This window comes from Moschus berezovskii, chromosome 22 (assembly GCF_049115385.1).
Source record: "Moschus berezovskii isolate FMDL1 chromosome 22, NW_MosBer_1.0, whole genome shotgun sequence".
In the NCBI taxonomy this organism is placed as follows: Eukaryota; Metazoa; Chordata; class Mammalia; order Artiodactyla; family Moschidae; genus Moschus; species Moschus berezovskii.
In genome coordinates this window covers 47,263,627-47,407,805 of record NC_142481.1, presented here as the reverse complement: position 1 = coordinate 47,407,805, position 144,179 = coordinate 47,263,627, and the positions used below count along the sequence as shown (strand labels likewise).

Here is a 144,179-nt window from a genome sequence, read left to right as displayed (position 1 = left end):
TGCTTTACCTGCCCAGCATCACTGGTCCCTTCTGTCTGGAATTCCTTTAGCCCTTTACGCATGGGGTCTGTCTTAATCTTACTTGCCCCTCCTATAGCCATATTTGATTGGTCAGAGGTGGGAACCTGACCTAAGATGGGCCAATGATAGTATCTCTACCATCCTGGCCATGACTGATTCGTTTAGGAATGAACCTTTGATCCATCTGATGCAATAAGCCTCTTCCCTATGAATTTAGGGCTTCCCTGGTGGCTCAGCTGGTAAAGAATCCACCTGCAATGTGGGAGACCTGTGTTTGATCCCTGGGTTGGGAAGATCCCCTGGAGAAGGGAAAGGCTACCCACTCCGGTATTCTGGCCTGGAGAATTCCATGGACTGTATAATCCATGGGGTTGCAAAGGGTCAGACATGACTGAGCGACTTTTACTCCTTAGGAATTTATATTAGAAACATAGATCTTCTCCATTCAATGTCTCTCTGGTGGATGAAGTAAATTTGGAGCTTCAGGGAGCCATGTTCTCTGTGGTGTAGAGAAAGCCTCTCTATGGAGAGTGAGAGGTGAAGCCAAGGAATAGAAGGCAGCAGGGATGCAGGCATCTGGTGGCATTTGAAGCCTGGCCTCCATCTGCCCCTGAGGCCCATTCTTGCCTTTCTGTGGCTGACTGCCCAACCTTTCCTTGGGTTCCCTTGGGCCTATGAACTTCCTTTATTACTTTGGCCATTACCAGTGGCTTCAGCTACTTATAGCTGAAAAAGCCTTAACAACTCAGGCACTTAAATGGTCCTAAGAAGACAGAGAGTAGAAAGGTGTTGCCAAGAGCTTGGAGGAAGAGTGATGGGGAATTAACAAGCAAAGAGTTTCAGTTTTCTAAGATGAAGAGAGTTCCGGAGATTGGCTGCACAGCAATGTGAATGTGCTTACTACTACTGAACACTATGCTGAAAAGTGCTTAGAAAGGTAAATTTTGTTACTGTATTTTACCACAATTTTTTAATGCCTCTGAAAAGAACACAACAAAAACACACCTCCCCCAAATCTCAAAGTCAAGGGTCAACCTTGTGGCGGATTCAGACCACTGATTATTTTCTTGGTGTCAGTTTTGTGACTGAGCTTGAAGCTCTTTTCACCCCAGTCTGACTAGATCCCATCCCTGGTCACCTTTGCTTTGTGTGACCTCATTTTAATAACATGGAGACTATGAGGCCCAGGTCTAACAAGTAATTTAGGAAATACATTGGTTCCCTCAGAACCAAGTTCATTTGGTTTCTTCCAAAGCCTACTCCAGTATTCTTGCCTGGAGAATCCCATGGACAGAGGAGCTTGGCGGGCTACAGCCCATAAGATCGCAAAGAGTCGGACACGACCAAGTAACACAACCACAAACCTTGTAGAAATGATGTGGGTCTTTAGCCTTGCAGCCACCCTCCATCAGCCCAGATGACGGACAGTGGCCGAGCAGATGCACATGTGAGTGAGGAGGCCCTCAGTCTGGATGGGGTTCTCACAGAGGGCAAGAGAAGGACGCTCTGATCACAGCTCAATCTTAAAATCCTATTCTGGGCTGAAATTGTGGGGAGGGACTTCTGATGGACACAGTGTGGTCCCCAGCGCCTTCAGCACAAGTCGACTGAATGACGGTGATAAGGGAGACAGGGCAGTGAGTCTTCCCACTTTGGGAAGCTTTCCTCCAAGGGCTCAGCCAGAGGCAAAGCAATCAACAAAGAAAGGATTTCAACAAAGAAAACTCCCAAGCTGATTTCCCTTTACCGTGCTGAAAAGACCTATCAATCACAACTATATAGCTTTGTCCCCTAGACACCTAAATATTTTGTATTTGAGTGTATAATCTTATCCACAAACCGAGAAATCCCTTTCTTTGCAAAATGTGTTATTAAAGACATAAAAATCTTCAAAACATTTAAAGGGAATTGACTTGTCAAGATGAAAATCTGTCCCCCCGCCAAGATGTGAAAATGGAAAAAGATTTTTATAAAATGTGTGGTGAAGGTGAGTTTGCATTTTAAGAGACACGGAGGAAGCGGTGGGGGTGGGGGCTAATAGACACGCATTTCTTTTCGAGCTAAATGCAGGATGTGTTTTAAAGTGCAAAGTGTAAAATTTTAAAGTCCTTCGGCTTTAAATCTATGCTTGTGCGTGTCCGTGAACACACCCTGCTGAGGTGGCTCCACTGTCAATGCTACATATTAATATTCTAGGCAGCAGCAAGATGATTTGATTTTACCAAATTTGGGAAGCTATTAATAAAAGCAGAATTGAAATAAATCACCATCCTGCAAATGCTGGCTGCTGGACTTTGAGGGAAGGCGAGAATCGTGAGACTGTGCAGCGTGAAAAAAAAAAAAGAAAACAGTTCCCTTCTGAGTATCCGGCAGGGATGCTGTTGTAAGACCACCAGCTCTCTCTGCTGGAACCAGCCGTCCTGCTGATGTCAGGTTCGTTCAGCCCTCCTCTCAGCGCTGTGTGGATCCAAACCAGCCCTAACCCTCACCTTGCTCTTTTTTTTTTTCCCCATCCTTTTTCAAGGACACATACACACACTGAAGTTCATCTGTTTCTACCTCTGGGAAAATGTGATTCACCCTTTCAAGACAGCCAGTGACTCTGGAAGAAGTTTCTTCAGCCTCAGAAAAACAGATAAAAATACATATTCTGCTTTTTTCTCCCCACAAAATCCTTAGAAATGGGCTTGGACAAAGTTATGAAATAGATAAGGTATGTCTTAGTCACAGTTGCCCATAATTCCCATTGACATCACTCTTCTGGGTTCAACCTGGTTTGCTTTCCTGCAGTCCATGCTGGCATCATTTGACCTCTGATCCTTATCCTAGACATGTATTCCATCCCTCAGATCCTTCTTTTTTTCTAGGGAATAACAGGTAACAGTGATAGTCACCAGATAACAAACTCTACTCAGTTAATTTTCAAGGAAAAAAATCTGTACTTTAGTTAGAACATAAATTTTTAGCATGCCCTTGCAGTGCAATTGGTGTTATTGGAGGGTGTTTAAAACATAGCAGGTCTCCCGTGAGATAGGGCGATTGGGAGGCGGTTGGGGTGGTGGCACTTTCTCTGGTCCTGGCCTGCCACTAGGTTTAAATCTTGACGTTTGATTAACTTCCTTCTCACCAGACCACACTGGTTCACTTTCCTGCCCGTGGGTTTGCTGAAAACAAAAGTAACTGCCTGGTATTTTTAAAAGGCAGGCATTATTACCTCTAACCAAAATGATAGCACAGCAGCAGAATGAGGGGCCTATTGACCGAGAGGGCCTCCAGCTTGTGGGGGGTCCCCACTGCCAACCCCCACTAGATTTTGCTGGTGTGGAGCTAGCCCACCAGAACAACACTGGGGGAAAGAAGTTCAGAACTTATTTTGATGCTGAGACATACGGATCTCTATCACTGACCCTGACAACTGAAATCTTTTTAGAGGGTGTGAGTTTATGTGGAAAACCACAAAGCTGTCATTCAAAATGACCCTGATCGTTGGTCAGGTAAAGTGTGTGCTATGGTGGTTCTTGCAATGACTAGTTCCAAGAAGAAGATGATGGAGTTAGCACCTGTCTGGCTTCCTGGTAGCTGGGAAGGTCTGAGATCAACAGCTGATGTAGCTCCATTACTTGCTAATAACAAAGATGTGGAGGAGAGCAGATTGTTAAATCTAACAAAACAACAACAAATCCAAAATAATTATTCAGGGAATCACATATCTGCTCTATTTGTTGAGATAATTCCCCAGCATTTCTCTGGACCAAGATCTAAGTCTATTTCTTTGGCTCGTGTGTGTACATATTTGTATATGTCTGAGGCTTCAGAACAGACTTCATGTACCAGGAGAAGCACACAAATTGTATTTTAGATCAAAGCCAGAAAGTGTGCTCGTGCATGCATATTTGTACACGTGTGCATGCGAATGTGTGTGATTGATGTTGCATCCTGGCAAGACTAGAGAAATCTGATGAAAAGCAGATTGAAGGCAGCATGGAATTGCCCTTTTCCCCAGTGATGCTGAACACCTGCTATTCCCGGAAAGGCTCCAAGGCACCGTGTTGTTCCCCATTCCTCTGTTTCTGTAATCATGTCTCACGAGCTGGAAGGTCCTCTTCATTACCTCTTTCAAGGCTTAGCTTAAGCATCTCTTTCAAAGCCTTCCTTGACTATAAACAGGTAGTTAGTCATTTCCCCCATGGTTCCCACTGTACCTTGCATTCTCCTCTGAAAGAACATTAAACTTCGCCACCAGTGTTTATTGACATGATTCTCTCCCCAGCTGTCTCAGTTAGCGCAGGGATTATTCCAGGCAGGAGATGCTTCTGTGGCCACAAATCTGTACTGTGCAGAGCATGAAGACATTTAACTGTGAGGAACGCTAACACGGGCAGCTACTGCCCAGGCAGCCATCTGCAGGTCACCAGTTGTGGGTACTGCACGCCTGACAGAGTGTGATGGGAGTGACCGGGATCTTTCTGGCATCTTACTGGAACTTCTAAGAGTTTCACAGATCTCAAACCAAAGGAGAAAATCAGTTTGTTTCAGATTTCATTTGAAGAATATTTTGGTGTTATAGAAGAGTTTTAGAAAATGAGATTTCTTTCTGGGTATAATTGATTTTCGTATGTCATTTGCATATGAGACAAGATTTTAATTTTGCAGCTTATCTTAGTTTTGCCATTTGTTCATCTACTTCTTTGACTAGTATTTACTGGGCAAAATAACTCCCAAATTATCTCATGCACCTGAACATGACACAAAAATCTTTATCCAGAGTGTCATAATGTGGGATTTAGAAATATTGGAGGTAAAGCCACTGTATTATCCATCTGTGGTAGCTGCCTCTCCCTGCAACTTAATCTTTCTTCTGAAGAAGCTCAGACACCCTGATCATGGAGTTTACAGGAAGCTTACCAGCTCCTTCTGTGAGCACCTGTCTCTGCATAGAGGGAGAAACGTATAACACAGTAGGATGTGATGAAGGAAAAAGAAATCAGTCAATATTTATTGAACATTCTCTACATGCTCAACACAAAGAAGACATAAGAAGAAAACAAAGCAGTCTTCTCTAGCCCCCTTCAGTTCAGTTCAGTTCAGTTCAGTAGCTCAGTCGTGTCCGACTCTTTGCAACCCCATGAATCACAGCACACCAGGCCTCCCTGTTCATAACCAAGTCCCGAAGTTCACTCAAACTCATGTCCATCGAGTCAGTGATGCCATCCAGCCATCTCATTCTCTGTTGTCCCCATCTCCTCCCACCCCCAATCCCTCCCAGCATCAGAGTCTTTTCCAGTGAGTCAACTCATCGCATGAGGTGGCCAAAGTATTGGAGTTTCAGCTTTAGCATCAGTCCTTCCAACGAACACCCAGGATTGATCTCCTTTAGAATGGACTGGTTGGATCTCCTTGCAGTCCAGGGGATTCTCAAGAGTCTTCTCCAGCACCACAGTTCAAAAGCATCAATTCTTCGGCGATCAGCTTTCTTCACAGTCCAACTCTCACATCCATAAATGACCACGGGAAAAACCCCTTACTCCTGTCTTACTGGGTTGACCCAGCTAACACATGGGTAATAATTCTGAACAATAGAAGACAGTTCATTCCCAATCAGCTTTCCTAAACTTCTTCCACAGAACTGGTGCTGTGGGAAATGCAGGGTAATGATTCAGTTCCTGTCCACAGGGGGCTCCTGGCCTAAGGGACATTAGCACATGACCTGTAAGCTGCAGCAGTGGAGAGTTGTGATTGTGCAGCAAAGCAAATAATATGTCGACTGGAGGCCAGTGCAGCCTTTCAGAGAGGATGACGCGGAGGGGTGAGTTCACTGGGGAAACTCTGGGACAATTAACTGCTATTGAGATATTCTCAGGAGGTATTCTGATTATACTGGGGTCTGATACTGAATGGTACTATCAATTAGTTTGAAGAAGAGTTTCACTTTGCCAAGGCCCATTTGCTTCAAGATGTATCTTAAGCCAAAATGCCCCTGAAGGACAGGGGTCCTCAGACATAAAGCCTTTGCTTTGTTGCTTCCTTTCCCATTTAGTTCTTTTTTTTTTTTTTTGGAGGCTAATTATTTTACAATATTACAATATTTTATAATGGTTGGTTTTGCCATACATTGACATGAATCCGCCCCGGGTGTTCATGAGTTCCCCTTCCTGAACCCCCCTCCCAGCTCCCTCCTCCCCTTATCTTCCCTCTGGGTCATCCCCGCACACCAGCCCCGAGCATCCTGTAACATGCATCGACCCTAAATTGGCGATTCGTTTCACATATGATAATATACATGTTTCAATGCCATTCTCCCAAATCATCCCACCCTCACCCTCTCCCACAGAGTCCCAAAAGACTGTTCTATACATCTGTGTCTCTTTTGCTGTCTCGTATACAGGGTTATCATTTGCATCTTTCTAAATTCCATATATATGCGTTAGTTGTGGAGATTCCTCAAAAAACTGGAAATAGAACTGCCATATGGTCCAGCAATCGCACTCCTGGGCATACACACCGAGGAAACCAGAATTGAAAGAGACACATGTACTCCAATGTTCATTGCAGCACTGTTTATAATAGCCAAGACATGGAAGCAACCTAGATGTCCATCTGCAGATGAATGGATAGGAAAGCTTTGGTACATATACACAATGGAGTATTACTCAGCCATTAAAAAGAATGCATTTGAATCAGTTCTAATGAGGTGGATGAAACTAGAGCCTATTATGCAGAGTGAAGTAAACCAGAAAGAAAAACTCCCATTTAGTTCTTGATTCATTCCACAAACTTTACTGAAGTCCCAGGTTCCAGGCAGGGTTCCAAGGACTGAGGAAACAGTGGCATACAAGATAAAGTCCATGCCTTCAAGGAGCTTTTATTTTGGTGCAAATAAACAAGATTATATCAGCTTTTGACAAGTGCTGTGAAGGATGAAGGTGTGATGGACTAGGAGGTGCTTCGTAACAGGGACGTCCATGAAAAGGTGATGTTTACATGTACAAATGGCTATATTTAAAATGGATAACCAACAAGGACCTATGGTATAGCACACAGAACTCTGCTCAATGTTACATGGCAGTCTGGATGGGAGGTGAGTTTGGGGGAGAATGGTTAATGGTTAATGGTTAATGTATGGCTGAGTCACGCTGCTGTGCATCTGAAACCATCGAATCGTTAATCATCTATATGCCAATATAAAATAAAAAATTGAAAAGAGAAGGTGATGTTTGAGCTGAGACCTGAAGATAAGTAAGTACTGGACTGTGTGAAGATCTGGTAGATGGGTGGAGGAGAGGCTCTTTTAGGCTAACAGAGTTAGGAAATATCCATTAAACAAATGTGCCTTCAGGCCTTGATCACTTAGCCCACTCATAAAAGGACCTGACCATCAGTCAGAATAGGCTGTGTTCTGCTATAATAGTAAGTGATTTCCAATCTCAGTGGTTTGGAGTGATACAGGCTAACTTGGCATTCATGGCATGCATCCATAGAGTACTGAGGAAAGGGGATGTTTCTTCATGTCTCCTCACCGTGGGACTCAGGTTGATGGAACAGCCTAGTTCTTTTTTTTTTTCTTTTTCATTTGGCTGTATTGGGTCTTAGTTGCAGCATGCGAACTCCTAGTTGTGGCATGTGAGATCTAGTTCCAAGACCAGTAATTGAACCTGGCTGCCTGCTTTGGGAGCATGGAGTCTTAGCCACCAGACCACCAGGGAAGCCCCCAGCCTACATCATAATTTTGTGGCAAATGAAAGGAGAGGAAGGGACAATGATCAGTCACACACTGGCTCTTTCAGCCTTTAACTGGAAGGGACCACATACACGTTATTGCCCAAAGAGGGTCACACGTGCACACCTAACTCTAAGGGTTCACGTAGTGCAATCCTGCATTGTATCAGAAGAACAAAAATGTTTCATGAACAGCACTAATGAAGCATTATGTGGGAAGAGTAATGAATTTATGTTTCTCGCATATCTGGTACATGAAATCAAGAATTTACACTTTCAAAGTTTGTCAGTGAGCCCAGGCTATTTGGGCATAGTCTTGCTGAGCTCCCTGAACAAAGGAGCAAGCTTGGCTTCTGCCATTAACACCCCCGTCTTAGTCGCTCAGGCTGTTAGAACACCACAGACGGGATGGCATCAGCATCAGAAACTTATTTCTCCCAGTTTTGGAGTCTGGAAAGCTCAAGGTTGTGGTTTGTCCTCATGACCTCATTCAAACTTGATGACTTCCCAAAGGTCCCACCTCCAAACACCATCATATTAGTGGGTGGGGCTTCAACATGAAACTCTGAGGACAGACACAAACATTCAGACCTTCATAATCCTAGCCTGTCATGAGACGGCCTTTCAGAGCCATTTTTCTATCTGAACATTCTCCACTTCCCCTGAAATCAAGGACACTGTGGGCAACACAATCTCCAAAGATCTGGTAGCCAAACAAATGTGCCTTAATTTCTATAACCTTAGGACCCCAGAGCCACAGAGAGACAGAGGTCCAAGGAGCCAAAGGACCCATGAGATCATGTGGAAATGCAGAGAAAGTCAAGATCTGCGAGGGTGAAGTAAATGTCCATTGACAGAAGTGCTTGGCTCTTCCTCTAGGCTCAGAAATCTGAGAGGAAGGAGACAAGCCTGGCCCCACACCTCTCAGCCTCTGCTCTCCCTCAGCAACTGAAACCCAGCGGGAGATGCTTCATCTCCCCAAATCTCAGTTCCCTGAAGCACATGCTTTAAAATGCTCAAAGAGCAACCGAGAAAAGCTTCCGGGCTCAAAGGTGTCTGAGCTGGGGCCTCAAGGAGAGCTCAGAAAGCAGTAGAGAAGCCAGGCTCTGGTTTCTAATGACAGTGGGACAATGCCAGGAGAAGGGTGGGCAGAAGGGGAAGATGAAAGATTGGAAGCATTTCTGATGAAAGAGCCTGAATGAAGTGAGTGTGAGGAGAGGTGGGTGAGAGACACAGAAAGCAAAAAACAATGAGGCAGAATGAGTGCAGGTCAGGGGAGAACAGGTATCCACGGAGCAATGTGACCCATCAAGTCCCATGGAGGCCAGCTTGGCACAGCGCCACCTGCCGGCCACTCCCGCCTTGGGGCAAGGAGAGATTGGTTTGACGCTGTTAGGTTAGGGTTAGGGTTAGGGTCGTGCCTTTAAAATCTGAAGATTCAGAGTGGGCAGAAGCAGTGGGTGCAGGATTTGACTGATGAATGGCTGGTCCCCATTTCTCTGTCGATCCTGGAGAGCAAGGGATAAGAACACTCACCCTCTCTTCTGCTCACAGTTCAGTTCAGTTCAGTTCAGTCGCTCAGTCGTGTCCGACTCTCCGCGACCCCATGAATCACAGCATGCCAGGCCTCCCTGTCCATCACCAACTCCCTGAGTTCACTCAAACTCATGTCCACAGAGTCGGTGATACCATCCAGCCATCTCATTCTTGGTCGTCCCCTTCTCCTCCCGCCCCCAACCTTTCCCAGCATCAGAGTCTTTTCCAGTGAGCCAACTCGTCGCATGAGGTGGCCAAAGTATTGCAATTTCAGCTTTAGCATCAGTCCTTCCAATGGACACCCAGGATCGATCTCCCTTAGAATGGACTGGTTGGATCTCCTTGCAGTCCAAGGGACTCTCAAGAGTCTTCTCCAACACCACAGTTCAAAAGCATCAATTCTTCGGCGATCAGCTTTCTTCACAGTCCAACTCTCACATCCATACATGACCACGGGATAAACCATAGCCTTGACTAGACAGACCTTTGTTGGCAAAGTAATGTCTCTGCTTTTTAATATATTATCAAAGTTGGTCATAACTTTCCTTCCAAGGAGTAAGCGTCTTTTAATTTCATGGCTGCAATCAGCATCTGCAGTGATTCTGCTCATAGCACCCTGATTTTCATATGGGGACCTTCCTTACCAATGCTTAACGTCTTCCCTCTGTTACATTGTGCCAAGTTTGGGCAGGTGAGCCAGGTTTAGCCAATATGAAGAAAGCATCAAACAAATAATTGGTCTGGAGGTTGAGATGTGACCCAAACCAAACCAATCACACTAATAAGCCTCTTCTGGCTGCAAGCTTTCTGCCCAGTTTTCCCCGCATCTACTAACTTGGCTTCTTCGCATGGCCACAGCCCAAATCCAGCGTCCTAATGTGTGATTTGAAAGCTAGTCCTGCTGTTTACAAAGTGTGAGGCTTTGAGCAAGTTTCTCAAGCTCTCTGTGCTTATTCCCTCATCTGTAAAATGGGAATAATTGTATTATTTATCTCATCAGATTGTTGGCAAAATTAACACATCAACAGATGTCAGTTGCTTAGAATGATGCCTCGCACATAGTAAGCTCTCAGTAAGCATGAGCAAGCTCACCCCGTCTCTTATCCCATTTGCTCACCCAGGAAGAGGTGCAAAACAGTTGCCACTGCCACAAGGTCTCTCCCTGCTGTGCCTACTCTTATTAGAGTACTGGGCTTTCCTCCCACACCTCCTGTGACTTTAAAAACCTGCAGAGGGCAAAGGGAGTCTTGATGTGTGGGGCAAGATTCCAAGGTACACCCAGCCATGGCCCCAGAGAGGTGAGGGGAGCATCCCTTCTTCATGGCAGCGGGAAAGGCGTGGGCTCTGAAAGGCACAGCAGCTGCAGGGCTGGCGGTCAGCAGGAAGGGCTTTCTGTAGCTGGGCAGCAAACAGCTTCAAAAAGGACAGCACATCAGTCCCTCCATGCTGTGAAACTTCTCCAAAGGGCTTGAAACCATTTAAAAGTTTATTTGTGGGTCTATTGCCTGCATAGGAATTGAATTATACACCCCTGAATTATATACTCTAACTACAGTCTCCTCCTCTTCATTTTATTTTCTGAAGTCTTAAATTGTCTATATAAAAAAGACAAAAGGTGAACTTGTAGGGGACAATAAGCTAAAAAACTCTGATGTCTCTAGTACTCCGCTTGCTGGGAACTTTCCTGCAGTGATGATGCTGTTTACCTTGGACATGTGGTGGGGTAGCCCTCCAAATGCCCAGGATTCATTTTCAACTCCCCCATGTCAGAACACACAGTTCTTTCTTCATGGACCCTCCACTCAGCTTGTTACCATAGAAACTGCTGCCTATGTCAGAGCACCTCTGAGAGGGTAGGAAGGAGGCATGAGCTGCTGCCATGGCAACACGCATCTCCTCAGCAGCAGCCCACACTCGGTGCCATCTTGATTCCAAAGAGGGAAAAATGGTCATGGGGATGCCTGAGTAGTTTCCCCAGGCCGGGAAGTGGGAACTCAAATTACTGATCCTTGTCAGGAATTCAGGCAGCTCTGCCTGCAATGAAAGAATCAGGAAAGTTCATTTTAGAGTCCTGAGATGACCACAGGAGCCAGAACCATGTGAAGTCAAAGTACCAGTGAGGCCGCTTGCATTGTTGAAAAAGTTTAAGTGTTAATTAATCCTAATGTTTCCACTAACATTGTACTCACATGACGAATGCACAGTATCAGGGTTAAGAGTAAGGTGGGAAGCCAGACTCCATGGAATCAAATGCTGGCTTTGTCAAGTATGGGCTCTGTGACCTCAGACAATGAGTGTGTGCCTCAATTTTCTAATCTGTAAGATGATAATAACAGTCCCTAATTCGCAGGGTTTCTATGAGCAATAAGTCACTGAACTTTATGGCAAGCTGTAATCCCATCATATAATAATTCCCCAGCAAACATTAGCTCTTATGATTAACACTAGTAATGATGTGATAGTAGTTATGAGCGCTGAACTGGCACCAAGCATGTGCTGAGCTTGCTAGTTGCAGCATGACCTTTAGTTCTTCAATAACCCCATAAGGATGTGCTGTTTTTTCCTGTACAGACCAGAAGCAGAGGCCACACTAATCAGTACTCTCTCTCTAGAGCCTGCATTCTCAATGGGGCAAAATCACCGCCAGGGGGTAAAAATTGGCCCCTGGGAGGGCAGGGGTAAAAAAAAAATCTCTCTCTCTTTAGACATAAGCAGAGATGTATATAGTGTGTAAACAGACATACAGTGTGTCTGTGGTACTAATATTTCATGGATGAGTGGAAGGCAAATAAGGAAAAATGTCTAAAAAGACTTTTGATAAAGGTGGTAGGTGATATCGAAACAGGGTTGAGAAATTAGCACACAGGAAGATTTGGAAACTTAACCGAGGCAAATCCAATGCCAGTCTGCACTCCCTACAAGCTGTCACGGCCAGAATGTCCTGAACATCATCCTTTATACCACCTAGGTGTTAAGGACAGGCAGGAGAAAGCGCACCTTCCATAGTGACTTTGGAAGAAATGAGTTTGACACCCAAGAAGTTGTTCTGAGCTGGTAAGAAGCAAGACTCCATGTAGGATCATTGTGATTCCTGCCCTGATGGTGAAGTCTGAAGTTGCCTGGGAGTCAAGTCCCAGAGCTCCTCTCTGACCTATGAAAGAACAGTAGAGCAAAGGCTGGGGTCGGGGAAGCTGGCAGGGGCCAAGGAGGACCCAGCACACTCCTGCCTCAGTCTCCCCAGCTGCTGGGGTGGATGATTTCCTGCCCTGACTAGCCCTCAGGTGTATGGAAAAAAAACTGACAGGGCTAAATCTTCCTGGAAACATTTCCCAAAGGACTAGAAGCTTTTCTATCCCCATCACCTAAGCAGATAACCTCTGGGCGTTGAGCTTCTAATTGGAAGAAACAGCACCCGAGGGTTGGCAGGTGGCAATAGCCACAGGGCAGTGAAATGGGAGACTCGAGCCCAGGACGACATTCCCGTGATACACACCACCCCCCGCCCACACATCTGCCCCTGGACATGTGAACAAAACCACTCAGCAGAAATGAAAATCAACCTGGATACTGATGATATGCAACATTTCAGGATTTGCTCAGCAACTTCACGTCCATCAGAGCAAGGAAAAATCACTGCCATTGATTACATAATTAGAAGAAGCAGGAAAGAGAGGGAGCAGGACCCATTCAACATTTCACCAGAGGGGACCCATAGCCCAGAGATCTTCAGACAGTTTTCTGTTGTAACTAAACTTAGGAGGGACTCCTTACACTGTAAACAGGGATGTGCACACACCTATGTGTTGAATTGAAATCAAGTGTCGAGAAGTAATAAAAGTCTTTAACACAGACGATGCTCTTTGATGTTCCCATTTGGAACCTGATGCAATCTATTTTTACAAGTGCATGACTCACTAAAACGACTTTGTGGGTCACAAGCCAAGATGTGAAGAAAGCTGTGGAAGATGACTTGTGACTCTTTAGAACACTGATGCACAGATGTTAAGAACCTGGGCTCCAGAATCAGACTCCCTTGGTTCAAGTTCAAGATCACTGCTATAGAGAATTCAGCCAAGTTACCTTCTCTAATCTTCATTTCCTTCCTGACAAGGTGGGAGTCATGTTTGCAGTATCTAAGCCCCAAGGACTGCTCTGAAATTAACTGAAATAGTGCTTATAAGGCACTTAACGCCATGCTTGACACGGCATAGAAAGTGGCCTCTAAATAGTATCATCATTATTACTGTTGCTATTGTGGTTGTTATGCTTTTAAATCATGCAGAAGGAAGAATGTGCACGGAATTGTGGTCATTTGGGAGTTCAAGGCTGGTAAAGCACTGGTGGAAATGAAGCCAAGAAGCAAAAGAGAAGGATGATCCCCAGTGTACTGAATAGTAAGAAGGGGCGGGTGGGGAAGAGAGTGGGGAGGACGCAGGGTGGGTTGGCAGGGGTGCAATTCCTTCAACAGGCTGCTGTGTGTGTTGGGGGAGGACAGCCTTAGAAATCCTCACATATGGATTTTTTCTTGCAAAAGTCTAGAACTGACTTGTTTTCAGATCACAATCAGTTGCACCATTAATTCCAGAAGAGAGCGTGGTGGCCTAGGCGAACCTGGAGGCTCGTGATACACTAATAGAAAATTACACCCTTGGTTTTCTGACCGCCAATCACAGCACAAGGATGATGTTAAATATGTGCCTGAGCACACAGCTTACCCTGCTCCTGACTCACAGGCTGTGTTTATTGAAGAGCTGAAATTGCTGGTGAACCTGCAGAAATAGCCCAGTTTGGCTGAAAATCATGGTGTTCAGGCCAGAAGCTATATGCCAGCTCCTTGCCCTTGCCCTCACCCCGCAGGACAGCCAGTCCGGGCAAACCCAGAGCCAGGTGGTCAAGGGAAAGGTGTTGGGGGGGGCGGGGGGGTTGTGCAAATGAGGAGGGAAGCAAAAACAGATGGCTCTCAGGAGTGGTGAACAAGGCCGCTGTTTCCCCAAACTGAGTACTGCCCTTCCCTGAGATGCAGCACTGGAAAGGAAGAGACAGGCATGATGATGATCACAGTAATATAAAAATGACTAGCATCTGTTAAACGTTTGAGCTCTTTAACTGGCAAAGTCACATTTACTCTTCATAATAACTGTGCAGCATAGCTGTTACTATTATCCCCACTTTACACGAGAGGAGTCTGGACTCAGAGATGTCAGGCAACCAGCTGGCCAGTGGCTGAGCAGGGACTTGGACAGTTTGACTTAAAGCAACATCCTAAGGGAGGCGGCCGGCAGAGGGCATCTTCTATGGAGGGGGGATAGTCTTCCGAGCTGGGCTTGGAGCTGTCCCTCCTTTTCCAGGTCCAGATGCTGGGGAGGAGGGGTTGTTGACATCTTCAGACAAGTTGGGGTGTTGAGGGGGAGTGGGAAGAGCAGGGAGAAGAGCTGGAAAGCTTTGCTTGAATATTGTCTTTCCAAGAAGTATAGACTAAAATACGCGCTCTGGAATTGCCTTTTAGTTTTGACGATAGGGACATTGAGACTCAGAAAGGGGAAGTGACTTGCTGAAGAGTACACAACCAGTTAGTGGCAGAGACAAGATGAGGACTTTCAGGCCAGAATGCTGCTACCACAGTCCCAGTGACCACAGTGGAGGTAAGAGCAATATAACAAACATTTATTGAGTGTCTCTTATCCACCAGACACCATACCAGTTACATGTATAAACTCGATTATGCCTCACAACAACCTGATGCTTGCGTACATGCTAAGTCACTTCAGTCGTGTTCGACTCTTTGCGACCCTATGGACTGCAGCCCACTAGGCTCCTCTGTCCAAGGGACTCTCCAGGCAAGAATACTGGAGTAGGTTGCCATGCCCTCCTCCAGGGGATCTTCTCCACCCAGGAATCAAACCCAGGTCTCTTGCATTGCAGGCAGATTCTTTACTGCTGAGTCACCAGGGAAGCCCCCAAAACCTGATCATGTCAGTTTTATTATTATCCACATGAGAAAACAGCAGCCCAGAGAAGTTAAACCACTTGCTCAAGATCACACAGCCAGGAAATGCTCTGGGTCCATCAAAGCAGACAAGGGAGTTACTGTCCTTCCCTGTTTCCTTTGCTCAGTTTGTTTGGCCCAAATTCCTCCCAATTCCAGTTGCCCACAGCTGCCTCCCCACTCCCCTTGCAGAGAGCTCCAGGGATCCTTTCTCTCTGATTTCAAGAAGTCTAGGCTGATGGATATGGGAAGGTGTGGCAGGAAGCCAAGCCAGCAGGACGAGGAGCAGGGCTCCTGCTCTTCCAAACTGAGAGCTTTCTAACAGCTGCAGCCTTGCCGGCTCCTAGGTGGCTGATGGCCGAAATGAGGGTGTGGGGTGGGCTGTTGGGCTCGTGCTCTGTAAGCCCAATTGCTCTGCACCGTCCCCTCAGATTCCATTTTGAATCGGGTGTCATTGAGACAGAAAGGCTTTTGTTTAATTTGGGTTATCTGGGTGGCAGTTTTTTTTTCAGCTTCACCTTACCCTTTTTATAGCCATAGATAATCTTTCTTTCCACAGACAGGCCCAGAAATGTAACTGTATTTATGGGTCAGGCTTCACAGACGATCATCACTCAGAGGATGAAGACAGAGCAGTAACTCACCGCGGCAGCCAAGGCACCTTCACACACTCGGCTCTCTCTCCCCAAGCTGGCTCACGTGGGAGGGGGTTGTGAAGGTGACCCCCCACCACAGTGGAATCGGAGATGAGATCTCAGCCCGGGCAGGGAAGGAGCAGCTGGGAGGCCCAGAGGGGACTGGGTGAGGTGGGTAACGGCCTGGTTCCAGCGGCATGTGACCTGCTCCAGGTTCTTGGGCCCCCAGCTCTGGAGTCAGACCTTCAAGTTCAAATTCTGACTGATTCACTGACTGGCAATGCAATCTGAGCAAGTTACTCAAACTCCGCAAGTCTCAGTGTCCTCTGCAAAATGGGGATGATAACCACACGCCATGAGATTATTACAAGGACGTAAGGAAGGGAAAGCACTGAACAGTTCCTGGCACACCAGGAGGGTTGGAATATGTTAGGTGTTATTTGAAAGAATGCAGATGAATTTTAAAACATCATGTTGAGTGAGAGAAGCCAGACACAGAAGAGCACAAACTGTCTGGTTTCCTTGAGAGGAAGTTCTAAAACAGGCAGGAGAAATCTATGGTAAAAGACATTAAAACAGCAGTTCTCCCTGAGGTGGGAGGTGGGGACAGATGGACCGGGAAGAGATGCAAGGGGTCTTCCAAAAGTAATGGAATTGTCCTGGGTCTTAATAGGGGTGTTCATACATGTGTCATCAAAACTCACTGAACTGAAGATCTAAGACCTGAAGTTTATTGTCTATAAACTATACCCTCATTAAAAATTACAAGTAAAATCATTACCATTAATTATTATTCTACTTGTGTTTAACATTTTGTAGGATCAATCTTAATGAGGAGTCCTTCAGTAATGGAGACCAAACTAGATTAAACAAAAAAGGGGAATTTATTGACTCTCTTCCTTGAAAAGTCCAAAAGAGTTTGGCTCCAGGAGCAGCTGTGTTCAAGGGCTATGTCATTCACCTCTCCAATTAGTGCAGATGGCATTAGCTTTCCAGCCTGCATTGTGGCGGTCAGAAGGTTCAGAGAAGCCTACCCAGTGAAGTAGTTTGAAAATCACAACACTGACAGTAAGAGTCCCAAGAAGGAGTCGTCAGCACCCAGATAGAGACATCCTTGTCTGTCCCCTCAGCCGCCTGCAGGTTCATTGTCCAGCACCCTGAAGGAGGCTCCTTATAAGCCCCAACCCAAGCCTGGGCAGGAGATGCTGAGTTAACCCCATCGGGAAGTACTTGTCAGCCTCCCCACAAGTCCCTGTCCTCTGTCCAGCTGCCGTGGTGTCCCTTAACACCTTTAGGGCAGAATTTAAGCGTATTCTTCAATGCACTTCCATGTCAGAGAATCACCCTTATGACGTGGTCATCCACATATACTAAGACCTCCAGAAAGGAGGGCTCGTTGCACCGTATGTGTGATAAAAACACTACAGAAATACCCAAGTGTTTATTATCAAGGAGATGGTTAAACACATTAAGGTACATTTAGATTATGGAACGCTTGGTGGTCTCTAAAAAAAGTGAAGTAGGTCAATAGATCTGCTTCTTGGGGAAAAAAAAAAAGAGTACGTTGATGAACAAACCATTTATCCATCTAGCATTCAACACACATGATTGGCCACCTACCCAAGACTTCTTCTGGGAACTATAAAAAAAAAAATTGAATAAATGGAAATTTCATTTAAATAGAGTTGGGAGATTAAAAGGGGGAGTTCTCACAACCTGCGACCACAGCAGAGCCCAACAGGAAGAAAAAAGACCTCTCATTTCCTGTCTAGGATTTGGTCAGTGGAAAGCCATGGACTCTATTTACTAGAGCCCTCCTGCCTTCCTTTCCCCTCTATAAAAGCCCTTGCCCTGTGGGGACTTGTGTGTGGCTCCCCACAGTTGCAGACCCCAAATTGCAGTTCTCTGTTGATCCTGAATAAACTCATCTTTACTGGAGAAATATCTGGCTTTTTGTTTTAGGTCAACAGAACATCAAGGAGCAAGACAGACACAGTCCTGGTTCTCATGGGCCTATTTTGGGTATAGAAAAAGTTGGTGTCACATTCTCAGAAAATGCCTACTAATGGCCACTGTCCCCAGTGTGTGGGATTTGGGGAAGGCCACAGAAGCTGGGGGTGGTGGGGAAGAAGGAGGGTGGTGTTTTCACTTCTTCCATTGTGTATGTCTATGCTATTTGTTATTTGGATATTTTTACATCGAGTATTTATCACTTTGTAATTTCTGTAAAACCAATAGAGGAAGCAAAATAAATGAACTGCATGTACCCGTGAGCCCACATTATTTACAAAGAGCCAGGCTGGAAGGAGATAGAGCAGGGATAGGGAGACTCTGTATGAGAGAGTGGTCGTCCCCTGTTCCCAGGGGGGCAGCTGAAAGGAAATTGCTGTTAGAGTCAGCAAGTCACTGTAAGTGTTTCCACCCCCCAGTGCTCCCATTCCAGAGCCCAGGCCTCACCTGAGAATGTGGCCGCTTGTGGTCCTACGCATAGAAGGGGCAGACACCAGCCAGGATACACTGTTCCCTCTTTGGGAGAGGAGGCAGGCTCTGTCCCTGCCTTCACTTGGACTTCATCATCTTCTCCAGGGCCCCCATCCTGTGCCTTCTTGCACAGAACAATCCAGAACCCTGGTATAATCCCGCAGAGTTCAAGTGCTAACTGTACTGCTCCTGAGCAGTGTAACCCCAGGCAACTCCCTCTAGCTCTCTCTGACTCAGCTTCTCATCGCTCAGGGGGAGAGGATCATAATGATAGTGTTCTGAGGTTCTCATAATGAATGTGCTCAGGGTTTCCTACGCTGATACATGTCAAGTGCTTAGAATAGTGCCCAGCACACAGCAAGAGTTCAGTGAGTGTCAGCTTTACAGTTATTGTTACGATTGCCTCTTACCGTGGTGATCTTACTATGCAAGAAGAAGAACAAGTTTTTACTTGGCTGCAGTGACTTGAGCTATTATTATCATCCAGTAAATCTGCCCTCAGAGTTGAATATCTCAAACCCAGAAGGCCTTAGAAATACACAACCCAACCTCCCTCTTTACAGATAGAGCCACTGAGGCCCAGAGAGGCCAGACCTCAGGTCCTGAAACTCACTGGGAGTATGGATTCATCCCTCTGCCCCTGTGTTAAAGAGTGTGTAGGCAGAAAGGAGAGCTCTGAGGGTGTGCTAACTTGATTTGTACTAAAATTTCCCTGCTTTTCTCTTGTGGGGATGACTAGATGTAAATTTCTTGCCGTCACGTGTACCTTCATCTTGGACCACTGTCACAGTTAATTTTATGTGCCAGCTTGGGCGGATCACAGGGAACCCAGATATTTGGCTAACCGTTATTTTTGGATATGTTTGAGTGTTTCCAGATTAGATTGGCATTTGAATTGGTAGACTCAGTAAAGTAGATGGCCCTTCCCAATGTGGGTGGGCGACATCCCATCCACTGAGGGCATGAGTAGAACAAAAGGAAGAGGAAAGGAGAATTTCTCCTTCTCTGCCTGACTGCTTGAACTGAGACTTTGGTCTTCTCCTGACTTTGGAATGAGAATTATACCATCAGCTCCCCTGGATCTCAGCCCTTCCAGCTCAAACTGAATTACACCAACAACTTTTCTAGGTTTCTCGTTTATAGACAGCAGGTCATGGAATGGTTCAACCTCATAATTATGTGAGCCATATGTAGCCAATCTACATATATGTGTATATGTAGATATTTATATAACCATGTATTTTTTAAGCTTTTATTTTGAAATAATTTTAGACTTACAGAAGAATCACAAAGATAGCATACTATTTCCATATATATACCTTTCATCCAGTCTCCCCCAATTTTAATGTCTTATATAACTATATACAGTTGTCAAAACTAAGAAATTCATACTGATGTAATACGGTTAACTAAACTGTAGGCTCTATTTGGATGCCCTTTTTCTGTTCCGGAATCCAATCCAGGCCATCACACAGCATTCAGTCATCGTCTCCTTGGTCTTCTGTAACCTGTGACGGTCCCTCAGTCTCCCTTGTCCTGTATGACCTTGACTTTTGAAGAACACCAGTTGAGTATTTCATAGGCTATTTGAATTTGGCTGAAGATTTCTTGTGATTAGATGAGGCTGTCGATTTGGGGAAGCATACCACAAAGACGAGGAGTTCTTCTCATCCCATCATGTCAGGGGAGACCAACATGTCTCCTTGTGGGCAATGTTAACTTTCATTGCTTGGTGAAAGTGGTGTCAACTGTGTTTCTCCCTATAAAGTTATCGTTTTCCCCTTTCCATACTCTGTGAATTAGATGTGACTCACAGAACCCAGCTCACATTCAAGGATACAGGAGATAAGCTTACCCTCCTGGAGGGAGGCCTGTCAAAGAGCTTGTATTCAGTTCAGTTCAGTCACTCAGTTGTGTCGAACTCTTTGCGACCCCATGGACTGCAGCACACCAGGCCTCCCTGTCCATCAGCAACTCCCGGAGTTTACTCAGACTCATGTCCATCGAGTCGGTAATGCCATCCAACCATCTCATCTTCTGTCATTCCCTTCTCCTCCCGCCTTCAATCTTTCCCAGCATCAGGGTCTTTTCCAATGAGTCAGCTCTTCGCATCAGGTGACCAAAGTATTGGAGTTTCAGTTTGAACATCAGTCCTTCCAATGAATATTCAGGACTGATTTCCTTTAGGATGGATTAGTTGGATCTCCTTGCAGTCCAAGGGATTATCAAGAGTCTTCTGCAACACCACAGTTCAAAAGCGTCAATTCTTCCATGCTCAGCTTTCTTTATAGTCCAACTCTCACATCCATACATGACTACTGGAAAAAACATAGCCTTGACTAGACGGACCTTTGTTGGCAAAGTAAATTCTGCTTTTTAATGCTTTCTCTAGGTTGGTCATAACTTTTCTTTCAATGAGCGAGCATCTTAATTTCACGGCTGCAGTCACCATCTGCAGTGAAAGCTTGTATTAATAGGTATATATTAAATCCACCACAGTAATTAATTAATATTTGAAATGAGATACTTTGAGGCAAATATCCTATTTCTTCTTAAAATTTCGCCATGAATTTTAGCATATATTGGTGGATTTTGCCTGCAGCAGTGAGTACTGCCGTGCTCTAATAGTGATTTTCTATTCCCCTCACTGCTTCTCCAATTATTAATTGGAATTCTTCTTAAGGGAGAGCCAGCCTTTCCCCTCCATTCATTTATTTATTCAATCATTAATTTATACAGGATGGGCTCATGACTATGCATTTTCCTTTTTGGGTTAAAATGCAAGACCATTATTATTTATCTTGTTGCTGAAAGTGTTTTAGTTTGTTCATTGGGAGCCACTTCAGGTTGCTGTCTGTGACTTTTTAATAAGATCCCAGCCTTTAGAGGTTTGGTTTTGGTTTGGTTTGGTTGTTTTGTTTTTCTTTCTTCCTGAGAACAGAAATATCTTGACTATTAATCCTATTGTTACTATTATTGAGCCATATATTAAAAAAATTTTTTTTCCTTGCAGTGAGAACATTTTAAGGGTTTACTCTCTGTTTTTTTTTTTTTAAATGTATTTATTTTTGGCTGCGCTGGGTCTTCATTGCTGCACATGGGCTTTTCTAGTTGTGGCGGGCGAGGGCTACTCTTCGTTTCAGTGTATAGGTTCACCGGTTTAGTTGCTGGTGGCTCATGGAATCTTCCTAGACCAGGAACTGAGCATGTATCCCCTTCACTGGCAGTGAACTCCTATCCACTGTACCACCAGGGAAGTCCTGAGCCATGTATTTTTAAAGCATCAATTAGACATGTTAGTCTTCAGCTCCAAACCTCCAAGTGGTTCCCGTTGTACTCAGACTAAACCCAGAGATTTCCCTCAGCACATGAGCCCCTGTGTAATCTGACCTCACTTTTCTTGCTCTCTTGTTTCTTGCTGAACTTAGCTCCCTCTGGGTTTCTTCTTACACCTGTGACATACCTAGTTTGTTATCTGCAAGTCCTTTGCTCCTGGGGCCCCTCTGCCTGGAGTATCCTTGCCCAGTTGTCACCTTGGCTAGCTCCTTGTCATTCAAGCTGAAGCCCAAGGAGGCCTCCCTGACAGTGAGTGAAGTGATAGGAATACTTAGAGGAGTGACTGAAGAAAATTTAATGAAGGCTTATTTTACAGAGGTACGGATGGACTTATAGGAACCAAGAAAGAAAAGTGAAGCATCGGGGATGAGCCAGATGGGGTACATTACTGATCCCTGGCTTGGAGGGGCAAGAGGAGGAAAGAACGCCAACAGTGCTTGGCAAGAGCTGGGACCACAGGTTCAGGAACTCAACAGCTGCCCAACCCGTGGTCTGGGCTGGGTCAGAGGTGGGTCCTGGAGTGTGTACTAACCTTTGCCTCCCACTCTTCAGTCTCCTGTGAGTGTCCTCCATTGGCCAGACCCAATAGGGAGAACAAAGAGAGGACATGTCTGCTACTGTACCCCAGCCTCCTGGTATACAGGGCAGGGAAGAGGATGGGTCTGCAGGGGACGATGGAGAGTACCACCCATGCTGACCACTCAACCAGACTGTGCTCGTCACTTCATCTTGTTCATTCCCCACCTTCCCGTGTATTTATCACTAGACATTGTTTATTTATTTACTGCTTGTTTTCTCTACTCCCCACCTCCAACATAATGTGATTTTTGTGGAGAAGAGGTCATCTTGTTCACGACCATATTCACAATCTCTGGCACATTGTAGGTGTTCCATAAATGAAAGAAAGTGAAAGTCACTCAGTCATGTCTGATTCTTTCGAACCCCATGGACTATAGAGTCCATGAAATTCTCCAGACCAGAATTCTGGAGTGGGTAGTCTTTCCCTTCTCCAGGGTATCTTCCCAACCCAGGAATCGAACCCAGGTCGACCACATTGCAGGTGGATTCTTTACCAGCTGAGCCACAAAGGAATCCCAAGAATACTGAAGTGGGTAGCCTATCCCTTCTCCAGGGGATCTTCCCAACCCAGGAATCAAATCTGGGTCTCCTGCACTGCAGATGGATTCTGTACCAACTGAGCTATCAGGGAAGCCCATAAATAAATTCCATAAATAGTTGTGTGTAAATAAAAAGTGAACCTATGTTCAAAGGCCACACCTTGTGTTTGGGCCCATGGAACTCCCAGCTGGTTTTCTCCCTTCAGAATGCTTCTGTGGCAGGGATGATCTGTGTTGGAATTGTTCCAACACGCCTGCTCCACCCTCTCCTCATGCAGTCATTAGCACGCAGAGCTGACTTTCGGTGCAGCATTGACGTACCATCTCTCTCCCCCTTCCTTCTCTGAGGCCCAGCTCCACCTCCCTGCTAACTTCACCATTCCTGTTTGAATGCAAGTGCCCTTCGCCTTCCACTGCTAGCCAGTTCCTCTAGACCTGTGCTGTCCTCTGAAGCAGCCACTAGCCATGTTTACCCAGCACTTGAACCGTGGCAGCCAAACTGAGATGTGCTAAGTGTAAAGCCGGATTCCAAAGAGTTAGCATGAATAAGAGAATGTGGAGATCTCTGTTACATGTAATTGATAACATATTGGGTTAGATAAAATACATTATGAAAATTAATTTCACTTGATTTCACTTTTTTAATTTAGCTACTAGGAAATTTGAAATTACATATGCAGCTCACAGGGCTTCCTGGTGGCTCGGTGGTAAAGAATCTGCCTGCAATGCAGGAGACCAGGGTTCAATCCCTAGGCTGGGAAGATCCCCTGGAGGAGGGCATGGCAACCCACTCCAGTATTCTTGGCCAGAGAATCTCCATGGACAGAGGAACCTGGTGGGCTACAGTCCATGGGGTCACAAAGAGTTGGACACTACTGAAGTGACTGAGCACGCACGCACGTGGCTCATATTCTATTTCTAATGGACAGAGCTGCCCCAGATGAAATGTTCCCATGAGGCATTGTTTCACTTGCTGCAGCATTCCTGGCACAAGGCGTGGCATCTTAGTAGAGATAATAAACACCTGTTGGGACACAGAAACAAAATTTGTGATGACCAAAGAAGACTCCAGGCAATTGTCCCGATCCAGAGATCAAACCCAAGACTCTTGTGTCTGCTGCATTGGCAGGTGGATTCTTTACCACTGTGCCACCTGGGAACCTCAAACAGAGGGACCTATGTTCAATATCTTGTAATAACCTATAATGAAAAAGAATCTGAAAAATAATATATATACATACATATGAATATGTGTGTGTGTGCCTGAAACTAACTGTACTTTGCTGTATTCCTGAAACTAACACTACATTGCAAATCAACTATATTTCGATAAAAAAGATAGAAAAAAAAAAAAAAAACACCTCTTGGATACAGGAACATTCCCCCCTAGAAGTCTTCCTCAAAGGGCTTATGAACTTCTGGAGGACAAATCAGGGCCTATCTGCCTGGGAGAGAGGGCGGGTACCCAAATCTCAAATAAACTTTGAGTGGCACGCATTTGCTGAGTGGAGTATATTGGGGAAAGATTAAAAGCTGACTGCAGCTCCAGGAACCAAACCTGGTAGGGACTGATGTGTGAAACAGGAAGTAAAGTCAAAAGACCAGATTGGAGTATATGAGGTGTTACCTTTCTACTAAGTTGGCCCGCTCAGGGATTCTAGGAAACATATGACTCTTACAGAAAGAAGTCAAGACCCTAGAGACATGTTTTGCTCTGCAGGGAGGTTGCCATGTGCCAGTTTTCTTGACAGGAAGATACTTGTGGGTGCTGGCTCTGCACGTTTTTACCTGACAGAAAGGGGAAATATGTAACCTTTTCTACTGCAAGAGGTTGTAAAAGGAAGAGCTATTGGCCTCTCCCCAGAGGCAGAACTTGAGCCAGACATTGTCGTGAACCTTTTAGAATTGTTATTTCATAAATCCCTTCAATGCCTCTCTGAGGCATATTACCAGCTCTGCTTTACTGATGAGGAAAATGAAGCTCCAAGAAGTGAAGTAACTTAGCCCAAGTCTCAGAGAGGCAGCGGCAGAATCAGCAGCAGAATGAAGTTTCTTGCTTCTTTATCCGGTGTACTGTCAGCTGCACCATACTGCTTCCATCCCTAAATTGAAAGAGAGGGAGACAGAAAGAGAAGGAGAGAGGCAGACAGAGAGTTTGAGCGGTCTGTAATTCATTGGTCTGTTCCTTCAATGATAGGATTTTCCAATGATAAGTTTTTCAATTTTTTGATTTCTTCAATTTTTCAATTCCTTCGATGATAAGTCTTCAATAATAGAATTTTTCAAAGCAATACAGGTGAGCTTTCCTTCAGAACACAGCTATGTGACAAGAGCCCAGCTCTAGAATTTGAGAATCAACAGCCATAGCTCCCTCTCCATCCAACCTCCGATGTTCTGAATACTCAAAAACAGTGTTTCCCAGTTCCCTGTGCCCCTCCTCCCTCTGAGATGCTGTGAGTCTTCCAGTTTCCTGTACATACACATAAAAGAGGCCTTGGGCAAGCAGGGGCCCTATATCAGTCAGTTACCACTGTGTTACACAATACCCCCAAACAGACACGTGTGCAGATCTCTGGCGGCATCTTTGCTTCACAGATCTCGGCTCAGGGCCCAGACCGAAGGGGCAATGACTATTCAAGGAATGTTCTTCTCAAGTCAAGGGCAGAAGCACAAGTGGGAAATAGAAATCCTCTAGAATACTTTTTCATTCCAATCCCGAAGAAAGGCAATGCCAAAGAATGCTCAAACTACCGCACAATTGCGCTCATCTCACACACTAGTAAAGTCATGCTCAAAATTCTCCAAGCCAGGCTTCAGCAATAAGTGAACTGTGAACTTCCAGATGTTCAAGCTGGTTTTAGAAAAGGCAGAGGAACCAGAGATCAAATTGCCAAAATCCACTGGATCATCGAAAAAGCAAGAGCGTTCCAGAAAAACATCTACTTCTGCTTTATTGACTATGCCAAAGACTTTGACTGTGTGGATCACAAGAAACTGGAAAATTCTGAAAGAGATGGGGACACCAGACTACCTGACCTGCCTCTTGAGAAACCTGTATGCAGGTCAGGAAGCAACAGTTAGAACTGGTCATGGAACAACAGACTGGTTCCAAATAGGAAAAGGAGTACGTCCAGGCTGTATATTGTCACTCTGCTTATTTAACTTACATGCAGAGTACATCATGAGAAATGCTGGGCTGGAAGAAGCACAAGTTGGAATCAAGATTGCCAGGAGAAATATCAATAACCTCAGATATGCAGATGACACCACCCTTATGGCAGAAAGTGAAGAGGAACTAAAAAGGCTCTTGATGAAAGTGAAAGAGGAGAGTGAAAAACTTGCCTTAAAGCTCAACATTCAGAAAACTAAGATCATGGCATCTGGTCCCATCACTTCATGGGAAATAGATGGGGAAACAGTGGAAACAGAGTCAGACTTTATTGTTTTGGGCTCCAAAATCACTGCAGATGCTGATTGCAGCCATGAAAATAAAAGACGCTTACTCCTTGGAAGGAAAGTTATGACCAACCTAGATAGCATATTAAAAAGCAGAGACATTACTTTGCCAACAAAGGTCCATCTAGTCAAGGCTATGGTTTTTCCCGTGGTCATGTATGGATGTGAGAGTTGGACTGTGAAGAAAGCTGAGTGCTGAAGCATTGATGCTTTTGAATTGTGGTGCTGGAGAAGACTCTTGAGAGTCCCTTGGACTGCAAGGAGTTCCATCCAGTCCATTCTAAAGGAGATCAGTCCTGGGTGTTCATTGGAAGGACTGATGCTAAAGCTGAAACTCCAATACTTTGGCCACCTCATGCGAAGAGTTGACTCACTGGAAAAGACCCTGATGCTGGGAGGGATAGGGGGCAGGAGGAGAAGGTGACGACAGAGGATGAGATGGCATCACTGACTCAATGGACACGAGTTTGAGTGAACTCCGGGAGTTGGTGATGGACAGGGAGGCCTGGCATGCTGCGATTCATGGGGTCGCAAAGAATCGGACACGACTGAGCGACTGAACTGAACTGAGTACACTTTGAGCCTCAGTTTTTATGCCTATCTGCTAACGTCTAATTGGTCAAAGCAAGTCACATGGCCCAATTCAAAATCAGGACAGGGAAATTCACTTCTCCCATGGAGACTGGATGAGATGGGTGGGAGGAAATTTTGTTTGTTTGGGGATAATCCAATCTACTCTGCTCCTTCATTGATCTGAGCCATGTGACTATTGGTGTCAATGACTATTTGGCCAAGGAATAGAAACACACATCATACTTCAAGGATAATAGCAGGTGTATTCTTGCTTTGTAACATAATTCTGCAAGAGATTTCTACTACATTCTGGTTCGTTATTTCCTAGATTTCAATATTTCACAGGTTAAATCCCATCTCTGAGACTGAACTACATCTGATTTGATGTAATTGGCCAATATATAAATCTCATTTTCCATTACCAAGGTGGTGACATTTCCATTGCAATAACATAGAAATTTACCATAGCATTGGAAGAGAGCACAGTTCTCCAATAGTAGTTTTCTCCCTGCATGAATTATTAATGACAAAGACTCCACTCATAAATCTACTCACTTTTCCATGGTCTTTCCAGATTTTAGAGCTTGCTACTTTTCTAAGAGCTTTCTGTGACGATTTCCTGTGTGTAAAGGCAAATAGGTTGAGTGTGTTTATTAGCCAAGTAATCACAGATATTTGGGTACCAGTTATGCACAGGGAACTGCAGTAAGAAAGTAAAGAGACTGAGTGGAAGGAGACAGTGCCTGCCCTCGAGGAGCTTAGAGTCTGGCTAGGAAGATGAGATGCTCCCTGTGGTAACACAAGCCACCCACGTCAGTACTGCAATGTATGTGCGGTTCGGGTCAAACCGTCACTGAAAATATCACCTTAAATTCCAGAGTTGAGGCCATGGAATAACAAATTTTTCCACGTGTTCTCAAGTCTGACCTCTGTAACTTGAATCTCAGAAGCAAATATGAAACTTAAAAAACTAATTCAGTTTTCTGAAACGATGATTTCAAATTTCTTATCAGCAGTGCCTAGGCTTCTCCAGCATTCCTTTCAGCTAAATTTCTCATTTCATCAAGAATGTTTTTATCAACTGATGGAAGAAGACTAATTTTTTTTGATAAAAGAAAAGTAGAAACACTAGATGGTAGGCATTCATCTTGCTTTTGGTTCATGTTTCATTATGCATTTCCATTGCATCTTACACTCTTGTGTTAACAAATCCTTGGATGCGTCATTTTGGAGTTAAGACAATAATTTGCCTGCAAATTTGACCAAAAATTCAGTAATGCTGGAGATCCATCGTACAGATATAATTTGTTACTGCTGTGATCATTTTCAGTAAAATGATCCAATTACACTCCGCATACCTTATTATTAGTTTCCCTCCCTCAACCAGCTGGAAAAGGGGAAAGAGTGTCATGACATTAGTAAATGGATAAAAATTGTTTTGTGCAACTTAGTCTGATTTTAGTAGTGAATTTTGCGGATGTTAAGCTACAAGCCTTGTGATCACTTATTTGCTTAATAAATACATACCTTGCTAGACACTGTGCTGGGTATAAAGAGGAAGAAGAGGAGTAATACAAAAAAGTAAGAAAGGAGGGCCCCAGATTCAGAGTTTGCAGTTGCCAGGCTAATGACATAAATGGCCCAAATGGGCACAAGGCACTCAGCAAATGGGAGACCACACATCCCTGACTTCTCAGCTCTAATACTTCATGCAAATGTGAGAGGAAGAGGTGTGGCCAGATCATCTAAATTTTTGAAAGAAGCCATGAGCTCGGGCATTTGGTAAAATGTTCTAATTTGAAAACTGTCTGTTGGCCTATGGCTGCTAATTGGGATGCCCCACTGGAGACAGGACTCCTGTCCTCAAGAACAAGAGGCAGCAGTGGATGCAGGTCACCTGCCACAGAGAATAGTGAGGTTAGTGGTGGAATAGATGTACCCACAAAGTGCTAGCAAAGCAATAAGGAGGGGGAGAGCCCTCCAAGCATGAGGTTCAGCAGGAGTCTTCCCGTGAGACATCTGTAAGACCTCACATACTTTTTCCTTTGAAGTTCCCGCCCAAGATACGGTAATCATACTGAAATGCACCCAGTTCTCATGTTAAATTTAATATTTTTGGTCAACATTTATCTTGAAAATATTTGAATTTTGCAGTTTTCACATTTTGGAACTCATGCTTTCTTTCTGAGAGGAATCTCCACTGTGGGTCTCAAACCTTGTCACAGGCTGGCAAATGCCCTATGGGGCCTGATGGATAAATCCTCTTGGGGTCAGGAATGATGGCATAGATCTTGAAAGAGGAGAGTGTTCCAGCAGCAGAGAGGGAGCTGAACGGCTTTCCAGAAAGAGGAAAATGGTGGGATAATGTTCAGGAACATTCTGGAGGGGATGAAGTGTTCCGCCTTTGTGAGAGGCAGTATAGAGAGAAACTTGAAAGATAAGGAGGAAAAAAAATTTTGGAGACTAAATATGGATTTTAGATGCCACTTCTTAGGCCGTTAAGGACCACTGATGGTCCTGAGAGGAGTTTGACCTGTCCCCTCATTGCCTCAAATTTATAGTATGGAAAACTGGCTTAGGCAGGAAAAATGACTTGCCTAAGGTCACCAGAATGAGAACCAGAGTTGGGACAAGAATCTGTGTCATTTGGTTCAGATAAGTTTTCTTCTCTGTACCTGGTCACCTCCTGGGGGTATAACTTGGAGATTAAATTGACAAAGTGTGAGACATAACACTGTCAGAATTGAAATTAGTATCCTCTCTGAGACAACCTAGAAATTCTTTTGTTCATGTGTCGCTGGGATTTGTAACCAGACCATGTTGCAGTTGATTAGACTGAACCTGGGATGCACTGTGGATTCACATGGATTCTTCAAGTCAGTCTCTGATTTACTTCCTTTTTTAACCTGTTCAAATTAGAGTAAACTATATGTTGGGACTGATCAGCCACCCTTTTCCTTATCCTCCATTTTTTAAGCTGCTGTCTACCCTTGGAAAAATAGTGATTTCAAACATAACCATGAGTTTGCTTAGTCGTTTAACCCACCTTCTTCAACCATTTCAACAGAGAGGGCTTCCCAGGTATCATGAACTTATGAAATCTTCATTTGTCTATAAAGGAGATTTAGTGTTGAAACTTCCCACAGTCTGTAAATGTCAGTGTTACTCATGGTGTTGTGGAGGAAGTGAAGGGGAGCAAAATAGCTGTGAAATCACCCTCAACTATTAAGAACCTACGTTATAGCTCAGGGAACTCTACTCAATGCTCTGTGATACCATAAATAGGAAGGAAATCCAACAAAAGAGGGGATATATGTATATGAATAGCTGATTCACTTTGCTGGACAGCAGAAACTAACATTGCAAAGCAACTCTACTCCAGTAAAAATTAACAAAAAAAAAAAGGACCTGTCCCACTTCCTCTCCTGGCACTGTCTTCAGGTAGTGATCACCTCGTTTCCTGAAAATCTCCAAGAAGGGGCATGCTGTGCCCTGACCCCATAGCTTCTACCTGATGTTTTATCATTAGACTTCCACAAAGCTGATTCTCTGATCAAAACTGCAACCCTTTCAACATCCTTTTAACTTCTTCCTTTCTCAGTTTGGTGTTTGAAACACAGAAATTAACACACAACTTGTTCTTCCCCTTCTTATTCTTCACATGACATCATTTCTCATGAGACTGGCACCAAGGGCTCTCGGGGGTAAAAGCAGTTCACAGGGAGGTTTCCTTGGACTCATGATCCCAGCTTCTCACTCGGGGCTGCATTTCAGATAGGCTGTCTTGGAGAAGTTGGTAGCTCACTTCTCTGCTGTCTCTTCATTTCTTTAGGATCCAATGAACATACTGCCTGCAAAATGAGAGTCCTTCCCTTATTTGAATCTGTGCTCACAGCTCCTAATTAAATAATAACTTTCACAGCACTCTGCTGCTCTAATCCTGAACAGAATTTTCATTCCCTCTACAAATGAAGTCAAAATTACAGGCCTGTCATTTCCTGGATTTTCTCATAAAAGCAAGCATTAAATTATACCTATACTCACCCGTTAGTAACTTCCCTCTATGGTGGGTGTTTAAATGTCTTGCAGTGACTTTACTCCCTCTTCAACTTTCCATCCCTCCCAGAAAAGCAATAAATTCCACCTTGTTCTAGAGTTCTTGTCTAGTTTGTCTTCTAATTTCTTGATATAACATGAATTTGATTTCATGAAATTCTTTATTCCTTCTCTTTGGGAAAGGAAAAGAGAAATGTCTTTCTTATGTAGCTACCATTCTTTAAAGAGTGAGAAGCTGCTTAGAAGAAGAATCACCTTTCAACTTTCAAATTATTCTTGGAGAACTACAGCTTGGGTCCTATTGAAGACAGATTGGGTTCTTCCCTCTGGGGTTTTTTGCCACTTGATCATACTTCGATGACAACACATGTTCTGGGTGTTATGGGTACTGACTATTTTAATCTTTCCAATCACCCCATGTTCCCATTTTACAGATGAGGAAACTGAGGCAAAGAGGTTAGTAAACTTTCTCAAGGCCACACAGCTAGCAAGTGTCAGATGAGACTGAATCGAACTCTAGTGCCAGAGTCCACACACGCATCAGAGTTTTTTGAATGACAGAAGCTCAACTCAAATTATCTAGGCAAAAAGGAGGGTTTGTTTCCTCACAAAACCAGTCCTTGAGAAGAACAGGAAGGGAGCTGCTTTCTGAGGCAATGGAGACAGAATTTGAGTGCTGTCAGGACTGTCTACTTTTGATCTCCAGGTGTTCCTTCAAGCTGGCTTCTTTCACAAGGCTGGGGTCTTTTTTTCTTAACTGACACTCTCCTAGCTTCACAATGAAAAGAAGGCTCTTGGCCCAAATCCCCAACTGTTTAAAAAAGAGAAAGAGAGAGAGAAGAATAAACAGGAAGGGATACTAATTGACCAACTTGGGCCCCATGCCCATGACCTGGACCAATCACTGTGGCCGTGACCAGCAGGCTGAGGCACCAGGATCATTCAGGCTGGCTTTGGTGCCCATCATTGGAGAGGTTATTGTGGATGGAGAAAGAAAGTAGCTTCTGGTAAATAACATTTTTATGGTTTTTTTTTTATTTTAAATAACAAAAAGTGTTTTTATGTTATTTAAAAAAGAGTACAGAATAGGAGAAAAACAAAACAATTCCCTGAAAGATGTAGAAAGCACAGCTTTTCCAGTGGAAAAATTACTGCAAACTCAACAGCTTCAGGAAAAACAGTTTGTCTTAACCTTTATGTTTCTCTGAGTTTTATTGTTGTTCCTGAAGTGGATGGAACAGATCGGTAGATCTGGCAACAGTAGACTTGCAGGTCAACGGTCAGCTGGAGCTGAGGACCAGGTCCTCAGGTGGGAAGGGGACAGTCCCCTTTGTCAAAGCTGCCATCAGTTCTGCTTGCTCATTTATGTGGCCTGGCTGGCTCCTGTTGGCATCAGAGTTTGAAGCAAGAGGCTTAATGTATCACCAAATAGTCCATTCAATCATCGGGATGACCAAGGAGAGCACCCGTCTCCTCCATCATATTTGGCCAACAGCCCATGAAGAAGGTTAATGCTCTGAAGAAGAAAGAGGCAAGGCAAAGGATCTGGCAGTTAAAAACAAGAGTTTTCTTGACAGAATGGCTTATGGCATTTGACAGAATTTTTCAAGGCGCAGAAAAACAAGTTTGACAGCATGTGTTTCAAGTAGAGATTCGTACAAGGCACTTCCAAAGTCAGTTACTGCCAGCTAGTGAGGAGGGGGGAGATGGGAGGGAGAGGGACTTTATTTCTCTCTCCTTTCTTCTTTCCACCCAGAGCCTCAGTCTGCCCTCTTTAGACGGTTGTGTAAATAGGCAAAACCACTTCCCTCTCATTCCCACTAATTTCCAAGTCACTCTGCTTTGGTGTTCCCTTTGTGATGATACTTAGAAGCTCGTGGAGAAGCAAGGACCCCAGGCATCATATAATACTGAGCTTTTCAAATGTCGTCTAGGAGATTCTTTGCTGCATAAACCAGATGTTTTCTGGCAAGATGCCTGCTAAAAGCCCTCCAGAGCTTCGAGAAAAGATTTTGTTTGCCCTGATGGGCTGGGACAGAGTGGGCTGATAGTGGAAACAAGATGAAAGTTTCATGCTACACACCCAGTCTTCATATTTTCCACATCTTGGAGCTGTAAAAATGTGGGGAAGGGAGGGCAGTGACCCTGTGGTGGGAAGTGAAAAGAGAGGAAGAAGGTGATCATTTAGGAAAAGACACGAAATCACTCTGGTCAAGCACCCTTCCCTGAGTGCCTGTGAGAAGATGCATCTCTTGCTTCCTTTGATGCGATTATTGGTTCCATTATCTTATTTGTGGTGGAGCAGAAACTTGGCTGCCAGGGACTGTCTGTCTCTTTCTATTGTCCCTTTTGGAATAAAACCCATATTCGTGCAGTGGATTCGGTTTTCCTGACTGCTTTGCAGCACCTCTGGGCACTGTTGTCCTCTCTTGTACCTTGTGTAATCACCCTGCTACATTTCTAAATGATTTTGGTGTTCATTTGTATGTTTTCCTCTCATTTCACAGAGAGGAGAAACAGTTTACTGCTCCCCAGTTGCACACCAGAAGTCTCAGCTTCAGCTTTACTATTAGATTTAGATCATCTTGTCCAACCACTCATTTTGCTGATTTTTTTAAGTTAAGAAACACTGTCTTTATCAAATTCAACTCTTAACCAAAGTAAATGAGAATGTGTTTTAACCACATTTTTTGTTTCAAATTTATAAACTGTGCTCAAGGTCATCTTTAATCTAACAAATGATGATCTTTCACACCACATTAGTCATTTATTCATCCAACCAGTAATCCAGCCACTCAGCCAGCCATTTAACAAGCGTTTTGTTGAGTGAATACTGTGTTCCATTCATGAACAAGTTCATGGCTCTTCCTAGTTGCAAATAATATTTATTCATATATAAACACCAGATAACAAACATCTTTTTATATTTTAATTCATCCCAGTGATGTTATGGAATCAACTATACCAAAAAACATAGGTACCAAGCAGATATCAGGTTTTTTTTCTATTTATTTTTTTTAAGTAATTAATTTATTTTTTATTAGAGGCAAATTATTTTACAATATTATATTGGTTGGTTTTGCCATAGATTGACATGAATTCGCCCCAAGTTTACATAAGTTCCCCCTCCTGAACCCCCCTCCCACCTCCCTCCTCCCTTTATCCTCCCTCTGGGTCATCCCCGCCCACCAGCCCCGAGCATCCTATAACATGCATCGACCCTGAACTGGTGATTCGTTTCACATATGACAACATACTAACGCATATATATGGAATTTAGAAAGATGCAAATGATAACCCTGTATACGAGACAGCAAAAGAGACACAGATGTATAGAACAGTCTTTGGGACTCTGTGGGAGAGGGTGAGGGTGGGATGATTTGGGAGAATGGCATTGAAACAAGTATTTGTTTATTTTTTAATTGGAGGATAATTGCTTTACAATATTGTGTTGGTTTCTGCCATACATCAACACGAATCAGCCATAGGTGTACACCAAACAACTAATAAGAAGGAACATAGTCCCACCTGTCAAAAAAAGAAAAAATTAAACGACAGATATCAGTTTTTAAAACAACAAAGAAGTACTTTGACTGGGCAATAGTTAAGTTTATAACTGTACTTCCTGGAGAGTTGTTGTTCGTTGTTCAGTCACTTAATTGTGTCTGACTCTTTGTGACCCCATGAACTGCAGCATGCCAGGCTTCCCTGTCCTTCACCATCTCCTGGAGCTTACTCAAACTCATGTCTATTGAATAGGTGATGCCATCCAACCATCTCGTCCTCTGTCACCCCATTCTCCTCCTGCCTTCAATCTTTTCCAGCATTAGGGTCTTTTCCAATGAGTTGGCTCTTTGCATCAGGTGACCAAAGTATTGGAGCTTCAGCTTCAACATTAGTCCTTCCAATGAATATTCAGGGTTGATTTCCTTTAGGATTGACCGGTTTGATCTTGCAATCCAAGGAACTCTCAAAAATCTCCAACACCACAGTTCAAAAGCATCAACTCTTCCTTCAGTGCCCAGTTTTTTTATGGCCCAACTTTCACACCTGTACATGACTACTGGAAAAACCATAGCTTTGACTGTACAGACCTTTATGGGCAAAGTGATGTCTGCTTTTGAATACACTATCTAAGTTTGTCATAGCTTTTCTTCCAAGGAGCAAGCATGTTTTAGTTTCAAGGCTGCAGTCACACTCTGCAGTGATTTTGAAGAGTATTATTCCTAAATTCTTAAAAGTAATTTTCAGTTGTGGAAGTGAAGTATGTTCCTATTTCTTAAAAAAGAAAAAAAAGAGAAAAGGAAGAATAGGAGAGAATGTTACACATGTCCCTTTGTTCTTTCCTCCCTATGGCCAACCTTGGTCCCCTCCCTTCTCCCTAAAGGCCACCATTGTTATGTTATTTGCAGAACTTTTTAGATGCATTTATATAACTATTGTATCATACTGTGTATTTAACATATATTATATTTCATTATATTTTATATATGTTATATTTATATCAAAATGCACACAAAATAATGCCACATATTTCTCCATGCTTAAATAAAAATGCATATACTCCCTTATTTCTTTATGGCAAGTAATTTCAAAGATTTCCCATAGTTTCAGTTGAAATAGACTTTAGTCATTTATTTCTTATTTTGGGGCATAAATTTGGAAGGCCCTAGTTAAACATCAGTGCTTTGGGTGGCAACAAAGTCTGGGCTTGGGTCAGAAGACTGGCGTAAATTTGGAGAAATGTAAGTTGCCCAGATCAATTGAGAAATAAACCCACCCACTTTTACAGAGGGCACTGTGTGATCAACTTTGCCTAGGGCGTTTCCTCAGTAGGTGATGGGGATTGGAGGAGCAGCCTGCAGCGCCCTGTTTTCCCAGGCTAGCCCTCTCCCACCAACCCACTTGCTCTCAGTTCACTCTCCCTGAACTGAGAGCAGAAAAGATGCCACCCACCAAAAAATAACTCGAAGAAGAGAGAGTCTAAAAGCATGGGGCTGTCATGATAATCAAGCCCAAACTGGAGATGGTAGAAACATAAAACAGGGTTTTAGGTCCTAAAGTCTGCTGTCATTGACAGGAGTCTTTCAGATCTTCCTTCACATCTTAGCTCTGTTGTATATTTACTTTTGCTTCACTCTGGTAGGACTGATCCAAATAAATTCATCTGCCTTTTTAACACAAGAGCTCAATCCTCGCCCTCTGCCCCAACCTCATCACCAGCTGTGTACCCCACCTGGATAAAGCAAGCACAGTGTCGTGCTTCCACAGCACCATTGCTGTTAACACGCAGAGAAATTTCTAAATTGGAAGTCATTGTAGTTTCCTTTAAAATATTTATTTATTTAGCTGCCTTGGGTCTTAGTCGTGGCACACAGGCTCTAGAACATACGGGCTCAGCAGTTGCATCGCAAGCTTAGTTGCCCTGGCATGTGAGATCTTAGTTCTCCAACCAGGGATTGAACTTGTATTCCTTACGTTGCAAAGCGGATTCTTTTTGTCTGTTTTTTTAATTGGTAGAAGTCTTTCTGCTTAAAAAGCATGTATCTTAAGTTCTAAATCACCAGGATTTATAGACATACTCAAATAGTCCAGGTAAACATGAAAAATCACATATGTTATCCTAAGAATCCACTTTAAATTATTTATCTCTACAGAGGATTTTCAAATTAACCCAGGGTTCTTTTCCTCAAGATGCTTTTTTCTGAGAGTAATTATTATACAGGGCTGTTTTGTTTTTAACGGTTTGTGTTCATTATAAAGAATTTCAGTTCAGTCAGTTCAGTTCAGTCACTCAGTCGTGTCCGACTCTTTGTGACCCCATGAACCTCAGCACGCCAGGCCTCCCTGTCCATCACCAACTCCTGGAGTTCACTCAAACTCATGTCCATCGAGTTGGTGATGCCATCCAGCCACCTCATTCTCTGTCGTCCCCTTCTCCTCCCGCCCCCAATCCCTCCCAGCATCAGAGTCTTTTCCAGTGACTCAACTCGTTGCATGAGGTGGCCAAAGTATTGGAGTTTCAGCTTTAGCATCAGCCCTTCCAATGAACACCCAGGATCGATGTCCTTTAGAATGGACTGGTTGGATCTCCTTGCAGTCCAAGGGACTCTCAAGAGTCTTCTCCAGCACCACAGTTCAAAAGCATCAATTCTTTGGCAATCAGCTTTCTTCACAGTCCAACTCTCACATTCATACATGACCACGGGAAAAACCATAGCCTTGACTAGGCAGACCTTGGTTGGCAAAGTAATGTCTCTGCTTTTTAATATGCTATCAATAAAGAATTTAGGCAAGGCCAAATCTATACAGAATGAAGTAAAAAGACTTATCCCAAATCTAACCCCTAGGAATAGATACCAGTAAAATAGTGTGACGGAGAAGGCAATGGCAAGCCACTCCAGTACTCTTGCCTAGAAAATCCCATGGATGGAGGAGCCTGGTAGGCTGCAGTCCATGGGGTCGCTAAGGGTCGGACTCGACTGAGCGACTTCACTTTCACTTTTCACTTTCACACATTGGAGAAGGAAATGGCAACCCACTCCAGTGTTCTTGCCTGGAGAATCCCAGGGACGGGGGAGCCTGGTGGGCTTCCGTCTGTGGGGTCACACAGAGTCGGACACAACTCAAGTGACTTAGCAGCAGCAGCAGCAAAATAGTGTGAATATTTTTTAAATTATAAAAATATTACTTCAAATACCTCTTTCTCTTTTACATATATATGAATTGGAAGCCACATAAATCATGTAAACTATATTTCTGTGAAGTGGATGATACTATACATGCTGTGTTTTAAATTTAATTTTACTTAAATTTAGTAGGAAAAATGACATTAAACTAAAAGAATTTATAAATTTGAAGTAAAAACTATAGTACCTCTAGAGGTACTAATTCCTTAAAAAAGCCTTCTTAGCTTAAGACAATAATAATAATAAAAACATGAAAATGTCATTTTTAACTCTATATATCAATTTTAAATGATATTTATTTACTTAATTCTGTGGAAGATATGAAAATCAGCATTACCCTCCCTTTTGTTAGTTGTTAACAAAAATTTTTAAGGTTAATGACATTCACAGGCTAGTCTATAATTATGATCCCCAATTTATTTCATCTTGATTTATATTGAGGTGACTCTATTGCTCAGAACCTGCCCTTTCCCCAATGCTTCTTTACTGTGCTGTTGGGTATTCTTTTTAAGAGGACTCAATATTGTTTTTCCATGGTTCTTTTCAGTGAAAATCTGGGTCTGCTACTGTTATAGCCAAATGACACCTTGTTGGAGTAGAATAGATTAGAAAACTGTGTTACATTCAGAGCCTCGGACAGAGATGCAGGCAACTTGGCACTCAGTTTGTTGGGTCTCAGTGGTCCCAACATTGTCATGATTAGAAGAACGAACTGGGGGAAGAGGAGGAGGCCGAGGAAAATGTGCAAGAGTGGCAGTGGGTGGAATGATTAGATTCTGCTTCAGCCTACATGAGGGGAAGGCACCCTGGTCCTCTGCGGGTGCCAAGGAGGGGCCCCCCATCAGAGGGTGACCCCCCAGCTCTCCCACCAGCTGCACATGAAATCCAAGGGGAGAGAAGAAGTCCCCACAAAATCCCAGAGGATCGGATGCAAGCCTGCCAGGGAATGGAGGAGGAGTTCTGCCACCTGAGAGCTGAACCCTCTGAGGCAAAGGCAGAGTGAAACTAACTCAATCAGAGCAAAGGCAAATGAAAGGGGAGTGAGAATAGGAGGGAATGAAAAGCTGGTGATCAGGCACAGCTGGCCCATTCACAGCAAACTGAATACCTCTCAATTACAGGATGAGCTCTGCTCTTCGAGAATGTTCACACTCATTTCCTCATTCATAGCCACCTTGCAAAGTTGACAGAACTCACCCCATTTTATAGCAAGGATGCCAAGCCTGGAGATGTGGGGCTGGGACTAGGGTCCTGTGTGCTAATACAGGTCGAGGTCCCTATATGCTGCCTCCTGTATATTCAAAAGACAATAAAAAGAAAAGATTTTCCATTGTAATGTTTTTCATTGCTTTTGCAAGATGGAGGCTGGACCAGCTACCTAGTAGACATCCATCATCTTTGACTACCCACCATAGTCCCTTCCCTGATGGCCCACCGCTTTCCTGTTGCAGAATCATCTTCTGCCCCTCTCCACTGGTGATGGTCTTGGTGAAAAATAATTCCAGGTGATCACCTTTCGCTACAAAAACTGATGGGGTGAGTCAATCCCACCCCAGGATAATGAGAGCACATGTTCTCTCCCCAGACCTTGAATCTTGAAAAGTGCTGTAAAAAAAGGGGGGGGATAATGGTCAGAGGTCATTCACTGTGGCCATGCAGATGGAGCAGCTCCTGCCTGGTTTATCTTTCCATAAATCTCCATTTGTACGGAGAGGTCAAAGTTGCTCACTGTTGCAGGCAGCCCAGAACCCTAACCAATATGAAATGCTGGCAGGATGAAATATCTTTCCAAAACTACAGCCCCCTCGGTGGTCACTGGGGCCCTCACAGAACAACCAAGAAACTGGGAAGGGAGCAGAGAGGACTAAATCCTCATTGGGCCATGCAGCTACACATAAGCTGGTCCGGAGTTTGGTGGATGGTCAGCAGCATCACTGCATCTTAGTGAGAAGCTCCTGGAGCCTCCACGATGGTGGATTCCTGGCCAACCAGAGGAGCTCCTGTCTCAAGGGGGACTCTGGGACCAAAGGCTGCATTAAGCTGGGGTTGCCTGTACACAGGCTTTGTAAGGAACATCTCAGAGGTGCCTTTCCATCACAAAGCCTTTTCAAAGTGTTATTTCCTCCTACAACTGGTTCCCTGCACCAGCAGAATGGCAGGCATCCTATGCAAAGGCTTTTCTGGATTCTGACTGCTGTTTGCAGTAGAGATGCTTAAGAGAGCTTGCCCAGGAAATGTCAGTGAGTCATCTGTAGTGCTCATCTCTGGATCTGTACTGGGGCAGCATCCACCCCCTTGGCTGCCCCTGAACATACATTTTCCATTTTATGGCAGACTTGTGTTTCCAGATCACTTACTTGGGGAGTGGATGGGCCTAAGAGCCTCCATAAATCATACCCCGGAGCCCACTTCCTTCAGGCTCTTTCTTGCTGCCCTTGGGGTGGAAAATGTTGCTTATTTGGTGCCATGGGACCTCTGCTTCTCCCCTGTTGCCTCCTCTTGCTGCCCAGGAAAAGTGAGGTAGTTGCCCCTTGTGGGAGTCAGTGTTGAACAAAAGAGTGGGTTTAGCCCCAAACAAAAAGCTTTTCTTTTGCTTTATTCATTCTCTCATTCTTAAGAGGGCTGCTGACAAAACAGAGATAAGGAATAACTGATGGGCCTACAGCTATAGCAGCAAATCCTTCTCTCTGGCCTCCCCCATCTGAGTGGCAGAGAGTGGGCTGGAGAGCCGCTAGACTGGTGCCTCTCTACTGGCTCCGCTGTTCTGTGGTTCCTTCTTAGAAAGGCAGCTCCATGAAGGCTGAGGCTCTGTGCTCTGCTGCATCCCCAGGGCCTAGGAACATGCCTGGAGAGTGGGGTAAAAAAGAAGTAGGGTGCCCCAGTGGTGCCACGTGGTGGTGGGGAGTCTTTTTCCTTCTAGTCAGAGCCCAGAATAAGAAGATAGAACATGCAGGGATTTGGTGATGTGTCCCAACGGCCTCATTTTATTTTAAAAAATTACTTTTAATTAACAGCTTTACTGAGATATAATTCAAATACCACACAGTTCACCCATTTAAACATGTACAATTCAATGGTTTTAATGTATTTACAGAGTTGTGCAACCATCGCCACAATCAATTTTAGAATATTTTCATCAAGGCCAAAGAGAAACCCCATATGCACTGAGTCACTCCACATTCCCCCGAATTCTTTTAACTCTAAACCACTTTATTTTTAAAGACTTTTTTAAAGCAATGTGTTAAAGCAATTAATGCCTAAATACAATTCAGTGCCTTTCTTATCAGCACTACTCTTATCTAAACGAATCTATGCCAATGGCCTGATTTTAGATGAAGATGCCCAAAGAAGTGAAAGCATTTACCCCTCCCCGACAGGACTCCCTGACACTTCTGTCCAGACCACAAAAGTATAAGTCCCTCTAAATTACTGTTTCTTCAGGCTACATTGGAAATACATGATTTTTAAAATATAATTGTATTGTGGTAATAACATTGAATGTGAGATCTACCCTCTTAAATTTTTAAGTTTTGTTAATGATTGGTACAATGTTGTACATAGATTTCTATAACTTATTCACCTTGTTTAACTGAAATTTTATGCCTTTCGATTTGTAACTTCCCCGTTCTTTCACCAGTCCCTGAAAACTGCCATTTCACTCTTTGATTCTATGAATTTGACTATTTAAATACTTCATGTAGGTTGTATCTTGCAGTATTTGACCGAGACTAGTTTATTTCGTTCACGTAATGTGCTCGGAGAAGGCAATGGCAAGCCACTCCAGTACTCTTGCCTGGAAAATCCCATGGACAGAGGAGCCTGGTGGGCTGCAGTCTGTGGGGTCGCTAAGGGTCGGACGCGACTGAGCGACTTCACTTTCACTTTTCACTTTTACACATTGGAGAAGGAAATGGCAACCCACTCCAGTGTTCTTGCCTGGAGAATCCCAGGGACAGGGAAGCTTGGTGGGCTTCCGTCTATGGGGTCGCACAGAGTCGGACATGACTGAAGTGACTTAGCAGTAGCAGTAGCAGTAATGTGCTCAAGGTTCATCCATGTATTTGCATGTTGTAGAACTTCCCTTTCTTCTACGATTGAGTAATATTCTGTTATGTGTACATACCACATTTTCTTTATCCATTCACCCACTAATGGATAGTTAAGTTGCTTCCACATCCTGGCTGTTGTGAATAGTGCTGTAATGAACATTAGAGTGATAGTATCTCTTCAAGATCCTGATTTCAGTTCTTTGGGTAAATAAACTTTTTTGGAAATATTTACATTTTGTATCTGCTTCCAATTGTGGTAATATACTTCTCTAAGCCTAAATATGGGCCTCCCAGTTGGCGCTAGATGTAAAGAACCTGCCTGCCAGTGCAGGAGACACAAGAGACTTGGATTGGATCCCTGGGTTGGGAAGATCCCCTAGAGGAGGAAATGGCAACCTCCTGCAGTATTTTTGCCTGGAGAATCCCGTGGACAGAGGAGCCTGGTGGGCTATAGTCCATAGGGTCACAAAGAGGCAGACACACCAGAAGCGACTTAGCATGCACGCATGAGCCCACACACAGAATATTCTATTGAATTAGTAAGAGAGAAACTACCACGTGTCATCTGCATTTCCTCTTAACAAGTGGTTAGTCCATGAATACCCCAAATCAAGGTTACTGGATCATATGATTTAAAAGGGGAGGGGCGGAAATACGGTCTTGGTTAAGTGCCAATTTTTAAGAGGGATAATTCTTTGGAAAGAATTACTTTGGCAACTTGGATGAGCTGAAGAAGAATGGAAAAGGGGTCAAGAGCCACACTGTTTGAATACACTGGGAGTCTGGAGAAGAAAAAGTCATGGGATGAAGACCTGTCATCTTCACATACACATCTTTCCTACTATGCGAACACTTAGCACAGAGTGGGCTCACCATAAATAGCTGAGTGATTTAATTGCTTTACTTGGAAAAGAAGGGGATGACGTACTGCATGCTGCTTCAGAAAGCCCGATGATAGCTAATAAGTAAAAAGTTTCGAAGAGCTGTCTGACTTTGGGGGAAGTGGGTGGCATCTGTCAGAGCTGAAGAACGGTGCTTCTCAAATTTCAGCATGCTCCAGAATCACCTGGAGCTCTTTCTAAAATGCAGATCCTGACTCATTAGGTCTGGGGTGGAGCTGCGATTCGGCATTGTCAACCAAGCTTCCAGGTGATGCTGCTAACTGTGAGCCACCCTTTGGGCAGGAAGGATATAGGTGAAATTCCTCAGCGACGTTAGTGTTAATCATCACTTTAGATCACTTCCTTCGCTAAGAGTCCCTGAGTGCTGAACCTTCTACAAAAAAAGACAAAGTTGAGAAATCTGGTATGGTGTGATTTCCAGACATACAAATGCATCTTTATATTTATGTAAATCCAAGATCTCTATGCTGGGAACTGTGATCAAAGGATGGAGGAGGTATTTGTCTCTGTGTTTTCACACCAGGAGAAAAGCATTCCTGGTGGCTATGATTCTAAAATACTCAGCATATGTATACCACACTTCACAACGAATCTGCTTGATTTGATGCATTTAAAACCTGTCAAATGCTTTACAAGCAGAAAATACGTAACTCATGCAGAACCCATGAGACAGTTAAGGCCCTTTGCTGTTACTCTCAGCAAAATGGGGTCTCTCACACTCCCACAGTGTCTCCATTGAGTCTGTTTCTCTGGGTTACCAGCTTTTCATTCAGATTTTCACCTGGATGCTGTTCCTCCACTTGGCCCTGGAGAGCCCAGGAATTTGCCCTCCAGGCCCTTGAGCTGAGGACACCGGCCGTTCCTTCCTCAGCAGAGATCACTGAATTGACAGCTTCCCTTTGGAGTGGGGGTAGCAAGTTGAGAGGAAAGGAAGAAGAGGAGGAGGAATCACATCGCTGTGCACAAGTTGCATGCCAGACAATGGACCAGGCTTATTCACACCATTTTCCCCTAATGCACATTGCACAGTGTTTAGAGGGCAGTGAAGGAAACAGACAGAACAAGAAGCTTCCTGACTGTGCATTAGCGTCAGGGGTGAGTTAGTTCTCCGACTGCTCTCCTGTCCCACCACACAGGTTCCAACTTTGACTATATCCAGAAACCTCCCACTGTCTCTGGGGGGCCACGACAGACACCAGAGTGTGCCCAGATCAATGCTGTCTGACTGCACAATGAGAACTGAGCAAGCCTGGCTCCAAATTAGTTCCTCCTCGGGCTGTCTGCTCCCAGGGGTAGCTGCAGACAGCAAATGCAGAAGTCCTGCCCAGATTCTACCCTCACCAAAATTACAGATCCTCTGCTGGAGCCTGAAATGCCAATCCATAGAGTGCCAGAGCCCAGACCAAAATGTTCTTGCACAAACACCTTGCTATCAATGTTGCTGGTTTCAGATCTATTGTCAATAGGGGAGGAATGGGTTTGTCTCTTTTTTTTCAAATTGAAAAGGGCTAGATTAATAAGCAACAATAGATATCCTTTATGGACAATTGCTCACACTGGCAAAAAATGTTCCAGGTAAGAAGGGCGATGATAATAACAACAGCAATGACAATTCCACCGTGCTTTTTTAGCATGTGGAGGAAATCTCTCTTCAGCAGGGAATCATTTTCAAAACCACAGGAAATAAAGAAAGCAATGCATGGTACTCTTTAATTCGCTGTTTCTCCCACCCAGTATCTACTTCATGGTAAATAAATAGGTGCAGTTTACAGGCTTTTCTTACTTTCCTTGCTCCTGTGAGCTCTGTTTTCAAAAGCCTCTTAACTCTCCCCCATCCCTCCCTCCAAATTTCTAGCATGGCTCTTCTGAATAGAGTTTATATAAATATTGTGAAACTGGAGTAAGGTATCTTGCATGTAGTAGGTGCTTAATAAAGGCTATCCTGGATAACCCTGAAGCACCAATAACTTCTTATCTTGGCCTCAGCCTGATAGGGAACTACAGAATCTGGGGGAAAGATACCTTGCCTTCTTAATCTAATTTGCCCTCTTCCATGTTTATTACTTGAGGTTTGCCACTGACAGTCCAGCTCTGCTCAGCCCCCTTGGAGAAGCTCTTCCTCCCTAAACCGTGTGATGCAGATGAAGCCTGAAGCCCAGCCCAGCCCGTGTCAGCCACAGCAGCCTGCACCTGTCAACACAATCTCCTGATCAGCCAGAGGAGACCTTCAGATGGGACTGCCCCAGCAGGGCCACGCTATAAGAAAGGACCCACGTACTTGCTAAATGGGGGCAGAGGGCAAGCACCCAGATCCTTGGAAATCACAAGCATATTCACAAGCTGAAATAACCCCGGCTTTGTCTGTCTTCTTTCTCCCTCTGAGTAAACAGCGCTCCGTTCTGTCTACTCCCTGCCCACAGCAGCCCCTAGTGGCGGCCAGCTGGACCATGCAGGCCTGCACAGGATCCCAGGCATCCAGACAGTTCCAACCACACCCTCCCTGCTCACCTTCAGCGATCTACTTTTTATTTCTTGCGGGCAGAGGTTAACCTTTTGGTTTTTCAATGCATGCAAATGCACACAAATAAATGCTCACTCACACTGACTCTGTGTCGGGGGGGGGGCACCCAGATCAAGGAGCCTTGCGGGTAGAGGGGGTGCAGAGCCAGAGATCAGTGAGGAGGGAAAGTGTCTTAGCAAAACCCAGTGTTCACTGGTCCAGCGTGGCCTGGGAAACTGGGGCCTGGCTCTGACTTGATCTTTGTCCAGCAGAATCTGCTGTTGAAGAGTGAGGGCTGGGCAGGGCAGGCCTCACCCAGGGGCGCACAATGTCTGCCTTTATCCTCACACCCCCACAGGCAGCTGCCAGCAGCCAAGGTGAGAGAAGCACGACAGCACCCTTGAGAGAGAGAGAGCCCCTCATTAAGCAACAGAATGCCTTCTCTCTTCCCAGGAAATGACTTCATAAAACCTCAAACTTCTACCTTGCATGACAGTTTAAACAACTTTTCTTAAAGAAAACCTAAACGAAGATGCTTATTCAAACAGCATCCCAGGGGAGTCTTTGGATCCCTAACCCAGGTGATGAATTGATGCAAAGACTACTTTTTCTTAAGGGAATTTAAGTAGTCAATCCCTTCACAATCCCCATCCCTGGAATCAGAGGCTGTGGAAATGCTAGACTGCTCCCAGGCCCATTTTGGAGGGGCTGGGAAGGGAGGAGAAATGGATTTGTGGATGCCTATGAGTTGACTCACTGGAAAAGACTCTGATGCTGGGAAGGATTGGGGGCTGGAGGAGAAGGGGACGACAGAGAATGAGATGGCTGGCTGGCATCACCGACTCAATGGACATGAGTTTGAGGGAATTCCGGGAGTTGGTGATGGACGGGGAGGCCTGGCGTGCTGTGATTCATGGGGTCGCAAAGAGTCGGACACGACTAAGCGACTGAATTGAACTGAACTGGGGGCTGAGGCTTTACTGAATGCTTCCTTCACTAAATTTAGCTCACTTCAGACTCTGCACAGAGAGCCCAGCATGAGGAGAATTCTTCTGGGAGGGAACTGATGTTTGGGGGAATGGAATTCTTGATCCTGCCTTTAATGGACCCTGAAGTTTAAATGGATTCAAATGCAACTGAAACTGAGTTGGTTGATTTTGACATCAATTAGTATACTCCAATGAAGTTAGCAGAAGGGGTCTTTAAGCTAAAAAAAAAAATAAGAATAAACAGCCCTTATACTTTCTGCTTGAAATTAAAACAGTGCACACAGGGCAATTCCCTTAGGGCTTATTTCAAAGTCTCAGAAGATGTTTAACCCATGAGGAAAAGCGTGGAGCTCTGAATCTCGGAGAGAAATATGAGTTAGACAGTAAGTGGATGGCAGATCCTTCCAGGCATGTGTGGTCTTGGACTTGGTATGGCTTGCTTCTCAGTTGTTTGGAGGATGGATGTCAGAGCAGGAAGGCTGGGCATTCAGTGATTGACTTCTAAGCCAAGATCAGGAGAGAAGGAAACCTTCCTAAGGGATCCAGGCAGTTTAAGAACCTGAGCCTCCTTCTCGCAAGGCCCGCTCTCAGTTTTCTGTGGGTGACTTGAGGTTACTGAATATTTCTAAGCTCCTCCAAAATCTCAAAATATGATACACATGAACTGTTTCCACCTGTCCATCCACCTTCAGCTAGCTGCCTCACTAAAGCAGCTTTGGGGAAGGGCACCTTGGAGTAGACTTCCCTGGTGGCTCAGCGGTAAAGAATATGCCTGCAAGGCAGGAGATGTGGGTTCAGTTCCTGGGTTGGAAGATCCCCTGGAGAAGGAAAAGGCAACCCACTCCAGTATTCTTTCCCGGGAAATTCCATGGACAGAGGAACCTGGCAGGTTACAGTACATAAGGTCCCAAAGAGTCAGGCATGATCTAGCCACTGAACAGCAGCAACAGTACCATGTTGAGCACCCTCTCCCCATGCAGACCCAAGAATCTCCTCCCAGCCCTTCCTGCAGCTCACCTGCCTCTCTGAGCTGCTCTCCTCATGGAGCTCCTGAGACATCAGCTGTTCTTCCTCATGCTCAAGTCACCCTTGGTGATGCTGTCTTGTTGGCATGCATCATTTTGTTGATGCTATCTGTGGTTTGGTGGTGGGCATCCGCTCTTTGTACAAAGCCAGACACCTCTTCCCTTTCATCCATTTATTCTGTCATGTTCATTAAATGCCTACACCATCTGTCAGGCACTCTTCCAACCCTGAGGATGCAACAGTGAATATAACAGACAAAAGTCCCTGGGACTTAGATTCTCTTCCAAGGGTTGACCAACTTTTCAGCTCTGTTATTATAGCTCAAATATAGGCAATGCATTAACACATGGCTGTGTTCTAATAAAACTTTATTTACAAAATGGGTTGCAGGAGGGAGGGATTTGACCTGTGGACTTCAGTTTTAGGGGATTAACAGCACCTCCAATTTTTCTTTGGAAATACACGCTGCTCTTCTTTCATTTCATGTTTGGATAGGTCTGAGTCCACTCCTCAGGGCTAGGGGTGGTCATGTGACCCAGGCTCAGACAAAGTCATAGTGATTGTCTCAGGAATGGATCCAAAGTCAGATGAGAAGTAATCTTGGTCCTTTTCCTGTGAGTGATGAGAAAGATATACTCCTTTTCTGTTGGGATTTATAAGCAAACAGAGTAAGTCCTCAGGGTCATCTTTGTCACAACACAGGGAGAACATGCATGAGAATGAAGCGATCTGGAAGGAAGGCAGAAGGAAGAATCCTCATGTGATCTTTGAGCAGCCCGGATCAACCATGCAGCCCTGAATGAGGCCATATGTGCCTTCCCTTGTACCTTTGGTTACAGGAGTCAATAAACATTCCTCCCTTCTCCATTTTTTTCTTAATCAAGTTGAATTGGGGTTCTGTCTTTTGGAACCAGTCTTGACTGATACAAAACCCAAACCCATTCTTGAACACCCTTTCTCTTTATTCTACATACTTTCTCTGGGCAATCTTATCTACGTCCATGAGGTTCTGCTATCACCTTTATGTAGATGACCTTCCTGTCTTTATTTCAGGCCCTAACCTTACCACTGGATTCATATTATCTACTGCCTACTGAATGTTCCTACTGAGAAATCTTGCAAATATAACATCCAAAACTCAACTCATTATAGAGCCTCACCCCTCCAAACAATTTCTCCTATGTTTCATAATACTACTAAAAACAGTAGCACCGAAGGGGCTATCACTCTGTCCAAGGCCCTCTAGTAGGCAAGATATAATCATTTGTAATCGTCCCAACCAACATGCAAGGCAGATAGTATAAGCCCTACTATCAGATGAGGTAACTAAATCTCAAAGAGTCTAAGCTCATTTGATTAGTAAGTGACTGAGTCATAATTTAACTTCAGGCCCAATCCTGCTGCCTGCCTTCAACTCTACTATGTCAGGCTTGGTGTCTTCTTGTTTGGTTAAGAGCACCCACCATTCAATCAGTCACACAAGTCAGTAACTCAGATCCCTTTGTTCATTAGGGCCCGCTGACTCTTCTGGGCATCTCTCTGTCTTCCTCTCTCTACACGGCCTTTATCTTGGTCCAGGTTTTTATTACTGAGGAAGCACAGTCTTCTAAATACTCCCTCTCTCCATTCCACCCCAGTGTACATTTCATTACATCATAAAGCCAAACCTAAAAGAACAAAGATAATAAGTCTCTACCTCTTGAGACTCCTCTGCTCAGAATAAAAACCAAGCACCTTAGCTTGAAGCCAAGTGCATTTTCTTTTCTTTTTGTTTTCTTTTAATAGCTTCATTGATGTAAATTGTATACAAAAAAATACACACAATTATTGTGTATAATTTTACACTTAATCATATACATTTACTTACACATATACACATACACACACACAACTTGGTAAGTTTGGACATAAGCATACACACATGAAACCATCACCACAATCAAGGTAGCAGACATACCTGTCACCTCCAAAAGTTTTCTTGTGTCCTTTTGTATGTCTGAGGTAAAAATATCTAATGTGAGTTCTATCCTCTTACCCCGTGGCTCAGTGGTAAAGAATCTGCCTTCAAGGCAGGAGATGTGGGCTTGATCCCTGGGTCTTGAAGATTCCCTGGAGAAGGAAATGGAAACCCACTCCAGTATTCTTGCCTGGGAAATCCCATGGACAGAGCAGCCTGGTGGGCTATAGTCTGTGGGGTCTCAAAGAGTTGGACACGACTGAATATAGCAACAGCAACAAACAACTACCCTCTTAACAAATTTAAAAATTTTAAGTGCACAGTACAGTATTGTTAACTATGCTCAATTGGTAGAAAGTTTCAGTTAAACACAATGAATAAGTTCTAGAATTCTGTTGTGTAACATAATCAAGGCTGTGGTCTTTCCAGTAGTCATGTACAGACATGAGAGTTGGACCATAAAAGAAGGCAGAGTGCTGAAGAAATGCTGCTTTTGAACTGTGGTGCTGGAGAAGGCTCTTGAGAGTCCTTTGGACTGCAAGGAGATAAAACCAGTCAATCCTAAAGGGAATCGATCTTGAATATGTATTGGAAGGAGTGATGCTGAAGCTGAAGCGCCAATACTTTGGCCACCTGATGGGAAGAGCCAACTCACTGGCAAAGACTTTGATGCTGGGAAAGATTGAAGGCAGAAGGAGAAGAGAGCAACAGAGGATGAGCTGGTTGGATGGCATCACCGATTCAATGGACATGAACTTGGGCAGACTCCAGAAGATGGTGGGAGACAGGGAGGCCTGGAGTGCTGCAGTCCATGGGGTCACAAAGAGTCAGACACAACTTGGTGACTGAACAGCAACAACACAAGGACATCTCAATCCAGCCCATGACCTACCTTTTTAATCTTCCTTCTGACCCACCATTTAATGTATTCTTGATCTAAAGACTACTTTCAGGAAATAACAAGTTTAATCTGCTCTTCTAGAACTATTGAGATCACTTCAACTTGGAATGATACATCTGTTATCTAATTCTCCTAAATCCCTTCTCAAGCTCCAATTCTCCTACAAAGTCCTCCTGAGCACTTGAACTTACTCTCATCTCCACACCTCCTGAACTTTGTTTTTTCTTTCCTCTCATATGGAAAGTTCTCTCTCTCTCTCTCTACTTTGAAACATCTTTTGAGTCTTGTCTTAGTTCATTTGCTAATACGTACATTATTTTTTCAGTTCAGTTCAGTTCAGTCGCTCAGTCGTGTCTGACTCTTTGCGACCCCATGAATCACAGCATGCCAGGCCTCCCTGTTCAACACCAACTCCTGGAGTTCACTCAAACTCATGTCCATCGAGTTGGTGATGCCATCCAGCCATCTCATTCTCTGTCGTCTCCTTCTCCTCCTGCCCCCAGTCACTCCCAACATCAGAGTCTTTTCCAGTGAGTCAACTCATCGCATGAGGTGGCCAAAGTATTGCAGTTTCAGCTTCAGCATCAGTCCTTCCAATGAACACCCAGGATTGATCTCCCCTAGAATGGACTGGTTGGATCTCCTTGCAGTCCAAGGGACTCTCAAGAGTCTTTTCCAGCACCACAGTTCAAAAGCATCAATTCTTCGGCAATCAGCTTTCTTCACAGTCTAACTCTCACATCCACATGCGACCACGGGAAAAACCATAGCCTTGACTAGACGGACCTTGGTTGGCAAAGTAACGTCTCTGCTTTTTAATATGCTATCTAGGCTGGTCATAACGTTCCTTCCAAGGAGTAAGCGTCTTTTAATTTCATGGCTGCAATCAGCATCCGCAGTGATTTTGGAGCCCAAAAAAATAAAGTCTGACACTGTTTCCACTGTTTCCCCATCTGTTTCCCATGAAGTGATGGGACCAGAGGCCATGATCTTCGTTTTCTGAATGTTGAGCTTCAAGCCAACCTTTTCACTCTCCTCTTCCACTTTCATCAAGAGGCTTTTGAGTTCCTCTGCACTTTCTGACATAAGGGTGGTGTCATCTGCATATCTGAAGTTACTGATATTTCTCCCGGCAATCTTGATTCCACCTTGTGCTTCTTCCAGCCCAGCGTTCCTCATGATGTACTCTGCTACATCTTATTTCCCTAACTAGGCAGTAGGTAGCAAATATTTAGAGGCCAGGATTGTTTTTCTTTTAATCTGGCCATGATTCCAAACACATTTCTTATTATAATTCTTCTCAATGTTGGCTTTACTTTAGAGTCTCCAACAGAGCTTTGCAAAAAAAAAATATAAACACCAGGTTCCATGACCAGAGATTTGAATTTACCTGATCTCAGGTTTTATTGTAAAGCTTTCCAGGTGATTCTACTGTGCAGACAGGATTGAAAACTAATGGTTCAGCACATTACAGATACTCAGAAAATAGTCAATGGTTATCTGATTGATTAAATTGAGACCAGACAAGGACCCAAATTTCATAATTGATTTCTCCAAGTTTATTTGGTTATCATCACAAGGTGCCTAATCCTGCAGACTTAATAAACACTGTCTAAGGATGAGGATGATAATGTCATTGATGATGGTGATGGTGATGGTAATAAAAACCTGAAACATATTCACTCTTGTGTTTCTAGTCTCAGCAGCAGGACAGTTCCCCCATAAGAAATCAGGTCAGCCGCAGTGTGATCTCTGCAAATTCTTTTCTTCTCAAATAGGTACCTTGTGCCTTCCTGGTCATTCCATACAGGACTCTTTGCAAGACAACATCAGTGGAGCAGACTCACTGGGAATAACCCAGTTCCTTCTCATCTCCAAGGCCACATTTTATAAAAAGCTTAGTTAATTTGTCATTTTGAGGAACTTTTGGGTACAACTAGTTCTTTTCTTAATAAGGTCTGGTTCCTAGGGAATGGACAGGGACACAGACTTTTAGTCCATGACCTGAAATGTGTTTGGAAGAAAAGGTATTTGCATCAATGGTTGTCACCAGTTGTTCAGAGATATTTGCTAATGAGGCTAGCGTCAGGGCTCTACCACCATACAGAGTAACAAACTTTGCTTGTTCTGTTAGCGACGTCCTCTCCTAACCTCACCCAGCATCTGTCAACTGTCCTTGGCACATTCATACAGATGGTAAGAGGGTGTGGAGGATGGCTCATTACTGCTGGATTGGAGGGAGCATCTTTTTTTTTAATTGAAGGGTAATTGCTTTACAATGTTGTGTTGGTTTCTGCCCTACAACAACATGAATCAGCTGTAAGTATGCATATGTCCTCTCCTTCTTCAGCTCTCTCTCCCACCCCACCCCATCCGCCTCTCTAGGTCGTCACTGAGCACAGGGCTGGGCTCCCTGTTTTATTCAGCAGTTTCCTGTTAGCTATCTATTTTACACGTGGTAGAGTACGTACATCAGTGCCACTCTCCCCACACATCCCACCCTCTTCTTCCCCTGCTGTGTCCACAGTTACATTCTCTACATCTACATCTCTATTCCTGCCCTGCAAATAGCTTTATCAGTACCATTTTTCTAGTTTCCATATATATGCATTAATATGCAATATTTGCTTTTCTCTTTCTGACTTACTTCACTCTGTATAACAGGCTCTAGGTTCGTACACCTCAGTTCAACTAACTCACATCCATTCCTTTTTATGGCTGGGTAATATTTCATTGCATATGTGTACCTCAACTTCTTTATCCATTCATCTGTCAGCAGACATCTAGGTTTCCTCCATGTCCTGGCTATTGTAAATAGTGCTGCAATGAACACTGTCATTTTGAATCATGGTTTTTTCAGGGTATTTGCACAGCAGTGAGGTTGTTGGGTCATACGGTAGTTTTACTCTGAGTTTTTTAAGGAACCTCCATACTGTTCTCTATCTGTGAGGCAGTCCTGAAGTTATAGCTAAGCATTCAGGACCTGGGGGCTGCTTTGACTATTTTATAGCATAATTGATGAAGGACTTTTATCTTTGTTAGAAGTCAAATAAGATTTAAGATGCAAAAAATCTTTCTTTTTGTTTAGTCCAATTTCCACTTAAAGTCAAAAGAAACCAAAGCAGGTCTGAGCAGATCAGAAACAGGCGGCCTTGGGTAACACTTATTTGGGAGACCACGGGAAAACAGGTCAGGGGATCAGAGTAGTATGGTAGTCAGGAATGTGAACTCGGAAGTCAGCCTCAGTTCAGTTCAGTTCAGTTCAGTCGCTCAGTCGTGTCCGACTCTCCGTGACCCCATGAATCACAGCACGCCAGGCCTCCCTGTCCATCATCAACTCCCGGAGTTCACCCAAACTCATGTCCATAGAGCCGGTGATGCCATCCAGCCATCTCATTCTCTGTCGTCCCTGTCTCCTCCTGCCCCCAAACTTTCCCAGCATCAGACTCTTTTCCAGTGAGTCAACTCGTCACATGAGGTGGCCAAAGTATCAGCCTACCTGTGTTCAAACCCCACACTGACCTTTGGCACTTAACTTCACTTCTCTAGGCTTCAATTTCTGTATTTGTAAAATAGGACAGTAATAGTAATGGTAACAATCTTGGAATGTTCTAGGTCAGGTGGAGATGAATTGTGAGAACTAGAGCACTGAGGGAGTCTCTGTGACTCGTGTGTGATAATGATGTTGACCCACATCCTTGCTCCTTGCAGCCTGGCCTCTGTTCAGCATAGTCCTCAATTAGAGGAATCAGCTTCCCACCTCATTGGCCAGTGGAGGTCTTACCAGTCCCCAACCCATAAGATAGACCATTTTAACCAAGATCCAGTCAAAAGTATGGAAACCACACCAGGTCTTCCAAACAGAAGCAGGTTTAGTATGGGGAACTGGTGACACTGGTAACGCAAGAGCCAAGAAGCCAAGCAAAGGACAGTGAGGTGAGCCAGAAATTAGCATTGGCAAGAAGTCACTATTATGTGAGGGCTGGAAGGACATGAGAAAATATGGCTCTACAGATCCCAGAGGCCAGGCTTGCAGGTAGGGGCTGAAACCATAAGGTGCTGCTAGGACGTACCTGGGACACTGGAGGGAGGGACAGTTTGGTGGAAGCTAACGCCATGGATGCCTGCCAGTCCAGGAGACGCGGGTTCAGTCCCTAGGTCAGGAAGATCTCCTGGAGAAGGAAACGGCAACCCATTCTGATATTCTTGCCTGGGAAATCCCATGGACGAGGAGTCTGGAGGACTACAGTCCCTGGGATCACAGAAGAGCCAGACATGATTTTGAGACTGAAAAACAACAAAGCCTTGGGAGAGACAGAGCCACTGCTGTGTATGCTATAAAACAGCACAGTAAACAGAGGGAGATGGGGAAAAACTCTGGCTTTTCTCCTCCTCTCTTTCCATCCAGTGAGCAAGGGAGTCTGGGAAATGTAGTTTCTTGTGACACCAATTTGGGATACAGAATGCAGGCAATGGATGAGAGAGGTGGGTAGTTGACAGGCGTAGCCTCCTCTCCGAGTTGCTCAGGCACTCATCTCCCCTGGAGCCAGCACTGCATTTTGTCTCTTGAGTGAACTAAAATGCAAAGGGGCATTTCTCACCTGAGGAGCATCAGAGGGTCCTGGAACCACACTCCACCCCCAGAGCAGTTCTGTTGGGATAGAATGCTGTAGAGAGTAGGAAGGAAAATGAGGCTGGGATTGAGGGAATTAAGTTTCCTGGTTTTCTTTAAATTTTTTCTGACAAGTGCTTTCATTCTTTTTACTATTAATTTGATTGTCTTTCATGTTCTCCATACATCTTTGGAAGATTAATTTAAACCAAGTCTGTCAGTTCCCAAGGGGCTAATCCATTTCTCTGACTGAACAAAGGACAATTATTATTTCTTATCAACAGAAAAGCACAGCTGTTTGAGTGAAAACCCCAAGAAGCTCCCTGCCTCCTTGGCAATCTGAAGGCTTGAGACTTGGTTGAGGATCTCAGCACAGAATGTCTCGTGGGATTTTTAACATAGTTGGAAAGGAAGGAAGAAAGAGGATGGCTTTTGCCACACCAGGCAAAGACTTCAGGACCTTGGACACTGCTTTCCCTTCACTGGTTCCCACTCCAGTTGTGTGAAAAGGGCAGTTTCTCCTCAACCCAAGGGTAAATGCCTATTGAGGAAGAGGATTCTACTGCAAGCAGAAGTCAGCCTTCCATCTTTGGTACAAAGTTCACAAACTGGGGTTTCTGGCAGAAACGAAGCCATGGCAGAGACTGCCTGGGGGCACTGAGAGACCCAGTTAGTGCTAGGCTATACCAGGATTTGTGCTCAGTCGTGCCTGAGTCTTTGCAACCTCATGACTGCAGTCTGCCAAGCTCCTCTGTCCATGGAATTTTCCAGGCAGGAATACTGGAGTGGGTAGCCATTTCCTACTCCAGGGGATCTTCCAAACTTAAGGATCGAACCCGCGTCTCTTGAGTCTCCTTCACTGGCATCTAGCTAGTGCTAGAGATGCCAAATAAGCAGAGAGATTGGGAAATAATGCCCTGGCTTTCCCCTCTTCCTGCCCTCCAATCCTGGCTTGCTTGTGTCCATGTTCAGTCGTGCCTGACTCTTTGCAACCCCATAGACTGTGACCCACCAGTCTCCTCTGTCCATGGGATTTCCCAGGCAGGAATACTGGAGTGGGTTGTCATTTCCTCCTCCAGGGGATCTTCCCAACCCAGGGATCCAGTCCATGTTCCCTGTGTCTCCTGAATTGGCAGGCAGATTCTCCACCACTGAGCTACCTGGGAAGCCTCCTCCAATTTTGGAGCTAGCATCAGAACGAAGATGTGAAAATGACACAGTCTCAGAGCTAGAATGTCAGCCTTCTGACAAATGTCTCCTCCGTCACACATCCCGCCCCCTACCCTACCCTCTCACAGACCCTAGATGCTGTGCCAGGAAGCTCGCAGTCCTTCCATCCCCACAGTCTCTGGCCCGAGTGCGCCACTTCTTCCTGTCTCTGAGCCAGATCTGTGCACTGACTCCCAAGGGAAGAAGGACTCAATCTGCCTCCCTGACAACCCCTCTGGCCTCCCCCATCTCTCAAGTATTGCCTCTTCTGGATAGAGAGCCTGTTATTCTCATACCAAAGCACTACTTTCAGCTTTTGGTTTCATGTTTACCTGCTAACTATCTGAGCCAGTATCCAATATGTGTCACAGTGTAGGAACTGGTATTCCCTGAAGGAAAATAGAAGTCTGTGGTCAAGTAAGCTTGAAAATGCTGGATTAATCAACTTGGGTGGTCACTGTTGGTGCCACATCCCTGATGCTTCAGTGAACGTGGTCCAAGTTTTCTGTTCCTAAAGGCTTTGTTTGACCCTTGGAGTCCACCCTGCTCATCCAAGACAAGCAAGAAAGTGCCAAGGCATGCGCACACCTGAGGAGCAGCCCTCCAGCCAAAGAGCCGTGGAGGTGGTATGTGACCACCCAGGTCTCCCACCCCACCCTTTCACGGGGGCAGCTCTCACTGTTGTAAAGCTCCCCAGTAGGCTCAAGCTGCAGTCACAGGGTCACTGGCCCTGCAACTCATCCTTAGCCATCTCACTTCCCTGCCTTCATTCCCTATCTATTAGGAATCAGGAAACTATTTTTTGAGCACTTTTAAAAACAACGACAAAGAAACTTCGTTCTCCACCCCCTCCCCAGCTTTTTTTTGGTTGTGTTGGGTCTTAGTTGTGACATGCAGGATCTTTGTTGCATCGTGTGGCACCTTTCGTTGTGGTGCACGGGCTTCAGGAGTTGCAGCACGGCAACTCTCTAGTTGTGGCACCTGGGCTCCAGAGTGCACAGGCTCAGCAGCTGTGGCTCACAGGCTTAGCTGCCCGCGCCTCCCCCCAGCATGTGGGATTTGAGTTCCCTGACCAGGGACGGAACGCATGTACCCTGCACTGGAAGGCAGATTCTGAACACTGGATCACCAGGGAAGGCTCTGGAATCAGGAAACTTCATCTCAGTCAGTGCTCTTGGGAAACAGAGACAAAGACACAACCAAGATGCATGTTAACTCTCCAAGCAAGGCCCAGAGCCAGAGGCCTTCTTAAATCTATCTGACCGAGGAACCCTTCTCCCACAGTTTATCTTGGAGAGCGAGGGCTCTAGAGAACGGTCTTTGGGAAGCCTTGTGGTAGCTCCTGGGCTGGACGCGCACTTGTCACAGAGTTGTGTCAAGGGAAGAAGTCAGGGATGGGTTGGATGATCAGTATGTGAGGCAGGAGAGATGTTGGTGAGGGAATATTCAGCCTCCCAGAAATACCTGGCCCTAGGACTCCTCAGGGACGGAGCCCTCCCAAAGGCCCAGGCTGCCCGGAAGTTCTGACGTGGGCGTTAAACAGGTTCATCTGCTGTTACAGGGCCTGCTTTGAATTCCTGCTCTCCTATATCAAGGACAGGGTGCGGATTAGGCTAATTCCTAGAGGATTCACACTTCGCAAACAAAGAATATTTTGCTGCCTGGGAGGGAATAAACCGTCCTGCCCTGTTCCTACCTGTAAGGAAATGGTACCAATCTCCTTCCAGCTGTGAGATGGAGAAGCAGAGACACCCCAGGATTGGGCAGTTATGTCAGGAAACTCAACATTTGAGATGAATGGAAAATAGCTGGGGAGGAATTTTTCCAACAACTTGACTTGAGCAGGATTGAGTTCGGGTCTGAGAGGCATTCAAGCGATGCAGAACCTGCAGTGTTATAAAATAGGATCATTTTATAGTTGGAAAATCTAAGGTGTGCCCTACCAGCAAAGCACAGGCATTTAACAATGTTAGTGGAAGATGCAGAAGGTGGGAGGGGGGAAATCAACCATGAAATGCTGGGTCAAACCTATGTTTTGAGTCCAGAGCATCACAGAGGCACAGAGAGACCCTCCAAATTTCGGCAAGGACTGGGAAAGTTTACTTTGCCCTAGAAGGACATGGGGTGTCCTCTCTGGGACACCCCACAGTACTGTCCCAGGAAATCTCTGTGATGAGCCACAGCAGACAGGAAATTCTGTCTGAACCTGCACACAGATCCTTAGCCTTCCGCTTGGCAATTGCTTCACACTTGGCATTTGGTTGTTATATATGTGATGGGATATACTTTTAGAAGAGAATGTTCAGAATCTTTCCTGATCCCCTATCCACTCTTGAACATTCTGGCTGGGCCTGCTTCCCACCCTCCAAGAAGGGGACTGCTTAGCAGACCAGCTCTTCAGAATTGGAAGCACAGAATCTGGAGAGAGGAAAAGGGAGAGAAGTACAAAAGGTCTGGGAGGCAGAGTTTAGAGGGGGAGTTTTGCGTGGTGGCTTGGGAAAAATAAGATCGGAGCTGCTGTAGCGCATGAGCAAAATGGATGCGAAAGAAAACAGGAATGGGTTAAGAATGGCTGAAGTTTTTTGTGCCCTCTTTGGTGTCTGAAAAATATAAACTAAGCATAGGAGTGCTTGCTTTGAAATTACTCTTGATTGTGGAGCCTCTTGAACTCTAAACCCACCTTGGGACAGGGTTTTGAGGGTCACAGTGTAAAGCACTGCATAGATGCACATCCAGACCCTGAGACTTAAATCCACTCACCCGCAAAATGTATGGCTAACTATCAATAAAAAGAAGCATTGGGACTTCCAGCCCAGTTCTCAGCAGAGAGTCAGGAAATCTTTTCTTCCAGCCCTGTTCCTCACCATTTACCAGTTTCTATCTCGACTTTTGACTTTCCAGTAGTTCTCCCCTTTTTGGCCCGAGCATCCTCCTTGAACTGGAGCACAGAAGTTGACATCCCTGGCATTGATTCTTGCTGTCCTTCAGTTCAGTTCAGTTCAGTTCAGTCGCTCAGTCATGTCCGACTCTTTGCTGTCCTTAGGAAACAGTTTTTTCTCTTTCTGGTCCTCTCCTATCCTAAGCCTCCAGCATGAGCACAGCCCAGCCTTCCTCCAGTCGCTAGACCACCCCGATGCCTGATATTAACTGGGCTGGCTCTGCACCCCACCACCACTTTTGATGGTGTAGAACATGTCCATTTCCTCTTAAACTGTGCCTTCCCATCTATGTCCTGTCTACACGGTGTCCTCCCCACTGCCAGGCCTACAGCTCTTCCAGAGCAAGGGCTCAACAAGTGTTTGCCGATTCCAAGTCACAGAACAAGCTTCAGTAAGAACAAAGGTATTTGGAATTTACCATGGTGACACATGAGTTAACAGAAATTCCAGAACACCAGAGAAAGGCTCCTGGATAAATTAGAAATCATAGGAAACAGGGATGTTATTTTCTGGCCCATAGCCAAGCACTGATGATTTAACAAGAGTAGTTCACAGCGCCTCCATGACTTTCCCACACTGAGTCATGGCCCTTCTTTGCTTATGAAGATCAGTCCTCTCCTGGCTCAGCTGATTTCTCCCAGCTTGACTGCATTTTTCCCAGGCCCCTAGAATCCTACCTTGTGTAGCCCTCTCTCCCCGCAGCCCTCATTAAACCTAGAATCTGGAATCTGATAGAACCCAAACTTCTGTAGATCTGTGACGGAATCTTGAGTTATTTTTTAGTTAGACTGTATTTTTTTCCTGTTTTTATTTACTTTTTACATTTTTTTTTTTTTCGTATCTACTATGGGACCAGCCCTCTGCTGGGCTCTGGGAAAACAGTGGCAGTCCTGACAGTAAGCAGTCCCAACACAATGAGGAAGACAGTCAAGAAATCACAAAATGCTGTTGTGATGGGGCTGGTATATTGCACATGTAGAGGAGGGCCGCCCAACCTCACCTCTCCAGGTAGAAGCTAAAATTCCCACCGCCTTCTCTTCATCAGAGGAGGGAGAGGGGCACCACTGTGGGAAAGTCACCAACCTGCATGACACAGCCTGAGATCCCATTGCCCAGCTCCCAGTAACACAGGAAACTGTGAAGCCTGGAGCCTTTGAAACACTCCCGTTAACGTCCATCTTTCCTTGGAAAAGCTGCCCAGATCTGACCGGTCCCTGACCTTCTTCCCCAGTGCGGTTACCAACACCTCCAAGAGAGCTCCATCTTCAAGCAGGTACCAGGAGCCCATGAAGCAATGATTCTCCGCTGTACCCCTCAACACCCCTGTGTTCCTCTGGTGGAAGCCTGCCCCCAGGGACTCCACTCTGCACACAGTTGCAAAATCAGATTTTATAGCATCATGCTCTTCACGTTCTTGACTTCCAACTTCTCCTCTGCCCTCACCCTCATCCTCCTTTCTGGTGGCAATCTCTTGAATCCTGCCATGCTTTCATGCTTCACTTTAATCGGATAGCTCATCTCTGGGGCTGCTGTCACCAAGGGCTTCCAGCAGGTAGCTTTTGGTGATCACTTTCTGTGTCTTCCCACGTCCCTGCCCCCCAACACCTCTGACTGCTCTGCGTCTTTTTTTCTTGTTGTTGTTCCTCACTTGGACTCAATCATGAAAGCCATTTTAATTTGTTTTCTGCTTGAGTCTATTAATACCAGGCATTTCCATTCTATTGCCCTCATTAATTTTGTCTGTGCTGCGGACTTCGACCCAGTAGATATGCATCAATCCACACTTGGCAGCTTTGCAGAAGGGAGAGTGGAGAGGCTCCGCCTAGCGGTTGGAGTTTGCATTGCCGCTGCTGATCCGCGTTCTTCATGACCTCCCTAGTGCAGGGGATGGTTTTCATGTACATGGGTTTCTCTTCCCAACCGTGAGCTCCTCTCAGCTGCAGCCTTCTTCTGTGTTTTCTCTGCATTAGTGACAGCCCACAGGCCTGCCTGACCAGCTGGTCAAGCCCTCCATTCCCACCTTCTCCCTGTTCGCTCTCCCAGACATTCATGGTCTGGGCAGAGAAAGACCAGAGCCCTCACAGCAGCCCTGTTGCACACAGGAGCTCTGACCACCGCCCCCCACCCCCAGGATGGTGGTCCCTCCATCATGTACTTGCCTCCCCCCTCAGCTCAGAAAAAAATCAGGGAAACCTTAAACTCCCTTGGACAATGAGGATATTTCCTGGGGGAAATAAAGTCATCTGGGTTTGAGCTGAAATGCTACCTAGCTGATCAGAGGGATGGAAGCTAGCACAGACCTTCTGTTCCTCCTAATGTCAGAGGGAGGGATAAGGGGTTGGAGGGTGAGGGTGAAGATGAGCTGTTCGGAGAGGGTGGGCGGGTGCCATATGCGTTCATGTGTGCCATGTGTGTGAGACAGAGTTGCAGAGAGGCAGAGACACACCCCTCGGGGAGCATGGTAGAGTGAAAGAGCTGAGACGATTAAGCCACCAGACCTCAAGCTGCTTTCGGGCAAACATCTCTTTCCTCTGAGTCTCCATCTCCCCTGCAGTTAGATGAACAGTTGGAACTGTGTGGTTTCCAAAGTTCTTCCAACCCTGAGCTTCCATATTTCTGTGAATGAACCCTGACATGAGACTGTATCCGACCACAAGCAAGTTATTTCAACTTTTTATGCTTTGAGTTTTTAAAAAAATTCTAAGTCACTTCATGTGTGTCCGACTCTTTGCGACCCTATGAGCTGTAGCCTGCCAGGCTCCTCCGTCCATGGGATTCTCCAGGCAAGAATATTGGAGTGGGTTGCCATGCCTTTCTCCAGAGGATCTTCCCAACCCAGGGATTGAGCCTGAGTCTCTTAAGTCTCCTGCATTAGCAGTCAAGTTCTTTACCACTAGCACCACCTGGGAAGCCTTTTAAAATTCTAAATGAAGGATCATAATTCCAATGCAGGAAACTGTTGTGATAATAAAAGGAGATTAAGATGTAAAATCATTGGAAAAACGCAATTGTACTTTTAAAATGTAGGACCCTTGAGCAAGTAACTTCATTTCCCTGGGCCCTAGTGAAGCATGGATCCCAACGTTGGGATCACAACATCTCTTATGAGAAGTGAGTGGGGTCATCCTACAAAAGTTGCAAAACAGTTTGGCACATGTCAGGCTCTGAACAAATCTTTTCTTAGTTCTGTGTTTCAGGATGCTTGTAGAACAGTGTAATAGTGCAGGGGACCCCCTGGGATTGACTTGTAGGAGGAGGCTTTGTGCAGGGCAGGCCTGGGCCTGAAAGAACATCTGGCTCCCCACCTAGTCTTCTTGTGAGGGTCCTTCTCCCCATTCAAGGCATGACATAGTATGGCTCTTCCAGAGTGGGGAAATGTGGGTACTTTGGGGTCAACACCCCATCAACAGCAAAGCCCCAACAGGCACTGTGCTATCCAAAAGAGATGAGAAACACCCAGGGCATATCTTCCCCATCTCTCAGTTCTTCTTTCTTCTGTATTGGCTTCATTCTCAGGCAGACTCGCTCCATGGGATATCAAAACTGACATCTGGAAGCAGGAAGTTAAAGAGGTCTGTGGCTCCCTCACCTCCATTCAAGGAGAGTTCCCGGGTTCCCCCTTGAAAAAGTGAAAGTGTTAGTCATTCATTCATGTCCAACTCTTTGCAACCCCATGGACTGTAGCCTGCCAGGGTCCTCTGTCCATGGAATTCTCCAGGCAAGGATACTGGAATGAATTTGCCTTTCCTTTCTTCAGGGGATCTTCCCAACTCAGAGATCAAACCCGGGTCTCCTGCATTGCAGGCAGATTCTTTACTGTCTGACCCACCTTAGTTCTAGCTAAAGTCCTGGGTTTGACTCTCACTGACCTGGCCTGGGGTCACGTGCCCACCCTAGACCTCTCATAACACCACAGAGGTATAACTCACTGGTTGGCCTACCCTGAGACACAGTTGTTGAGTCAGCATCATCTGAACTGCCTAGGACCTGGGTTAAGAATACAGTGGGTAGTGGTCCCCCAAGAAGTGCTGAGATCTTGGAAATGATGGGTTTGGGTTTGAGTAGAGATTTCCTTGATCTTCCATCTCAGGTAGGCTTTCCCAGAAAACAGACCCAGAGATAAGGATTTATATGGGAGTAATTATCAAGGAAGACTATACCGGCCTTCCCTGGTGGCTCAATGATAAAGAACTCAACTACCAAAGCAGGAGATATGGGTTCAATCCCTGGGTTGGGAAGATCCCCTATAGAAGGAAATGGGTACCCACTCAAGTATTCTTGCCTGGAAAATCCCATGGACTAAGGAGCCTGGCAGGCTACAGTCCATGGGGTCATGAAGAGTCAGGCACCACTTGGCGACTGAGCACACACACACACAGTTTATCAAGGAAGTGCCCCCAGGGAACATCTGTACGGGCAGAAGGAAAGCAGAACAACGAAGAGGAGAGGTCAGATTCTGGCCATGTCCTGGGCAGGCTCCCTTCAGCCTCATCCCACATGGGACTCTGCAAGCGTGAGTTTCACTTCCAAAGACCCCCACCCTGAGACTAGGGGGCTGGTCTCTGATCAGTTCAGAGCTTCCTTTAACCTGGAAGACTGTAAACTTCCAGGCTCTTCTGTGTTTCCTTGTGTGAACTCAGTGACTCCAACAGCCCAGGGTGGTCCTGGGGAGAAGAGGAAACGGTAGAGCCCTCAGGAAGCAAGAGCTGGCTGGAGCATCCCCTGACCAGACGGATCCAGGCAAGTCGCCGACAGCGCTTCCTAGAAGGCCAGGGTCCAGGCTCATTTTTCTCCCTTCCCGCCATGTCCTTCACTTTGTCAGTTCAGATAGTAACACGTTGCCTTCGCTGAGAATGAGGACACTTGGCTCTAAAATCCCTACATCAGAGAACACTGAGGAATTTGATTAGTGTTGAAGCACCATGATGACCACTTACCAAAGAAGCCCTTCTGCTGCCAAGCCAAGCGTGCTCTCTGCACAGAGCCGTCTCATCATTTCCTAAATGATCCTGCTGTGCAGATCACCTCAGACTTACCCATTGCAGAAGCAAAGAGACGTGCAGTGGAAACAGATGTGCCAGAGGAAACTTGGCTTCCCTTCTACCATGTGCCGGGGAGAGAGCTTCCGGTGGGCGGGCAGCCTGCTCGTTACTGGCTGGTGAATGTGAGCCTTGCATGTCACTGGCAGTTTGTCCTCAGGATACCCCTCCTGCCCTGGGGAGGGGGTGATGTGATGGAACCAAAGCACTCTGTCCCCCAGGGCTTGTTGGCTCCACAGCAGTGGGATTGTCCAAGGCCTGCTCTCCTTGGCCAGACTCCCTGGATTGCTAATGAGCTATTTCCAGCAACTGCCCTAATTGTTTCCACAACAAACTGTTCTCCACCACCAATTATATCCCAGCCGTTGGTGGTCTCCAACTGTGTTTGGAGATGCAGACAGCGAAGTACCTGACAATTTTTCAACCAGTCCTCAGCCCTGTTAGGCAGTCACCTGCCGTCATCCAACAAGGTGAATGCTCACCTCATGTGTTTGAATGACTTTCCCAACCAGGAACACCCTTACCAATCCCCCACCTCATGGACCCTACTTGTCCTGCCGGGACTGTTAATCGTTCTCACCTCTTCTGACATTCATTTACCCCCTCCTTTTTATATAGAAAGTGAAAGTGTTAGTCTCTCATTCTTTTGCGACTCCTTGAAACCGTATGCACCGTAGCCCGCCATGCTCCTGTCCATGGGATTTTTTTCAAGCAAGAATACTGGAGTGGGTTGCCATTTCCTGCTCCAGGGGATCTTCTTGACCCAGGGATCAAACTTACTTCTACATCTCCTGCATTGCAGGTGGTTTCTTTACCACTGAGCCCCTGGTACAAATTTCTCATTAAAAGAAATGCAAGGCCACTGTGTGTTACTTGCTCAGTCGTGTCCGACTCTTTGCAACCCCATGGAGTGTAGCCCACCAGGCTCCTCTGTCCATGGGATTTTGAGTTGCCATTTCCTTCTCCAGGGAATGTTCCTGACCCACAGATTGAACTTTAGTCTCCTGTATTGCAGGCAGATTCTTTACCATCTGAGCCACCAGGGAAGCCTTCACACTTACTAGGTTGGCCTTTAAAAGGAATGAAATTCTGACACATGCCTTGGAGACATTATGCTAAAAGAAATGGTCCAGTCACAAAAAGACAAACACTATATAAATCTGCTTGCATGAGGTGTCCAGAGTAGTCAAATTCATGGAGGCAGAAAGTAGAATAGTGATTACCAGGGGCTGGGGGAGGGTGGAATTGGGGGTATTATTAATGGGTATGGAGTTTCATTTTGGAAGGATGAAAAAGATCTGAGGCTGTGTGGGTGGTGATGGTTGCACAACAATGTAAGTGTATTTAATGCTACTGAATTGTTCACTTGAAAATGATTAAAGTGGTAGATTTTACATTATATATACTCTAACATAATAAAAATATTTTAAAGAAATATAAAACAATTGCCATAAACCAAATTTGCCAGAGGCTCCTGGAGCTGAGGGTAAAGATCAGCCTGGCTGCCTCCGTGTTTCGTGCTGAAACCGTGGAAACAACTTGGGTCTGGCCCTTTAATGCCAGTCCCACAGGGGAAAGGCTTTCAGCAGAAGCTGTGAACCCGCACGCTGGGAAGTCAGGCAGACCCTCTCTGTGGAAATCAGCATGTATTTGAAGGTTTTAGTGCCCGATTTAGCCTCACCCAGAGGTGACCTTCTACACAGGGCCAGAAGAAAAGTGATTTCTTTGATCGTCCATCTGACCACAAACTGACCTCCTGTGCTTTTCAATTCATTTTAAATCACATTGTTCTGACGAAAGTGATTCCACCTCTTAGCAAAGAATATTTCACATTTTGACCAGTAATTCTGGGCCAATTTCAGACTTGTTCACTTGAATAGCAAGAATAAAATCTGTGAGTTCTTTCTGGGTCTTTCTGATCTCAGGCAGCAGGGAAGGAAGTAGTCTTAAGTGGCATGAGTCTAGGGCGGAAGATGAGAATTGGAAAATCCTCCTTGCTTAGATGTGAACTAGTGCCCATTTGGGCCACATCCAAGGTTAGAGGAAGACTGATGTGACTCCAGGGCAGGGACCTGAATTTGCTCTCATTGGGTCAGACTCAGCGTCTTCCCAGAAAGAAAGACATCATTTTCTTCTGCATCATTTATGATGATTTTGGCTGCAAGTAACAGCAACTCATCTCTAGCTGAGCAAAGTTCAGCCTTTCACATGACAAAGAAGAGGGGATGACTGCAGGGTCAGCAAACCAGCTGCTCAGTGTCATAAGCAAAGACTTATTCTCTGTTCGTCTCTCCATTTCCTCCGTGGGCACAAGATGGCTGCTGCAGCTCCAGATGCCATGCACACACCAGGCCAGGGGAAGGAATAATTTCCAGAACCTAGGCCCACCCCAGCTGACTTTTCATTGGCCTGAATTGCATCACACACCAATGCCTAAACCAGGAGTCAGCAAACTTTTTCTGTAAAGGGCAAAGAGAATAAATATTTTTGGCTTTGAAGACATGTGTTTGGTTGTACTCACCTCTACCAAAAAGCAGCCATCAGTAAGGCATTAACAAATGACAATAGCCCTGTTATGAAAAAGCTTTATTGATAAAAACAGACAGACTGGACTTTCCTGGTGGTCCAGTGGTTAAGACTTCATGCTTCCACTGCAGGGTGCGTGAGTTTGATCACTAGTCAGGGAAACTAAGATCCTGCATGCCACATGGTAAGGCCAAAAAAACCCAAATAACAACGTTAAAACAAAAAACAGGCAAGTTGGATTTGGCCTGTGGGCTGTAATTTACCCATCCATGCTCTAGATGGACTATTCTGAAACACATCACAGGCAATTTGTTGTTATTTTATAATAATACTTGCAAGTGGCTTATTCTATTCCTTGCTGGCATCTAACAAAAGATATTGGAGAAGTTCTAATTCATAACATTGAATGTATGATCATCTAATAGGCATTTTAACAGAACACAGCAAAACTGGGACACCGAATGAAATAAAAATTTCAAAGAATTTTTTATGTTCTAATGAGCATCAAAGTAGACACTAAGGTAAGATTCAGAATTCAGTTAAACCTTATTCTGTACTTACTTTGTCACTTACTTGACAAATTATCATTTACAAAACATCTAGGGCTCATTATAATCCCCTTGGAAGTCCAAATTCTATTCTCTAGAAGCTATTTTCATATCTCCTTTTTATTCTTCCTGTATTGAAAGTCAAGACTGAAAAGAACTCAGTCCAAACCCCCAAATTTTATAGATGAAGGAATGGAGGCTCAAAAAGGACAAGGTACTTTCCCCAGATCACACAGCCACTCAGTGCCAAAATTAAGACCCAAAGCCAGGCTGCGGTAGGTTGTAATATCATTCAAATTATCTGCTGCCTCTCCTAAGAGGTGGAATCTACAAATTCCTGCAAGGAAAAATTCGACATTTGCCTTGGCATGCCCCTCCCTGGAGCCAGAGTACATAACCCACCTCCTTGCTGAACTCCGGAATGGCCAAGTGACTTGCTGTCCATGAAGTGTGGTCAAGTGGGTACATGGCACTTCTGATTACTCCTTCAGCCTGGGTTACAGGGTGAAGAAGGTGAGTAGCACCCATACAGCCCACCTGTGATAGACATGTCACATGAATGCGAAATAAACCCCTGAAATGTGAGGCTGTTTGTTACAACAGCCTAACTGAGCCTGCTGCTGCTGCTGCTAAGTCACTTCAGTCGTGTCCGACTCTGGGCGACCCCATAGACGGCAGCCCACCAGGCTCCACCGTCCCTGGGATTCTCCAGGCAAGAACACTGGAGTGGGTTGCCATTTCCTTCTCCAATGTGTGAAAGTGAAAAGTGAAAGTGAAGTCACTCAGTCATGTCTGACTAGTAGCAACCCCATGGACTGCAGCCCACCAGGCTCCTCTGTCCATGTGATTTTCCAGGCAAGAGTACTGGAGCGGCTTGCCATTGCCTTCTCCGTAACTGAGCCTAGTCCTGGCCAATACACAGGCTTTACAACTCTGAACGCCAGGCTCTCTCTCACCTGGAGAGTCTCAGGTCTCCAGTGATGCTACTCAGAACTGTTGTTCAGTCACTCAGTCATGTCTGCCTCTGTGACCCCCATGGCCTGCAGCACCTCAGGCTTCCTTGTCCTTCACTGTCTCCTGGAGTTTGCTCAAACTCATGTCCATTGAGTCAATGATGCCATCCTACCATCTAATCCTCTGTCATCTGCTTCTCCTCCTGCCTTCAATCTTTCCCAGCATCAGGGTCTTTTCAAATGAGTCAGTTCTTCATTATCAGGCGGCCAAAGTATTGAAACTTTAGCTTCAGCATCAATCCTTCCAATGAATATTCAGGGTTGATTTTGTTAAGGATTGACCAGTTTATATCCTTGCAGTCCAAGGGACTCTCAAGAGTCTTCTCCAACACCACAGTTCACAAGCATCAATTCTTTGGTGCTCAGCCTTCTTTACGGTCCAACTCTCACATCCATACATGACGACTGGAAAAACCATAGCTTTGACTATACTGAACTTTGTTGGCAAAGTGATGTCTCTGCTTTTTGATATGCTGTCTAGGTTTGTCATAGCTTTCCTCCCAAGCAGTATGCATCTTTTAATTTCATGGCTGTAGTCACCATCTGCAATGATTTTGGAGTCCAAGAAAAGAAAGTCTGTCACTGTTTCCATTTTTTCCACATCTATTTGCCATGAAGTGATAGGACCAGGTGCCATAATCTTGGTTTTTTTTGAAAGCTGAATTTTAGGTCAACTTTTTCACTCTCCTTTTTCATCTTCATTAAGAGGATCTCTAGTTCCTTTTCCCTTTCTGCCATTACTGTGGTATCATCTGCATATCAGAGGTTATTGGTATTTCTCCTGGCAATCTTGATTCCAGCTTGAATTTCATCAAATCAGGCATTTCACAATGTACTCTGCATAGAATTTAAACAAACAAGGTGACAATATACAGCCCTGATGTACTCCTTTCCAAATTTTAAACCAGTCCATTTTTCCATATCTGGTTCTAACTGTTGCTTCTTGACCTGCACACAGGTTTCTCAAGAGGCAGGTAAGGTGGCCTGGTATTCTGATTTCTTTAATATTTTTCAAGTTTGTTGTGATCCATACAGTCATAGGCTTTCGCATAGTCAATGAAGCATAAGTAGAGGTTTTTCTGGAATTCCCTTGTTTTTTCTATGATACAATGGATATTGGTAATTTGGTCTCTGATTCCTCTGCCTACAAGCTCTAAATTCCAGCTTGTAAATCTGGAAGTTCTTGGTTCATGTACTGTTGAAGCCTGTTTTGAAGTATTTTGAGCATTACCTTGCTAGCATTTGAAATGAGTGCAACTGCATGGTAGTTTGAACATTCTTTGGCATTTCCCTTCTTTGGAATTGGAAAGAAAACTAACCTTTTCCAGTCCCGTGGCCACTGCTGAGTTTTTCAAATTTGCTGGCATATTAAATACAGAACTTTTACAGCATCATCTTTTAGGATTTGAAGTAGCTCAGCTGGAATTCCATCACCTCCACTAGCTTTGTTTGTAGTAATGCTTCTTAAGACCCACTTAACTTCACACTCCAGGATATCTGGCTCTAGGTGAGTGATCACACCATCAAGGTTATCAAGGCATTGAGACCTTTTTTGTACAGTTCTTCTGTGTATTCTTTCCACCTCTTCTTGATATTTTCTGCTTCTGTTAGGTCCATACCATTTCTGTCCTTTATCAAGCCCATGCATGGAATGTTCCCTTAATATCTCTAATTTTCCTGAAGGGATCTCTATCCTTTTCCATTCTATTGTTTTACTCTATTTCTTTGCATTTTTCACTTAAGAAGGCTTTCCTATCTCTTCTTGCTTTTCTTTGGAATTTTGCATTCAGACAGGTATATCTTTCTTTTTCTTCTCTGACTTTCACTTCTCTTCTTTTCTCAGCTTTTTGTAAGCCCTCCTCAGACAACCATTTTGCCTTGTTGCATTTCATTTTCTTAGGGATGGTTTTGATCACCACTTCCTATATAATGTTAAGAACCTCTGTTCATAGTTCTTCAGACACTCTCATCTATCAGATCTAACCCCTCGAATCTAATTGTCACTTCCACTGTATAATCATAAGGGATTTGATTTAGGTCTTACCTGAATGGCCTAGTGGTTTTCCCAACTTCCTTCAATTTAAGTCTGAATTTTGCAATAAAGAGTTCATGATCATGATCTGAGCCATAGTGAGCTCCCGGTCCTGGTTTTGCTGACTGTATAGAGCTTCTCCATCTTTGGCTGCAAAGAAAATAATCAATCTGATTTCAGTATTGATCATTTGGTGATGTCCATGTGTAGAGTCATCTCTTGTGTTGTTAGAGGGTGTTTGCTATGACCAGTTTCTTCTCCTGGCAAAACTCTGTTAGCCTTTGCCCTGCTTCATTTTGTATTCCAAAACCAAACTTGCCTATTACTCCAGGTATCTCTTGACTTCCTACTTTTGCATTCCAGTCCCCTGTGATGAAAAGGACATCTTTTGTGTGTTAGATCTAGTAGTCTTGTAGGTCTTCACTGAACTCAACCTCATCTTCTTTGACATTAGTGGTTGGGGCATAGACTTGGATTATTGTGATATTGAATGGTTTGCCTTGGAAATGAACAGAGATCATTCAGTAGTTTTTGAGATTGCACCCAAGTACTGCATTTCGGACTCTTTTGTTGACTATGAGGGCTACTCCATTTCTTCTAAGGGATTCTTGCCCACAGTAGTAGACGTAATGGTCATCTGAATTAAATTCACCCATTCCAGTCCATTGATTTGGTTCATTGATTCCTAAAATGTCAATGTTCACTCTTGCCATCTCCTGTTTGACCACTTTGAATTATCTTGATTCTTGAACCTAACATTCCAGGTTCCCATGCAATATTGTTCTTTAAGCATCAGGCTTTGCTTTCACCACCAGACACATCCATAACTGAACATTGTTTCTGCTTTGGCTCAGCCTCTTCATTCCTTATGGAGCTATTTCTCCACTCTTCTCCGGCAGCACGTTGAACACCTATTGACCTGGGGGTTCATCTTTCAGTGTCATATCTTTTTGATTTTTCATTCTGTTCGTGGGGTTCTCAAGGCAAGAATACTGAGGTGGCCTGCCATTCCCTTCTCCAGTGGAGCACATTTTGTCAGGACTCTCCACCATGACCCGTCCATATTGGGCGGCCCCACACTGCGTGGCTCAGAGTTTCATTGAGCTTCACAGAGCTGTGACCCACCTGATCATTTTGGTTAGTTTTCTGTGACTGTGGTTTTCATTCTGTCCTCTGATGGAGAAGGGTAAGAAGCTTGTGCAAGCTTCCTGATGGGAGGGACTGGCTGTGGGGGAAACTGGGTCTTTCTCTGGTAGGCAAGACCGTTTTCAGTAAATCTTCAATCCAATTTTCTGCTGATGGGTGGGGCTGTGCTCCCGCTCTATATTTTGGCCTCAGGTCAGACTATCATAGGGGTGATGGAGACTTCCTCCAAAAGGACTTATGCCGAGCCTCCCAGGAATGCTGCTCCCAGTGCCCCTGACCCCACAGCAATCCACTGTGGACCCACACATCTGCCAGAGACTCCCAGACACTCACAGGCAAGTCTGGCCCAGTCTCTTGTGGGGTCACTGCTCTTTTCTCACGGATCCTTGTGCGCTAGGTTTTGTTTGTTTCCTTCAAGAGTCTGTTTCCCCAGTCCTGTGGAATTTCTGTGATCCCACTGACCAATGTCAGATTCCCTGCGGATTCTCAGTCCCTTTGCTGGATCCCCAGGTTGGAAAGTCTGTTGTGGTGCCTAGAACTTGTGCAACAGTGCAAGAACTTCTTTGGTATAATTGTTCTTCAGTTTGTGGGTCACCCACCTGGCAGATCTCTGGTGGAGCTAGTGGCAATCTCTCCCGAGAGGATTTCTGCCCCACGCTGTGTGTGAGGAGCACACACCGCAGTGTCAGTCTGCCTGGGTTCAGATTTCAGGGGCTCTTTGTGCCTCAGTGTCCTCATCAGGAACATGAAGATCGGTACCTTCTCTATACTAATCTGGTGAGGATTCAACGAACTAATCTGTGTTGTAAGGACTATAAGCCACCTCACTTGCTGGCTCTCTGCTTTGCTGCAATTTGTACATACCGAGTGTTTTACAAACCGAAGGTTTGTGCCAACCCTGCATCGAGCAAGTCTATCGGCACCATTTATCCAACAGCATCTGCTCTCGTCTTGTATCTTTGTCACATTTTGGTAATGCTCACAAGGTTTCAAACTTTTCATTATTGTTGCATTTCTTATGGTGATCTGTGATCAATGATCTTTAATGCTAATAAAAGAATAATAATGATGCCAATAAAAAAATAATTCACTGAAGGCTCAGATAAGAGCATTTTTTAGCAATAAAGTATTTTTTAATTAAGATATGTACGTTGCTTTTTAGACGTAATATTCTTGCACACTTAGTGGACTACAGTATAGTAGAGCAAATATAAATTTAATGCACACTGGGAAACCCTCCCCAAAACTGTCTGATTTGCTTGTTTGCAATATTTGCTTTACTGCTGTGATCTGGAACCAAACCTGCAGTATCTCTGGGAGGTCTGCATATACTGGCTAAACATTGGTTCTTATTATTCTACATACTTTCCTCCTGGCTGACATTTTGACAACATTAGGGGTTGAGAGGTGAGGGCTCTCTGAGACTGTTTCATGTCATTGCATATGCAAACAACAGTCTTCCCACCAGAAGTCAGTCTCTGCTGTGTGCCATGCTGACAACCATCACTGTTCCTGCTTAGAACACGGGGAAGGGACAGGAAGGGCTCTTGTGAAGGGATTACATGTAGGGTCCTACAGTCAGACTGGCTAGGGTTCAAGTCCTGCCTCTGTTTTTCCCTTCTTATACTCCTGTAGCTCAGTTAGTAACCTGAATGAGCCTCAGTTTTCACCTCTGTAAAGTGGGAATAATAAAAGGGTCCATCTCATGGAGTGGGGTGAAGATTCAATGAAATTATTCATGTAAAAATGCTTACCACAGTGCCTGGCACATGGCGGGGGCTCACTGGGTGTCAGGCTGGTATTATTTTCTAAGTGGTACGAGCCAAGGGGAGCATGGGCAGAAGCAAATGGTAGGAGGTGATTCATCTTTCAATGCACCTGAACAAGTCACAGGGATCTTTGTAGCTTTGGCTTCCCTCTGCCTTCCTGAGATCACAGCCTGATTGGCTAGTGCTGAGTTGGTAGAAAACAAAGCATCCTCCCCAAATCACGCAGCTGGCATGGATTCCCATGACCAGCACAAACTGCCTGGTGTGCTTGCCACATGGGGGAGTCACTGGCCATCCATTAGGGTGAAGGCAACACTCAGGGTGAGGCAGCTGCCCAGTGCATGTCGGTTTAATGACCCTAGATCAAGGTCACATACCACGATGGAGGAAAATCAGATTGGGGCAGTGGAGTATTTTAAGATGCACTGTGCCCTTTCACAGGGAGATGTGAACAGCATGGAGCTGCCCACAAAAGGAGCCCCCTCACTCGTGGACTGGAGAAGGAAATGGCGACCCACTCCAGTGTTCTTGCCTGGAGAATCCCAGGGACGGGGGAGCCTGTGGGCTGCCATCTATGAGGTCGCACAGAGTAGGACACAACTGAAGCGACTTAGCAGCAGCAGCACTCATGGACTTTTCAACCACATCCTTTTTGCTGTGTACCCTCTGCTGATGGCAGAGTTGCTGCCCAACTACCTCAGCCAGGGCCCTGATGCTCACCAGATGGGGAGCTCTGCCTGCGGCTGGCTGTACTTCCTTCACCTCCTGTCCTGCAGATACCTGCCCAGGCCTGGGCCAAGAGCTGGAGAGTGACTTGTTGAAGGCACATCCCACAAGCCTAGCCTTTGAAATGCTAGCCTATAGCTTGTCTGCCCTAAATCTCAGTCTCTCCAGGTTAAAGCCTCAACATGCAAATATCCCCAAGAAGTAGGGAGCTGAGGGATTCCTGCCAGGATGAGTTCATCATGGTGTCAAGCACTCATGTCATTCATTTTTGACTACTATGTGCCAGGCTTGTCTTCCTCATTGTCTGGAAGGGTAGGGTGAAGCACGGGACCAAGATTAAGAAGGGTTTGGGGTGGGGAGTTTATGGGCCATGGCTGCCCCATGCCACATCTAGAGCTCAGCCTGGGGGCCGGGAGGAGAGTCCAGGAAACTTCACTGAAACACTGCCAGGGACTTCAGTCCTAAGGGAGAAGAAGCAGACAGACCATGGGAAAAATACTGCAGAAGAGCCCTTTGGAATTCCTTTTTTTTTTTTTTCATATCAAATGTTATTGTGAATTAGCAGCACTCACTCCTGAGCCACTGGGACTATGTCTTTACAGCTTCCGTCGTAGCAAACCTTAAGGCTGGAAAGAAAAGCCTTTTATTTGAGAAACGCTGTGGGGGTTTATTACTGAGTCAATGGAGAAAGCAAAGGGAGTCTGCAAGAGGAAATAGTACAAAGACTAGAATATCTTCAGCAAAATAATTGCAAGGCAACACTTCAGGGTAGTTTAATTTCCTACTGCATTTTAATGACCAATATAGAAGATATAAAAATGTCGTTTATAGACAAACTCCAACATTTTGTTTCCCTGGTTGTTCTAATAGATCAAATGGGACACACAATATGATTTTTTTTTAAATTTTTTCACCAAACACTGTAATCAATCTTTCAAGGTACAGATCTTGTAGTTACCTCTTGTCACACACTCAAAATATATGCGAATAGGAAGTGGGAAAAAACTCTTTCTCCTGATAACCAGGCAGGAAACCTTTACAAAGTACATCCTTAGGCATTTTCCCATTCTGTTCGTAACCTTGTCGGAAGTTACAATGTTTTCATTCCCAGGCACTGAGGTGTACTGATGAGAACACAGGAGGGATGATGAGGGATTTAGGAATTGAGGGTCAGTTTTCTAATCCATGAGCTGCTTCTGCCTCTGCTCATCACTGAGAGCCAGACCCAAGCCCTCCAGGAGGCATGTCCTGGGCAAAGCAGGGAAGCAACTTCCACCCTGGCTCTTCCTGTGTTCCAGGCTCTGGGGGGCAGGGCAGGGCGGGGTTGGGGGGGGCGGGATGGTGGACCAGATCTAACCCCTGAGATAACGGCCCCTCCTCACATAGGCGCATCTGACTGGTCTCACACAGCCAGATGTGTGTTCCTCTAAAATCAGCTGATGGGGTCCTTTGGAACTCATATTCGGACTTTGTTTTCCGCGGCTAGTAACATCGCAAAGGCGGAACCTGGCTTCTCAGCAAGGACTTCAGGCTTATCAAACTCGACCACCTGAAAGTCAGAGAAGAGCTGAAACTGTCAGAAAAAAGCTACCCACCATAGAACCCAAACCACTGAAGCCTCTGGAGAGGTGACACCAACTTTCTGTACCTTTCCGTTTTCCATGACCAGGACACGGTCGCAGTTGAGGACTGTGTTGAGTCGGTGGGCAATGGTCAACACAGTGCAGTCTTTGAAGGCATCTTTGATGGTGTTCTGAACAAGAGTGTCAGTCTTAGAGTCCATGGAGGCAGTGGCTTCATCCAGGAGAATGATCTGTTGAGGAAGGAATGTTGTGAAAGTCACACCAAGCCAAAGCTGTACCTAGAGGGAAACTTCCAGTCTTAGCTCAATTCATTAAAAAAGAAGAAGAAGAAGAAGAAGGGCTGAAAAGTAAGGAGCTACGTATCCATCTCAGAAAGTTAGAAAAAGAGCAAGAGAAAAAAGTCATGTCACACAATCTTTACCTTACTCAGAGGAAACTGAGTTGCTGGAGAAACAAGACTGTACATTCTTTGCTTACCTTTTTATAAATGGTTTATTCTAACCCCACAAACCAGTAGGAAGAAACGTCCCATGGTCTTTATCTACTGTGCTTATATAAGTCAGCATGAGGCATAATAACGGCACTCGTATTAGTTTCCGGTTTCTGCCGTAACAGTCACACAAATCAGAGGCTCCAAACAACACACGCTCACTATCTTCCACTTACTTCTGGAGGTCAGAAGTCCTAAAGCCAAGGTAGTGTCAGCACTGCATTCCTTCTGCAGGCTAAGCAGGAGAAATGTTTCTCTTGCCTTTTCCAGCTTCTAGGGGTTATCTGCATTCCTTGGCTCGTGACCCCTTCCTGGTATCACTCTAACCTCTACTTCCATCGTCACTTTCTTTCTGACTCTCTTGCCTCTCTCTTGCAAAGACTTGTGTAATTACACTGGGCCCACCAACGTAATCCAGTGTAATCTCCCCATCTCAAAATCCTTGACTTAATCACATTTGCAAAGTCTTTTTCCGCAGGTAAGGTAACACATTCACAGATTCTGAGTATCGGGACATGAGCATCTTTGGGGTGGGGGGGGCATTATTATGCCTGCCACAGTGCTGGTTTGCAAATCAGAGGACTTGATCAGCTCAGCTCTAACTCTGCTTGACTTTGGCTAAATTATATAACTTCCCCAAGCCTCTATTTCATTGTCTGTGAAAGGGGGTTACACCTTATTATGTATGTAAAATGCAAGGATAACCCATCAACCACTCAGCACCGTGTAGGGCCACAGTCAGCAGTGAACATATACTGGCCCCCTTCCCTGCTGTTAGCACACTAGAGAGCCCGTGTGATGGGTTATGCTTTGATCAGGGTTCAGAGGACATAATTTCTTTTTTTTTTTTTACTTCAAATTATTGATTTTATTATAAAGTTAAAATTCTACCAAAATATTCTTTAATATAGTAAATAAAAACCATGTCAATTACCATTTCTAAGATTGTTCACCTATACCTATCACAGTTTTGTAGTATATTATAACACACAACTTGGTGGTGATGGTTTAGTCACTTAAGTCGTGTCTGACTCTTGCGACCTCATGGACTGCAGCCCACCAGGCTCCTCTGTCCATGGGATTTCCCAGGCAAGAATACTGGAGTGGGCTGCCATTTCCTTCTTCAGAGGATCTTCCAGACCCAGGGATGGAACCCAGGTCTTCTGCACTGCAGGCAGATTCTTTACCACTGAGCCACCAGGGAAGCTCAAATACAACTTAACATTATGGAATAGACTGAGTTTCTTATGGCAGAATTTTCTCTAGGTCACTGAATTTAATTGAAAGATTATAACAAACTTACATTAAACACACACAACATGCTTACAACTATCTACCTAATGTTTAAATACCTTCTTAAAAGTGGACAAAATAGGCAACCACTTATTTGTTTTCATGGTATTTTTTAAAGTCTGGTTGATTGGAGAATGGGATTTCTAAAGCAGCAGCAATCCTTTCTTTGAAATCAGTAAGCAAAGATGACTAAGTCACTAAGAAAAATGGGTATAATTTTATAGTCCTCATAGACTGGCATACTGAAGCCCTTTTTCAGTATCCTGAGTACTGTTTATCAGGCCTCAGAATTGTTCAGGGACAAAGGGGAAATGTTGAGAGGCTGATTTCTCAAACCCAAACCACTTAGGAGGACAGAAAGAATACCTAAGTAAGCCCTCCTGGGGAAAGGCCCGGGGAGGCAGGTGCTATTGCTGTAAATAGCTGTTATTTTTCAATTTTTACCCTTCACAACTTTGTCTTAAGAAAAAGTGATCGGTTTTTAAATGGACCAATTCCTCTCTCTTTGCTGAAAGACAAACACGTGGCTCTATCCCCTGGTTTGAGCGGCGCTGCAGGGAATATCAAAAATTTGACCAATCCATTTTCCGTGCTGCTTCCTTACTTTTGAATCACGGAGAAGCGCTCGGGCCATACAAAGCAGCTGACGTTCCCCTACTGAGAAGTTTTCTCCATTTTCTGTGACTTCTGCCTGTAATTTTTCCGGGAGTTTCATTATCTATAAAACACAGAGAATGCCATATCTGTGCTGATGATCTATAAAATTATCCTGCATCCGCTATATTGATGGCCCCCTTCTCTTGCATTTATCAGCTGGCTTTATTTTACTGCAGAAAAGAAAGTGCAAAACAACAATCATTTCAATATTGCGAACAGGCACCAGGGAGAGACCAAGGAGTAGGCAGACATTAATAATTTAAAATCACAGCGTGATTCATAGAACCCCGTAGACACCTTGCCAAAAGCGTACAAATGATGCACAGACGGCTCCAGAGAAACACAAACAACTGTGAATGGCTTTCAGCATCCCTGTTTCCACGGATAAAATAGAGATGGGATGGGTGTTTTCCGGTCATCAAGGAAAGGTAAGACCGGGTCTGATTTATTTAGCATTTTAAGTCAAAGCGGCTTTGGGAGATGCTCACCTTGGTCCCAAGTCCTGGGGAAAAATTCCCTCTGGGCTGCAGAGGTGCCCACTCTCACCTGCTGACCCAGCCGCAGCTCATACAGGACAGGGCCACGTCTCACAGATGGTTCATCCCATACCATACCCCTCACCTTCCCAGAGCTTATCTGTTTCAATAAGCAAATGAGGCTACCGGCACTTCCTCTGCTCTGGAGTCAGATGGCCTTATGGTCAAGTCTCCATTCTGCCACTCAAACCTTACTACCCTGAGTCTTAACTGCTGCATCTCTAAAAGTGAGGGTAGGAATACCAACCTCAGAGGGTTGTAATCAGGGCCAGCTGAGACACTGCAGGTAGAGCTCTTATTAGGCCATTGAACCAGCCTAATAAATAGTCTATTGCAACTTTTAACAAGGAGTAATAAGGATCAACATATGTGGTGCCAGCAAACAACTGGCCAAATTTAAACCCGGACCAGGTATTTGGGGCACTGGGGCTAGGAAATGGACAGCACCAGTGACCTACTGTGTCTCTCATGAATGTTCTCTCCAGAACCTGCCAGAGCATCTCATCACTGTGATTCTCAAATGGATCCAAGTTGTACCTGCAGGAAAGGAGAGGAAGCTGAATTTCTGAGGATGAGCGGATGGAAGAGCATATTTTCCACAGCATGAGGGGAAGAGCGGAGATGATAAGTGATGACGTCACGGCAACAAGAGCAGTGCTTAGCCTGGGACGGTGGTCCCTGAAATACAAACCTCAGGCCGAGAGACCGCAGACCCATGACTCTGGGATGGAGCAGGGACCACACCAAGGGGGGCAGGCCACCACCAAGCGAGGCACCAAGGAAACACATTCGGTCCTCTCGGTGGCTGTCTGCGGACCAGCAGATCTGACCTTGTGCAAAGCCTTGGCAGAGAGGGAGCAAGCGGTTCCACTTGCTGGTGCATTCACTGTGCCTTGAGAGGCAAAGCTTTGTCAGCAGCTTCAGGGCCTCGCAGAGGGTGAGCGTCTCACGTGCAGGGTGTGAGTCTAGTGTTTCAAGACACGGAATGTCCTTCTTTTCACGGAACTCTCAATATAGCCCCCTACTTCAGCTGCAACTCAGTCGGGGAAAGGTCCCTCTTGTTAGAGGGGCAGCCGCTGCCCTGGGCTACGTGAGAAACTGTGGTTTTCCCCTTGTTCCTTGCCGACAGATCTTGAACCTTGTAGAGGTTGCAATGACCCTACTCTTCTTGTACTTGAGCAGCTTCTGTCCACTTCTCTCTCTCTCTTTTGATATTTATTTGTTCATTTGGCTGTGTCAGGTCTTCTATCTGGTTGTGGCTCACTGGCCCCAGAGCAATCAGGCTTAGTTGCTCTGCGGGATCTTAGTTCCCCAACCAGGGATGTAACCTGAGTCCCTTGTATTGCAAGGCAGAGTCTTAACTGTTGGACCGCTAGGTTAAGTGCCTCGCTTCTTAGTGGGAATGAATTGACATGCTTCCAAAGGATGGCTACATATGTAGAGTAACCATTTATTGTATTGTGTTAACTGGGGTAATTTAGGGAGTGGCCATGGGTAAACCTGGTAGGTTGCTGGACAGGCATAAACCAAGGCTTTCCAGAGTCAACCGGGATGTCTGCTCACCCTGCACATAACATCTTGCTTATTTGTAATGCAGTTTATAAAACACAGGTTTCAGGGCCTTGGTCCTCAGCTCCCCCAAAGCTTGTGAACATCTCAGGACATGACTTCCCTCAGATAGAACAACCCCAGGCCAGCCACCATGTGACAACTTCTCAAAGCTCTTGTTACTCTGATTTCACTATCCAAAAATAGGGATGCACAGTGATCAAAAACAGCTACCTTACTGTACCTACAAACAGGACAGGATCCTGGGGGATCACAGTCAGCTTGGTTCTGAGGTCTTCCAAATCAACAGTGCAGATATCCACGCCATCAATGAGGATCGTGCCACCAGCGGGCTCCACCAGACGAAACAAAGCCATTCCTAAGGATGACTTGCCTGGGAACAATAAATGTAGAAGCAGCAAATATCACATAAGTTTGTATTGCATCGTATCTGAGTATCTGTCTAATCAAGTGAATTTTTAATGCAATGAAAATGGCTCTGTGCGGATGAGTGTACAGACAGAAGTCCCACTCTGCAGGGGTGATTGGCTGCCCTGACACTATTACCCTGCCCATCCCTGCAGGGCTGTTAGCGCGTGACTCATCCTCTGGGCCTCGTCTCACCAGAATGATTCTCACTTAATTAATTCAAAAACTGATGTGTGTTTACTTCCAACTGCATACACACCCATTCAACCTGAAATCCCAATTTACAATAAAGACATTTCAGGGAAAAAACAGCCAATCTGCCACACATACACATCACCCTCTGGTTTGATGCAACTAGCACACCCTGTGGAAATGCAAAGAAAACAACCTGCAAAAGACACAGTCAGAGCTTGTCCTCACCAGAACCTGTTCTTCCAACGATCCCAACTGTCTGCCCACTCTGGATGTGCAAGTTCAGCCCGTTCAGAACAAGGGGAGTATCGTCTCTGTATCTCATCTGATAGTCTCTGAATGTTATCTCCCCGTGGCTAGGCCAGTTGTGGGGACAGGTCCCCACCTTGCGGGGGTGAGTGCATTCGGGAACACAGGTCTGAAAATCAGAATAACAAATGGCAGGTTAATAGTCGCTTGTTTTTCCTTTCATTTCACTCATTCATTGATGTATCCATTCATACACTTCTAGGCAGTAGTATCCATGGTGGCGAACTAGACTAATAAGGATACTGCACTGCAGAAACTCACATTGCAATGGGGAATTCGGATAATAAAACAAGAAATGAAGACAATTAAGCAGACGATTGCTGTCGAATGCAGAGTACGTGTGGTGAAAGGGGTGGAAGAAGTGAAAGCAACAGTGTTGGGGGAGGCGTCTGGGAGGATGTGACATTCAAGCCAAGGCCTGGAATGCTGAGGCAATGCCAACTGTGAGAAGATTCATTCCAGACGGAGTGCTGCTAGTGCAAAGGCCCTGAGGCCAGAACAAGCTTGGGGACTTTGAGAAATAGAAAGAGAAGTTGTATGGCCAGGGCTTAGAGAACAGAGGGATGAATAAATGTAAGGAGTAGTGCATACTGGTCCCTGTGAGCCTCAGCAAGTGTCAGCATTATGACCAATCCAGACCAAGCCTTGAGAGATTTGCAGAATTCAGCCAAACACAATTTCATTATCTGCAAGAGTCACTGTGGTGTTAGAAGTAGGAAGCACAGCATGTCAAGTTCAGAGTTACATGCAAAAGGAATTAAAGTTTCCTAAGAGCCCAAGAAATGCAAAGTCTAATTAAGCAGTGAAGCAACGTGACTTTATTACAAGACTAACCCCTCCTCTGAATTATGAAGTCCCTGTTAACCAGGGCTCCCATGATCCCCATTAGGGTGGCTGACCAGCTCAAATTGCTGGTCGATAGGCAACCACAATTAGCTGAGAAAATAATAGTATTCCTAGACAGTGAGTATTTTTAACCCCTAGAAGATTTAGAATTAGTCATAATAGTATTTAAAAGAAGCAAAATTATAATGGTAATATTTTTAGTTTATGAACTCTGCATACTTGGTGTTTTAACTATTCATAATGTTAATAACATTCAGACTGTGATTCTAAATTAAAATGTATAATTGAATAACTTATTTTAACATGGTTTTAGGTTTAAAAACTTACTATTTATATACTGCATTGGGATTGTTATGAGAACTTAAAGCTCTCCATATTTATAAGTTTAATTTATTAGATTTATATAACCTCAGGAAGGTTTGTTTGTTGAATCAGATTATCGAGGTACTTAAAAAGGAAACGGAATGCATTAAATTTTAAAATGCAGTTTAAAATGTTTTAAAAGTGTTTAATTAAGTTTGCAAATGGGCCCAAATGCTGTTCAAAGGCCCTTAAAAGTGATTGCTTGAATTGGCGAGACTGCTTTTCAAAGAACAGCAGGATTTGTAAGGGGAACAGAAAAAGCTTTTAAAGAAGAGTTAGACTAGTTTTTTTTAATTTAGTCAGTCAAATATTAATTTTTAGAAACTAAAGTAAGCCACCGAATTCTCTTTTCTGGGTACAGAAACCCCTTGAGGAAATATTTTTAAAAAGAACCTCTCCCTCAGCATTAAGGGCTTTAGACTACATAAATAAGGATTTTAAAAAAATCCACACATGGAAAAGGAGCAAATGCCTAAGTTCTGCCAGAGTTAACTGGCTCCTCCTCTGGCCCCGATTTCTTACCGAAATGTACTCCCTGAGCAGCTCCACGGAGGTGAACTTGGCCTGGGTCTCCGTCCCCGTTCGCACACACACTTGGAGCAGCCCGCTGAGCTATGGAGGGGGAACAAGACCGCAGTCACAGCCCTTTCCGCCTTCAGGGGCAGCTGTGAGTCACCCTCCGGTCTCACTCAGGACCACACAAAAATAGGCCTCCACTCCCAGCCAAGGGTCCAGATGTAAAGACACTCCTGTTGGGGTGTTTTGCCTTAAACACTTCCTTTGTATGTAGAAACAAATGGTAATTACATCCTCCCTGGCACTCCAGATGGTCAGAGTCAACCCACCACAGCATCGCTCCAGCACAGATCTCTTGGTTGGAGCGGTGGGGAATTCCTGTAAGCAGAAGTTCTCCAGGGGGCCTCTGCACTGCTGGGTGCCCACCCCTTGAAGCCACCTTGCTGGGTCCTGCACCTCTGTGCCCTCCCCGATTACCCCGCCTGTAGCCAGAAAACCCCAATCACCACAGATGGCAGAAGAGGAAGAAAACCATCAAGCCCATCAGCCTGCTTCAGACATGAGAGAATCTAGCCTTAGACCACGGCCTGCTAAGGTCACCCGCCTTAGGCCAGGATCCCCCAGAAGCCAACCCTGAGATTTGAGGGCAGGAGTGTACTGGGCAGGCTGAACGGTGGTCCCCCCACAGATACGCCCTACCCAAATCCCTGGTCCTTCAGCCTGAAGCTCTCTTCCCTCTGTCTTCCTTGGCTCCTTCTTTGTCAAGTTCAGGTATCAGCCTGCAAGTCACCTCCCAGCAGAGACCTCCCTTGACTATGGGGTCTCATGCGGCTTCCCCACTGACAGCCAGTTACCCTGATTCATTATCTTCATAACAGTTCAACAGTTTCTGAAGTCTTATTTATTTACTTGCACACTTATTTATCCCACCCCACTAGAATGTAAGCGCATGAGTGCATGGACGTGCCCAGCTTGTTCACAGCTGAGCCCACAGCAGCCAGCATGGTTCCAGCTCCTGGCAGGCGCTCAGTGGATATCTGGTGAGTGAGTGAATGAACCCTGCTCTTGAGAAAGGCACATACATTGTTGTTGTTGTTAAATTTAAGGGTATCAGCAAATGAACTTACTTACAACTTATGGCTGCCGAGGGATAAGGAAGTGGGGAAGGGATAGCTAGAGAGTTGGAAATGGACATGCACACACTGCTATATTCACAATGGACAATCAACAAAAATCCACTGCATAGCACATGGAACTCTGCTCAATGTTATGTGGCAACCTATGGGAGGCGAGTTTGGGGAAGAATGGATGCATGCATATATATGGCTAAGTCCCTTCGCTGTTCACCTATAAAGATCGCAACATTGTTAATTGTCTATCAGTTAAGTTCAGTTCAGTTCAGTCACTCAGTCGTGTCCGACTCTTAGCAACCCAATGAACCACAGCATGCCAGGCCTCCCTGTCCATCACCAACTCCCGGAGTTCACTCAAACTCATGTCCATGGAGTCAGTGATGCCATCCAGCCACCTCATTCTCTGTCGTCCCCGTCTCCTCCTACCCCCAATCACTCCCAGCATCAGAGTCTTTTCCAGTGAGTCAACTACTCCAATATAAAATAAAAAGTTAAAAAAAAAAATTCAAGGGTATCAGCTCTTCAAGGCCCCAGGCAGCCCTCCACAGGGTTAGAATCCCCTTGTCAGCACAGTGCTGGCCTCAGGAAAGTGCTTGTTCTCTCCATGATGTTATGTGATATTACTTTGCACTTGCTTTCTGCTCTGTGGGACTTCACAACAATTTCTCATCCATCTAGGAGTCTCCTCTATTCTCAAGGGAAGCTCTGTCAGCTGGATTTTCTGCATTCTCCAAAGGGGGCTAATGCTCAAGAAAGCCAGTTGCAAGAAACATATCCCCTAGATCTTGATGTGTGCAAGTTCTCCAGCCTTACAGGCATGTTTGAAAACAGTCTCACAGAAAGCTGATGATATCTCCCAAGAGCATGACCTCAGTTGAGGAAAGCCGAAACAAGTACAGGAATCTAGTCAACATCATCTGTCTAATTCTTTACTGCTGCTGCTACTGCTGCTAAGTCACTTCAGTCGTGTCCGACTCTGTGTGACCCCATAGACGGAAGCCCACCAGGCTCCCCCGTCCCTGGGATTCTCCAGGCAAGAACACTGGAGTGGGTTGCCATTTCCTTCTCCAATGTGTGAAAGTGAAAAGTGAAAGTGAAGTTGCTCAGTCGTGTCCGACCCTTAGCAACCCCACGGACTGCAGCCTACCAGGCTCCTCCATCCATGGGATTTTCTAGGCAAGAGTACTACAAGATCTCAATTAATAAAATTAATTAAGACTAAAAGGAGATACTTCAAGATGGTGGAGGAATAGGATAGGGAGACCACTTTCTGTCCCACAAATTCATCAAAAGATCATCTGAATGCTGAGCAACTTCTACCAAACATCTGAACACTGGCAGAGGACACCAGGCACCCAGAAACACAGCCCATTCTCTTCGAAAGGAGGTAGGACAAAATACAAAAGACAAGAGACACAAAAGAGTTAGGGACGGAGACGTGTCCTGGGGCGGGGAGTCCTGAAGTTTCCACAAAGTAGGAAACCCTCTCACAGACAGGTGTGTGGGGACTTTTGGAATCTCAGAAGGCAACATAACCGGGGGAAAAAAAAAAAAAACCCAGAGAATACATGCCTAACTACAACTGCAGAAATGGGAACTTTCCTGAGAAAGGCTCTAACCTAACAACCTAACGGGTAGCCTGGCCCACTCACAGAACAAAGGACTGAGGGAATACCAAAGGAGAAATGCCCGGAGGCAGAGGCAGGCTTGCCACAGCCAGAGCTGGAAGGCAAGGGGCTGCTACAATCTCAGCCCCAGAGACGACATCTTCCACCAAGCTGTGAGGAGCCTCCCAGCTGCTAACACCGACTTCCTGAGACTCTGGATGGTTGACACTGGCCAGGAGGGTCAAGGGTGAGACCAGCTCTCCAGAAGAGAGACACAGCACAGTTGAGATGGTATTCTCACGGTGCCCCTGGGAAACTGAGTGGCTGGGACCGGGGAGGTGATTGAGACACACAGCCCCCTTGGGACAGCGTTCTTACCAAGCACCTGGGGCCCTGAGTTGCTCAGACGGGTGAAGGGCACAAAATGTACACCCAATCCACAGAGATCAAGCCAGAACTGTGTCTGAGTGTCTCCTGTGGAGGGACGGGTCAGCAGCGGCCTGCCACAGGGGCTCTGGGTGCAGCAGACCTGGATATGGCATAAACCTTCTTGGTGGAGGTCACCATTAACCCCACCATCAGTTCAGTTCAGTTCAGTCACTCAGTCGTGTCCGATTCTTTGCGACCCCATGAATCACAGCACTCCAGGCCTCCCTGTCCATCACCAAATCCCGGAGTTCACTCAAACTCATGTCCATCGAGTCGGTGATGCCATCCAGCCATCTCATTCTCTGTCGTCCCCTTCTCCTCCTGCCCCCAATCCTTCCCAGCATCAGAGTCCTTTCCAGTGAGTCAGCTCGTCGCATGAGATGGCCAAGCTGCCAGAACTTACACAGGACTGGGGAAACAGACTCTTCGAGGGCATAAACAAAACCTTCTGTGCACCAGGAATCAGGGGAAAGGAGCAGTGACCTCACAAGTTACTGACCCAGACATGCCCGAAACTGTCCGGCAGTCTTCGGCGGAGGCAAGGTTCAGCAGTGGCCTGCTGCAGGGTCGGGGGCGATGAGTGGAAAAGTATGTGCATGGGACCTTTTGAAGGAGGTCACCATTATCTTCATTACCTCCACCACAGATCGGCCTCAGGTCAAGCAACCAGGAGGGAACACAGCCACGCCCACTAACAGAAAACTGGACTAAAGATTTACCGATCATGGCCCCGCACAACAGAACAAGACCCAGTTTCCCCTCAGTCAGGCTCTCCCATCAAAAGCTTCCATAAGCCTCTTACCCCTATCTATCAGAGGGCAGACAGAATGAAAACCACAATCACAGAAAACTAACCAAACCGATCACATGGACCACAGCCTTGTCTAGCTCCATGAAACTATGAGCCATGCTGTGTAGGGCCACCAAAGGTGGACACAATGGTCACTGCGGAGAGTTCTGACAAAACGTTAAGATCAGCCATCAATGAGGGAAACTGCCTACCCAAGGAAAATCCATTCTCCTCGCCTAACATAATGTCCTGAGCGTATATTTTTGTTCCTCCTCTTTTCCAAAGTATTATTAAAATGATAATAGAGAGATTTCAAAAAGGAATAGACCATGAACAGCAAGGGGCTTGGGAACAGGTATTGAATGAGAGTTACAAGTTTCTGGAAGATGGAAAGAGGATGAAAGCCTTTTGATAGGATAGAGGCAGAGTGCGCTGCAGGGGCTTCCAGAGTGTTCTATGCAGCAGAACTCAGAGAAGCTCCCGAGGGGCCCGCGAAGACTGACTGAGAGATGGTGCCTTGACAAAACTCCTGATGGACCCATTTCCTCCCCTTCCTCATCTTCCAACCAGCTGGACACTACGCCTAGGCCAACACACACACGCGCACACACACACACACACACACACACACACACACAGGCTTCTTTAAAGAAATTGAATGAATTATTTTGGGATAAATGGGGCTCCTAGATAAAGCCCCTTTAAAACTAGCTTTTGTGTGCCTGGAGGCCTGCTCCCTGGCTACTTTCCTGAAGTGAAGCAGCCTGTGGACAAGTCCAACTCACCCATCCACAGTCATAAAAACTCCCTTCAGGAGAGACCTAGTGAAGCAAACACAAAGACAGAGGAAACCCTGAAGACCCAACATAGATTTTCATCCTTAAACACAGAAGGATGAAGGGACATATGAACAAAACCAATGCAGGAAAGAACCAGAACCAGATAAACAAACAAAACGCCTGACCCTGGAAAAAAGCAGGTATCAGTCAAAGAAGAGAAGAGAGTTTAAGAAAGGCAGAGTTTAGAGTTGAATTTGATTGACAACCTCAGAGAGATATAAAGTACATGTTTAAAGATGAGTCTTTTAAAAACTCAAGAGGCTAAGAAAGAGTGTGTGAAAATTAAGTATGCAAAGGATGGCTGAAGGACAAAGCAAAGGAAAATTCCCAGAATAAAGATAAAAAGACAAGAGTAGGGAGACTTGGAGATGGAAGAAAGGAAACATAGGGCACTGATGCAAGAAAGCCAAGACTCAAGCAACGTGATTCGCAGGAAGAGAAAGCAAAGGGAAAGGAGGCAAAGACATTGTCAACAGGAGGGAAAAGAGTAAGGGAGGAAAAGGAGAAATGTTTCCACTTGAAGAGAGACTTGACTTTATTCTCTTCCCAGCCTTGAACAGAATCACTGGAAACAGACCACCACTCAGATTCGTCGCCCTAGAACGTCAGAGCACTGGGGATAAGGACTGCATCGGAGCAGCTTCCAAAATAGCTTCCAAAGAGAGAAACGCGAAGCGTGTAGCCCGGGTCTGCTCTGTGCAGACTCAGATGGGTATCAGACCCAGGTGGCCTGGGTTCAAATCCTGGCTCTCACACATGCAGGTATGTGATCCTGGCAAGTCTTTCTGGGCCTCAGTCTCCTCACCTGTAAAATGGGGATTATGGTATGCCTACCTCAAGGGTTATTGTGAAGATAAATGAGTTAATTTATGTAAAGGATTTAAAACAGTGCCGGAAATAGCGTGTGTTTCCCTTTTATCATTATCATTCCTATTACTATTATTTCCATATTGTTGCCATTTTTCAAAAGAAAAACACCAAAGCAACTCAAAAGAGGAGTCAGTAATTATTTGTCACGGACATCGTGGCTGCCTCTCCAGTATTCCCTTCCCTCTCCCCATTGTGGGGCAGCTGTGTGACTTGGGGCAGGATGGAGTGTGACTCCCTCCCTTGGCCGAAGCCAATCATCTCAATCCCATCAGTTCACCAATTATCAACAGTTCTGGGATGCCTAAAGTAATCCAGTAAGAGTAAAGCAAGGGCTTTTGTTCAGTGGCTGGAGAAGGAAAGACTTTCTTCCTGCTTTCTTCCTGCTAGAGCCCCTACAGGCTGCCAGCCACCATTGTACAACCATGAAGGGAGTCATTATAGGAGGATAAAGCCAGGGGCCATGATCCAACTGTGCCTGAAGACCATACAGCTGCCAGACCTTTTAAGCATGTGAGCTGCTGCGAGCCTTCTTTATTATTTAAGCCCATTCGAGTTAGGTTTCCTGTTATATCCACCCTCCCTGATACACTCTATGCCAGAGCCTCCAGGCCAAGCCCAGCCTTACACCACGTGTTACCTGGATGATGTAAGACAATGACAAGCCTTTGGAAGAAGCACTGATTGAGGGGAAACTCAGGGTCACCAACAAGGCCACAATGAAGGTGACGATGTTCATGAGGACATCTGTCCTTAGAGCAAACCACCTGAGAGCACAGTTAAAGTACAGGAGATGGCTGCAGTTTTCATCATTTAGCATCTTGAACCTAAAATTAAGAGATGAGACAAAACAGGAGGTCAGGCTGTGCTTCCAAAGACTTAGGGTTAGGGCTACCGGAGAAATAGGGCAAGAGGAATTTTTAATCAAAGGCCAACACATTAGTACATAGCAATCTCTTACAATGATGCGTATAGATCCAGACTCTAAAATCTGCCACCATAAGCATCTTTGATTTGCATTTATTTTGAGAAATCCCAGGTGGCAATAGAGTATGGTGCTGAGTGGGCTCTTTCTATCTTTCCCAGAACTGGCAGCTGGAACCCCATAGCTAAGAACAAAAGGGGCTGAGAACCTCATGTTCAACCTTCAAAGGACCCTTGTCTTCAGGGTAGCCGTCCCCCAAAGGCCCAGTGGAAACGACTGTTGACCCTTTGATCTATAAAGGTGGGGGGGGGGGGTAGGTAGAGGGAATCTCAGTGTTTGTGATGGTAGGGAAAGGGAGAGTGCTGGACTGGTTCTTCCCCCCAGTTCAGGGAAAGAAGATTCAAGGCAATTGCTTATGAAGCTGGAGGGGAAAAGAGTAAGCTGACATCTTGCAGCCCTGCTGCATGTCTCCTGGGCCACAGAGGAGACGGGGCACAGGGCAGAGCGACAGAGCAATCACACCGCCCATCCCCGGAGTTGCTCATTCCCCAGATGTATGGAAGATGGTCCTACCGATTCCTGCAGTACCCAGAGTGGAGGTTCAGAGGAAAGATGGCATGTGGGGCTGCAATCTTGATGCCACACTGACTGGCATGAAGCAAGAGGCCCCACATCAAAGGAAAGCAGTGAGGCTGCCAGGAAGAGCTCACAGAAGACCAAAGCAGAGCCCATGGGCAGTGTCCAGCAGAGTGGCTGGGGACCGGGGTCCTGGTGGGGACTCTCTGCTGCCATGCCACATCTGCATGAGGAGATGATCAGCAGAAATGAGCAGCAGAAATAGACAGTGGTCACCTAAGGGTGTGTCCTTCCCCTTCTCCCTGACTCCATCTCCTTATACCAGCCTCAGATAACCAGGCTCAGAGAAAAGGGAGGGGGTGTTTAATACAACAGACCAGGTGCTTCCTAACAGCTACCCTGCCCCCTTGTCCGAAACATATGGCAACACAGCATGACTGCTCCAATTCTCTGAACAGATGCCCGGGGGGTGGGGGTGTGTGTGCTAGGACTTGTGTACATTTAAGAGTGTAATTTTAACTGAACTGAGCTAAACAGACCAGAAGGGACATCAATCACAATTGCCACTAAAGGTTCCCTGGACCTCCTGGGAAAGGGGCTTCTTCAGAACAACTGGTAAAAGAAATTATCGGTAAAATTGAAAACGATTTGATGTTTAAACCCCTAAGAGTTGAGATTCCCCCACTGGTACAGTCATGATGGTCTCAGGCACTGCTGCCCCATCCCGTTCTAAACCTCCTCCAAGGATTCTGGCCTGAAACACTCTGAGCACCCAGGCTGGCCCTGTCTGTTTCCACTCTCACTTACTTTCCTCAGTTAAAATATTCTTCCAAACACCATGATGTTTTTACCATGTTGCTGTAAAGCCTACAAATTCAAAACAGTTTGAGTGACTTACGAGTCATCTGTGGTCTTCTGTGTGTGCTTGGTTAGGTTGTGCAGAAACAGAATCACTGGCTGGGGTCAAATTGGAATTTGACTTCAAACCTTTTTTTAGTGCTGCAGCGTTTCTGTCTGGTTGCAAAAGCACCTCAAGTCAGAATCCCAAGCTCTCTGGAAAGTCCATGACTGGAAAGAATGGATGAAGGCGGCAGAGCCCATCAATGCTGTGGGGGCTCAGCTTGCCTACAGGATTGTTCCGGAAACCTCGCAGGACAATCTGCTAGAAGACAAGGCTTGCATCTGCTTATTGTTGAGAGTTGATTAATGGCCCATGACCAAGACATTGGAAGAAGAATTGCAGGGCCCTTGACAAATGACGTTCAGGTCAAACCAGTAACAAGGCTAGCTGCTGACTGAAGTAAAGACAGGCTTGGAGCACCAGGTCTACACTGAGATTGTGGGTGGCAAGGAGAAAGAGATGTAACCTTTGAAGTGTACATTAAGCTTTTAAGAAAGGAAAGGATGGGGGTGGAATAAGAACATCTGTGTGGCAGAGACACTATGGATTCATCAAATTCCATTTTTACAGCTGGACTACATTTCCCAGCCTCCTTTGCAGTTAGCCACACCCATGTGACTGAAATCCGGCCAGTGAATGTACATAAATGATGAGCACCTTCATTGGGGTCCTCCACTCATATCTCTGCTCTTACCTTCCAATTAGACCAGAGGAGCTGTGAGATGGAGAGAGACTGTGTGCCTGAGTATGAGGCAGATTCGCCAACCCCTGCCCCATGGACCCTTGTTCACTTATGACTTAAGAATAAACATGTATTGGGTTAGCCCCTAAAATTTGGAGCTGTTTGTTACCATAGTGAGCCTACTGTGACTCATGCACAATGATAACATGTGATTATATGGTGTTTTAGAAGTTTGGAGCTGAAGGACTCCAGAGGGATTTATTAAACTAGTCCTGGCATCTTAAAAAGAAAACTGGTCCACCACCTGGCATGCTGTGGTCCATGGGGTCGCAAAGAGTCGGACATGACTGAGCAACTGAACTGAACTGAATGTGGTCTTTTGGGCTTCCCTGGTGGCTCAGCTGGTAAAGAGTCAGCCTGCAATGTGGGAGACCTGGGTTCGATCCCTGGGTTGGGAGGATCCCCTGGAGAAGGGAAAGGCTACCCACTCCAGTATTCTGGCCTGCAGAATTCCATGGACTGTATGGCCCATGGGGTCACAAAGAGTCAGACACGACTGAGCGACTTTCACTTTCAGAATGACCTTTACAAGGAATATGTAATAACATGAAAAAAACTGCTATTTAAAAATAAAACAAGACAAAAATGACTATAAATACTTCAGAAATAGAAAAACAGAAAAGATTGGAAGGACATACACAAAAATATTAATAGGATTTGGGTTGCAGGCCTATGGGCGATTTTTGTTGTTGTTTTCTCCTATTTTCCTGAACTGAAAACATTCTACTTTTAGAGAGGAAAAATAAAACACGTAAAGCGCCATGGTAAGCTTGTCACTGGATGAACTCGAGTCTTTGGGGGCCTCAGACACTGAAGAAAAAGGCTTAGTGCATGAGGGGCTCTCCATCCAGTCAGTCCCCACCCCTCAGACTTCCCTCCTCAGAGCTGGGCCAGCGGGGAGCAGAAGCCCGGGGGCAGCCCCGGCCCAGGACTCACTTGTTAACGCAGTCTTCCCTCTTGTTGTAGGCATGGATGGTTCCCAGGCCCTGCATGGATGAGGTGACGTGGGAAAACCAGGGGGACCGGCTGATGTTCTCCACCTTTTTGAGTTCCTGGATTCCTCTGTGGAAGATGCTGCAGGGAAACCAAGAGAGCCCCAGATAGGGTTTCCCAGGGCTCCCCTTGGCTCACACAAACCCAACTGGGCGCTCAAGACAAATTTAAGATGGCCGGTGCCACCAGACGAGAGAGGAGGGGCTGGCCTGCCGCTCTCCTCCGGGAGCAGCCATCCCTGTGTGTCAGGGAGGGAGGGTCTCAGAAATTCGAGCCACTCCTTCCCTCATTCTCAGTTCTGAAGGCTTCCTGTACCATGAGGGTCTCACTGCACACCCTGTGACTCTAGTCTTCTCAAAGACTAGAGATTTTCACACACTGCAACTCCTAAATACAAACCAACCACTTTGGGGTGCCCAACCAAATAGAAAGGGCTTCCCCAATGGCTCAGTGGGTAAAGAATTCACCTGCATTGCAGGAGACACAGGAGACGAGATTCCTGGGTTGGGAAGATCCCCTGGAGAAGGGCATGGCAACCTGCTCCAGTATTCTTGCCTGGGAAATCCCATGGACTGAGGAGCCTGGCTGGCTACAGTACAAAGGATAGCAAAGGACACACCTGAGTGACTACACACTCAACCAAATAAAAAGGGATCTCTTCCAATTCTGGAGGAAAATCCGAATCTGGCATATCAACTGCCAGTGTGTGGTCTTCTAAAGGCAGTTTCAAAGGTAATTTTGAGCAATATTTGAACATCATCTTCTCAGGAACCGACCTTAAAACCGGACTCTTCACAGTATGTAACTCCCACTGGGCCCCAGTGAGTGTGAGACCACTGCCCTCAGCATGCACAGTGGCAGCTGATCCATGACAGTGAATCTGACCCAGGGCAGAGGAAGGGAAACCTCATTTGTTCAGAGTTCAAGTGAATTAGTTAGAAACATCTAATAATTCAGTCTGGATCAGCTTGATCTGGCCTGTCTTACAGCATATAAGAATACAGTACAGAGAAAAACCTTTTGCAAAGTAAATAAAAACAGAACAGAGAGGAAAACAGACAGGAATGATGGTCAGACAAACATGTGACAAACACGTGGATTGTAAAAACTAACACTAGCCCAAGGAATCATTTTTCTTAATAAGACGCGGCACCTACAACATGGGGGATTCTCCGGTGGCTCAGTGGTAAAGAACCTGCCTGCCAATGTAGATGTGGGAGACATGGGTTTGATCCCTGGATTGGAAGATCCCCTGGAGGAGGAAATGGCAATTCACTCCAGTATTCTTGCCTGGAAAATCCCACGGACCGAGGAGCCTGGCAGGCTGCATGGGTTCACAGGGTCAGACACTGAGCGACTGAGCAGGCACACACCGAGGACAGGTTATATTTGCAAAAAAAACCCTGCAGACATCATTTTTATTAGATCATCACAGTACACCCTGGAGGCAGACACGGAGGCCCGTGTGTCCGCTCTCAGAGTCACCGAGGGGGCAGTGGGAGACTGAAGTGAGAGTCCAGCTCCCCCAACCCCCAGGGCACACGTGCTAGTTCCCATGGTGACACCAGCTTCAGCCGAGGATGCAGAGTCTGCCTCTCCATCCGTGCGTCCCTGCACTCCCATTCCCCACTGCTGGCTGGCTCATCCAAGGACTCGATCCACAGCCGTGAAATATCCAAACCAGACCCGTAATCTTGATCACCCTCAACTGCGTCTCCTGCGTCACTCCTATTTGTCTTCACAGTGCTCCCCATCTTGGATGCATCCTTGGCCTCTCCCATCCCCTAACCTCAGATTTCCTAATCTCGGAAATGGCTTCAGGATCCACCTGTTTTCTGCCCGGACTGCTGCTGCCTATGTCTCATCTCTCAGTCAGACTCTGCCCTGCAAGAGTCCCCAATCCTATACCTCTTCTCCGATCTTTCTGAAGTTTCATCAACCCTCCACACTGTGGCCAAAGCAATATTTTGCAAGCTCAACTCTGAGTGTGGTGTCCCTGTTTACGGGTGGATGTGGGTCCAGGATTTGTGGGCTGAATCCTTTGCAATCTGGAAGACCCTCTTCAAGATGCTGTGTGTCTAGTCCAAGGCAATTTTGTTGAGTTTTATTGAAACTCAAAGTTTGTATAACATTTAGGCAGCCTAGTCTCATCTAATCCTTGTGAGAACCCCTTTGGAAGAGGGCAGGCGCATGTTTTGATGATTACCATTTTAGAGATAAGGAGACTGAGGCTTGCAGCATTCCTTTGACTTCTTCAACGTCCTCCAGCTAGTTGTTCAGCAGAGTTGGAACTCTAGTGCAAATTTCATCTAATCTCCAATCCTTAGCCCTCACACAATACCACCAGCGGCCGGCTGAGAACTCCAGCTCATCCAGGACAGGGTGGAGCTGGGTTTCCTAGAAGGCTGGGACAGATGCTGCTGCTGCTGCTGCTGCTGCTAAGTCACTTCAGTCGTGTCCGACTCTGTGTGACCCCATAGACGGAAGCCCACCAGGCTCCCCTTCCCTGGGATTCTCCAGGCAAGAACACTGGAGTGGGTTGCCATTTCCTTCTCCAATGTGTGAAAGTGGAAAGTGAAAAGTGAAAGTGAAGTCGCTCAGTCATGTCCGACCCTTAGCGACCCCACGGACTGCAGCCTACCAGGCTCCTCCATCCATGGGATTTTCTAGGCAATAGTACTAGAGTGGCTTGCCATTGCCTTCTCCAGGGACAGATGCTACCCTCCCACTTTTCCCCAGGGTGGGTAAGAAGGTGGGCACAGGGACCCCCCCAGTGCCAAACAGCTGACCACATCACTGGTCAGGTGGGGCTATTTCTCGAAGCTCAGAGAGACTGAGCACTGGTCTCCTCTCTCCTCCAGCAGCAGAAACCGCAGAGCCCCATGGTTAAGAACATTAACATCAGTCAGAGAGCAACCACCGTTGCTAGTTTCCTGACCTGGGACCAGTGACTTAATCTCCCAACCCTATCCACCTCTCAGCACGGCTCTGAGGCTCAAATGCCTGATGTACACTGAGCTCTTAGCACAGCACCCAAGTCAACATGCTCCAGCATTCAGCACATCGACCTACCTTAACAGAATGAAGAAGCCTACAGCCATGACGGCCAGGACTAAAAGGACAGCAGGAAACACAGCGGCCAATATCGCGAGAATAAACAGCACCATGAAACACTGCTGCAGAAAGTTCTCAGCGTGAAACGGCAGCCTCACATCCAGCTCGTCCATGTCCTTGGAGAAGCGGTTCATTAGCCTGCCAGTGGGTATCCTGTCAAAGAAGCTCATGGGGCTCTCCAGGATCTGCGGGTGACCACAGAGAGTCAGGATCGAGGTGTGCATTTGGTGGCCCCGCTACTGACACCCCAGGAGGCCTGCCCGGTGCCTGGGATCATGAACCAGGCCTGAGTTTCCCTCCCGGGCCTGACACTGTGTGCCGGGCCATCCTGGGAAAGCGAGGCTGCGGCCACTGTGGAGGAGCGTGACAGGGGAGGGATTCAGCCTCCATGAAGGATGGAGGGATCTTGTGCCCCAGGGCAATAAAAAGTCAAGTTCCACTGTCTCTGTGCAGGCCACCCCTGCACGCTCCAGCCAGGGATCTCCCCGGCCGCCGGGGAATGAGGAGGGGATCCCATGTACTCGAGAGATGCTTTCTGGGCCTGCGCTTGCCAGCTTCATGGCAGTATCCTCCGGAAGAAAACTTCCTGACCGCCCTCACCTTCACGCCCAGCCCTGTCGGGCCCGTGACACACCTGCAGCTCCCCAGAGTTTGCCTTTGTGGTTGAGAATTAGATATGGGAGACTCAACGGTAAGCTCGGTGAGCAACTGTGTCTGCACCAGAGCCCAGCACAGCGTCTGGCGCGGCGCAGGTGATCAGTGTAAGCCCCACTGACTGATGTACTGGGACATGCATGCAGCCCCTAGGGTGAGGGGTGGGGGGCCTGTACCTTGTTGAACACTCGGTCATGCAGGGAGGAGGAGGCCATCAGCGTGGTCTTGGTGAACATGAAGCCTTTGGTGATGCCAAACACCAGGATGGACACCACGCTCCCTGAATACACCCACTGGTACACCCTCGGCCCGGAGTCTGCCAGCACCGTGCCCACCTCGCACGAGCTCATGTTGCTGTGAGGCCCACACATCATCTTGGGAGGAAAACAAGAAGCACCAAGGACTGATCAACTGTCAAGAGAATGGGAATTTTCCAGAGAATGTTCCCAGGGAAAAGAAACTAAACGGAGGAGCATAAATGTTAAGAATGAATCAGGTGGTAAAGTCAAGTCAGTTCCCTGTGGGGCTCCTGAACTTCGCGTGGGTCCTCCTGCTGGGTTCTCTGGGATGCCAAGGGCCCCTGGCTGACGAGGCTCAGCACAGTCAGTGGAAAAAGCACAACAGACAGACCAGACCTGTACAAGGCAGTCGTCTTGGAAACCAGCAGTGCCTCAGGGGACCAGAGGTGATGCTAGGCCAGGAAAGTCACAGAAGCAGCAACATATGGATTCCGCAGGCGGCCCAGACAGGTCGGGGAAACAGGGAGCCGAAGGCCAAAGCCACCGGGCCTTTGGGGAGACTCAGGAACATCTCTGTAGGAGGGGGTCAGCGCCAGGGCCCTCTTTCTTTCCTTTACTGGGGACGCACCTAGGAGGGCATTGGTTCACTGCCCTGGAGTCCCCAGGGGGTAGAAGGGAGTCTGATGAACCAAAGACTCTGGGAGGATCCAAAGTGACCCCACTTGGCTCCATCCTGCCCCAGGAGAACACATTTTTCCATTTCTGGGGAGAGGCCATCTCCTCCTCCTGAGAAATTGGCAGTTTCATTCTTCTCTGAGCTGTGTGCTAAAAGTCAAGACTGCCTTTGGGGAGCAAACAAGCATCTTCCTTCTAAATGCCATTTTGCTGATTACAGCCCTAGAGGAAATGTAAACCAGAGGTGGTGGCTGATGGATGCACATCCATAAAAGCAAGCGCATCCCTGGGGAGCTAATCGACCAAAGGACCAGCTTGAAGAGGAGGCTTCACTGTGCTGGGGCTGTGTTCATGGTGTCTGGGGGTGGAGCCAACACATGGGTAGTCCATCATGGCTGCTGCCCAGTTAGCATAGCACTGGCCTACTGGGGAGGCTTCACTCTGACTAACACCCTGGGCTCTCCAAGGAAAGGGCTCTTCAGGAGCAAGCAAGGATCTGGGGGAATGTCCCAGAGGTGCCTCTCTTCTGCAAAGTGCAGGCCACCCCCCTGAGACTGGTCTCAGGGAGCTGTGCTGAACTCCAGGAGAGCAATCCCATCCTCTTCTCTGCCTGTGTCTTCCCAAGGCCTCCTCACTTTTGTTGTCATAGCAACAGAACTATACCAAAATGTAATCTTGGAGGATGGAGAGGCAACCTCACAGCATTTCCTGGGGGCTCCAGGAAAGCTTTGAAACCATGGGCCAAAAGCTGGGAGAGTTTCCAGCAGGCCTGAGGGAGAGTAGACTTATCAGTCCTCAAGAGGGGCCTAGCCTGGATGCAAGTTTGGAAGGCAGGGAGGGCCCGCAGGGGCCCTGCAGCAGATCCAGGCTGACTTTCGCATGTCCTCTTCCTTTAGAGGGACTTTGGGGAGCCAAGCCAACTGGAACCCACTGACTTCAGACAATGTCCGTGATGAGACGTCAGTTTCTCTTCAGAGGCAAGAAGATGGAAATCTGAGTTAGGCTTCCCCAGTCCCTCCCAGACTCTCCTCGGAGTTCCCTTACAACAGAGGCTGCAAAAACCTAACCCTATCCTGCCTGTGCGTGACTCCAGACAGGCTGCATTTGCCTGCCACAAGCTTTTTAGCCAATCCTTTAAAATTCGAAAGTGGCACATACAAATTCAGATGCCCTGCTTGTCTTGAAAGATCAAAGGGGATTGCGGGAGTGGAGTTGCGTAGTTGTAAGCCGCTGACCTCGGCCCTGTGGCGGGTCTGTGGGAGGTTCACTGTGTTCAGATTGTCTGTCAGCAACTGACTCAACACCTGCCAGAACCAAAGGGGAACTCACCTGTGAGCCCTTGTCTAACCAGACGCCCAACCACCAGTTGCTGAAGGCGGAGCTGCCGATCATCAAGAGGAAGAGGGCCACCACGAAGGCAGAGAGCAAATACCCTGTGGGGAGGAGAGAGGCCAGGGTCACAGAGCCCACGCGGCAGGGGAGGAGAGAGGCCGGGGTCACAGAGCCCACGCGGTAGCCGTGGGGGCCTCTTCCTTGGGGCCCAGCCCTGGCGGGGAAAATCGAAGCCTACAGGGAAAGGGCTTCCACCCTGGGAACCACTGTCTAGGCTGACCTGACAACTCTGAGCATTAGGGCCCAGAAACCCCAATGGGGATATCCATTCCACCTGGTTGGAAAATGGATGCAAGTGTCAACATATTTAAAAACAAAAACCACTACTATTCACTCTAATAGAAGTGACTCAATGTTTTTAAAAGAAACAAATTTAGGAAAAACCCGGTCTTGCTGGAGAGTGACAAGAAATGGAACTAGAGGTATCTTTTGCACGTGGCAGTGATTCTTGCCCTGAAGGCAGGCAAGGAGCGGATGGCACTCGGAGATGAGAGCTCAAGCTTACACAAGCACACAGCCAGGTCACGCTGCTGCTCATTCTGTTTCAATAAATAGTGCCTGGCAGCTTTAATGGAGATAAAGGATGATTCCATTTAAAAGGCTGCTTTATCAGACTTTGGATTATAAGGGGAAAAAAATAAAAGCACTGATAAACGACACTAGCATAAAGAGGGCAATTGTTAAAGAAATCATAAAACACGAACCCAACAGTTTAAGAAAGAATTTTTAATGCAAATTAAATCAAGAAACCCGTTGTTTTCTACCAAACCTCCAGAAGCCTTAATGTACGTGTGATACGTTTTCCAGGTCACCGTTCCTTCCCCGGGGGACTCAGTCTGGATGAGCTGCTGCCGAGGAACTGTGGAGACAAACTCAAGTCGGGGCGGCCCCCTCCTGCCCACCTCTCCACCCCCACCACTAAGGTTGGCTGTCATCCTTCCTTCCAGTAGCCCTGTGCTTTAAAATTCCCAACACATTTGTGCTCGTTTGATTCTGTTTGGTCCTCATGGCAGCCTAGTGAGGCAGGTGGCTTTCGGTCTCCTGAGACATATTTATTAAGCAACAACTATGTGCTTAGCGTGGTGCAGTCCATGAGATCGCAAAGTCGGACACAACTGAGCGACTCAGCTCTGGGGAGACAAGGGTTGTCTTTGTCTAGCTCTACAGAAGAGGATGTGAACACATGCAGTTTTCTCCAGAGCTCAAGGGCACAGGGAAAGGAAGTCAACAGTAAAAGGTGTCTCATCAAGGCAGCGCTCCCTGCTCCCCCTCCCCACCCACTTCCATGGGCAATGGTAGCTTACCCCAGCACAGAGAACTCTCTGACTGGAGCGCAACTACACCTCAGAGGTTTTTCGCATGATCAGTGCGACCTGGGATGTTTCTACACCAACTCCCATTGGCATCGGGTGAGGGCTCCCCCCGGGGGGTTAATTCCCCCACACTTCAGGCTTGGCCTGTGGCTGGCAGCTCCCAGAGAGCTCCGGGCAAAGGGCTGCGGGTGTGAAATGCCAGCTGGGAGTTGGGCTGGGTGGTGCAGAACTGCTGAGGGTACCTACACCATCTACTACAGGGCCAACAAGAAGGCCTCCACCACAGAGATCATACCATGAGAAGAAACCAGGGCATCCTCCCAGGTGGGTCCCTGGATCCCGCCACGTGGCTCCCCCAAGTCCTTTCCATTTTCCAAGGTGTAAGGGCCAAGGCCCACCAAGCTCCCACTGGAGCAACATCCAGAGGTGCAGGCATGAGCTCCCAGCAGCAGGAGTGAATGCACGTCTCTCCCCTCCCCACCATGAGAGGCACGAGAATGTAGGCTCCGAAGCGGCATCCTATGATTATACCTGGCTCTTGTAAACAGAGATGATTGGAGCCTGACAAGGGGGTCCCCCAGGGCAGGGCTCTTGGTACCCTGCCCCAGCAAGGAGAGCTCGCATCTCAAAGGTGCCTCTGTGAACAGAGCTGTCATTATCCCCTCTGCCTGGGAACGCTCGCTCGAGCTTCTTTAAAATGTTCAGCCTGATTTTCACTCATCATTGTGTCTGCCTCTGGGGCTGCAGCATGCGGGGGTCGCCTTGATGGGTCAGCAGAGCCTAATGAACAACATCCTGGAACGTTAAAGGACCTGTCGGACCCCCTTGCAGTCCCAACCCAGTCAGCTCTGCTGCTGACACTGCGTACCTTTGTGGGCTGTGCCACCTTCAACCCTTCCATTCCTACAGCTCTCAGAGCATTTAGCTTCACACCTTCCCTTTCCTCTCCAGAGAAGGGGGAGGGGAGTAAGGAGGAGGAGAGGAGCAGGGTTTACTCTCCCCACAAGACCCCAAATCCTTAGTAGCCTGGAGCTTTCCTAGGAAAGCATGGGAGAGGCTGCAAGGGCCCCACTTCAGCCTTGGCCGCCTCCAGAGCGATAAAAATATATTGTCCAAATGGGCATGCGTTTGTCACAAGCACCATTAATGGTGCCAACTTCCATCGATGTGAAGACTCACATTTTTCCCCACATTTTAACATCTCTGAAATCAGGATGTGCCCTGTTCGGTAGCATGCCATATCATTTAATTGGCAGAGACTTTTCTTAGTGGTACATAAAATGACGCTGCTCTTAAAATAGATGGCATCTTAAATGTGATGAAATATACTAAGGTTTTTTTTTTTTCTTCAGCCACACATTATTGAGGGACCTTGCTGTGGGCATTTTTAGGAAGGTGCATTTTGATTCCTGTCTTCTCAGTGCCCATCGAGGGGCAGGCCACAGAGCAGACGCTCAACAAATGTTGAATGGATGAAGGGATGAAAGGGAACAGAGTCTAAGAAGGAGAAGGAGTTTGACCAGCCTGGTCCTTGCCAGGTTTATCTCCCACATCTCTTCTCTCTGCGTTCCTGGAATTACCTGTTACCCTCAACCCCAAATCCCCCCGCTCCCCCCACCTTTTCACCAGTGTCCTGGGCAAACTCCTACACATGCTTAAAGGACCAGTTCAAAGGTCACCTCTTCTGTGACGCCCTTCCTGATTTCTTACTCCCACTTCCGCTCCCTATTACTCTTATCACAGCTGCCCATGATTATCCTTTTACCTATGGCCCCCACCAAACCAAAAGACCCTGAAGACAGGGGCAGTCTAGCTTAGTGACTGGCATATAGTAGAATGCTGAGTCCTTATTTGTGGGAAGAATGAATACCCTTTTTCCACCTTGATCTCTTCTCTGCTATACAATTCTTTCTCAACACTCAGCATAAAGACTGCGAAACATCTCATCTCCTGTGTGTGCATTGTTTTGATTATGCACATAATCTCTTTGCATTGTTTTGATCTTTCCAAATAACAATAACAACAACAACTAATAATAATAACTATATGTCAGGCACTGTGCTAGTCATTCTACGTAGTTTCTCTTGTAATCTTTGCAAGAACCTATGAAGTTGGTACTCTTATTTCCCCCGTTTTATGGATTAAGAAACTAAGGTTCAGCATGGCCAAGTATCTTGCTTCAAAGTTGTAAAACTAATGAGTGGTTGAGCCAGAATTCAAACTCAGGGAGTTGAACCCCAAGGCTCACACAACAGTAACAATTCCAGCGGCCCACAAAGGACAGTCTATACCTCTCTATCCCAAATGGTGGATGCCCAACAAATACTTAAGAGTATGTAACTGAGTGAAAGAACAGTAAATACCTTTTATGTCTACAAATTCTGATTCTGTTTCAGATTCTTTTCCTTCACATTTCTCATCTCCTGGAGCCAAAACTAGGGTGAGAAATAAAGAAAGATCTGTGTCCACTCAGGAGCCATGAGTGATAAGAGAGGTGTGATGGGAACTCTGATTGTACCAGCGTCTTCATTTCTCTCAGCAGGGCTCTCCTTAAGGGCTTCCACCGCTGCTGCATCGTACATGTGCTCAGGATCCTAGAGACAAAACGAAATTCCTCTGAAAACGAAATGACAGAACTTCTCCAGGCCAGAAATTATGAGGGAAGGCACCCAGTCTCTTGCACCCAAGTAGGGAGAGACTTACCTTGAATTGCAACCCACGGAGATTGTGAATCAGTTTTGCATAGCGTCCCCTCTCCTCCATTAACTCCTTGTGGGTTCCCTTTTCACAAATCTCCCCATCTTCCAACAAGATGACTTCATCACAAGACTCTAAGAACTGCAGGGATATGAAAGCAATCTACAGTGAGCTTCTATCTTGGAAGAGAGAGAACAGCATGGTGCTGGACTCCTATCTAGTAGCGTCCAGGGCTCATGTGATCCAGGGGTTCCCGATACTGGCAACACTGATGTTGAGGGCCAGATAATTCTTAGTTGGGGGTGTGGTGGGGACTGATCTGTGAGTTGCAGGATATTCATCAGCCTCTCTGGCTTCGATCCACTAGATGTTAGGAGCACCCCCACTCCCAGGTTGTGACAAGTAAAAGTGTTTCCAGACATTGCCGGATGCCCACTAGGAGATAAAATGGCCCCCAGTTAAGAAACACTGACTTAGTGCCTATGTGTCTCCTGAGAGCAAAGGGGGACTTTGGTTGTCACTGTGAAGCATGTTGAATCTTCCTCTGCCATTGCTCCTTATATGAGCCTCCTTGCTAAGAAACCTGATCACGGGAACTTGGAGTATGAAATTAACAAGGTCACTGAAGCCATGATTTGGTGGAGAAGGGAAGTATGACCTCAGCGATGGCTCCCCTCTGTTGTAACATTACAATCCCACCTCACCATCCTTATCCAGCCCAGGAGATGCAGCCCATGGCACAGTCCCTGGCCTCCAGGCCACATTACCTGGCTTGAGGAGTTTACACCAGCCTTTAATGATAGCATCCTACATTTTGTCCAAAGCACTTCTGTTTTTCTAATTTGAGTTCCTTTCATTTCTATATCACGTCTGAGATCAAAGAGCTGCTAAGAGGACTTTCCTTTCATTTTCGAATGAGACTAAGCTCTCCCCATAGGATCAGCGCATCTAGGGGCAGGAAGACCCTCCTAGAGGTGGACAAGATGCTATGAGATCTAAGACAGTTCAGCCTGAACAGGGCTTTGCAATTCAGGTGAGAGGTCTTCCCTTGTACTTTTGGGTTCACGCAAGGGTTCACTTGATGGTCTTGATTGAAACCCTGAAAGAAGTAGCTACATTTGGTCACTCTGTATCTGTTGGGGTTTGTGGGGAAGAAGCCAAATAAAAATAGTTTTTCTTGGCCTTGGACAGCTCCAGCCTTTCTGGCTTCTTTGGACTAACTGCCTGGTTCCATGTCCACTTTCCCAGATAGCCCTGGTTCCATGTCCACTTTCCCAGACAGCCCAAGGAGGAATAGCTAGGTCTTAATACCCAGTTGAGACACTTTCTGACAGAAAGTCTCTTCTCATCCTTGCACAGCATCTTCTAACTTTCAAAGCCTGATCTCATCTCCTCTCTGTCTCCCACAATCCAATCAAGAAGTCAGCATGATTATCAGCCCATTTCCCAGATGGTGAAACTGAGGCACAGATGTGAGAGCACACATCCCAGCCCCTGACGCTCCTGGTGAAGCCCCTCTGGCCACTGAGCTCCCAGTTCTCTCCAGTGAGACGGAGAGTGATCTGTGCAGCTTTGTTCTGCAAACACAAAATCTGGCCCTGGGTTGGATGTCAGTGGTGGGCCTCTGGCCTCATTTCATTTGTTTCCTCAAGTTTCAGAACAGCAATTGTCCAGTCTGAGCACCCAAGAGCATTCAGATTGCCTGTGGACCCCAGAGTGAAAGTAGCCGGAGAAAAGCCCAGGGGCTTCAGGTCTGCCTCTGAGCCCCTCCTTCCCACAATGGATGACCGGATTGAGACTCCAGCGCCATCTAGTGGCTGTCTGTGTTTTCAACATGCAAAAAGTAAGATGACATGACCTTGGTGAAAAATAGAGTCTCCAAGGCGCCTCCTGGGATCTAGTCTGAGGTCATTCTGCTGGTGAGCAAGGTTCAGAGACTGGGCCAGGGCCAAGGTCACCTTGTGCCCCTTGAGGACTCCTGCAAAGACAGCACTGACCCACATCTGTCACGCCCTCCAGGAGGATAGCTCTTCCCACTGCCTGTGATCTCCAGGGACTGGAGCCTCACAGGGCAGAGCTGTGTTCACCACATTTAGCTCCTGGGCTGGGTGAGAGCCTGTTCTGAGTCACCTCCCGGGGGCCCAGAAGAAACCCAGCCTTCTCCACACCCTGCCCCTGCCTAGCAGAGGAACAAGGAGCTCTTATCTCACCCGCCCAGCTAAGATGCTTCCTGGTGGTGACGGACACCACTCAGGTAAACCCCATATGCTAAATTCAAATGCTGGGTGCTTCTTCTGAGACCTCTAACCCTCAGCACAGAGAGGCAGAGGTTGGGGCAACACCACAGGGATAGGAAGGCCTGGATTTCCTGGTCCTTGAAAACCCGTCCCTCTTCGGCTAGACCTTTTGGCCACTGACAGAGGAGCCTAAAGATGCTGGCTACTGCATCCTGTAACCATGGCAACTTCACATGCTGTCAGCTTGGAGCCCTCCCCTGGCTTGTCTTACCCTTGCAAAGGCCGGGAGTCCCATCTCTTACTCCTAGTTTAACATTTCCCCCCGGATGGCCGAAGAGTCAGAAGATAGGACTTCTGCTGCCGATGCTCCAACTGACTTCTCATTACAGTCCAAAGCTGGGGGCTCTCTCCTCTGGCAACACACACACATACACACACAGAGCATACCTCTGGGGACTCACCTACTCACTGTAGATAAGTCAGTACCAACCTAACTTATCTCAGGGTGGAGAGGGGTCCTGAACCCTTTCTGAGGGGCTGACACAGTAAGTACTGTCGCCAGTTTGCCAAATTCCCAAGCTTATTCAGGGAGATCAGTCAGTCCCTTTCCTGGGCAATATCCATGTTCCTAAGCCTGAGAGTGGCTCTGAGAAGGGAGAAGCTTCTTGCCTCAGCCCTGAAGTCCTAGTCTTTAGCCCCTTTCCCTAGGGAGTGTTCAGAGGGCCATCTGAACCCTGATCGAGCATTCACCATATCCTGTCACCCCCTACCCCTGGCCTCAGGCCTGCCCAGCCCTTGATGGAGGAGAAGGCTGCTCCTACCTGGCTTCCCACCTCCCCACCATCAGTGATCCAGAGCTGGAGGAAGTGCCCCGTGTCAGCCTCACAGGGAGGGGTCAGGTGTTCCTGGAGAATTTCCCTCTGATGGATGGTCTTGGCTCCACTGAGCCCAAAGGTAGGGTAATGGAGGACGAGCCCAGAGAGGACTGGGCAGAGCTCCATACAAGCCTGGATGGCTGGGGACCATCACAGTGTCACCTGCCCCTTCCCTGACCTGGTCCAGGTGAGGACTGCAGGTTTGGGCAGAAGAGGAGTCTTTGCAAGCATCAGATGCCACACCCATTTCATGACCTCATGGGTCCTGCTGGTCCCAGTCACCTGCAGCTGATGGGTCACCAGGACAACGGTCTTCCCCCTGAGCGCCTTCTTAATGCACTCATCAAAGACGTACTTCCTCACGTGGGCGTCCACGGCCGACAGCGGGTCGTCCAGCAGGTAGATCTCATGATTCGAGTAGATGGCGCGGGCCAGGCTGATCCTCTGCCTCTGCCCCCCAGAGAGGTTGAGGCCCCGCTCCCCGATCTGTGGACAAGGGCAATGTTGCAGTCCATCATCAGGCCCCACCTCCCATCCCGCAGTCCTTGGGGACCAGGAGCTTCCTGGAGACTCTTCAACAGACCGCACATCACCATGGTCCAATTCCTCCACCCTTTTCCAGGAATGCCCTGGCCATACCAGGTACCCTGGGCAGTGGGAGGCTCCACTTCTGCAGGAAGCCTGGTGGGCAGTGGCAACTAGGGAAATGCTCCTTCCAGTGTTGAGTGAGGGGTACCTGGCTCACAATACCACCACTCCAGTGCAACCACATAGGGAAGGCTTCATCTTGACCAGTAGCACCAGAGAGCATTGTTGAGCAGGAATCTCTCATTGTGGAGCAGGAAAGCCAGTGGACAAGTGAACAGGAGGGAGAAGTGGCTGGGAGCAGAGGGTCAAGGAGAGGGTATTTCTATTTGTCCACATGTGCATCAACTTTTCACTCCCACTAGGCAACTCTAAGCTCTATGAAGAAAAGAGACATGTTTGTTTTGTTCATCATTACATTCCTAAGGCCTGGCACCACGTCTGAACCAGAACAGGTGCTCAGCAAACATTTGTTGAAAAGGTGAAAAGACTAGGCTGCCTACTTGAGGTGATTCTATCCAACTGACCTCAAAGCGAGCCTCCAGGACTTCAGCCAGGCGTTGGGCTGAGAACTAGGGCGGGACACACGGAGTCAGACAAGAAAAGTCCCCTCTCTACCGGGAGGTCACATCTTAGCAGGGGTGAGTAGCTTTAGTTATACATATGGTAATGGCACAAAGGAGATTTTAACAAGTGCCAACTGAGAAGCATAAACTAAGTACCTTGGGGCATATTACTTTAGACTCTAGGACTCAGGAAAGTCTTCCTCAAGGGGATGGATTTGGAGTGGGATCTCGAATGGTGGTAATTGGCAGAAGCAGAGGTCTAGACCCTGGAAGGTGAGTGCACAGCTAGGTAAGCACGCAGGGGTGGGTGAAAGCAAACGCTGGCAGGTGGCCAGGGCTTCAGTGGTTGTGGTGGCCATTCCCTTAATGCAGGCCCATTGCGACACCAGCAGAGAAGGACAGTGTGCTCTGAACAGGGCTTTCGTCAGGATGCCTTCCTTCTCTGGGCTCCTGGCAGGTTGGGGAGACTGTGCAGAGGGCCCACGGGGATGGGGAGACAGAAGGTGGCCTGGTGACTCCCCTCAGTCACTTGAGTTGGCAGGCTTTAAATGAGTACCCTTCAGGGGAGATATTTGGAGATGACCCTTACACTCCTGGGTGGGTGGGGCTAGCACAGCAAGAAGGGGCCCGTAAGCATCCAGCCACAAGGGATTGGATTACCCCCAACCTCTGTCTTTGGAGGACAAGCCAGCCTGGGAGGTGGGGAAGCAGCTTTTGCCAAAAACCATCCCTGAGATGGCAGGCAAACTGGAAGTGACCCCAGGAGGGGCCAGGCAGAGCCCAATCCAAGTGGAGCTGGTGTCACACCCATTGTGATATCTCCCAGGAAAGGACCCAGGCGGAGAATACAGGATGGTAGAGCCTGGCTTTTCCCACATCTCCTGGGACCTTCGGTCCTCTGGGGCACCTGGATATGATGGAGCCAGAACCTGCAGAGCTTCAGCCCAGTGGACCTGGCATTTGGGCGGCTGTGCACTGCTGTGGGGCTGAGCTCTGGGTTCTACTCACCTCGGTCAGGTCTCCATAAGGAAGGCTGCTCAGGTCCTCCTGGAGGGCACAGACGCGAACTGCGTGCTGATACCTGTGGGAGCAAAGCTCAAGGTCAGCACGGTGAGAAAGACCCCATGTCCATGCAGCCCAGTGTGGCTCAAAAGGCAGGCAAGGAGGTGGCTGGTTGCTTGATCTTTGACGTCCAAGGGCAACTCCCTCTTGACTTCTTCCCGCCTACCTGATGCAGAGTTGACTCGGGAGGGTCCCTCCCCTCACAGGCTTCCCACCATTTGAGAAAGATGAAATCAGTGCACACAAGACCTCTGAAGGGGAAATTACTCATGGGGGTCAGAGCAGGGAGTCACCAGTAAAGGCTGAGGTCGCTGGAGGAAATCTCCCAGAGGATGCAAGACCGCTGATGGACAAGAAGATGTGTGTGGGTGGCACCAGCAGACAGTGAGCAGGCAGATCACAGGTCTGCACCGGGTTCTGGAAGCACTTGATGCCCTGAGCATTGTGCCCATGTGTCAGCTTCAGGGCTGCTATGCCTGATGGCTGAGACCATTAGCTTTGGAATCAGAACACCCTGGGTTTGAATCCAGCTGGGTAACCTTGAACAAATGACTATACCTCCCTGACCCTCACTGTCCACTCTGTACCTTAGGTTAATAACTCACTGGGTTGGGAGAAGAGGGAATGCTGTCTGATGCTCAAATTCTCCATCAGCGGTAGTTACAACTAATGCTATCATCTTGGCCAATCTTTGACTATGAGACTCAGGCTGCTAGGGACACCTTCATCTTGCCACCTCCACTCCCATCTTAAGCTTCCTCCCACCCTCCTGCTTTCCTTCATCCTGAGAGTCTCAATATGCATCCCAAGAGCAAAACCTCTGCTAGAGATGCCACACACCTCTGCTAGAGGTGCTCAGTCTATCCTTTAAGGCCCAATTCAAGTGCCACTCTCTCTTCCCTCTTGTGATCTCTGCTGCCTTTGAACAGTCCGGCACAATATCCTGCCCTTGGCATATTCCTCCTCGGCCCATTGTCATCTCTGTGCGTCTCCTACCCATTCCAGACTCGAGCGCTTGAAGGCCAAAGATACATCTGAGCCACCCCGGTGGCCCCCATGGTCTATGCACAGTCCTGTGTCTTGCAGGTATATTTGGTAAACACTTGCATTCTGATGCCCTAAGAGATAAAGACAAGAATCCCTTCCTCTAGTCTGCCTCTGCAGAGAGAAGCCCTTCCAGCCAGGGCTGGGAGGAGGCACAGGAAAAGGCAGGCCAGGAGATACTGGGAAGAACAGTTTGGCCAGTGCTAAAGACTCCCTGACTGAGTCTCCTGACAGCAGGATGCCACCACCAGGGGCGAGAAGAGGAGGTAACATATCTCTTGCTGAGAACCCACATGCTGGCCAATGCCAGCCAGTAAGAACGGAGTTTGGCAGGGTCAACTCTCTTTGGCAGGTCAACTCTCCTCTCTGGGCCTTAGTCTCTTCTTCTGTAAAATGGGGATATGATGCCAGAGTCCCCCTAAATGGTTGGTTATGGGACTCTAATAAGAGAATGTATGTGGCAACACATCAAACTTGGCAAAGAACCTTAAGAATGTATTTCCAGAGCTTAAATATAATGGCCTTATACGTGGATTCAAAAATTATGACTTTTGTTTTCATTCCTTTCATGTTGAGGACGTCAACAGCAACATATCCCAATAGCTCCGGTGTCAGTTAACAGTTTCAGGGTTGATTAATTGCATACGCGCTGCAGACAGTTTCAAGGAAAGTTCCTGTTACTTGGCCTAAAGCAAAATTGTCAGATTCCTCTTTCTGCAGTCAGACACCATATGCACTGTTACAGAAAACCTCAGAACATATGCTACTCTGCATTGGGATGGAGTGCTGATTCCATTCATTTCCGGGAGTGTGATCTCAGGTCTGCAGAAGGCACCTCTCCTGAACTCTGGGATCGGGAAGAGAAAAACCAACACCTTTCCACATATGATGAATGTTTAATCAGAACTCATTAAAGAAACCCACTTAGCAATCATTACCAATGACATCAGCCTCTGAAGCAGAGTGTACCAAACACAAAAGTACTTCACACTTTCAAAGTTAATATTACCTTCGGTGATCATACTTTTCTCCAAATAATATGTTTTCTCTCACATTTCCATGAAAGATCCATGCTTGCTGGGAAACATAGGCCAGAGTCCCGTTGACGGCCACGATCCCTTGTTGTAACTGCATCTGAAGAAACAACACCAGAGAACCCTCAGGAGCCAGGCCTCACTGCCTTCTCCTCGGGGCCCTGTTGCACTTTTGCGTGTGTGAATGAGTGTGTGCTAAGTTGTTTCAGTTGTGTCTGAGTCTTTGTGACCCTATGGACTGTAACCCACCAGGCTCCTCTGTCCATGGGATTCTCCAGGCAAGAATACTGGAGTGGGTCACCATGCCCACCTCAGTCCCTGGGTAGGATCTTCCCTACCCAGGAATTGAACACACATCTCCTGCGGCTCCTGCATTGCAAGTGGATTCTTTACCACTGAGCCACCAGGGAAGCTCCCGTCGGACCCTGGCCACACGCTTATTCCATGAGCACAAATCCTGAAGGCATAGAGGGTGACAGGCTGTCTTATCACACACAAAGCCCAGCTGTGCTGACCGAGGCACTCAAACACATTTCAGAGGCCAGGTGGGAATGTTCCAGAAGGGGCAGAGGTAACCCCTGCATGCTGGAGAACACAGGCTGCGGTGCTGCTGTGGACACACATGCTCCTGTCACATGTGAGCTGGATTCTGTTTCCTCTGGGACATTCCAAAGGAACAGGACAAGAGTAGAAGTTAGAAGGAGGTAAATTTCACTCCCACACACCTCAAAACTCTCTAAAGAGGGATCAGGGTGAGGTCATGAGTCCCCCATCACTGGAGGTATCTGAGTAGAGGCTGGCTCATCTCTTACAGGATTCTGTAGGAAGGATTCATATTATCAGGTGGAGAATTTGGTTGGGTCACCTGTCATGCACCTGCCAACTCTAGGGCTGTCACAGAGACACATGCCAAATCCCAGAGCACGAGGGGCTGAACAGCTCACCTGCCTCAGTCCCCACCGCCGCCTTCAAGCAGGGAAGGAGCTGTCACTCTTCCTACAAACGAGCCAACTGAGGCCAGTAGAAGTCACCCTGTTTGGAGAGGCTCTTCTGAGCATGGCATTCCCCTGTCTCTACTGCAGGCAAAGGCAGCCCCAGGTCCCAACCTCTTCTGGAGCTCAGAGTGAGGGGGAAAGGGACTTAATATTTTTCCCTGAATGTTTCTCATTCACTTGGGAAGCCTTGGTAACTGTGAATAGTTCATTTACTGTGGATAGAGTGAACGGCTGGCCGTTTCCCTGGGGTCACGCAGCTAGAAATAGCAGACAAGGGGCAAGAGTCCCCCCATTCCTACCACGAGGTATGCTTTGGTTCATTCATTCACTCAGCCCCTCCTCCAAGGACCAGCACCTGCTCTGGGCAGATTCTGGGGAAATGGAGGTGGATCTAAGGTTCCCATGCCTTGCAGGTTCTCGGGTGCTTCCCCGCCAAGCCGCCTGGCTGGCCTTTCTAATAGGCGCAGGCCAAGCGTGTCATGAGAAAACCGTGGGTTTAATGACCCGTCTCTCCCTTTGACCAAGATGGAGCTCCAGGCAAGAAAGCTCTCACTGCTTAACTCAGCAGGCAAAGCAGAGAGAGTGTGGAAGGTCCGGCCCCGCAGGCCTGGAGCTGCCAAGCGCATCGACTGCCTGGGACTCACTGTTAACTCTGAGTACAACATCCAGCGTGGCTGAGGCCAGGACCCCAGACAAGGCAGGTGGGGAACCACTCCACCAACACAGCACTGCACACGCAGCTTACCTGTCCTAGCAGAGCTGCGATAAGGGAACTCTTCCCACTTCCGACATTCCCACAAATGCCCAAGATTTTCCCCTATCAGAGAAACAGAAAAAAGACAGTCATTCTCCCAGCTCTTAGAGGGTCACTCCCAAATTGTGCTGACCAGGCCAGGCAGGAACCAATGGGTCACTGCTGGCTCTGTGAGGTGGCAGTCGCAGCTTCACACCCCAACCCTGATACACAGCCTGGGAGGATGCTGGAACATCAGTCCTAATTGATTGCCTCCCCTGCACAGCCCAGCAGAGTGCCCGGAGGACTTCTAGAAATCAAGCACTGATGTGAAACAGCCTGTGCTCATCTGGGACACACAGGCCCTGAATATGAGAGTTGTCCTGTGCCCAGACTCCAGGAAAGCAAATTCAATGGACACTAAAGGCTGCACAGCCCAGAGGGACAGGGGCAACCTTGAAGTGCAGAGGCCTGGGAGCTTTCTAAAAGTCCTCTTAAAACATCTTCCTACCATAACATCTCAGTCCAAAATTACTGAGCAGTTGTGTTATTCCAGCATGTAGGGTTCATGGATTTTTCTATGGCTGCAGATTTATTAATTCAACTAGTAAATCATTGTTAAAGCCTGCTTTGTGCCAAGTGTTATTCTGAACCCCAGCAACAGCACAGTATAGCAAAGAACACAACAGTCAAGTCTGGGTCTACCCTAATGGAGCTTATGCTTTAGTCGGGCAGACAGTAAACAAGATAATTAAATAAAATATGATATGACAGGTGCATGCTGTGGAAACAAAGAAAGCAGGCAGGAAATGGAGCGGGGGCCTTACTGGGAAGGTGACATCTTAGCTTGAGTTCTCCCAGAAAGAGGACCAAAAGCAAGGAGTTGAGTGATGGTAGCTTGTTGGGGAGGTGAAGGAAACACCAGCTGGGAGGAGGGGGATGGTGGCCCATCAAGGGTGTGCTGTTGGGTCAGCTCCCACAGGAGGCAAACGAAGCTCAATGCTGCTGGGAAACTCAAGGAATTGCAGAAATGGAGTCTTTTTCCTCCCAATGGTTGAAGGAATCGGGATAAATACCCCACATCCAGTGTTTGAGAGCTGCTCCCTCGACTGTTGATGTCTTGGCTCAATGAGCGTGGTGGGGAGGGCGCCCAGGCACACAGATGCTGATCTGGCCATTGGAAGGTGGCCAGGACACACGGATGGGTCCGTGATAGTACCTGCTACCGGTGATGTCTGAGTAAGACCCAAGGGAGGTGAGGGGGTGATCTGTGTAGCTATCAGCAGGGAGCCACTGCTGGCAGAGAGGAGTTCATATGGAGACTCTGAGGTTGGCACAGACCCACTCTTGAGTTCAAGCAGCTATTGCAATGCTATAGTTGCAACATCTGGAACATTCTCTTTAAGACCTGCTCCCAGGGCTTCCCTGGTGGCTCAGTGGTAAAGAATCTGCCTGCCAATGCAGGAGACACGGATTCGATCCCTGATCTGGGAAGATCCCACATGCACAACTAAGCCCATGTGCTGCAACTATTGAGCATGTGCTTGAGAGCCCAGGGTCTGCAACTACTGAGGCAACATGCTGCAACTACCAAAGCCTGCACAGCCTAACACCCACGCTCTGCAACAAGAGAAGCCACTGCAATGAGAAGCCTTTGCACTGCAACGAGGAGTAGCCCCTGCTCTCGTGAACTAGAGAAAAGCCTGCACAGCGTCAAAGGCCCAGCACAGCCATAAAAATGAATAAATAAAATTATTTTTTTAAAAAAGGCCTGCAGAAACCCCTCGGAGCAAAGATGGCCAGCATGGGACCAAATATGACTCCTTTTCCACCTGAGCTAGATCAGAAGGGCCTCTTGCTGGCCTGCTACCCCAGCACATGAGGGTTGCTGCCTGCCCTCACTCATCCCTTGGGTAAGTCTTCACAGAACACCAGGCACAGCAGTAGCACTAGCGATAAAACAGTGATCAGGGCAGATGCCTTGTAGTCACCGGAGCTGCACATAAATAAAACTGATCACTTTAATTCCACTAAAGGAAAGGGGGCATGGTGCGGACTTTGAGACAAAGAAACAAGGATGGATCCAACCAGCCTAGGCATTTGGCTTTTCATTGAGTCCTGTCTACTACTTGCAGCCAGGTCTGAGCCTTGTTTCAGCCTAGATTCATCCTTGTTTGCAGCAAGAATTCCATGAGGCCTCACCCCTGAGTTTCTGATTATTCATTTGTTCATTCAGAAAACATTACTGGGAATCTATTCTGTGCCAGGCGCTGGGCCCAGTGTAAGGTCACAGCTATGTAGAAGATATGAGCCCTGACCTTGAAGAAGCGACAGTCTCATAGAATCTTGGGACTAACTTTGGGAAAACATGGATGTCTTGAATTTAGGACACTTAAGGGCAACACTCATGGGCAGCACTTGGATTCCCTGGTGGCTCAGACAGTAAAGCGTCTGCCCACAATGCGGGAGACCTGGGTTCGATCCCTGGGTTGGAAAGATCCCCTGGAGAAGGAAACGGCAACCCACTCCAGTGCTCTTGCCTAGAAAATTCCATGGACGGAGGAGCCTGGTGGGCTACAGCCCATGGGGTCGCAAAGAGTCGGACACGACTGAGCAACTTCACTTCACTTCACTAAGGGCAGCACTAAAGCTGGACATGATTATTGGAGGAAAAAGGCAACCGCCATAGCTCACCTCCCCGGGGCCTTAGCATTTGTGCGTGATGTCTTTCTGTGCTCACACCCACCTTGGGAAGCCAGTACTATTGTTAAAATATCCATGGAGCAGGTAAAGAAGCTGACTTCAAGAAGTTAGAGAGTATATTCAGGTACACAGCTGACCAGTGGCAGGGACTGGAGCCCAGGTCCACTAGGCTGGAGAGGCATAGCCCGAGCCCCCAGGACAGTGCACTTCCCCTTTGACTTCACCTTACTCTACAAAACATTGACCATGTCGTTGATGACAAGTCAGGAGCCACCAATGGTTGGAAAAGGAGGAAAGCAAGTGCAGAGATAAGAGGCAGCTTCTTTACACCCCGAGAGCAGTTCACTGAGGCCTCTTGGGAGCAACTCTGAAGGCATGGCTGAAGTAATCTGGGTCCTGCACGTCACAGGCGGGGGAAAGTGATGAGCAAGCAAGTAGGCTGCACACAGCGGGGCTTAACTGAGAGTCAAGCTTGATTGCACTCAGCCAACCAAATAGCATTTCCAGTGAATGTGTGCAGACAGCCTTGTTAACTACAAGAAGTACCACTCTACACCAGCTATTGAGCTTAGCGTCACATAATACATAAGAGCCTCTCCCTCTATAGTGCTCGCACGGGGAAAAGGTGAGTCAACAAGATGGGAGATTAAAATATTAGGCACAAGATTAATGCTGAGCCCTCTGCAACAAAATCAACACTGCCATCCAGGGAGCACGGCTGCTGAGTTCCCAGGGCAAGAAAACCACATGTAGGAGAAGGTCAGACATTCCCCAAATGCAGAGCTTCTCTAAACACTCTACCCCACCCGCAAATCCGAGGGGAGCTGGCAGCAGACTCTGGCTGGCTTCTGTTGCTGGGCTGCTTATTGCTGTCATTTTGTCTTTTTACAAGAGCAGTGACTCATAATGGTTAAGTGCAGACTGTGGGGCCAGGCGCCCAGGGTGTGAAGCCCTCATCTGCCACTTTTGAGCTGTGTGAGTTGAGCAAGTTGTTTAACCTGCTGTGCCTCTGGTTCCTCAGTCATCAAGTGGGGTGGCTATACACCCATCTCATAAGGTCATTGGGGTGGTTAAATGAGTTCATTTTGTGCCTGGTAAATAGAAATTGCTCATAATTGTCAGCTATTGTAATCTATCATAGAACTCCAATGTGAAATTAAGGACAAATCCAAAAAGATTTATGAAGGCTAGTCAGTTTGAGTCTAGCCACCTGAAATGAGCATCCGTTCAACACTGGAACTGGTTGTCAACTCCTCTGAAATTTCAAGATCAGCACAAACAACCACTAACACCATGGTATTCTCTCAGCTTGGAGAGATAACTCCATGGTTGATTTACCAGCTTTAAAATTTGGGGAGAAATGTAGACATCCCACCACCACCTCCTGCTCAAACTGAATCATATTCAGGCCACACCTTTGGAACACATACCCACCTTTCTCAGCACAAAGCTTATATTGTGTAGAACTGATCTGGGGCTGTCGTGTTGCTCCTCCGTGTCAGGGGCTCCCTGAGCTGATGGACTCAAATTGTATGCCTCTGGCCTCTGTTTCTTGAGAAAATGCTTTTTCTGGTTCTGCACATTCTTTGGGCCACTTTTCTTGCTGGTTTCTTGCTCCCATGTCAAGGTGGCATTTGCTAAAAGCAAGACAGTATCTGGGTCTTCTGGTTGGGTGATGTAAGATGGGGGGCTTTTAGCTATGAGAATTTTCTGAGATTAAAGAAACAAAATTAACTTGGCAGATGTTATCCATTTGTTAGAATCATCCCAATATATCTTCTAATGACCCCAAATCACAATCTTGGCAATTCTACCTGAGACATCCAGGAAAGGTGTTCTGAAGATATTACCCCCAGGAGAAGTTGCAACAAAAATAGTCCACTAGCTCATACTATCCAGGACAGACGACTCTTTAACCACAAGGCCTATCTGGGTCACCCACATTGGAGAATACTGATTCCACTACATTTTTACCCTCACGCCCACGAGGGCCAGTTTATGCCAGTCTTTGGGCAGTGGGCATTATTGCTTGGCACTAATGCTTACGAAACTAAGGTCACATATTCAGTCTCTGTTGTGTCGCCTTCCTAAGTCCCCACTCAGGTCAGTTCAACAAAACACCTGCCAAGTACTTATTCTATGCTAGATTCTGGGGTAAGCAACAGAAATGCAAGTATTAATAAAGCACACTTCCTGTCCTTGAAGAGATTGCAGTCTCGTAGGAGACGGGAACACGCATGGGTCATTTCAGTGAAATGTGATGGGGACTGCACCCTATAACTGTCAGAGAGGGGATCCTTGATCCCCATCCTGGAGACCCATGTAATTGATGCCCGAACTGAGTCCTTACAGTGTTGTACAGGCAGTGATGAGGGAGGGGAGAGGGGAGGAGAGCTTTATCTTATAGTAGAGGGCACAGCGTGAGCAAATGCAAGGAAACATGCAATAGTGTGGTTTTCAGGGAGAAGGGCTATGAAGCAAGAAATTCAGGATCACCAGGCCCAGAGCCCAAGGTAGAAAGGAAATGAGGTGGAGACATAACTGAGCACCCACTGATCAAGGGCTCAGCCCTGGAGGCTGAAGGACAAGGATTTCAAGCAGCTTAAATTCAGTGATCAAATAATTTAACAGCTCAATTAACAGGGCAACATGGATTTGAAGAGGACAACTGTGGGAAAAGATGATTGGTTCTTAAGTCACTGTGATAGTTCATGTGAGAGATTCAGTTCAGTTCAGTCGCTCAGTCGTGTCCAACTCTCCACGACCCCATGAATCACAGCACGCCAGGCCTCCCTGTCCATCACCAACTCCCGGAGTTCACTCAAACTCATGTCCACAGAGTCGATGATGCCATCCAGCCATCTCATTCTCCGTCGTCCCATTCTCCTCCTGCCCCCAACCTTTCCCAGCATCAGAGTCTTTTCCAGTGAGTCAACTCGTCGCATGAGGTGGCCAAAGTATTGCAGTTTCAGCTTTAGCATCAGTCCTTCCAATGAACACCCAGGATTGATCTCCTTTAGAATGGACTGGTTGGATCTCCTTGCAGTATAAGGGACTCTTAAGAGTCTTCTCCAACACCACAGTTCAAAAGCATCGATTCTTCGGCGATCAGCCTTCTTCACAGTCCAACTCTCACATCCATACATGACCACTGGAAAAACCATTGCCTTGACTAGACGGACCTTGGTTGGCATGTGAGAGATTATGAGGCCTTAAATGGAGGTGACCCCCATCCCTAATGGGTGATCCCCACTAGGGACAGAGTGAAGGTTGAGGAGTCAAGAAATAGAATTTTTCCTCTAGTCTAAGACATTGGATATCATTATACTAATAATGGGATGAGATTGACTCGTGTCTTATTCAAAAAGTACTAACAATGCAATCTTCCAATCCAGTCTTACAAATAGTGCCTCTTACACTTGAAGGAATTCAGTAATCAGGAGGTGAGTCAACAGGACTCATGACTGGCTGGATATGGATGGAACGGGAGAAGAGGGATTCGGCTCCTACGTGCATGTGCTCAGCCGTGTCCAACTCTTTCCCACCCCATGGACTGTAGCCCGCCTGGCTGCTCTGTCCATGGGATTTCCCAAGCAAGAATACTGGAGTGGGTTGCCAGGCCCTCCGCCAGGGGATCTTCCCAACCCAGGGATTGAACTCATGTGTCTTACATCTCCTGCATTGGCAGACAAGTTCTTTACCGCTACCACAACCCTAAGATGTTTAAAACGACATCCACATTTCAGGCTTGAGTGAGTAAGATCTTCCCATCAGTTCACAGACGTCTGAACGTGTTGCTCTCTTGACTGAAATTTCCTCCTTCTTTCCTTTCCTTGCCTCAACTTCAAAGCCACTTACTCTGTCCTTCCTGCACATCCTTACTGCATATAGCAGTTAGCGGGGTACCTGGTCCTATACTAGACTGGAGGCTTTTCAGAGTAAAGACCCTCTTCTTTGTATTTGCATTTTCCACAATGCTGTACATATGGAAGCACACAGTAAATCTTTTTTAAATCAGAGTATAATTGATTTACAATATTATATTAGTCTCACATGTACAATATAGTGATTGCAAATTTTTATAGATTATATGCCATTTAAATTTATTATAAAATATTGGCTATATTCCCTGTTCCCTGTGCTGTACAATATATCCTTGTACCTTATCTATTTTATACATAGTAGTTTGTACCTCTTAATTCCCTTACCCCTACCTTGCCCCTTCCCGCTTCCTCCTTCCATCTTCCCACTGATAACCACTAATTTTTTCTCTGTATCTGTGAGTCTGTTTCCTTTTTTGTTATATTCAGGGTTTTGTGGGGCTTTTTTAGATTCCACATATAAGTGATATCATTCAGTATTTGTATTTCTTTGACTAATTTCACTTAGCATAATGCCCTCCAAGTCCATCCATGTTGATGGAAATGTCAAAAGTCCATTCTTTTTATGGCTGAGTGGTATTTCATTGTATATATGTACCACAATCTTCTTTATCCATTCGTCCATAAATGGACACTTAGGTTCCTTTCATATCTTGGCTTTTATAAATAATACTGCTATGAACAGTGGGGTACATGTGCATGTAATCTTTTCAAATTAATGTTTTTGTTTTCTTCAGATATATACTCCAGACTTCCTGGTCATATGGCAGTTCTATTTTTAATTTTTTGAGGAAAAAAGATTCCTCTCTTCTTTTGTTCTCTTCCTTTGTGATTTGACAGCTATCTTTAGTGTTATGTTTGGATTCCTTTCTCTTGTGTGTGTATCTCTTATAGATGTTTGATTTGTGATTACTATGAGGCTTATATATAGGAATCTATATATGAATACATGATTATTTTAAGTTACACATCTCTTCACTTCAAATGCGTTTTAACAACCCTGTCTTTTTATTCTCCTCCTCTCATGAGTGCTATTTTGCATATTTTACATCTTTTTGTTTTGTTATCCCTTATGGATGTGAGAGTTGGACTGTGAAGAAAGCTGATCGCCGAAGAATTGATGCTTTTGAACTGTGGTGCTGGAGAAGACTCTTGAGAGTCCCTTGGACTGCAAGGAGATCCAACCAGTCCATTCTAAAGGAGATCAGTCCTGGGTGTTCATTGGAAGGACTGATGCTAAAGCTGAAACTCCAATACTTTGGCCACCTCATGTGAAGAGTTGACTCACTGGAAAAGACTCTGATGCTGGGAGGGATTGGGGGCGGGAGGAGAAGGGGACGACAGAGAATGAGATGGCTGGACGGCATCACCGACTCTGTGGACATGAGTTTGAGTGAACTCCGGGAGTTGGTGATGGACAGGGAGGCCTGGCGTGCTGTGACTCATGGGGTCGCAAAGAGTTGGACATGACTGAGTGACTGAACTGAACTGAACTGTTTATTGTGGATTTAGATTAGTTTAATACTTTTGTCTTTTAACCTTCCTACTAACTTTGTCCATCATTGACTTACTACCTTTACTGTATATTTGCCTTTATTGATGAGCTTTTTCCTTTCGTAATTTTCATATTTCCAGTTGTAGGTTTTTCTTTCTAGCTTAGAAAATCCCTTTAACGTTTCTTGTAAAACTGGTTTTATGTTTCTGAACTTTTAGTTTTGCTTTTCTGTAAAGCTTTTGATCTCTCCAACAAATCTGAATGAGAACCTTGCTGTGTAGATTATTCTTGGTTGTAGACTTTTCCCTTTCATCACTTTAAATATATTGTGCCACTTCCTTCTGGCCTGCAGAGTTTCTGCCGAAGTCAGCTGTTAGCCTTATTGGAGTTCCCTTGTATATAACTTGTTGCTTTCCCCTTGCTGCTTTTAATGTGCGTGCTGAGTCTCTCAGTTGTGTCTGACTCTTTGCGACCCTGTGGACGGTAGTCTGCCAGGCTCCTCTCTCCATGTAAATTCTCCAAGCAAGAATACTAGAGTTGGTTGCCATTTCCTACTCCAGGGGATCTTCCCAACCCAGGGATTGAAGCTGCGTTTCTTGCATATCCTGCACTGGCAAGTGAATTCTTTACCACTGCTCCACTTGGGAAGTCCCTGCTGCCTTTTACCACTTTAACTGCAAAGTGTCTTGGTGTGGTCCTCTTTTGGTTTATCCTGTTTGGGACTCATACAATAAATCTTTGGTGAATGGATAGGTTAAAAAAAATTAAGTGGCTAAATGAGTGTATAAATATGGTGCCCCCACACTGTCATCACTTCTGTCACCATCATAGGACAAACTAGGTAAGCAAGGGAGGATGGCTCAGTGCAGGCTGAACTCCACTCCTGGAACAACTTCAGATTTATAGCTTGGAAAAAGAGTAGAGGGTCAGGAACATCATCTCCCTGAGTGGAGACTCCATCTTACTTTTACTAAAAGAACAGGCCACCTATAATATTCTGCCTCTATCCTGCTTGATGCATATTTATGTATCCAACGCTGAATGGAGGGTCCTCTCCTAATATCCACCAAACCAGTGACCCAGTCTTCCAAAGGCCTGACACGTGCGTGCATACTAAGCTGCTTCAGTCATGTCCGACTCTTTGAGACCTCTTGAACTGTAACCCACCAGAGTCCTCTGTCCATGGGATTCTCCAAGCAAGAATACTGGAGTAGGTTGCCGTGTCCTCCTCCAGGGAATCTTCCTGACTCAGGGATCGAACCAGCCTCTCCTGTCTCTCCTGCATTGGCCGGCGGGTTCTCTACAACTAGCGCCACCTGGGAAGCCCCAGCCTCCCCTCCTCTGAGAAATTTCCCACCGAAAATTGAGATCTCTCTTCCCTACTGACGCAGTGTTAGTTATACCTTCATTCTCCTTAGAGAGACGTTGGCTTCAGCTGCTGCTTTGACCGAGAAAGGTAAGATTGCAATTGAGAACTTCATTACATTAAACATGGCAATCACACTAAAGGCCTGAAGAACAAAAGAGAGGTATAGAGTTTAGGATGGGATGTTGCCTTGCCTTTGAACCATTAAGTCCACGGGGATTAAACTTGCTGAAATGAGAAACAGTAGCACAGTTGGGATTCTCAGAGGAACAATTTTCTCATTTCATGGCTCAGAAATCATGGGTTGGCAAATTAAAGATATCAACATCTTAATCTATTTTGTTTTTGGATTTTCATCAACACGGTGGGAAACTTATCCCCTTATCTCTGTCAGTCCAGAGGATAAAGTCCGAGAAGGGCCTCTAATTGAGTGCATTTGGAAAGCCCCATCCATCCCACATCCTTACTTGGCTTAGACAATTCACTGAAAACCTTATGCAGATTTTCCTAAACCGTCCCCTTCTCTCAGAGGCATCTGACCCTTCAGAGATAGAGCATCCTTTTACACACCACACAGGCCAGGGTTGAAGGTGGAAGCTCCCTGCAACGATGTGCTTGGCCTAGGCTGGCTGCTCGTTCTCCTGCCCTCAGGGGCTGGCCTCCATGTTCTACCTCCACACACTCATAAGGGACTGATTTGAGAGCCTTTGTTCCACTACCATTTCCAAAAAAAATCATCCTTCTCTTCACTAGGGCCTTCCCCACTGAGCCCTGCCTAGTGGGTGGCTAATATCATACAGCTTCAATGAAGACAAGTTTCCTTGCTCTGTGAGTGCCCCAGGGGGGACATGATCTCATCGCTCAGATTTCATCTTCTCATCTGTCCGACTTGTAATTAGCAGCCTCTCCCTAACCACCTATCTAAGAAATTAAAAACACAACTTCCTTCAACAAACCTGGAGTGATCCTTCCTGCTGCTGAATGGGCCCTGTGGATAGGGCTCCCAGGTGTCAACTCCTCCTACTTAGTTCATTAAGAGCATGATGAAGGATGCTCCCTCCATCATGAGTGAGTTCAGTTGCTTCAGTCATGTCAGACGTTTTGCGACCCCATGGACTACAGCCCACCAGGCTTCTCTGTCCGTGGGATTCTCCAGGCAAGAATATTGGAGCGGGTTGCCATGCCCTCCTCTGGGGGATCTTCCCAACTCAGGGATCAAACCTGCATCTCCTATGGCTCTTGCATTTCAGGCAGATTCTTTACCACTGAGCCCCTGGGGAAGCCCGCCCCCCACCACCTTCATCACATCTGATCCTAAATATATCCCCAAAGAGAACTCAGCTCTTCCAGGTTCCAAAGCACCTCTCGGCTCAGGAAACCCAGAGCCTCCAGGCTGCCTGATGTGACAGCACCTCAGGGCTGACCTTCTGATGTGACTCTGGAAGAGAAGCAGACTGCAAGGATTATTAGTCTAAAGAAATACAAGCCTCACATTCAGGCAAATTGTTCTGGATTTAGATTTCTTCTCAATCATTGTTTTAGAAAATATGAACTACATGCTCTCAATTTGGCTTCAAATTAATTTGCTTGGTGTGTTTGGGAGGAAAAAAGATTTTTTTTTTTTTTTTGGCTTGGGATCATAGACAGCAGTTACAAGAATCAGGTAGCATTCATTCAGGCTCCAGTACAATCATCATTGACATTCATACCAGTTTTGGGTTTGTGGCTAGGTTCAAGCTCCCAGAGTGTATGTGTGTGTGTGTGACAGAAAACCGTGGGAAAAGGTACCCAGGGAGGCCTGGCGTGCTGTGATTCATGGGGTCGCGGAGAGTCGGACACGACTGAGCGACTGAACTGAACTGAACTGAACTGAAAGAAACACGGACAGTAATGGGCCTGACAGCCTTACAGTGGATGCACCAGAAGAGATCCTGCCTTCTCAAATGCCCCCCCACCTTCCCTCCAGATCCCTGATTTTGGTGCAATTCTTCCCCTGTGAGCATACTTCTCCTAATTTATTTACTTTTCTCCCTTTCTTCCTCTTGCCTTTGCGTTTTTTCCTCCAACCACTTGCCCTTCAGACACCTGTTCAATATCCGTTTGTTTATTTCAGTAGGAGCCATTCCCCCTCTAGCTCAGGTTTACCTTTGAATGCGCAAGCCCCCCCGGCCACCCCCGACTTCAATCCAATTCTCCCTCTGAGGCTTTCAGCTCAGTTATGCCTGGCCTGGGTGAGCATCAGGCTAATAAGAGCAAACACTTCTGCAGAATTTGCTGCATTCCAGGCGCTGGTTCATGTGCTTTGTGTAAAAGAACTTCTGTCTTCACAGCCATAGAGTGTCATCACCCCATTTACAGATGATAAAGCTGAAGCAAGAGAGGCTCCATGAACTGCTGTAAGTCACAGCAAAGAGTGGAGTGGGGATTTAAACAAGGGGGACACTGATCTAGACACCATACTGTTTCTCCCAACACCACCGATACCTCCTCCCCCTCAGCGAACTTCCACAAACTCTGCTCCTGTCATATATATGTATACATATGAACAAAGGGCTCCTTTGGCTACAATTTTGTTTTCCAAATGTAAAACTGTGTTCCAGCGTTAACTACTATCCCTATCCTGTGGTGGACTAAACAAGAATTGCTACTAAGCTCTCATCTGCTCCCTATTAGCCCAAGTACTGGTTTTAGAAATTGGGGTGGAATTCTGGTGTCACCTAGCTCACCATGATAAGGTGTTCTGGTGCCGGAGCTGGTCAAAGGTGGGGAGGAGCTACCCATCTGGCACTTGGCAGAGTTTGGCTTAGAAGAGGCCAGTTCTAGAGAGGCACTTACCACAGGGGCGGTGAGTTTGCGTCTCAAGAGGATGTGGCAGGTGAATGTCAGTACAATGGCAATGGTGGATGCAATGGGGGTCAATGCTGAGTTTCCACTCTGGACAAATCCAGCTTTTTCCAGTAACTTCCTTTCCTTCTTCCTTATACCTAGTAAATAGAAACGGTCCATAGTGGTCTGAATTTGCATGTCAAGCACCAACATTAAGAAACATATTACTCAATGGAATATTGAAAGTGTTAATCACTCAGTAGTGTCCAACTTTTTGCAACCCCATAGACTGTTGCCTGCCAGGCTCCTCTGTCCATTGAATTCTCCAGGCAAGCGTACTGGAGAGGGTAACCATTCCCCTCTCCAAGGGATCTTCCTAACCCAGGGACCAAACGCAGTCTACTGCATCGCAGGCAGATTCTTTATCATCTGAGTCACCAGGGAAGTCCAATGGAATATTCAGTTCAGTTCAGTTCAGTTCAGTCGCTCAGTAGTGACTGACTCTTTGCGACCCCATGAATCACAGCACGCCAGGCCTCCCTGTCCATCACCAACTCCCAGAGTTCACACAAACTCATGTCCATCAAGTTGGTGATGCCATCCAGCCATCTCATTCTCTGTCGTCCCCTTCTCCTCCCACCCCCAATCCCTCCCAGCATCAGAGTCTTTTCCAGTGAGTCCACTCTTCGCATGAGGTGGCCAAAGTATTGGAGTTTCAGCTTTAGCATCAGTCCTTCCAATGGAATATTACTCAGCCATAAAAAAGAAAGAAACATTGGCATTTGCAACATGGATGATTATCATATATATAAAATTTTAAGTGAAGTCAGAAAAGACAAATATATGACATCACTTATAGTGGAATCTTAAAAAATATTACAAATGAATTTATTTATAGAATAGAAACAGACTTACAGACATATAAAACAAAGTTATGGTTACCAAAGAGGAAGAGGTAGGGAGATGGATAAGTTGGGAGTTTGGTCTTAACAGATACTTGGGATTCCCAGGTGGCTCACTGGTAAAGGATCTACCCAATTCCTTTAGGTGATGGTTGGATCCCTGAGTTAGGAAGATCCCCTAGAGAAAGGCATAGGAACCCACTTCAGTATTCTTACCTGGGAAATCAGACACTACTTGGTCAGACATGGCTTGGTCGGACACAACTTAGAAACTAAACACAAGATTCGGGCATGACTTAGCCACTAAACTACCACAAACCATATTGGAAAAGAATCTGAAAAATATTTTTTCAGATTCTTTTCCATGTCATCCATACATGAATACATACATGTGCATGTGTGCTGAGTCTCTTCAGCCATGTCCAACTATTTGTGACCCTATGGACTGTAGCCCACTAGGCTCCTCTTTCCATGGAATTCTCCAAGCATGAATACTGGAGTGGATTGCCATGCCCTCCTCCAGGGGATCTTCCCGACTCAGGGATCAAACCCACATCTCTTGTTTCCTGCATTGGCAGGTAGGTTCTTTACCACTGAGCCACCTGGAAAGCCTGTACATAAATATATATATAACTGAATTACTTTGCTGTATACCCCAAACTAACACAACACTGTAAATCAACTATGTGTGTGCATGCTAAGTCACTTTAGTCATGCCCGACTCTTCACAACCCTATGGACTGTAGCCCACCAGGTTTCTCTGTCCATGAGATTCCCCAGGCAAGAATACTGGAATGGGTTGCCATGCCCTTCTACCGACCCAGTGATTCAACTTACATCTCTTACAGCTCCTGCACTGGCAGGCATGTTCTTTACCACTAGCGCCACCTGCTTCAATTAAAAAAAAAAAAAAGCATAACTTCTGCTGGATCCTCCTGCAAATTAGTGTTAAGGGCTCCTGCTGAGAAGTTTAAATGAGAGGAAGCACAGACAGCCCTGAGCACAATGCCGGCATGTACTGGGGGCTCAGTGCTTGTCAGCTGCCATTGCTGGATGGCTTCCAAGGTCCTTTCTGATCTGATTCCCTGTGTGTCAGGAATCATACGCTCAGATGCCTACAGGTAAGTAATGTAAATAAAGGGAGCGGGCAGAGAGCAAGACCAGAGCAAGGGTGTCCCAGGCTCACTAGACTGTTCTGAAGTCTGAGATCTGGAATTTTGTGAGACATCGCCCTATGTTTAAATCTTGGGAACTAATAGAAAAAGTTAAAGTACTGTAGGAGCCAAACAAAACACATATGCCAGCCTGAAGATTGCCAGATTGAGGCCCCTGCCCTGTGTCTCAGGAACAGCTACAAAACCCCAAGAACATGTCTGCCTTCCATAGTCCAGATGACACCAAGACTCTGTACCACTTTCGGATAGAATTCAAGCGTCCCTCCCCTGGTGTTTAAAGTCCTCAATAGCAGCACCAGCCTCCTCCACAAAAACCTTTCAAGTTAGCAACATGGTACCACAGCCCTGCTCGGGGAGTGCGGCCTATGGACCAGGTGCTGGGCTGAGCCCTGCACAGGCAGGCTCTCATTAAGCCACTCTCCACACCACGTGACAAAGGAGAAGCCATCACTATGCCCTCCTGACAGTAGAGGAAAGTCTTCCTGGGTCAAGTGACTTGCTTCTTAAGAGGTCAGTGCAGAATTAGAATCCAGTTCTCCTGGGATTCAATACTTGCTGTCCACACACCCTTCCCTTCGAGAACAGCAGCCACTTTCTCTCCAAGCACAGCCTCTAGGCCTTTGCTCCTGCCCAGTGGGGCTTCCCCAGCTCTTATGGTGTCCACATCCCTCCTGTCCTTCAGGGCCTTTTTAAAACGCCAGCTCTGCCAGGAGGCTTTTCCTCATCTCTCATGCTCGTGGATCTCCTCTCAGTTTCTTTTGTGGCCTTTTACCCATTTTATACTGTAATTAATTCACGTGTTTGCTTATTATTTTTAATAAATTTTAACCTGATGTCTACTAAATGCCAGGGGCTGTGCCTGGTTCTGGGGAATATAGGGGTAAAGAGGGTCTCAGCTTTTCCAGTAGGACCAATAGACAAGAAATAAACAAGGAAATAAGATCATTACAAACTGTGTTGGGTGATATGAAAGAAATGAACAGGGTGACAAGACTAAGAGTTAAAGAGGGATAATATATTGAAAAGCAGAGACATTACTTTGCCAACCAAGGTCCGTCTAGTCAAGGCTACGGTTTTTCCCGTGGTCATGTATGGATGTGAGAGTTGGACTGTGAAGAAAGCTGATCGCCGAAGAATTGATGCTTTTGAACTTTGGTGTTGGAGAAGACTCTTGAGAGTCCCTTGTACTGCAAGGAGATCCAACCAGTCCATTCTAAGGGAGATCAATCCTGGGTGTTCATTGGAAGGACTGATGCTAAAGCTGAAGCTGCAATACTTTGGCCACCTCATGTGACGAGTTGACTCACTGGAAAAGACTCTGATGCTGGGAGGGATTGGGGGCTGGAGGGGAAGGGGACAACCGAGAATGAGATGGTGGATGGCATCACCGACTCAGTGGACATGAGTTTGAGTGAACTCCGGGAGTTGGTGATGGACAGGGAGGCCTGGCGTGCTGTGATTCATGGGGTCGCGGAGAGTCGGCGACTAAACTGAACTGGACCTGCTTGGGACGGTGGTGGAGAAGGCCTCATGAGTCACTGACATTACTTTAGGAGACCCACAGTTAAGATAAATTCAGCACGAACATCGAGCAGAAGACATTCGAGGCAGAGGGAACAGCAGAGCTCCTGAGGCATGAATGGATGTGGATGCTGTTTTAAAAACAGAAGATTCGAGTGGCTCATGCAGAGTTATCAAGTCCTGGGATAAGATCTGATGAGGTCAGGAGGTCAGCAGGGGTCAGATGGTGCTGGATCTAATAGGCTGTTGGAAGGAATCTGGACTTCATTCAGAAACCCTAAATTTGAAAACATTTAAGTGTGATAAGGAGTCACTAAAGATTTTTCAGCAGGGGAGAGACAGGATCTGATTGACATTTTTAAAAGGTCATTCTGGCTGTTGAGTGCATCATGGATTTTACGGGGCAGACAGAAAGCAAGCAAGGGAGAGGATATTGGCTTGGACTGGAGTGGCAGTGGAATGAAGAGAAGTAGACAGATTCTGGGTATATTCTAGAAGTAGAGCCAACAAACTTATAGCTATTTTTGAACTTAATTAGCTCATCTTTCCTCCATTTTAAAAATAGAGATCCTTTCTAATTATTTTGTGTGACTTTGTGGCCTTGTACATAGTAGAAACTTGGTACATATTTATTGAATTGAGTTACACTGAATTACATAAAATGGAATCAAATATATAATCACATCAAATAAATTGTATTAAAGTGAGTTCAATATGCACAGAAGTATTTCTGGCTCTTGAAAGAGGGTACATAAGCCTGCCAGTGTCCCAACCTGGGACACTTCCTTTGGCAAGCTCAAAAGCAGATTTTCTAAAGCCACTTTAGAAACGGTGGATACACAACTTTGGGTCCAATTACAGGCTGGTCTACAAGTGTAATTATAGATCCAGAGAGTCGGTTGTAGCAGTGGTTCAGATCATTAACCGGTCAACCACCTGAGTCTATGTCAGCAATTATGTAAATGTTCCTGCAATTAGATTTGCATTTTTATTTGACTGAGAGTTTTAAATATCATCTTTAAAACAAAACAGCTATATATGCATTCTCCTATCTGCCTAAAGCATGTCAAGTCAGTGGGACATCCAATCCTGATGAGGCTGCTGCCAGCAAGGAGGGAACACGTGTATAAGTGTGAGTGCGTACATGTGCCCATATGGATAGCTTCCAAGTCAACGAAATAGCCTGAGCCAGGTCTTCTGCTCATAATGCTTTAGTGGATTATTTTTGTGAAGGGTAGCTGGCCAGTATAAGCACTCACCAGCCTCAGTATGGCTAAACCATATGCCACTCACCTACTCAGCTTTGGGTTCCCTAGAAGAGATGCCTGGGTCTATTCCAAAATCTGTATACTCTTTTGAAAAGCCTGCAGACCAGCTTGGAGGTCCCCTCAGTCCATTTCCAGAATTCCCAGACCCAGAATCTTAAGAACCCATTGGAAAAGCACACTCTACGGGGTAAGTGATTCTTTCAGCAGTTTCATCCTACCTCGGATGGTGTTGGTAAAAGATTTCTCCCAGGCATACATTTTAATCAGCTTGATGCAGGTCAGAAACTCATTCATTGTCTGAACTCTCTTGTCTGTCACTGAAATTGCTGATCGTCGGAAAGCTGAATTGAGCTTAGCCAGAAACATCTGAAATCAAGGTACAGTGTTCAGAGAGAATTCCTGAGTGGCTGTTGGCCTAAAAATCCAGGGATCGGAGTGTAAGTGCCAGGAAAAGTTCTAAGGGAGAGATTCTCAGCTGAATCCTTCCATTGAGTTGTGGTCAATGTTCTCTGAGGACACAATCTGAGTCTGGCCAGGTGATACAAATGCACGAATCACCAGGATACAAGGGAAGCACTGGGAACTCAGACAAACTGAAGAAGCATACCCCCTTCCCCAGGGCATTCAAATAATTCAAGTTCTTTAAAAAACTATACCGTCCATGAGCCCAAAGTAAGGGCTCCGGTTTCAGGGCCAGGCCCTGGAAGCAAAGCCTTCTACCCACTTCAGTGAGAGTATGCATGAAATACAACTGCAAAGACCTGCTATTACCTGGATGGGGATGAATAGCATATACACGGATATCCCGATGAGAGCTGTGGGCCCCAGAATGAAAAAGGCGTACACAGCACAGACAGCCATTAGGATAGGGATGGTGGCTGGCAAGGGACAGAACAAGGCAGCTTCAAACAAGGAATAACTATCACTCGATAGTATATTGAGCACCTGGAAAGAAAGCACACAGGTTCAGGCTTTGGAAGGGCCACCCGAATGTTTCAACTGACGACTTTTGCAATGGCTGGGGGATCTGCAGAAGGAAAGGGAAGACTGCCCTAAAGGGGTTGGAGGTCATCAGAGAACCAACAGAGTGAGTCTTGCGAGTTTCATTCTAGCATGACTCCGGAGAAGCCAGTCTGCTAGGACTGAGAATCCCAATGAAGAAAGGCACATCGGCGAAGCCCACTGTCTACCTGACAGCTCTCTCTCCTTCTTCCTTGTGAGCACAACCCTGCTTAATCAGGGCATCCATTGGCCCAGGAAAAAGACCACGTTTCCAAGCCTGCTTTGTGGAAGCGCTGTGACCATGTGGCTATGCTAAGGGCAATGAGACACAAGCCAAGGTATCCAATGGAGCTCTGGGGGTGGATTCTGACAGGGCGCCAACTCGACTTGGAAGATATCCCTTTCTCTCCTCTGCTTCCTCCTACCAGTTCTCTGAAACATGACTGGGATGTCTGGACCTGCAGTTTCCATCCTGCAGGTGGAACAATTATGGAAACTATAGACTAAGGTAGTGATAAAAAAATAAAAGATGGAAGAGCCTGGAAGTCCCCATTCCAGCCCTGGATCACCCTCTTTCAGACTCGTTTTACACAGAGTGAAATAAATTCATCCTGTTTAATCCACTGTTATTTGGGGGGGAGGGGGGGGTTTGTTTTTACACAAGTGAATCTAATCATAATTGATGCTAGATGCTTTAAACAAACTCAAAGAGCAACTGTAAGAAACAAACAGTCTCTTCTCTTACCTCACACTCCCTAGGGTTCCCTTGGCCAGGGAAATATTCTCATGTAAAAGGTGAAGATTTCATTGCTAAGGATTAAGGGCTTAAGGAAATGTCAACTCTAAAGTCCAACAGGCATGGTCTTTGTTGTGACTTGGCATCCAAAATACTACACGGTTGGAATCATCAGATCCATTACTCAATCGATTTTATTAAATGCCATAGCACGCTTTGTACTGCTTAGATGTCCTCACTGACAATCAAAGGGACTGAATGAGGTCACCCCTAATCCCTGTTCCAACTGGAACAGGGAAGCCTTTCCACATTCTCCAGCTCGAATGGAGTCCTCCTTTCTCTGAATTCTTCTGGTGTTTTGAGTGTCCACCACTTCACTTAGCAGGAAGAAGGGAAATGATGGATAGGACATAGCCAACCAACAGAGGGGGCAGATATTCCATCCAGGAAGCACACCTCACACATATTCAGAAAACTCAGAATGCAGGTTCCTAAAGTTAGACTCCTTCTGGACCAGCTTACCTCACCAACAGAGATGTGTGTCAGCGTCTTGAAAGACACCAGGTTTTCGAAAACCAAGGTGGAGACGGCCACCTTCAACCGGATTGCCGTGCGGTAATTTATGGCCCAGGCGAGGGCCCAAAAGAGGACTTTGGTAAACTCAGTGGTGAAAAGGGCTGTGCACAGGCCAACGCCAATCCAGACCTTCCTGGAGATGCTTTCGGTCTGCTGGAGGATTTGGTGAATGAGAACTGTCTGTAAAACAGCGCGGTGGGGAGAGGAGAGTGCCGCTGGGGTTCGAGGTAGGTACAGGAGGCTTCAGATAATGTCAGCAAGCAGACTTTATGAGGCAAACGTTTTAATTAATTTCAGTGGTAGCTGCCGTGCTTGACAAGGACTAGCTTTATGAAAATTCTCCCCCAAGGAGTGCAAAGATAACAACAATGTACTAAACCCACCAGCTCGTAGAGGAAGTAACTAATAACATTCTTTGCCAGTCTGGGGACCTGGGAGACAAGGCCAAAGAAGGGCCTCTGCACTCACCGGCCCTATGGCTGCCATGATAATGCACAGGATGTTGACCACGATATCCATCAAAACACGCGTCCTCTGGAATTTCCAGACCACTCGGCCCAGAGAGGCTTTCTCGGGACCCATCCTTTCTACCTCTTCATCCCAAAGGACTCGAAATCTGTGACAAAAGAACAGGAAGAAGGAAAGGGACTTATATTCCCACTTGCTGTTGAAAGCTATGCTGATGGATAAAACATTGCAAGAATCCACAACCCACATCCCTGGCAGTGGCAGCTTCAGAACAGCATTAGTTCTCTCTTCTTTTACAGTAGGGGTTCCCCACCCCTGGGCCACGAACTGATACCAGTCTGTGGCCTGCTGGGAACTGGGCTGCACGGCAGGAGGTAAGCAGCAGGTTTCATCTGTCTTCACAACTGTTCCCCATCACTCATGTTACTGCCTGAACTTTGCCTCCTGTCAGATCAGTGATAGCATTAGATTCTCATAGGAGCACGAACCCTACTGTGAACTGGACTTGCAAGGGATCTGGGTTACACGCTCCTTATGAGAATCTAGTGCCTGATGATCTGAGGTGGAGCTGAGGTGGTGACACTAGCACTGAGGAGTGGCTGCAAATACAGATTATCATTAGCAGAGAGATTTGACTGCAGAGACCACAATAAATCAATTGACTCCAGACTCATATCAAAACCCTATCAGTGAGTGGCAAGGGACAATTAAACTGCATCTGGTGGGCTCTGGGGTCACGAAGAGTTGGACACAACTGAGAGACTGAACTGAACTGGTGGGCTCCTACTGATTCTGCATTAAGGTGAGTTCTATAATTATCTAATTATATACCACAATGTAATAATAATACAAATAAAGTTCACAATAAATGTAATATGCTTATTATATGTAATATGTAATATGAAACCAATAATATGTAATATGAAACCAATCCCCTCACCCCTGATCCATGGAAAAACTGTGTTCCACAAAACTGGTCCTTGATGCCAAAATAACTGGGGACCACTGTTTTACGGGTGGACGGGACATGGGAGTGGCAGTGGTCAGAGCCCTGACACAGAACAAGCTGGGATCTGGCATTTGGGCTCCTTCCAGGCCCTGATTTCCTCCTCCTGCCTGTCCCTGGCTCAATACCAGTTGTGACAGAAACACAGAGGCGACAGAGAAATCAAGAAGAAAATATCCAGGGCAAGGAGGAGTTTGTCCATGTCAAAAATCAGAACAGAGGCCAGTGTGCCAAGCATGTAGGGGCACAGGGAGGCAAAGCAGGGCCAGATCTCATGGGACCTCACAGTCCTCAGGAAGGAGATTAGATTTCATTCCCAGTGCAAAGGAAGCCACTGCAGGTTTTCAAGCTGATGTGACAAGATTACTTTACATATGTAAAAGAATGTCTGGCTGCTGTGAGAATTGTGGGTTGTGAGGGTGGGGAACAGGGAGACCACCGTGGAAGGCCGTGGGCGTCCAGGTGGGAGGTGGCCGAGAACTTATAGAAAGGCAGACAGTGGAGACATTAGGACTCACAGATGAATTAGATATGGGAGAAAAGGAGAACTGTGGGAACAGAGTTGACAGAGATGGGGAAAGGGAATATCATCAGGTGGGGCTGAGGATCACGAACGTAGCTCTTGATGCAGGATACTTGTGAATCATCCAAGTCCTGTTAGGTGGTGGGTGTATGAACTCAGAGTCCAGAAGAGAGGCATGGATTGAAGATCACACGTTATTAAGGTTGTCAAGCACATGTTTGGGAAAGGATCTAAGCTGATGCTGGGTAGGTGGAAGGCAACATTAAAGACAGAGAGAGGTAGAAGGAAAGCCTGGTACTCCACAGACACTGGTCCAGCCCGTTTCTGTCTGTGCTGCCTGGACTGGAAGTTTTGGAAACCACCGCTGACTGAGGTTTCTTCAGGACACGTGTAAGGGGATGCGAAGGCGCACTTGTGGGAGCATGACTGACTGGAGCTCACAGCCCTTCAAGCATACAGCCTGAAAAGAAGGAGAGTTCCAGAAGAAACAAATGCAGAGAGACGTCTTTGAGGGCTTCCCGTTGCTTAAAACAATGCAGCCATTAGAAAGAATGAAGGAACTGGGCTGCACAGCAGGAGGCTTTTGTCCTGCGGAAAAATCTTTATAAACTCTTAACTGAAAATAGCAAAATGGTTAACCATGAAATAGTATGCTTCATTTTTTCTTCAAAGGAAAGAAAGATGACCTGTGAGGAGGAAAGAAGAGGTATTGATCTGCAGAAGATGGTAGCACAGGGTGTGTTTAATCAGAGTAGGAAAAATTCCAGGCAGATGCAAACCAGCATTTAACAGTGTTGACATCTGGGGAGTGGGGTGGGTGTATGGTGGGGGTACTTCCACTGCTTAAACTTCTGTTGCTTGAACATTTCTGTAATGAATCTGAATTAGGTTGAACCACTGAAATGTATGTTTTGGCAAGTCAAAATTATCAAATATTTCATTCGATTCAACCAAAACGTGTTTTGTAGTATGAAAGTCCACAATGTTCTGTAATAACCTAAATGGGAAAAGAATTTGAAAAACAATAGGTACATGTATGTGTATATCTGAATCACTTTGCTGTAACACTTGGAACTAATACAGCATTGTTAATCGAGTATACTCCAATATAAAATTTTAAAAAATGTTTGAGTCCAATGACAACTTTTAAAGTGAAATAAAACACCATGCCTGGCACGGCAGACAGCAGCCCAGGTGGAGTCCAGCCAGCACAGAGCAAAGTGAGATTCCAGCCACTCCTGTCCTGATACGGTGATCCTACAAACCAGCTGACAGCTGCGCCAGAGTGGTCCTGAATCCTCAAGCTCTCAGGAAGCTCTTTCTCCCCACCAGCTCTCCCCAGTATTCACCTCCCTGGAGACTAGGCCAGGAACCAATGAAAAAGATGATTTTGCCAGTCAAAACTGTGAAATATTAGCCCAGTCAGCCCAGCCCACATCTCAGAGAGGAGCCAGGGAGAGTGGCCACTGAGACTGGTGGGTGTAGATTTCCCCATGGGGAAACGGGAGGCTCACAGGTCCCTTCCCAAGGTGGGCTCCTCTCTGGACAAAACAGGCCAAACAAATCCTCATACCTTTTGGCATTGGTGTCGGATGAGTCGTACAGCGACAGTGGGGGCAGGGTGTCCACAGTCAGCGTGTGCTGGTAGCCTCGCACCATCACTGGGGTGAGCCAGGAGAATGTAGCAAACGAGAGGAGCCCTGCATCATCCACAGGGTTGGGCGCCAACCTGAAACAGGCATAGCGCTCAGCGTCCCAGAATATTGGGGTCCTTGCCTTGAGTCCCTGGCTAGAATCCTTAACTGCGGTGATAACCACAGCCACTCTCAGAGGGTGACTCGCATCACAGCGGTGTGCTGCGCCAGCTCCTCTAGCTTGTAAGAGCGGATGGTTCAATTTTTAGGAATTCTGCAAGTCAGTCCTTAAACATAGCCAGTAGTAAAAATTAAATTACATAAATGTAAGTAAATTAAAGACAAATGCAATCAATATGCAAAACTCGTTGCTTCCTAGATTATTTTACTGGATTTGACTCATATCTGTTCTTTAGATTATGTGAGTCTATGACCTCTGTGGTGGAAATGGCACACATAACAGGAGGCTGTTACCATGCATCCCTTCTCAACTTCACTATCACTGACAGCATGTTGAAATCATCCATGGTGGGAGAATTTACACCATAAAAAACGATAAGTGCTACAAGCAAGGGAATTCTTCTAGCGAGCCAGTTGTTAAACATTCAGCAATGACCACCCCATGGGAAAGAGGGGACCTGCTTCATTTGGCATGAGGAAATGGAGACCAGGTAGCTGATCATCAGAGGAGTTGGGCACCTAACTTTTGCTCTTGGGAGGATGGGAAGGGTCAGAGCAGGGTGTGGGGGTGAGCCTGCCCAAGGAGGCAAGAGCTAAAGTCAAACTCATGGTTTATTGTGGAGATTGAATGGATTAACATATGTAAGCTACTACACAATACTGGGCTCCCCTGATGGCTCTGCTGCTGCTGCTAAGTCACTTCAGTCATGTCCGACTCTGTGTGACCCAGTGGTAAAGAATCTGCCTGCCAGTGCAGGAGACGCAGGTTCAGTCCCCGGGTCGAGAAGATCCCTGGAGGAGGAAATGGCAATCCACTCCAGCATTCTTGCCTGGGAAATCCCATGGACAGAGCCAACAGAGATGGGCTACAGTCCACAAGTCGCAAGAGTTGGACACAACTTAGCTACTAAACAACAGCTATGATATAAATATTAGCTAGCAGATAAAGAAGGAAGACAGGGGAGGTAGAAGGAAGGGGAAAAGAAAAGCAATAATGGAGGAAGAAGAGATGTGTTTCTGCCCTTGAGGAATTAACCATATAAGACAGAATAAGGACACAGGGTGTTGCCTACTAATTGCTGAGTGTTTGCTATATTCCAGGCCCTGGAAGAGCTTTGTACTTGCAGCAGATGCTGTCAAGATGCTCTGAGTCACAGACTTTGTGTGGACACAAAGTCACATTTACCTCCAGTCTCAGCTGTGGAGGACAGCGCTGTGCAGCTTGGGCTCTGCTGGCAGTGTCCCATCTCACAGGTGTGTTGTGCCTCTTCTCACTACCTTCAGGGTCTTCTCAAGAGCATAAGTGTAGCCCAGAATTGCAGGGGGCTAAGGATGGCTCAGACGGTAAAGCGTCTGCCTACAATGCGGGGGACCCGGGTTCGATCCCTGGGTCGGGAAGATCCTCTGGAGAAGGAAATGGCAACCCAATCCAGTATGGGATTTTCTTGCCTGGAAAATCCCATGGATGGAAGAGCGTGGTAGGCTACAGTCCATGGGGTCACAAAGAGTCGGACACTACTGAGCGGCTTCACTTTCACTTTCAGAGCCCCCAAGAAGAAAACCTAGCTAATGGAGTTTAAGAGCCCACAGACAAATGCCCCCACCTCCCATCCTATGGGTAGAAAACCATACACTCTGGAGGGGGCCTAGTAGAATCCAGTCCCCTAGTCTACAAGCAGTGACACTGACAACACGCCACATGTTCTACTTCCCTGCCTCTCTCTCCCTAAATCCTTCCTCCTGATTCTTGATATCATCTCCCAAATAAGCTACCTACGTCCAAGTTTTTGATTCATGCTCTGCTTTTGGGAGAACCCAAGCTAAAATAATAATATTAATAAGGTATTAATACTATGTGCCTGGTACATAGTAAACATTTCCCAAAGGGTAACTTTAATGCATTACATCATATAATCCTAACAACAGCCCAAGTGTTTGGGTGAAATTATGATCCCATTTCATAGACAAGAACATCAAGGCAAAAAGAGGTTATAGTACTTGCCCAAAGTCTTATAGCTAGTCAGTGGTGAAGCAGGAAATCAAGACCAACACTTGCTGACTCCCATCTTTCTCTTAAGCACTGTATCACACTGCCACTTTACAAAACTGTGAACAGAGCCAAACCAGTGGGTAGTTAGAGCTCTCCTGTCTGGAACTAAAGATGGTATAGCCCATGCCATGACCCTTCAACCTTCACCTCTCACCTTAGAGGGTTCACAGGTTTTTCTTTGGTCTACATATTCTGGAAGGAGAGCAGTGCTATGTCATCTCACCATGGAGATGTAACTTGGCCTTCTGCTGCTCACAGGACAGGTTATAGGGCACTTCTCATGTAGAAAAGGTGTGTGTGCTTGCGGGCATGTGTGTTCAGTGCTCAGTCATGTCCGACTCTTTGTGAACCCATAGACTTTAGCCCCCCGGGCTCCTCTGTCCATGGGATTCAAACCCTCATCTCCTGTGCTCCTGCACTGGCAGGCAGATTCTTTACCACTGAGAAAAAGCAGCTTTTAAAAATATTATAGTCAGTGTAATGTTAAGAATGCACATATAGTAATATAATATCACATTATAGTTAAGTGTGTGAGCTTGGAAATCAGACTTCCCGAGTTCCTATTCTGCAATTCAACCCAATTCTCTCTCTCCATCTGTGTTCCAGACCCTTGCAGCTTCTTCCTTCAAGATGTCAGATCTGTTTCTCCACACCTTGAATCTGGGCTTACATGTGACTTGATTTGGCCAATAGAATACAGTGAAAGAAATGGTGAACCTAGTGCAGGCTAGCCTGCTGGAAGTTCATAGTCCATGGAGCCCACCTTCCCACAGCCCATCACCCCCAGAAGCACAGCCATCTTGCTGACCAGCAATGCATAAGAAAATCTGGTCAAGCCTAAAACAATCACCTTTTTTTTAGCTCAAGTTGCTGAAGCACTTATAAAATATTAAGCTAAAGAAATGGTGATTGTTTTGGACTAGTAAGTGCAGAGGCAGTTGTTAAAGTAAAATCTACGTGATTAACTTTACGCACGTTATTTAACCTTTCTGTGCTTCACTTATTCACACATCAGATAAATATAATCACAGCACCTCCAGGATGGCTGTGAGGAGTGAATGAGAAGACGTTTGTAAAGCACCCAAACAGGTCCTGGCACACGGCAAGCTCTCCTTAAACATTTACTGCTGCCTCCTTTCCACCAAAGGAAAGGAGGATTCTTGAAGTGAATGGTCAATAAATTTTAAAAATGGATGGATGGATGGATGGAAGGCCAAAAGTACAAGCATACAGAGCAGCAACGTGGGGAGCAGGGGCAATGTTCACTGTCCTGATGCGTTGGAAATGATTCCTGGAAGTTCTGCCCAGACATCCCTTCAATCCTCCTCCTGACTTACCTTGCATAGGGTCTCACTGGGATCATGGTCTTCAGGCTGGGGTCATATCTCTCTGTAAATGATCTCCGCAGGCCTCGCCGGTCCAGATCAGAGATAAGGTAGGGGCCATCACCCACCATCTTGATGGCAGTCTAGGGCCCTGGGCTCCTGGTCTAGCAACCTTCACTCTGCAGCAGGAAGATGAGATGAGGACACTCTGAAATGGGGTTAGGCAGCCCCTACTCCATCCAGATCAGCTCCAATCTGGTTTCACCAATCAACCTTTCACATCATGGGGGACAGTGGTCAGACACCCCATAGTTCCCTCAACTCCACCAAGAGCCTTCCTTATTAGCAAAGACATTCTGTCCCTCTTTTTTCCCATTTTGGGCTGACCAGGAGAAAAGGCTATTGCAGGTTTTCTACCAGGAGCCAGCCCATGACTAAACCTAAGTACCAGCACAGCAAAAGAACCCAAGAAGGTGTTTTTGCTGCCTTAATGTGACCCAGATTGAAGTTTGTCACACATACAAACCCCCTTTTCTCCCTAATTCTTTCAGATACCCACATTCCTATGTCTCCATACCCAAGGATCAGAGAACTTCAAAGAGACCACCTCTCAGGACCAGGCACATCTGATCAACTCTGCATCCTTCCCCCCACTTCTGTGACAACTGTACCAAACAGAAATCAAAACTCTAGGTTGAGAGGACACTTTTGGGAGCACCTGTCCAGTCCACAAACAAACTACCCCAATCCTAAGTAATAGAGAACAATTCCTGAAGGTTTTCTGTGCCTAGGTCAAACTCTTTCCTGGTGCATAGCTCTATTTTTGCCCTGAAGTTCCATGACATTCTGCTCCTCATATTCTATCAATAAATTCTCTTTTTTAACCTAAATTATCCCAAGGTAGTTTCTGTCACTAGCAACTAGAAGCCTCACCATTATAAATACACAAATCCTATGAATTCACTATGGAATTTTTCATGACCAGAAACATAAAATTAATCAATCCCCATTGAGGTTTTAATGGCTGATAAACCTATGGCATTTCAGAGTTGGAAGTAACCTCAAATGCAATCTTTACAAGCTCCTCATTGTTCAGAAGAGAAAACAGAGGTCCAGAAAAGAGAAAGGATTTACTCAAGAGTATATGTAGTAGTGACATCAGATTCATGGCTAAGATATACCTCATTTATGCTTCTCTGCCTCCTGTCCAACAAAAGCAGTTTGTAGGTGAATCCACAGAATGCCTGAGAAAACCTCAGAGTTCCTAGCAGGACTAACAGAAGGTGTTTATCTCTCACAGGCAGTTAGTAAAGACTAGAAGAGATGACTACTACTTTAAATGCAAATGAGAAATTTAACAAAGAGATGAAATAGTTAAAAAGAACCATAAAAAGCATGCTGGATCTGAAAAATGCAACAAATATAATGAAAATTGTAATAAAGAGTATCAACAGCAAGAAAAACATAGAAGTTGGAAGATGAGAACTTTGAAATTATCCAGAGAACAAAGGAAAAAAAGTAAAGAAAGCCTACATTATCTATGGAATACAACCAAAGGAAATAATATGCAAATTATTGGAGTTCCAGAAAAAGAGAGAAAGAAGGGGATGGAAATCTAATTTAAAGGAATAATGACTGAGAACTTCTCCAATTTGGGTAGAGAGTTTCATATCCCATTTCATGAAGTTAATAGGTCACCAAACGAACTGAACTTAATGAGATCCTCTCCAAGACACATTTTAATAAAACCGTCAAAAATCAAACTACAAGAGCATCTAAAAAGCAGAAGAGAAAAGAAGCTCATTACTTCCAAAGGAATCCCCATAAAGCTATTGGTAGATTTCTCAGCAGAAATCTCACAGGTCAGGAGAGAGTGGGATGGTATATTAAAAAGAAAAAAATGCCAACCAAGAATGCTGTATCTGACAAAGATACTACTCAGAGATAAAGGAGAGATAAATATTTTCCAGACAAAAGCTGAAGGCTTCGTTACCTCTAAACCTATGTTAAAGAATGCTAAAATGAGTTCTTCAGGCTGAAATTTAGATCTCTGATCTGAAAACACATGAAAATATAAGCATATTGGTAAAGTAAGTGTATAATCAAATTCAGAATGCCCTACTACTATAATACGTAGTGTGTTAGCCATGATGGGTGAAGCTGTGTTCCCTCCCTGCTGTTTACCTGGGGCCAAACTATGGCGGAGGTAAGGAAAATAAGGGTGACCTCCTTCTAAAGGTCCCATGCATGTATTGCTACACTCAGTGCAGGCCACCACGGACCCCCGCTTCCGCTGGAGTCTCCTGGGCACTCACAGTCAAGTCTGGGTCAGTCTCTTGTGGGTTCACTGCTCTTTTCTCCCGGGTCCTGGTGCACAAGGTTCTGTTTCTTCCCTCCAAGAGTCTGTTTCCCAGTCCTGTGTAAGTTCTGGCAGCTCTATGGTAGGGGTAGGATTAATGGTGACCTCCTCCAAGAGAGCTTATGCCATACCCAAGTCTGCTGCACCCAGAGGCCCTGTCCCTGGGGCGGTCTACCGCTGACCTGTACCTCCACAGGAGACACTCAGTTCTGTCTCAGTCTCTGTGAGATCCTTGGGTCCTGGTACACACAAAGTTTGTTTGAGCCCTCTGAGAATCTCTGGTAGGAATGGGGTTTGATTCTAAATGTGAATTAGCCCCTCCTACCATCTTTCTGGGGCTTCTTCTTTGCCCTTGATGTGGGGTATCACCTCACAGCCACTCCAGCACCTACCCTCTTACTGGAGTTTCTCTGACCTAGGACGTGGGGTATCTCATCTCTTCACAGATGTTCCAGCAAAGCACAGAATCCCTTAGAAGAAATGGAGTAACCATCATAGACAACAAAAGAGTCTGAAATGCAGTACTTGGATGCAATCTCAAAAATGACAGAATGATCTCTGTTTGTTTCCAAGGCAAACCATTCAAAATCATGGTAATCCAAAGCTATGCCTCGACCAATAATACTGAAGAAGCTGAAGCTGAATGGTTCTATGAAGACCTACAAGACCTTCTAGAACTAACACCCAAAAAAGATGCTCTTTTCATTATAGAGGACTGGAATGCAAAAGTAGAAAGTCAAGAAACACCTGGAGCAACAGGCAAATTTGACCTTGGAGCACGGAATGAAGCAGGGCAAAGGCTAATAGAGTTTTGCCAAGAGAACGCACTGGTCATAGCAAACACCCTCTTCCAACAACATAAGAGAAGACTCTATACATGGACATCACCAGATGGTCAACAACGAAATCAGATTGATTATATTCTTTGCAGCCAAAGATAGAGAAGCTCCATACAATCAGCAAAAACAAGACCGGGAGCTGACTATGGCTCAGATCATGAACTCCTTATTGCCAAATTCAGACTTAAATTGAAGAAAGTAGGAAAAACCGCTAGACCATTCAGATATGACCTAAATCAAATCCCTTACAATTATACAGTAGAAGTGAGAAATAGATTTAAGGGACTAGCTCTGATAGAGTGCCTGATGAACTCTGGATGGAGGTTCATGACACTGTACAGGAAACAGGGATCAAAATCATCTCAAAAAAAAAGAAATGCAAAATGGCTGTCTGAGGAGGCCTTACAGATAGCTGTGAAAAGAAGAGAAGTGAAAGACAAAGGAGAAAAGGAAAGATATACTCATTTGAATGCAGAGTTCCAAAGAAGAGCAAGAAGATATAAGAAAGCCTTCCTCAGTGGTCAATGCAAAGAAATAAGAGGAAAGCAACATAATGGGAAAGACTAGAGATCTCTTCAAGAAAATTAGAGACACCAAGGGAACATTTCATGCAAAGATGGACTCAATAAAGGACAGAAATGGTATGGACCTAACAGAAGCAGAAGATGTTAATAAGAGATGGCAAGAATACACAGAAGAACTGTACAAAAAATATCTTCACGACCCAAATAATCATGATGGTGTGATCACTCACCAAGAGCCAGACATCCTGGATTGTGAAGTCAAACGGATCTTAGGATGCATCTTAGGATGCATCATCACTATGAACAAAGCTAGTGGAGGTGATGGAATTCCAGTTGAGCTATTTCAAATCCTGAAGGTGATGCTGTGAAAGTGCTACACTCAATATGTCAACAAATTTGGAAAACTCAGCAGTGGCCACAAGACTGGAAAAGATCAGTTTTCATTCCAATCCCAAAGAAAGGCAATGCCAAAGAATGTTCAAACTACCACATAATTGCACTCATCTCACACGCTAGTAAAGTCATGCTCAAAATTCTCCAAGCCAGGCTTCAGCAATACTTGAACGGTGAACTTCTAGATGGCCAACCTGGATTTAGAAAAGGCAGAGGAACCAGAGATCAAATTGCCAACAGCTGCTAGATCATCAAAAAAGCAAGAGAGTTCCAGAAAAACATCTATTTCTGCTTCCTTGACTATGCCAAAGACTTTGACTGTGTGGATCACAATAAACTGTGGAAAATTCTGAAAGAGATGGGACTACCAGACCCCCTGACCTGCGTCTTGAGAAATCTGTATGCAGGTCAGGAAGCAACAGTTAGAACTGGGCATGTAACAACAGACTGGTTCCAAATAGGAAAAGGAGTATGTCAAGGCTGTATATTGTCACCTTGCTTATTTAATTTATATGCAGAGTACATCATGAGAAATGCTGGGCTGTATGAAGCACAAGCTGAAATTAAGATTGCCGGGAGAAATACCATTAACCTCAGATACGCAGATGACACCACCATTATGGCAAAAAGTTAGGAAGAACTAAAGAGCCTCTCAATGAAAGTGAAAGAGGAGAGTGAAAAAGTTGGCTTAAAGCTCAACATTCAGAAAACAAACATCATGGCATCCAGTCCCATCACTTCATGGCAAATAGATGGGGAGACAGTGAAAACAGTGGCAGATTTTACTTTTTTAGGCTCCAAAATTACTGCATATGGTGACTGCAGCCATGAAATAAAAAGATGCTTACTCCTTGGGAGGAAAGTTATAACCAACATAGACAGCATATTAAAAAGCAGAGACATTACTTTGCCAACAAAGACTAGTCAAGGCTATGGTTTTTCCCGTGGTCATGTATGGATGTGAGAGTCAGACTATAAAGAAAGCTGAGCACTGAAGAATTGGTGCTTTTGAACTGTGGTGTTGGAGAAGACTCTTGAGAGTCCCTTGGACAGCAAAGAGATCCAACCAGTCCATCCTAAAGGAGATCAGTCCTGACTGTTCATTCAATCCAATACTTTGGCCACCTGATGTGAAGAACTGACTCATTTGAAAAGACCCTGATGCTGGGAAAGATTGAAGACAGGAGGAGAAGGGGATGACAGAGGATGAGATGGTTGAATGGCATCACTGACTCAATGGACATGAGTTTGAGTAAACTCCAGGAGTTGGTGATGGACAGGGAGGTCTGGTGTGTTGCAGTCCATGGGCTCACAGAGACAGACATGACTCAGCAACTGAACTGAACTGAATTGATATCTAAAAGATGTTTTGTGTAAGCTCATGGTAACCACAAATCAAAATCCTACAATAGATTTGCAAAAGATAGAGAGAAAGAAATCAAATCATAATACTACAGAGAATAATCAATTCACAAAGGAAGGCAGAAAGAGAGGAAGAAAGAAACAAGGGAACTACAAAACAGTCAGAAGACAATAAGATGGCACTAGAAAGTCCATTTGTATCAACAACTACTCTACATGTAAATGCATTAAATTCTCCAATCAAAAAGCACAGACTGTCTGAATGGATGTGAAAAAACAAGACACAACTCTACGTACCTACAAGAGATTCATTTCAGCTCTAAGAACACACAAAGGTTCAAAGTGAAGGGATGTAAAATGATATTCCATGACAGTGGAGACCAAAAGAGCAGGATTCAGTTCAGTTCAGTTCAGTTGCTCAGTCGTGTCCAACTCTTTGCAACCCCATGAATCACAGCACACCAGGCCTCCTTGTCCATCACCAACTCCGGAGTTCACCCAAACTCACCTCCATTGAGTCAGTGATGCCAGCCAGCCATCTCATTCTCTGTTGTCCCCTTCTCTTTCTGCTCCCAATCCCTCACAGCATCAGTTTTTTCCAGTGAGCCAACTCTTCACATGAGGTGGCCAAAGTATTGGAGTTTCAGATTTAGCATCAGTCCTTCCAGTGAACACCCAGGACTGATCTCCTTTAGAATGGACTGGTTGGATCTCCTTGTATGCAGGTCAGGAAGCAACAGTTAGAACTGGGCATGGAACAACAGACTGGTTCCAAATAGGAAAAGGAATATGTCAAGGTT

General features: G+C 46.1%; 1 protein-coding gene across 1 annotated transcript; it reads right to left on the bottom strand.

The window, feature by feature from the left end:
• Positions 1-74,157: 74,157 nt before the first annotated feature.
• ABCC12 (ATP binding cassette subfamily C member 12) lies at positions 74,158-138,249 on the bottom strand. Its single transcript, XM_088830464.1, has 29 exons — positions 137,915-138,249; positions 134,287-134,442; positions 131,185-131,332; positions 130,663-130,896; positions 129,174-129,347; positions 128,621-128,768; positions 123,546-123,694; positions 120,748-120,855; positions 115,403-115,678; positions 111,278-111,349; positions 109,513-109,637; positions 107,406-107,478; positions 105,529-105,732; positions 102,141-102,275; positions 101,956-102,031; positions 101,801-101,896; positions 98,894-98,983; positions 98,062-98,165; positions 95,995-96,192; positions 95,123-95,349; positions 91,994-92,131; positions 88,554-88,740; positions 82,255-82,344; positions 80,443-80,632; positions 79,828-79,987; positions 78,504-78,582; positions 77,457-77,570; positions 75,135-75,299; positions 74,158-75,035 (listed from the first exon to the last, which is right to left on the bottom strand). Exons 1-29 carry the CDS (start codon positions 138,031-138,033, stop codon positions 74,943-74,945), a joined length of 4,128 nt encoding a protein of 1,375 aa, XP_088686590.1. The 5' UTR covers positions 138,034-138,249; the 3' UTR covers positions 74,158-74,942.
• Between the last annotated feature and the right edge of the window lie 5,930 nt (positions 138,250-144,179).

What these genes read in the sequence shown, in the direction of transcription:
- ABCC12 (XM_088830464.1), bottom strand. Translation starts at nt 138,033, where the DNA reads ATGGTGGGTGATGGCCCCTACCTTATCTCTGATCTGGACCGGCGAGGC. An exon ending in TCCGTGGGTTGCAATTCAAG is followed by an intron (nt 102,032 to 102,140) that starts GTAAGTCTCTCC and finishes TTTTGTCTCTAG; the next exon opens with GATCCTGAGCACATGTACGA. An exon ending in TGCTCAGGGAGTACATTTCG is followed by an intron (nt 80,633 to 82,254) that starts GTAAGAAATCGG and finishes TCTGATTTTCAG; the next exon opens with ACCTGTGTTCCCGAATGCAC.